The sequence below is a fragment of the Entelurus aequoreus genome, linkage group LG04 (assembly GCF_033978785.1).
Source record: "Entelurus aequoreus isolate RoL-2023_Sb linkage group LG04, RoL_Eaeq_v1.1, whole genome shotgun sequence".
Lineage (NCBI taxonomy): Eukaryota > Metazoa > Chordata > Actinopteri > Syngnathiformes > Syngnathidae > Entelurus > Entelurus aequoreus.
Genome location: NC_084734.1, coordinates 19,319,828 through 19,464,006, shown reverse-complemented (window position 1 = coordinate 19,464,006; position 144,179 = coordinate 19,319,828).

Here is a 144,179-nt window from a genome sequence, read left to right as displayed (position 1 = left end):
GTTGTAGGAGATGTCTCAAAACGTCATGAGGAGTCCCGACTAAACCCGTAAATGTAAGAAAATGTAAGAAAATGCATTTTTTAAGAAAAACATTTTTTGCTAAAATGTCGTAAGGGGGGACCCTGTCGTAAAAATGCCAAAAAACGGACTTGCTTCAGCAGTACAATTCTGGTGCTGTAGTTGTAGTAGATGTCTCAAAACGTCATCAGGAGTCCCTACAAAACCTAAAAATGGCATAAAATGCTTTCTTTGGGAAAACTTTTTTTTACAAAAAAATGTTCCAAAAAACGGACTTGCTTCAGCAGCACAATTCTGGTGCTGTAGTTGTAGGAGATGTCTCAAAACGTCATCAGGAGTCCCGACTAAACCCGTAAATGTAAGAAAATGCATTTTTTAAGAAAAACATTATTTGCTAAAATGTCGTAAGGGGGGACCCTGTCGTAAAAATTCCAAAAAACGGACTTGCTTCAGCAGCACATTTCTGGTGCTGTAGTTGTAGGAGATGTCTCAAAACGTCATCAGGAGTCCCGACTAAACCCGTAAATGTAAGAAAATGCATTTTTTAAGAAAAACATTTTTTGCTAAAATGTCGTAAGGGGGGACCCTGTCGTAAAAATGCCAAAAAACGGACTTGCTTCAGCAGTACAATTCTGGTGCTGTAGTTGTAGGAGATGTCTCAAAACGTCATCAGGAGTCCCTACAAAACCTGAAAATGGCATAAAATGCTTTTTTTTGGAAAACTTTTTTTTTACAAAAAAAAATTCCAAAAAACGGACTTGTTTCAGCAGCACAATTCTGGTGCTGTAGTTGTAGGAGATGTCTCAAAACGTCATCAGGAGTCCCGACTAAACCCGTAAATGTAAGAAAATGTAAGAAAATGCATTTTTTAAGAAAAACATTTTTTGCTAAAATGTCGTAAGGGGGGACCCTGTCGTAAAAATTCCAAAAAACGGACTTGCTTCAGCAGCACATTTCTGGTGCTGTAGTTGTAGGAGATGTCTCAAAACGTCATCAGGAGTCCCGACTAAACCCGTAAATGTAAGAAAATGTAAGAAAATGCATTTTTTAAGAAAAACATTTTTTGCTAAAATGTCGTAAGGGGGGACCCTGTCGTAAAAATGCCAAAAAACGGACTTGCTTCAGCAGTACAATTCTGGTGCTGTAGTTGTAGGAGATGTCTCAAAACGTCATCAGGAGTCCCTACAAAACCTAAAAATGGCATAAAATGCTTTTTTTTGGGAAAACTTTTTTTTTACAAAAAAAAATTCAAAAAAACGGACTTGCTTCAGCAGCACAATTCTGGTGCTGCAGTTGTAGGAGATGTCTCAAAACGTCATCAGGAGTCCCGACTAAACCCGTAAATGTAAGAAAATGTAAGAAAATGCATTTTTTAAGAAAAACATTTTTTGCTAAAATGTCGTAAGGGGGGACCCTGTCGTAAAAATGCCAAAAAACGGACTTGCTTCAGCAGTACAATTCTGGTGCTGTAGTTGTAGTAGATGTCTCAAAACGTCATCAGGAGTCCCTACAAAACCTAAAAATGGCATAAAATGCTTTTTTTGGGAAAACTTTTTTTTACAAAAAAATGTTCCAAAAAACGGACTTGCTTCAGTAGCACAATTCTGGTGCTGTAGTTGTAGGAGATGTCTCAAAACGTCATCAGGAGTCCCGACTAAACCCGTAAATGTAAGAAAATGTAAGAAAATGCATTTTTTAAGAAAAACATTTTTTGCTAAAATGTCGTAAGGGGGGACCCTGTCGTAAAAATGCCAAAAAACGGACTTGCTTCAGCAGTACAATTCTGGTGCTGTAGTTGTAGGAGATGTCTCAAAACGTCATCAGGAGTCCCTACAAAACCTAAAAATGGCATAAAATGCTTTTTTTGGGAAAACTTTTTTTTTACAAAAAAAAATTCCAAAAAACGGACTTGCTTCAGCAGCACAATTCTGGTGCTGTAGTTGTAGGAGATGTCTCAAAACGTCATCAGGAGTCCCGACTAAACCCGTAAATGTAAGAAAATGCATTTTTTACGCAAAACATTTTTTGCTAAAATGTCGTAAGGGGGGACCCTGTCGTAAAAATTCCAAAAAACGGACTTGCTTCAGCAGCACATTTCTGGTGCTGTAGTTGTAGGAGATGTCTCAAAACGTCATCAGGAGTCCCGACTAAACCCGTAAATGTAAGAAAATGTAAGAAAATGCATTTTTTAAGAAAAACATTTTTTGCTAAAATGTCGTAAGGGGGGACCCTGTCGTAAAAATGCCAAAAAACGGACTTGCTTCAGCAGTACAATTCTGGTGCTGTAGTTGTAGGAGATGTCTCAAAACGTCATCAGGAGTCCCTACAAAACCTAAAAATGGCATAAAATGCTTTTTTTGGGAAAACTTTTTTTTTACAAAAAAAAATTCAAAAAAACGGACTTGCTTCAGCAGCACAATTCTGGTGCTGTAGTTGTAGGAGATGTCTCAAAACGTCATCAGGAGTCCCGACTAAACCCGTAAATGTAAGAAAATGTAAGAAAATGCATTTTTTAAGAAAAACATTTTTTGCTAAAATGTCGTAAGGGGGGACCCTGTCGTAAAAATGCCAAAAAACGGACTTGCTTCAGCAGTACAATTCTGGTGCTGTAGTTGTAGGAGATGTCTCAAAACGTCATCAGGAGTCCCTACAAAACCTAAAAATGGCATAAAATGCTTTCTTTGGGAAAACTTTTTTTTACAAAAAAATGTTCCAAAAAACGGACTTGCTTCAGCAGCACAATTCTGGTGCTGTAGTTGTAGGAGATGTCTCAAAACGTCATCAGGAGTCCCGACTAAACCCGTAAATGTAAGAAAATGTAAGAAAATGCATTTTTTAAGAAAAACATTTTTTGCTAAAATGTCGTAAGGGGGGACCCTGTCGTAAAAATGCCAAAAAACGGACTTGCTTCAGCAGTACAAATCTGGTGCTGTAGTTGTAGTAGATGTCTCAAAACGTCATCAGGAGTCCCTACAAAACCTAAAAATGGCATAAAATGCTTTCTTTGGGAAAACTTTTTTTTACAAAAAAATGTTCCAAAAAACGGACTTGCTTCAGCAGCACAATTCTGGTGCTGTAGTTGTAGGAGATGTCTCAAAACGTCATCAGGAGTCCCGACTAAACCCGTAAATGTAAGAAAATGCATTTTTTAAGAAAAACATTTTTTGCTAAAATGTCGTAAGGGGGGACCCTGTCGTAAAAATGCCAAAAAACGGACTTGCTTCAGCAGTACAATTCTGGTGCTGTAGTTGTAGGAGATGTCTCAAAACGTCATCAGGAGTCCCTACAAAACCTGAAAATGGCATAAAATGCTTTTTTTTGGAAAACTTTTTTTTTACAAAAAAAAATTCCAAAAAACGGACTTGCTTCAGCAGCACAATTCTGGTGCTGTAGTTGTAGGAGATGTCTCAAAACGTCATCAGGAGTCCCGACTAAACCCGTAAATGTAAGAAAATGTAAGAAAATGCATTTTTTAAGAAAAACATTTTTTGCTAAAATGTCGTAAGGGGGGACCCTGTCGTAAAAATTCCAAAAAACGGACTTGCTTCAGCAGCACATTTCTGGTGCTGTAGTTGTAGGAGATGTCTCAAAACGTCATCAGGAGTCCCGACTAAACCCGTAAATGTAAGAAAATGTAAGAAAATGCATTTTTTAAGAAAAACATTTTTTGCTAAAATGTCGTAAGGGGGGACCCTGTCGTAAAAATGCCAAAAAACGGACTTGCTTCAGCAGTACAATTCTGGTGCTGTAGTTGTAGGAGATGTCTCAAAACGTCATCAGGAGTCCCTACAAAACCTAAAAATGGCATAAAATGCTTTTTTTGGGAAAACTTTTTTTTTACAAAAAAAAATTCAAAAAAACGGACTTGCTTCAGCAGCACAATTCTGGTGCTGTAGTTGTAGGAGATGTCTCAAAACGTCATCAGGAGTCCCGACTAAACCCGTAAATGTAAGAAAATGTAAGAAAATGCATTTTTTAAGAAAAACATTTTTTGCTAAAATGTCGTAAGGGGGGACCCTGTCGTAAAAATGCCAAAAAACGGACTTGCTTCAGCAGTACAATTCTGGTGCTGTAGTTGTAGTAGATGTCTCAAAACGTCATCAGGAGTCCCTACAAAACCTAAAAATGGCATAAAATGCTTTTTTTGGGAAAACTTTTTTTTACAAAAAAATGTTCCAAAAAACGGACTTGCTTCAGTAGCACAATTCTGGTGCTGTAGTTGTAGGAGATGTCTCAAAACGTCATCAGGAGTCCCGACTAAACCCGTAAATGTAAGAAAATGTAAGAAAATGCATTTTTTAAGAAAAACATTTTTTGCTAAAATGTCGTAAGGGGGGACCCTGTCGTAAAAATTCCAAAAAACGGACTTGCTTCAGCAGCACATTTCTGGTGCTGTAGTTGTAGGAGATGTCTCAAAACGTCATCAGGAGTCCCGACTAAACCCGTAAATGTAAGAAAATGCATTTTTTAAGAAAAACATTTTTTGCTAAAATGTCGTAAGGGGGGACCCTGTCGTAAAAATTCCAAAAAACTGACTTGCTTCAGCAGCACAATTCTGGTGCTGTAGTTGTAGGAGATGTCTTAAAACGTCATCAGGAGTCCCTACAAAACCTAAAAATGGCATAAAATGCTTTTTTTGGGAAAACTTTTTTTTTACAAAAAAAAATTCCAAAAAACGGACTTGCTTCAGCAGCACAATTCTGGAGCTGTAGTTGTAGGAGATGTCTCAAAACGTCATCAGGAGTCCCGACTAAACCCGTAAATGTAAGAAAATGCATTTTTTAAGAAAAACATTTTTTGCTAAAATGTCGTAAGGGGGGACCCTGTCGTAAAAATGCCAAAAAACGGACTTGCTTCAGCAGTACAATTCTGGTGCTGTAGTTGTAGGAGATGTCTCAAAACGTCATCAGGAGTCCCTACAAAACCTAAAAATGGCATAAAATGCTTTTTTTGGGAAAACTTTTTTTTTTGAAAAAAAATTCAAAAAAACGGACTTGCTTCAGCAGCACAATTCTGGTGCTGTAGTTGTAGGAGATGTCTCAAAACGTCATCAGGAGTCCCGACTAAACCCGTAAATGTAAGAAAATGTAAGAAAATACATTTTTTACGAAAAACATTTTTTACTAAAATGTCGTAAGGGGGGACCCTGTCGTAAAAATGCCAAAAAACGGACTTGCTTCAGCAGTACAATTCTGGTGCTGTAGTTGTAGGAGATGTCTCAAAACGTCATCAGGAGTCCCTACAAAACCTAAAAATGGCATAAAATGCTTTTTTTGGGAAAACTTTTTTTTTACAAAAAAAAATTCCAAAAAACGGACTTGCTTCAGCAACACAATTCTGGTGCTGTAGTTGTAGGAGATGTCTCAAAACGTCATCAGGAGTCCCGACTAAACCCGTAAATGTAAGAAAATGTAAGAAAATGCATTTTTTACGAAAAACATTTTTTGCTAAAATGTCGTAAGGGGGGACCCTGTCGTAAAAATGCCAAAAAACGGACTTGCTTCAGCAGTACAATTCTGGTGCTGTAGTTGTAGGAGATGTCTCAAAACGTCATCAGGAGTCCCTACAAAACCTAAAAATGGCATAAACTGCTTTTTTTGGGAAAACCTTTTTTTTACAAAAAAAAATTCCAAAAAACGGACTTTCTTCAGCAGCACAATTCTGGTGCTGTAGTTGTAGAAGATGTCTCAAAACGTCATCAGGAGTCCCGACTAAACCCGAAAATGTAAGAAAATGCATTTTTTAAGAAAAACATTTTTTGCTAAAATGTCGTAAGGGGGGACCCTGTCGTAAAAATGCCAAAAAACGGACTTGCTTCAGCAGTACAATTCTGGTGCTGTAGTTGTAGTAGATGTCTCAAAACGTCATCAGGAGTCCCTACAAAACCTAAAAATGGCATGAAATGCTTTTTTTGGGAAAACTTTTTTTTTACAAAAAAAATTTCCAAAAAACGGACTTTCTTCAGCAGCACAATTCTGGTGCTGTAGTTGTAGAAGATGTCTCAAAACGTCATCAGGAGTCCCGACTAAACCCGTAAATGTAAGAAAATGTAAGAAAATGCATTTTTTACGAAAAACATTTTTTGCTAAAATGTCGTAAGGGGGGACCCTGTCGTAAAAATTCCAAAAAACTGACTTGCTTCAGCAGTACAATTCTGGTGCTGTAGTTGTAGGAGATGTCTCAAAACGTCATCAGGAGTCCTTACAAAACCTGAAAATGGCATAAAATGCTTTTTTTTGGAAAACTTTTTTTTTACAAAAAAAATTTCCAAAAAACGGACTTGCTTTTCAGCAGCACAATTCTGGTGCTGTAGTTGTAGGAGATTTCTCAAAACGTCATCAGGAGTCCCGACTAAACCCGTAATTGTAAGAAAATGTAAGAAAATGCATTTTTTAAGAAAAACATTTTTTGCTAAAATGTCGTAAGGGGGGACCCTGTCGTAAAAATTCCAAAAAACGGACTTGCTTCAGCAGCACATTTCTGGTGCTGTAGTTGTAGGAGATGTCTCAAAACGTCATCAGGAGTCCCGACTAAACCCGTAAATGTAAGAAAATGTAAGAAAATGCATTTTTTTAAGAAAAACATTTTTTGCTAAAATGTCGTAAGGGGGGACCCTGTCGTAAAAATGCCAAAAAACGGACTTGCTTCAGCAGTACAATTCTGGTGCTGTAGTTGTAGGAGATGTCTCAAAACGTCATCAGGAGTCCCTACAAAACCTAAAAATGGCATAAAATGCTTTTTTTGGGAAAACTTTTTTTTTACAAAAAAAAATTAAAAAAAACGGACTTGCTTCAGCAGCACAATTCTGGTGCTGTAGTTGTAGGAGATGTCTCAAAACGTCATCAGGAGTCCCGACTAAACCCGTAAATGTAAGAAAATGTAAGAAAATGCATTTTTTAAGAAAAACATTTTTTGCTAAAATGTCGTAAGGGGGGACCCTGTCGTAAAAATTCCAAAAAACTGACTTGCTTCAGCAGCACAATTCTGGTGCTGTAGTTGTAGGAGATGTCTTAAAACGTCATCAGGAGTCCCTACAAAACCTAAAAATGGCATAAAATGCTTTTTTTGGGAAAACTTTTTTTTTACAAAAAAAAATTCCAAAAAACGGACTTGCTTCAGCAGCACAATTCTGGTGCTGTAGTTGTAGGAGATGTCTCAAAACGTCATCAGGAGTCCCGACTAAACCCGTAAATGTAAGAAAATGTAAGAAAATGCATTTTTTAAGAAAAACATTTTTTGCTAAAATGTCGTAAGGGGGGACCCTGTCGTAAAAATGCCAAAAAACGGACTTGCTTCAGCAGTACAATTCTGGTGCTGTAGTTGTAGGAGATGTCTCAAAACGTCATCAGGAGTCCCTACAAAACCTGAAAATGACATAAAATGCTTTTTTTTGGAAAACTTTTTTTTTACAAAAAAAAATTCCAAAAAACGGACTTGCTTCAGCAGCACAATTCTGGTGCTGTAGTTGTAGGAGATGTCTCAAAACGTCATGAGGAGTCCCGACTAAACCCGTAAATGTAAGAAAATGTAAGAAAATGCATTTTTTAAGAAAAACATTTTTTGCTAAAATGTCGTAAGGGGGGACCCTGTCGTAAAAATGCCAAAAAACGGACTTGCTTCAGCAGTACAATTCTGGTGCTGTAGTTGTAGTAGATGTCTCAAAACGTCATCAGGAGTCTCTACAAAACCTAAAAATGGTAAAATGCTTTCTTTGGGAAAACTTTTTTTTACAAAAAAATGTTCCAAAAAACGGACTTGCTTCAGCAGCACAATTCTGGTGCTGTAGTTGTAGGAGATGTCTCAAAACGTCATCAGGAGTCCCGACTAAACCCGTAAATGTAAGAAAATGCATTTTTTAAGAAAAACATTTTTTGCTAAAATGTCGTAAGGGGGGACCCTGTCGTAAAAATTCCAAAAAACGGACTTGCTTCAGCAGCACATTTCTGGTGCTGTAGTTGTAGGAGATGTCTCAAAACGTCATCAGGAGTCCCGACTAAACCCGTAAATGTAAGAAAATGCATTTTTTAAGAAAAACATTTTTTGCTAAAATGTCGTAAGGGGGGACCCTGTCGTAAAAATGCCAAAAAACGGACTTGCTTCAGCAGTACAATTCTGGTGCTGTAGTTGTAGGAGATGTCTCAAAACGTCATCAGGAGTCCTTACAAAACCTAAAAATGGCATAAAATGCTTTTTTTGGGAAAACTTTTTTTTTACAAAAAAAAATTCCAAAAAACGGACTTGCTTCAGCAGCACAATTCTGGTGCTGTAGTTGTAGGAGATGTCTCAAAACGTCATCAGGAGTCCCGACTAAACCCGTAAATGTAAGAAAATGCATTTTTTAAGAAAAACATTTTTTGCTAAAATGTCGTAAGGGGGACCCTGTCGTAAAAATGCCAAAAAACTGACTTGCTTCAGCAGTACAATTCTGGTGCTGTAGTTGTAGGAGATGTCTCAAAACGTCATCAGGAGTCCCTACAAAACCTAAAAATGGCATAAAATGCTTTTTTTGGGAAAACTTTTTTTTAAAAAAAAAAATTCCAAAAAACGGACTTGCTTCAGCAGCACAATTCTGGTGCTGTAGTGAAGTGAAGTGAAGTGAAGTGAATTACATTTATATAGCGCTTTTTCTCAAGTGACTCAAAGCGCTTTACATTGTGAAACCCAATATCTAAGTTACATTTAAACCAGTGTGGGTGGCACTGGGAGCAGGTGGGTAAAGTGTCTTGCCCAAGGACACAACGGCAGTGACTAGGATGGCGGAAGCGGGGATCGAACCTGCAACCCTCAAGTTGCTGGCTCGGCCGCTCTTAGTTGTAGAAGATGTCTCAAAACGTCATCAGGAGTCCCGACTAAACCCGTAAATGTAAGAAAATGTAAGAAAATGCATTTTTTAAGAAAAACATTTTTTGCTAAAATGTCGTAAGGGGGGACCCTGTCGTAAAAATGCCAAAAAACGGACTTGCTTCAGCAGTACAATTCTGGTGCTGTAGTTGTAGGAGATGTCTCAAAACGTCATCAGGAGTCCCTACAAAACCTAAAAATGGCATAAAATGCTTTCTTTGGGAAAACTTTTTTTTACAAAAAAATGTTCCAAAAAACAGACTTGCTTCAGCAGCACAATTCTGGTGCTGTAGTTGTAGGAGATGTCTCAAAACGTCATCAGGAGTCCCGACTAAACCCGTAAATGTAAGAAAATGTAAGAAAATGCATTTTTTAAGAAAAACATTTTTTGCTAAAATGTCGTAAGGGGGGACCCTGTCGTAAAAATGCCAAAAAACGGACTTGCTTCAGCAGTACAAATCTGGTGCTGTAGTTGTAGTAGATGTCTCAAAACGTCATCAGGAGTCCCTACAAAACCTAAAAATGGCATAAAATGCTTTTTTTGGGAAAACTTTTTTTTACAAAAAAATGTTCCAAAAAACGGACTTGCTTCAGCAGCACAATTCTGGTGCTGTAGTTGTAGGAGATGTCTCAAAACGTCATCAGGAGTCCCGACTAAACCCGTAAATGTAAGAAAATGCATTTTTTAAGAAAAACATTTTTTGCTAAAATGTCGTAAGGGGGGACCCTGTCGTAAAAATTCCAAAAAACGGACTTGCTTCAGCAGCACATTTCTGGTGCTGTAGTTGTAGGAGATGTCTCAAAACGTCATCAGGAGTCCCGACTAAACCCGTAAATGTAAGAAAATGCATTTTTTAAGAAAAACATTTTTTGCTAAAATGTCGTAAGGGGGGACCCTGTCGTAAAAATGCCAAAAAACGGACTTGCTTCAGCAGTACAATTCTGGTGCTGTAGTTGTAGGAGATGTCTCAAAACGTCATCAGGAGTCCCTACAAAACCTGAAAATGGCATAAAATGCTTTTTTTTGGAAAACTTTTTTTTTACAAAAAAAAATTCCAAAAAACGGACTTGCTTCAGCAGCACAATTCTGGTGCTGTAGTTGTAGGAGATGTCTCAAAACGTCATCAGGAGTCCCGACTAAACCCGTAAATGTAAGAAAATGTAAGAAAATGCATTTTTTAAGAAAAACATTTTTTGCTAAAATGTCGTAAGGGGGGACCCTGTCGTAAAAATTCCAAAAAACGGACTTGCTTCAGCAGCACATTTCTGGTGCTGTAGTTGTAGGAGATGTCTCAAAACGTCATCAGGAGTCCCGACTAAACCCGTAAATGTAAGAAAATGTAAGAAAATGCATTTTTTAAGAAAAACATTTTTTGCTAAAATGTCGTAAGGGGGGACCCTGTCGTAAAAATGCCAAAAAACGGACTTGCTTCAGCAGTACAATTCTGGTGCTGTAGTTGTAGGAGATGTCTCAAAACGTCATCAGGAGTCCCTACAAAACCTAAAAATGGCATAAAATGCTTTTTTTGGGAAAACTTTTTTTTTACAAAAAAAAATTCAAAAAAACGGACTTGCTTCAGCAGCACAATTCTGGTGCTGTAGTTGTAGGAGATGTCTCAAAACGTCATCAGGAGTCCCGACTAAACCCGTAAATGTAAGAAAATGTAAGAAAATGCATTTTTTAAGAAAAACATTTTTTGCTAAAATGTCGTAAGGGGGGACCCTGTCGTAAAAATGCCAAAAAACGGACTTGCTTCAGCAGTACAATTCTGGTGCTGTAGTTGTAGTAGATGTCTCAAAACGTCATCAGGAGTCCCTACAAAACCTAAAAATGGCATAAAATGCTTTTTTTGGGAAAACTTTTTTTTACAAAAAAATGTTCCAAAAAACGGACTTGCTTCAGTAGCACAATTCTGGTGCTGTAGTTGTAGGAGATGTCTCAAAACGTCATCAGGAGTCCCGACTAAACCCGTAAATGTAAGAAAATGTAAGAAAATGCATTTTTTAAGAAAAACATTTTTTGCTAAAATGTCGTAAGGGGGGACCCTGTCGTAAAAATTCCAAAAAACGGACTTGCTTCAGCAGCACATTTCTGGTGCTGTAGTTGTAGGAGATGTCTCAAAACGTCATCAGGAGTCCCGACTAAACCCGTAAATGTAAGAAAATGCATTTTTTAAGAAAAACATTTTTTGCTAAAATGTCGTAAGGGGGGACCCTGTCGTAAAAATTCCAAAAAACTGACTTGCTTCAGCAGCACAATTCTGGTGCTGTAGTTGTAGGAGATGTCTTAAAACGTCATCAGGAGTCCCTACAAAACCTAAAAATGGCATAAAATGCTTTTTTTGGGAAAACTTTTTTTTTACAAAAAAAAATTCCAAAAAACGGACTTGCTTCAGCAGCACAATTCTGGAGCTGTAGTTGTAGGAGATGTCTCAAAACGTCATCAGGAGTCCCGACTAAACCCGTAAATGTAAGAAAATGTAAGAAAATGCATTTTTTAAGAAAAACATTTTTTGCTAAAATGTCGTAAGGGGGGACCCTGTCGTAAAAATGCCAAAAAACGGACTTGCTTCAGCAGTACAATTCTGGTGCTGTAGTTGTAGGAGATGTCTCAAAACGTCATCAGGAGTCCCTACAAAACCTAAAAATGGCATAAAATGCTTTTTTTGGGAAAACTTTTTTTTTTGAAAAAAAATTCAAAAAAACGGACTTGCTTCAGCAGCACAATTCTGGTGCTGTAGTTGTAGGAGATGTCTCAAAACGTCATCAGGAGTCCCGACTAAACCCGTAAATGTAAGAAAATGTAAGAAAATACATTTTTTACGAAAAACATTTTTTACTAAAATGTCGTAAGGGGGGACCCTGTCGTAAAAATGCCAAAAAACGGACTTGCTTCAGCAGTACAATTCTGGTGCTGTAGTTGTAGGAGATGTCTCAAAACGTCATCAGGAGTCCCTACAAAACCTAAAAATGGCATAAAATTCTTTTTTTGGGAAAACTTTTTTTTTACAAAAAAAAATTCAAAAAACAGACTTGCTTCAGCAGCACAATTCTGGTGCTGTTGTTGTAGGAGATGTCTCAAAACGTCATCAGGAGTCCCGACTAAACCCGTAAATGTAAGAAAATGTAAGAAAATGCATTTTTTAAGAAAAACATTTTTTGCTAAAATGTCGTAAGGGGGGACCCTGTCGTAAAAATGCCAAAAAACGGACTTGCTTCAGCAGTACAATTCTGGTGCTGTAGTTGTAGGAGATGTCTCAAAACGTCATCAGGAGTCCCTACAAAACCTAAAAATGGCATAAAATGCTTTTTTTGGGAAAACTTTTTTTTACAAAAAAATGTTCCAAAAAACGGACTTGCTTCAGTAGCACAATTCTGGTGCTGTAGTTGTAGGAGATGTCTCAAAACGTCATCAGGAGTCCCGACTAAACCCGTAAATGTAAGAAAATGTAAGAAAATGCATTTTTTAAGAAAAACATTTTTTGCTAAAATGTCGTAAGGGGGGACCCTGTCGTAAAAATGCCAAAAAACGGACTTGCTTCAGCAGTACAATTCTGGTGCTGTAGTTGTAGGAGATGTCTCAAAACGTCATCAGGAGTCCCTACAAAACCTAAAAATGGCATAAAATGCTTTTTTTGGGAAAACTTTTTTTTTACAAAAAAAAATTCCAAAAAACGGACTTGCTTCAGCAGCACAATTCTGGTGCTGTAGTTGTAGGAGATGTCTCAAAACGTCATCAGGAGTCCCGACTAAACCCGTAAATGTAAGAAAATGTAAGAAAATGCATTTTTTACGCAAAACATTTTTTGCTAAAATGTCGTAAGGGGGGACCCTGTCGTAAAAATTCCAAAAAACGGACTTGCTTCAGCAGCACATTTCTGGTGCTGTAGTTGTAGGAGATGTCTCAAAACGTCATCAGGAGTCCCGACTAAACCCGTAAATGTAAGAAAATGCATTTTTTAAGAAAAACATTTTTTGCTAAAATGTCGTAAGGGGGGACCCTGTCGTAAAAATTCCAAAAAACTGACTTGCTTCAGCAGCACAATTCTGGTGCTGTAGTTGTAGGAGATGTCTTAAAACGTCATCAGGAGTCCCTACAAAACCTAAAAATGGCATAAAATGCTTTTTTTGGGAAAACTTTTTTTTTTGAAAAAAAATTCAAAAAAACGGACTTGCTTCAGCAGCACAATTCTGGTGCTGTAGTTGTAGGAGATGTCTCAAAACGTCATCAGGAGTCCCGACTAAACCCGTAAATGTAGGAAAATGTAAGAAAATACATTTTTTACGAAAAACATTTTTTGCTAAAATGTCGTAAGGGGGGACCCTGTCGTAAAAATGCCAAAAAACGGACTTGCTTCAGCAGTACAATTCTGGTGCTGTAGTTGTAGGAGATGTCTCAAAACGTCATCAGGAGTCCCTACAAAACCTAAAAATGGCATAAAATTCTTTTTTTGGGAAAACTTTTTTTTTACAAAAAAAAATTCAAAAAACAGACTTGCTTCAGCAGCACAATTCTGGTGCTGTTGTTGTAGGAGATGTCTCAAAACGTCATCAGGAGTCCCGACTAAACCCGTAAATGTAAGAAAATGTAAGAAAATGCATTTTTTAAGAAAAACATTTTTTGCTAAAATGTCGTAAGGGGGGACCCTGTCGTAAAAATGCCAAAAAACGGACTTGCTTCAGCAGTACAATTCTGGTGCTGTAGTTGTAGGAGATGTCTCAAAACGTCATCAGGAGTCCCTACAAAACCTAAAAATGGCATAAAATGCTTTTTTTGGGAAAACTTTTTTTTACAAAAAAATGTTCCAAAAAACGGACTTGCTTCAGTAGCACAATTCTGGTGCTGTAGTTGTAGGAGATGTCTCAAAACGTCATCAGGAGTCCCGACTAAACCCGTAAATGTAAGAAAATGTAAGAAAATGCATTTTTTAAGAAAAACATTTTTTGCTAAAATGTCGTAAGGGGGGACCCTGTCGTAAAAATGCCAAAAAACGGACTTGCTTCAGCAGTACAATTCTGGTGCTGTAGTTGTAGGAGATGTCTCAAAACGTCATCAGGAGTCCCTACAAAACCTAAAAATGGCATAAAATGCTTTTTTTGGGAAAACTTTTTTTTTACAAAAAAAAATTCCAAAAAACGGACTTGCTTCAGCAGCACAATTCTGGTGCTGTAGTTGTAGGAGATGTCTCAAAACGTCATCAGGAGTCCCGACTAAACCCGTAAATGTAAGAAAATGTAAGAAAATGCATTTTTTACGCAAAACATTTTTTGCTAAAATGTCGTAAGGGGGGACCCTGTCGTAAAAATTCCAAAAAACGGACTTGCTTCAGCAGCACATTTCTGGTGCTGTAGTTGTAGGAGATGTCTCAAAACGTCATCAGGAGTCCCGACTAAACCCGTAAATGTAAGAAAATGCATTTTTTAAGAAAAACATTTTTTGCTAAAATGTCGTAAGGGGGGACCCTGTCGTAAAAATTCCAAAAAACTGACTTGCTTCAGCAGCACAATTCTGGTGCTGTAGTTGTAGGAGATGTCTTAAAACGTCATCAGGAGTCCCTACAAAACCTAAAAATGGCATAAAATGCTTTTTTTGGGAAAACTTTTTTTTTTTAAAAAAAATTCAAAAAAACGGACTTGCTTCAGCAGCACAATTCTGGTGCTGTAGTTGTAGGAGATGTCTCAAAACGTCATCAGGAGTCCCGACTAAACCCGTAAATGTAGGAAAATGTAAGAAAATACATTTTTTACGAAAAACATTTTTTGCTAAAATGTCGTAAGGGGGGACCCTGTCGTAAAAATGCCAAAAAACGGACTTGCTTCAGCAGTACAATTCTGGTGCTGTAGTTGTAGGAGATGTCTCAAAACGTCATCAGGAGTCCCTACAAAACCTAAAAATGGCATAAAATTCTTTTTTTGGGAAAACTTTTTTTTTACAAAAAAAAATTCAAAAAACAGACTTGCTTCAGCAGCACAATTCTGGTGCTGTTGTTGTAGGAGATGTCTCAAAACGTCATCAGGAGTCCCGACTAAACCCGTAAATGTAAGAAAATGTAAGAAAATGCATTTTTTAAGAAAAACATTTTTTGCTAAAATGTCGTAAGGGGGGACCCTGTCGTAAAAATGCCAAAAAACGGACTTGCTTCAGCAGTACAATTCTGGTGCTGTAGTTGTAGGAGATGTCTCAAAACGTCATCAGGAGTCCCTACAAAACCTAAAAATGGCATAAAATGCTTTTTTTGGGAAAACTTTTTTTTTTACAAAAAAAAATTCCAAAAAACGGACTTGCTTCAGCAGCACAATTCTGGTGCTGTAGTTGTAGGAGATGTCTCAAAACGTCATCAGGAGTCCCGACTAAACCCGTAAATGTAAGAAAATGTAAGAAAATGCATTTTTTACGAAAAACATTTTTTGCTAAAATGTCGTAAGGGGGGACCCTGTCGTAAAAATGCCAAAAAACGGACTTGCTTCAGCAGTACAATTCTGGTGCTGTAGTTGTAGGAGATGTCTCAAAACGTCATCAGGAGTCCCTACAAAACCTAAAAATGGCATAAAATGCTTTTTTTGGGAAAACCTTTTTTTTACAAAAAAAAATTCCAAAAAACGGACTTTCTTCAGCAGCACAATTCTGGTGCTGTAGTTGTAGAAGATGTCTCAAAACGTCATCAGGAGTCCCGACTAAACCCGTAAATGTAAGAAAATGTAAGAAAATGCATTTTTTACGAAAAACATTTTTTGCTAAAATGTCGTAAGGGGGGACCCTGTCGTAAAAATTCCAAAAAACTGACTTGCTTCAGCAGTACAATTCTGGTGCTGTAGTTGTAGGAGATGTCTCAAAACGTCATCAGGAGTCCTTACAAAACCTGAAAATGGCATAAAATGCTTTTTTTTGGAAAACTTTTTTTTTACAAAAAAAAATTCCAAAAAACGGACTTGCTTTTCAGCAGCACAATTCTGGTGCTGTAGTTGTAGGAGATGTCTCAAAACGTCATCAGGAGTCCCGACTAAACCCGTAAATGTAAGAAAATGTAAGAAAATGCATTTTTTAAGAAAAACATTTTTTGCTAAAATGTCGTAAGGGGGGACCCTGTCGTAAAAATTCCAAAAAACGGACTTGCTTCAGCAGCACATTTCTGGTGCTGTAGTTGTAGGAGATGTCTCAAAACGTCATCAGGAGTCCCGACTAAACCCGTAAATGTAAGAAAATGTAAGAAAATGCATTTTTTTAAGAAAAACATTTTTTGCTAAAATGTCGTAAAAATGCCAAAAAACGGACTTGCTTCAGCAGTACAATTCTGGTGCTGTAGTTGTAGGAGATGTCTCAAAACGTCATCAGGAGTCCCTACAAAACCTAAAAATGGCATAAAATGCTTTTTTTGGGAAAACTTTTTTTTTACAAAAAAAAATTAAAAAAAACGGACTTGCTTCAGCAGCACAATTCTGGTGCTGTAGTTGTAGGAGATGTCTCAAAACGTCATCAGGAGTCCCGACTAAACCCGTAAATGTAAGAAAATGTAAGAAAATGCATTTTTTAAGAAAAACATTTTTTGCTAAAATGTCGTAAGGGGGGACCCTGTCGTAAAAATTCCAAAAAACTGACTTGCTTCAGCAGCACAATTCTGGTGCTGTAGTTGTAGGAGATGTCTTAAAACGTCATCAGGAGTCCCTACAAAACCTAAAAATGGCATAAAATGCTTTTTTTGGGAAAACTTTTTTTTTACAAAAAAAAATTCCAAAAAACGGACTTGCTTCAGCAGCACAATTCTGGTGCTGTAGTTGTAGGAGATGTCTCAAAACGTCATCAGGAGTCCCGACTAAACCCGTAAATGTAAGAAAATGTAAGAAAATGCATTTTTTAAGAAAAACATTTTTTGCTAAAATGTCGTAAGGGGGGACCCTGTCGTAAAAATGCCAAAAAACGGACTTGCTTCAGCAGTACAATTCTGGTGCTGTAGTTGTAGGAGATGTCTCAAAACGTCATCAGGAGTCCCTACAAAACCTGAAAATGACATAAAATGCTTTTTTTTGGAAAACTTTTTTTTTACAAAAAAAAATTCCAAAAAACGGACTTGCTTCAGCAGCACAATTCTGGTGCTGTAGTTGTAGGAGATGTCTCAAAACGTCATGAGGAGTCCCGACTAAACCCGTAAATGTAAGAAAATGTAAGAAAATGCATTTTTTAAGAAAAACATTTTTTGCTAAAATGTCGTAAGGGGGGACCCTGTCGTAAAAATGCCAAAAAACGGACTTGCTTCAGCAGTACAATTCTGGTGCTGTAGTTGTAGTAGATGTCTCAAAACGTCATCAGGAGTCTCTACAAAACCTAAAAATGGCATAAAATGCTTTCTTTGGGAAAACTTTTTTTTACAAAAAAATGTTCCAAAAAACGGACTTGCTTCAGCAGCACAATTCTGGTGCTGTAGTTGTAGGAGATGTCTCAAAACGTCATCAGGAGTCCCGACTAAACCCGTAAATGTAAGAAAATGCATTTTTTAAGAAAAACATTTTTTGCTAAAATGTCGTAAGGGGGGACCCTGTCGTAAAAATTCCAAAAAACTGACTTGCTTCAGCAGCACAATTCTGGTGCTGTAGTTGTAGGAGATGTCTTAAAACGTCATCAGGAGTCCCTACAAAACCTAAAAATGGCATAAAATGCTTTTTTTGGGAAAACTTTTTTTTTTGAAAAAAAATTCAAAAAAACGGACTTGCTTCAGCAGCACAATTCTGGTGCTGTAGTTGTAGGAGATGTCTCAAAACGTCATCAGGAGTCCCGACTAAACCCGTAAATGTAAGAAAATGTAAGAAAATACATTTTTTACGAAAAACATTTTTTGCTAAAATGTCGTAAGGGGGGACCCTGTCGTAAAAATGCCAAAAAACGGACTTGCTTCAGCAGTACAATTCTGGTGCTGTAGTTGTAGGAGATGTCTCAAAACGTCATCAGGAGTCCCTACAAAACCTAAAAATGGCATAAAATTCTTTTTTTGGGAAAACTTTTTTTTTACAAAAAAAAATTCAAAAAACAGACTTGCTTCAGCAGCACAATTCTGGTGCTGTTGTTGTAGGAGATGTCTCAAAACGTCATCAGGAGTCCCGACTAAACCCGTAAATGTAAGAAAATGTAAGAAAATGCATTTTTTAAGAAAAACATTTTTTGCTAAAATGTCGTAAGGGGGGACCCTGTCGTAAAAATGCCAAAAAACGGACTTGCTTCAGCAGTACAATTCTGGTGCTGTAGTTGTAGGAGATGTCTCAAAACGTCATCAGGAGTCCCTACAAAACCTAAAAATGGCATAAAATGCTTTTTTTGGGAAAACTTTTTTTTTTACAAAAAAAAATTCCAAAAAACGGACTTGCTTCTGCAGCACAATTCTGGTGCTGTAGTTGTAGGAGATGTCTCAAAACGTCATCAGGAGTCCCGACTAAACCCGTAAATGTAAGAAAATGTAAGAAAATGCATTTTTTACGAAAAACATTTTTTGCTAAAATGTCGTAAGGGGGGACCCTGTCGTAAAAATGCCAAAAAACGGACTTGCTTCAGCAGTACAATTCTGGTGCTGTAGTTGTAGGAGATGTCTCAAAACGTCATCAGGAGTCCCTACAAAACCTAAAAATGGCATAAAATGCTTTTTTTGGGAAAACCTTTTTTTTACAAAAAAAAATTCCAAAAAACGGACTTTCTTCAGCAGCACAATTCTGGTGCTGTAGTTGTAGAAGATGTCTCAAAACGTCATCAGGAGTCCCGACTAAACCCGTAAATGTAAGAAAATGTAAGAAAATGCATTTTTTACGAAAAACATTTTTTGCTAAAATGTCGTAAGGGGGGACCCTGTCGTAAAAATTCCAAAAAACTGACTTGCTTCAGCAGTACAATTCTGGTGCTGTAGTTGTAGGAGATGTCTCAAAACGTCATCAGGAGTCCTTACAAAACCTGAAAATGGCATAAAATGCTTTTTTTTGGAAAACTTTTTTTTTACAAAAAAAAATTCCAAAAAACGGACTTGCTTTTCAGCAGCACAATTCTGGTGCTGTAGTTGTAGGAGATGTCTCAAAACGTCATCAGGAGTCCCGACTAAACCCGTAAATGTAAGAAAATGTAAGAAAATGCATTTTTTAAGAAAAACATTTTTTGCTAAAATGTCGTAAGGGGGGACCCTGTCGTAAAAATTCCAAAAAACGGACTTGCTTCAGCAGCACATTTCTGGTGCTGTAGTTGTAGGAGATGTCTCAAAACGTCATCAGGAGTCCCGACTAAACCCGTAAATGTAAGAAAATGTAAGAAAATGCATTTTTTTAAGAAAAACATTTTTTGCTAAAATGTCGTAAGGGGGGACCCTGTCGTAAAAATGCCAAAAAACGGACTTGCTTCAGCAGTACAATTCTGGTGCTGTAGTTGTAGGAGATGTCTCAAAACGTCATCAGGAGTCCCTACAAAACCTAAAAATGGCATAAAATGCTTTTTTTGGGAAAACTTTTTTTTTACAAAAAAAAATTAAAAAAAACGGACTTGCTTCAGCAGCACAATTCTGGTGCTGTAGTTGTAGGAGATGTCTCAAAACGTCATCAGGAGTCCCGACTAAACCCGTAAATGTAAGAAAATGTAAGAAAATGCATTTTTTAAGAAAAACATTTTTTGCTAAAATGTCGTAAGGGGGGACCCTGTCGTAAAAATTCCAAAAAACTGACTTGCTTCAGCAGCACAATTCTGTAGTTGTAGGAGATGTCTTAAAACGTCATCAGGAGTCCCTACAAAACCTAAAAATGGCATAAAATGCTTTTTTTGGGAAAACTTTTTTTTTACAAAAAAAAATTCCAAAAAACGGACTTGCTTCAGCAGCACAATTCTGGTGCTGTAGTTGTAGGAGATGTCTCAAAACGTCATCAGGAGTCCCGACTAAACCCGTAAATGTAAGAAAATGTAAGAAAATGCATTTTTTAAGAAAAACATTTTTTGCTAAAATGTCGTAAGGGGGGACCCTGTCGTAAAAATGCCAAAAAACGGACTTGCTTCAGCAGTACAATTCTGGTGCTGTAGTTGTAGGAGATGTCTCAAAACGTCATCAGGAGTCCCTACAAAACCTGAAAATGACATAAAATGCTTTTTTTTGGAAAACTTTTTTTTTACAAAAAAAAATTCCAAAAAACGGACTTGCTTCAGCAGCACAATTCTGGTGCTGTAGTTGTAGGAGATGTCTCAAAACGTCATGAGGAGTCCCGACTAAACCCGTAAATGTAAGAAAATGTAAGAAAATGCATTTTTTAAGAAAAACATTTTTTGCTAAAATGTCGTAAGGGGGGACCCTGTCGTAAAAATGCCAAAAAACGGACTTGCTTCAGCAGTACAATTCTGGTGCTGTAGTTGTAGTAGATGTCTCAAAACGTCATCAGGAGTCCCTACAAAACCTAAAAATGGCATAAAATGCTTTTTTTGGGAAAACTTTTTTTTTACAAAAAAAAATTCCAAAAAACGGACTTGCTTCAGCAGCACAATTCTGGTGCTGTAGTTGTAGGAGATGTCTCAAAACGTCATCAGGAGTCCCGACTAAACCCGTAAATGTAAGAAAATGCATTTTTTAAGAAAAACATTTTTTGCTAAAATGTCGTAAGGGGGACCCTGTCGTAAAAATGCCAAAAAACTGACTTGCTTCAGCAGTACAATTCTGGTGCTGTAGTTGTAGGAGATGTCTCAAAACGTCATCAGGAGTCCCTACAAAACCTAAAAATGGCATAAAATGCTTTTTTTGGGAAAACTTTTTTTTAAAAAAAAAAATTCCAAAAAACGGACTTGCTTCAGCAGCACAATTCTGGTGCTGTAGTGAAGTGAAGTGAAGTGAAGTGAATTACATTTATATAGCGCTTTTTCTCAAGTGACTCAAAGCGCTTTACATTGTGAAACCCAATATCTAAGTTACATTTAAACCAGTGTGGGTGGCACTGGGAGCAGGTGGGTAAAGTGTCTTGCCCAAGGACACAACGGCAGTGACTAGGATGGCGGAAGCGGGGATCGAACCTGCAACCCTCAAGTTGCTGGCTCGGCCGCTCTTAGTTGTAGAAGATGTCTCAAAACGTCATCAGGAGTCCCGACTAAACCCGTAAATGTAAGAAAATGTAAGAAAATGCATTTTTTAAGAAAAACATTTTTTGCTAAAATGTCGTAAGGGGGGACCCTGTCGTAAAAATGCCAAAAAACGGACTTGCTTCAGCAGTACAATTCTGGTGCTGTAGTTGTAGGAGATGTCTCAAAACGTCATCAGGAGTCCCTACAAAACCTAAAAATGGCATAAAATGCTTTCTTTGGGAAAACTTTTTTTTACAAAAAAATGTTCCAAAAAACAGACTTGCTTCAGCAGCACAATTCTGGTGCTGTAGTTGTAGGAGATGTCTCAAAACGTCATCAGGAGTCCCGACTAAACCCGTAAATGTAAGAAAATGTAAGAAAATGCATTTTTTAAGAAAAACATTTTTTGCTAAAATGTCGTAAGGGGGGACCCTGTCGTAAAAATGCCAAAAAACGGACTTGCTTCAGCAGTACAAATCTGGTGCTGTAGTTGTAGTAGATGTCTCAAAACGTCATCAGTAGTCCCTACAAAACCTAAAAATGGCATAAAATGCTTTCTTTGGGAAAACTTTTTTTTACAAAAAAATGTTCCAAAAAACGGACTTGCTTCAGCAGCACAATTCTGGTGCTGTAGTTGTAGGAGATGTCTCAAAACGTCATCAGGAGTCCCGACTAAACCCGTAAATGTAAGAAAATGCATTTTTTAAGAAAAACATTTTTTGCTAAAATGTCGTAAGGGGGGACCCTGTCGTAAAAATTCCAAAAAACGGACTTGCTTCAGCAGCACATTTCTGGTGCTGTAGTTGTAGGAGATGTCTCAAAACGTCATCAGGAGTCCCGACTAAACCCGTAAATGTAAGAAAATGCATTTTTTAAGAAAAACATTTTTTGCTAAAATGTCGTAAGGGGGGACCCTGTCGTAAAAATGCCAAAAAACGGACTTGCTTCAGCAGTACAATTCTGGTGCTGTAGTTGTAGGAGATGTCTCAAAACGTCATCAGGAGTCCCTACAAAACCTGAAAATGGCATAAAATGCTTTTTTTTGGAAAACTTTTTTTTTACAAAAAAAAATTCCAAAAAACGGACTTGCTTCAGCAGCACAATTCTGGTGCTGTAGTTGTAGGAGATGTCTCAAAACGTCATCAGGAGTCCCGACTAAACCCGTAAATGTAAGAAAATGTAAGAAAATGCATTTTTTAAGAAAAACATTTTTTGCTAAAATGTCGTAAGGGGGGACCCTGTCGTAAAAATTCCAAAAAACGGACTTGCTTCAGCAGCACATTTCTGGTGCTGTAGTTGTAGGAGATGTCTCAAAACGTCATCAGGAGTCCCGACTAAACCCGTAAATGTAAGAAAATGTAAGAAAATGCATTTTTTAAGAAAAACATTTTTTGCTAAAATGTCGTAAGGGGGGACCCTGTCGTAAAAATGCCAAAAAACGGACTTGCTTCAGCAGTACAATTCTGGTGCTGTAGTTGTAGGAGATGTCTCAAAACGTCATCAGGAGTCCCTACAAAACCTAAAAATGGCATAAAATGCTTTTTTTGGGAAAACTTTTTTTTTACAAAAAAAAATTCAAAAAAACGGACTTGCTTCAGCAGCACAATTCTGGTGCTGTAGTTGTAGGAGATGTCTCAAAACGTCATCAGGAGTCCCGACTAAACCCGTAAATGTAAGAAAATGTAAGAAAATGCATTTTTTAAGAAAAACATTTTTTGCTAAAATGTCGTAAGGGGGGACCCTGTCGTAAAAATGCCAAAAAACGGACTTGCTTCAGCAGTACAATTCTGGTGCTGTAGTTGTAGTAGATGTCTCAAAACGTCATCAGGAGTCCCTACAAAACCTAAAAATGGCATAAAATGCTTTTTTTGGGAAAACTTTTTTTTACAAAAAAATGTTCCAAAAAACGGACTTGCTTCAGTAGCACAATTCTGGTGCTGTAGTTGTAGGAGATGTCTCAAAACGTCATCAGGAGTCCCGACTAAACCCGTAAATGTAAGAAAATGTAAGAAAATGCATTTTTTAAGAAAAACATTTTTTGCTAAAATGTCGTAAGGGGGGACCCTGTCGTAAAAATTCCAAAAAACGGACTTGCTTCAGCAGCACATTTCTGGTGCTGTAGTTGTAGGAGATGTCTCAAAACGTCATCAGGAGTCCCGACTAAACCCGTAAATGTAAGAAAATGCATTTTTTAAGAAAAACATTTTTTGCTAAAATGTCGTAAGGGGGGACCCTGTCGTAAAAATTCCAAAAAACTGACTTGCTTCAGCAGCACAATTCTGGTGCTGTAGTTGTAGGAGATGTCTTAAAACGTCATCAGGAGTCCCTACAAAACCTAAAAATGGCATAAAATGCTTTTTTTGGGAAAACTTTTTTTTTACAAAAAAAAATTCCAAAAAACGGACTTGCTTCAGCAGCACAATTCTGGAGCTGTAGTTGTAGGAGATGTCTCAAAACGTCATCAGGAGTCCCGACTAAACCCGTAAATGTAAGAAAATGTAAGAAAATGCATTTTTTAAGAAAAACATTTTTTGCTAAAATGTCGTAAGGGGGGACCCTGTCGTAAAAATGCCAAAAAACGGACTTGCTTCAGCAGTACAATTCTGGTGCTGTAGTTGTAGGAGATGTCTCAAAACGTCATCAGGAGTCCCTACAAAACCTAAAAATGGCATAAAATGCTTTTTTTGGGAAAACTTTTTTTTTTGAAAAAAAATTCAAAAAAACGGACTTGCTTCAGCAGCACAATTCTGGTGCTGTAGTTGTAGGAGATGTCTCAAAACGTCATCAGGAGTCCCGACTAAACCCGTAAATGTAAGAAAATGTAAGAAAATGCATTTTTTAAGAAAAACATTTTTTGCTAAAATGTCGTAAGGGGGGACCCTGTCGTAAAAATGCCAAAAAACGGACTTGCTTCAGCAGTACAATTCTGGTGCTGTAGTTGTAGGAGATGTCTCAAAACGTCATCAGGAGTCCCTACAAAACCTAAAAATGGCATAAAATTCTTTTTTTGGGAAAACTTTTTTTTTACAAAAAAAAATTCAAAAAACAGACTTGCTTCAGCAGCACAATTCTGGTGCTGTTGTTGTAGGAGATGTCTCAAAACGTCATCAGGAGTCCCGACTAAACCCGTAAATGTAAGAAAATGTAAGAAAATGCATTTTTTAAGAAAAACATTTTTTGCTAAAATGTCGTAAGGGGGGACCCTGTCGTAAAAATGCCAAAAAACGGACTTGCTTCAGCAGTACAATTCTGGTGCTGTAGTTGTAGGAGATGTCTCAAAACGTCATCAGGAGTCCCTACAAAACCTAAAAATGGCATAAAATGCTTTTTTTGGGAAAACTTTTTTTTACAAAAAAATGTTCCAAAAAACGGACTTGCTTCAGTAGCACAATTCTGGTGCTGTAGTTGTAGGAGATGTCTCAAAACGTCATCAGGAGTCCCGACTAAACCCGTAAATGTAAGAAAATGTAAGAAAATGCATTTTTTAAGAAAAACATTTTTTGCTAAAATGTCGTAAGGGGGGACCCTGTCGTAAAAATGCCAAAAAACGGACTTGCTTCAGCAGTACAATTCTGGTGCTGTAGTTGTAGGAGATGTCTCAAAACGTCATCAGGAGTCCCTACAAAACCTAAAAATGGCATAAAATGCTTTTTTTGGGAAAACTTTTTTTTTACAAAAAAAAATTCCAAAAAACGGACTTGCTTCAGCAGCACAATTCTGGTGCTGTAGTTGTAGGAGATGTCTCAAAACGTCATCAGGAGTCCCGACTAAACCCGTAAATGTAAGAAAATGTAAGAAAATGCATTTTTTACGCAAAACATTTTTTGCTAAAATGTCGTAAGGGGGGACCCTGTCGTAAAAATTCCAAAAAACGGACTTGCTTCAGCAGCACATTTCTGGTGCTGTAGTTGTAGGAGATGTCTCAAAACGTCATCAGGAGTCCCGACTAAACCCGTAAATGTAAGAAAATGCATTTTTTAAGAAAAACATTTTTTGCTAAAATGTCGTAAGGGGGGACCCTGTCGTAAAAATTCCAAAAAACTGACTTGCTTCAGCAGCACAATTCTGGTGCTGTAGTTGTAGGAGATGTCTTAAAACGTCATCAGGAGTCCCTACAAAACCTAAAAATGGCATAAAATGCTTTTTTTGGGAAAACTTTTTTTTTTGAAAAAAAATTCAAAAAAACGGACTTGCTTCAGCAGCACAATTCTGGTGCTGTAGTTGTAGGAGATGTCTCAAAACGTCATCAGGAGTCCCGACTAAACCCGTAAATGTAGGAAAATGTAAGAAAATACATTTTTTACAAAAAACATTTTTTGCTAAAATGTCGTAAGGGGGGACCCTGTCGTAAAAATGCCAAAAAACGGACTTGCTTCAGCAGTACAATTCTGGTGCTGTAGTTGTAGGAGATGTCTCAAAACGTCATCAGGAGTCCCTACAAAACCTAAAAATGGCATAAAATTCTTTTTTTGGGAAAACTTTTTTTTTACAAAAAAAAATTCAAAAAACAGACTTGCTTCAGCAGCACAATTCTGGTGCTGTTGTTGTAGGAGATGTCTCAAAACGTCATCAGGAGTCCCGACTAAACCCGTAAATGTAAGAAAATGTAAGAAAATGCATTTTTTAAGAAAAACATTTTTTGCTAAAATGTCGTAAGGGGGGACCCTGTCGTAAAAATGCCAAAAAACGGACTTGCTTCAGCAGTACAATTCTGGTGCTGTAGTTGTAGGAGATGTCTCAAAACGTCATCAGGAGTCCCTACAAAACCTAAAAATGGCATAAAATGCTTTTTTTGGGAAAACTTTTTTTTTTACAAAAAAAAATTCCAAAAAACGGACTTGCTTCAGCAGCACAATTCTGGTGCTGTAGTTGTAGGAGATGTCTCAAAACGTCATCAGGAGTCCCGACTAAACCCGTAAATGTAAGAAAATGTAAGAAAATGCATTTTTTACGAAAAACATTTTTTGCTAAAATGTCGTAAGGGGGGACCCTGTCGTAAAAATGCCAAAAAACGGACTTGCTTCAGCAGTACAATTCTGGTGCTGTAGTTGTAGGAGATGTCTCAAAACGTCATCAGGAGTCCCTACAAAACCTAAAAATGGCATAAAATGCTTTTTTTGGGAAAACCTTTTTTTTACAAAAAAAAATTCCAAAAAACGGACTTTCTTCAGCAGCACAATTCTGGTGCTGTAGTTGTAGAAGATGTCTCAAAACGTCATCAGGAGTCCCGACTAAACCCGTAAATGTAAGAAAATGTAAGAAAATGCATTTTTTACGAAAAACATTTTTTGCTAAAATGTCGTAAGGGGGGACCCTGTCGTAAAAATTCCAAAAAACTGACTTGCTTCAGCAGTACAATTCTGGTGCTGTAGTTGTAGGAGATGTCTCAAAACGTCATCAGGAGTCCTTACAAAACCTGAAAATGGCATAAAATGCTTTTTTTTGGAAAACTTTTTTTTTACAAAAAAAAATTCCAAAAAACGGACTTGCTTTTCAGCAGCACAATTCTGGTGCTGTAGTTGTAGGAGATGTCTCAAAACGTCATCAGGAGTCCCGACTAAACCCGTAAATGTAAGAAAATGTAAGAAAATGCATTTTTTAAGAAAAACATTTTTTGCTAAAATGTCGTAAGGGGGGACCCTGTCGTAAAAATTCCAAAAAACGGACTTGCTTCAGCAGCACATTTCTGGTGCTGTAGTTGTAGGAGATGTCTCAAAACGTCATCAGGAGTCCCGACTAAACCCGTAAATGTAAGAAAATGTAAGAAAATGCATTTTTTTAAGAAAAACATTTTTTGCTAAAATGTCGTAAAAATGCCAAAAAACGGACTTGCTTCAGCAGTACAATTCTGGTGCTGTAGTTGTAGGAGATGTCTCAAAACGTCATCAGGAGTCCCTACAAAACCTAAAAATGGCATAAAATGCTTTTTTTGGGAAAACTTTTTTTTTACAAAAAAAAATTAAAAAAAACGGACTTGCTTCAGCAGCACAATTCTGGTGCTGTAGTTGTAGGAGATGTCTCAAAACGTCATCAGGAGTCCCGACTAAACCCGTAAATGTAAGAAAATGTAAGAAAATGCATTTTTTAAGAAAAACATTTTTTGCTAAAATGTCGTAAGGGGGGACCCTGTCGTAAAAATTCCAAAAAACTGACTTGCTTCAGCAGCACAATTCTGGTGCTGTAGTTGTAGGAGATGTCTTAAAACGTCATCAGGAGTCCCTACAAAACCTAAAAATGGCATAAAATGCTTTTTTTGGGAAAACTTTTTTTTTACAAAAAAAAATTCCAAAAAACGGACTTGCTTCAGCAGCACAATTCTGGTGCTGTAGTTGTAGGAGATGTCTCAAAACGTCATCAGGAGTCCCGACTAAACCCGTAAATGTAAGAAAATGTAAGAAAATGCATTTTTTAAGAAAAACATTTTTTGCTAAAATGTCGTAAGGGGGGACCCTGTCGTAAAAATGCCAAAAAACGGACTTGCTTCAGCAGTACAATTCTGGTGCTGTAGTTGTAGGAGATGTCTCAAAACGTCATCAGGAGTCCCTACAAAACCTGAAAATGACATAAAATGCTTTTTTTTGGAAAACTTTTTTTTTACAAAAAAAAATTCCAAAAAACGGACTTGCTTCAGCAGCACAATTCTGGTGCTGTAGTTGTAGGAGATGTCTCAAAACGTCATGAGGAGTCCCGACTAAACCCGTAAATGTAAGAAAATGTAAGAAAATGCATTTTTTAAGAAAAACATTTTTTGCTAAAATGTCGTAAGGGGGGACCCTGTCGTAAAAATGCCAAAAAACGGACTTGCTTCAGCAGTACAATTCTGGTGCTGTAGTTGTAGTAGATGTCTCAAAACGTCATCAGGAGTCTCTACAAAACCTAAAAATGGCATAAAATGCTTTCTTTGGGAAAACTTTTTTTTACAAAAAAATGTTCCAAAAAACGGACTTGCTTCAGCAGCACAATTCTGGTGCTGTAGTTGTAGGAGATGTCTCAAAACGTCATCAGGAGTCCCGACTAAACCCGTAAATGTAAGAAAATGCATTTTTTAAGAAAAACATTTTTTGCTAAAATGTCGTAAGGGGGGACCCTGTCGTAAAAATTCCAAAAAACGGACTTGCTTCAGCAGCACATTTCTGGTGCTGTAGTTGTAGGAGATGTCTCAAAACGTCATCAGGAGTCCCGACTAAACCCGTAAATGTAAGAAAATGCATTTTTTAAGAAAAACATTTTTTGCTAAAATGTCGTAAGGGGGGACCCTGTCGTAAAAATGCCAAAAAACGGACTTGCTTCAGCAGTACAATTCTGGTGCTGTAGTTGTAGGAGATGTCTCAAAACGTCATCAGGAGTCCTTACAAAACCTAAAAATGGCATAAAATGCTTTTTTTGGGAAAACTTTTTTTTTACAAAAAAAAATTCCAAAAAACGGACTTGCTTCAGCAGCACAATTCTGGTGCTGTAGTTGTAGGAGATGTCTCAAAACGTCATCAGGAGTCCCGACTAAACCCGTAAATGTAAGAAAATGCATTTTTTAAGAAAAACATTTTTTGCTAAAATGTCGTAAGGGGGGACCCTGTCGTAAAAATGCCAAAAAACTGACTTGCTTCAGCAGTACAATTCTGGTGCTGTAGTTGTAGGAGATGTCTCAAAACGTCATCAGGAGTCCCTACAAAACCTAAAAATGGCATAAAATGCTTTTTTTGGGAAAACTTTTTTTAAAAAAAAAAAATTCCAAAAAACGGACTTGCTTCAGCAGCACAATTCTGGTGCTGTAGTGAAGTGAAGTGAAGTGAAGTGAATTACATTTATATAGCGCTTTTTCTCAAGTGACTCAAAGCGCTTTACATTGTGAAACCCAATATCTAAGTTACATTTAAACCAGTGTGGGTGGCACTGGGAGCAGGTGGGTAAAGTGTCTTGCCCAAGGACACAACGGCAGTGACTAGGATGGCGGAAGCGGGGATCGAACCTGCAACCCTCAAGTTGCTGGCTCGGCCGCTCTTAGTTGTAGAAGATGTCTCAAAACGTCATCAGGAGTCCCGACTAAACCCGTAAATGTAAGAAAATGTAAGAAAATGCATTTTTTAAGAAAAACATTTTTTGCTAAAATGTCGTAAGGGGGGACCCTGTCGTAAAAATGCCAAAAAACGGACTTGCTTCAGCAGTACAATTCTGGTGCTGTAGTTGTAGGAGATGTCTCAAAACGTCATCAGGAGTCCCTACAAAACCTAAAAATGGCATAAAATGCTTTCTTTGGGAAAACTTTTTTTTACAAAAAAATGTTCCAAAAAACGGACTTGCTTCAGCAGCACAATTCTGGTGCTGTAGTTGTAGGAGATGTCTCAAAACGTCATCAGGAGTCCCGACTAAACCCGTAAATGTAAGAAAATGTAAGAAAATGCATTTTTTAAGAAAAACATTTTTTGCTAAAATGTCGTAAGGGGGGACCCTGTCGTAAAAATGCCAAAAAACGGACTTGCTTCAGCAGTACAAATCTGGTGCTGTAGTTGTAGTAGATGTCTCAAAACGTCATCAGGAGTCCCTACAAAACCTAAAAATGGCATAAAATGCTTTCTTTGGGAAAACTTTTTTTTACAAAAAAATGTTCCAAAAAACGGACTTGCTTCAGCAGCACAATTCTGGTGCTGTAGTTGTAGGAGATGTCTCAAAACGTCATCAGGAGTCCCGACTAAACCCGTAAATGTAAGAAAATGCATTTTTTAAGAAAAACATTTTTTGCTAAAATGTCGTAAGGGGGGACCCTGTCGTAAAAATTCCAAAAAACGGACTTGCTTCAGCAGCACATTTCTGGTGCTGTAGTTGTAGGAGATGTCTCAAAACGTCATCAGGAGTCCCGACTAAACCCGTAAATGTAAGAAAATGCATTTTTTAAGAAAAACATTTTTTGCTAAAATGTCGTAAGGGGGGACCCTGTCGTAAAAATGCCAAAAAACGGACTTGCTTCAGCAGTACAATTCTGGTGCTGTAGTTGTAGGAGATGTCTCAAAACGTCATCAGGAGTCCCTACAAAACCTGAAAATGGCATAAAATGCTTTTTTTTGGAAAACTTTTTTTTTACAAAAAAAAATTCCAAAAAACGGACTTGCTTCAGCAGCACAATTCTGGTGCTGTAGTTGTAGGAGATGTCTCAAAACGTCATCAGGAGTCCCGACTAAACCCGTAAATGTAAGAAAATGTAAGAAAATGCATTTTTTAAGAAAAACATTTTTTGCTAAAATGTCGTAAGGGGGGACCCTGTCGTAAAAATTCCAAAAAACGGACTTGCTTCAGCAGCACATTTCTGGTGCTGTAGTTGTAGGAGATGTCTCAAAACGTCATCAGGAGTCCCGACTAAACCCGTAAATGTAAGAAAATGCATTTTTTAAGAAAAACATTTTTTGCTAAAATGTCGTAAGGGGGGACCCTGTCGTAAAAATGCCAAAAAACGGACTTGCTTCAGCAGTACAATTCTGGTGCTGTAGTTGTAGGAGATGTCTCAAAACGTCATCAGGAGTCCCTACAAAACCTAAAAATGGCATAAAATGCTTTTTTTGGGAAAACTTTTTTTTTACAAAAAAAAATTCAAAAAAACGGACTTGCTTCAGCAGCACAATTCTGGTGCTGTAGTTGTAGGAGATGTCTCAAAACGTCATCAGGAGTCCCGACTAAACCCGTAAATGTAAGAAAATGTAAGAAAATGCATTTTTTAAGAAAAACATTTTTTGCTAAAATGTCGTAAGGGGGGACCCTGTCGTAAAAATGCCAAAAAACGGACTTGCTTCAGCAGTACAATTCTGGTGCTGTAGTTGTAGTAGATGTCTCAAAACGTCATCAGGAGTCCCTACAAAACCTAAAAATGGCATAAAATGCTTTTTTTGGGAAAACTTTTTTTTACAAAAAAATGTTCCAAAAAACGGACTTGCTTCAGTAGCACAATTCTGGTGCTGTAGTTGTAGGAGATGTCTCAAAACGTCATCAGGAGTCCCGACTAAACCCGTAAATGTAAGAAAATGTAAGAAAATGCATTTTTTAAGAAAAACATTTTTTGCTAAAATGTCGTAAGGGGGGACCCTGTCGTAAAAATTCCAAAAAACGGACTTGCTTCAGCAGCACATTTCTGGTGCTGTAGTTGTAGGAGATGTCTCAAAACGTCATCAGGAGTCCCGACTAAACCCGTAAATGTAAGAAAATGCATTTTTTAAGAAAAACATTTTTTGCTAAAATGTCGTAAGGGGGGACCCTGTCGTAAAAATTCCAAAAAACTGACTTGCTTCAGCAGCACAATTCTGGTGCTGTAGTTGTAGGAGATGTCTTAAAACGTCATCAGGAGTCCCTACAAAACCTAAAAATGGCATAAAATGCTTTTTTTGGGAAAACTTTTTTTTTACAAAAAAAAATTCCAAAAAACGGACTTGCTTCAGCAGCACAATTCTGGAGCTGTAGTTGTAGGAGATGTCTCAAAACGTCATCAGGAGTCCCGACTAAACCCGTAAATGTAAGAAAATGTAAGAAAATGCATTTTTTAAGAAAAACATTTTTTGCTAAAATGTCGTAAGGGGGGACCCTGTCGTAAAAATGCCAAAAAACGGACTTGCTTCAGCAGTACAATTCTGGTGCTGTAGTTGTAGGAGATGTCTCAAAACGTCATCAGGAGTCCCTACAAAACCTAAAAATGGCATAAAATGCTTTTTTTGGGAAAACTTTTTTTTTTGAAAAAAAATTCAAAAAAACGGACTTGCTTCAGCAGCACAATTCTGGTGCTGTAGTTGTAGGAGATGTCTCAAAACGTCATCAGGAGTCCCGACTAAACCCGTAAATGTAAGAAAATGTAAGAAAATACATTTTTTACGAAAAACATTTTTTACTAAAATGTCGTAAGGGGGGACCCTGTCGTAAAAATGCCAAAAAACGGACTTGCTTCAGCAGTACAATTCTGGTGCTGTAGTTGTAGGAGATGTCTCAAAACGTCATCAGGAGTCCCTACAAAACCTAAAAATGGCATAAAATTCTTTTTTTGGGAAAACTTTTTTTTTACAAAAAAAAATTCAAAAAACAGACTTGCTTCAGCAGCACAATTCTGGTGCTGTTGTTGTAGGAGATGTCTCAAAACGTCATCAGGAGTCCCGACTAAACCCGTAAATGTAAGAAAATGTAAGAAAATGCATTTTTTAAGAAAAACATTTTTTGCTAAAATGTCGTAAGGGGGGACCCTGTCGTAAAAATGCCAAAAAACGGACTTGCTTCAGCAGTACAATTCTGGTGCTGTAGTTGTAGGAGATGTCTCAAAACGTCATCAGGAGTCCCTACAAAACCTAAAAATGGCATAAAATGCTTTTTTTGGGAAAACTTTTTTTTTACAAAAAAAAATTCCAAAAAACGGACTTGCTTCAGCAGCACAATTCTGGTGCTGTAGTTGTAGGAGATGTCTCAAAACGTCATCAGGAGTCCCGACTAAACCCGTAAATGTAAGAAAATGTAAGAAAATGCATTTTTTACGAAAAACATTTTTTGCTAAAATGTCGTAAGGGGGGACCCTGTCGTAAAAATGCCAAAAAACGGACTTGCTTCAGCAGTACAATTCTGGTGCTGTAGTTGTAGGAGATGTCTCAAAACGTCATCAGGAGTCCCTACAAAACCTAAAAATGGCATAAACTGCTTTTTTTGGGAAAACCTTTTTTTTACAAAAAAAAATTCCAAAAAACGGACTTTCTTCAGCAGCACAATTCTGGTGCTGTAGTTGTAGAAGATGTCTCAAAACGTCATCAGGAGTCCCGACTAAACCCGAAAATGTAAGAAAATGCATTTTTTAAGAAAAACATTTTTTGCTAAAATGTCGTAAGGGGGGACCCTGTCGTAAAAATGCCAAAAAACGGACTTGCTTCAGCAGTACAATTCTGGTGCTGTAGTTGTAGTAGATGTCTCAAAACGTCATCAGGAGTCCCTACAAAACCTAAAAATGGCATGAAATGCTTTTTTTGGGAAAACTTTTTTTTTACAAAAAAAATTTCCAAAAAACGGACTTTCTTCAGCAGCACAATTCTGGTGCTGTAGTTGTAGAAGATGTCTCAAAACGTCATCAGGAGTCCCGACTAAACCCGTAAATGTAAGAAAATGTAAGAAAATGCATTTTTTAAGAAAAACATTTTTTGCTAAAATGTCGTAAGGGGGGACCCTGTCGTAAAAATGCCAAAAAACGGACTTGCTTCAGCAGTACAATTCTGGTGCTGTAGTTGTAGGAGATGTCTCAAAACGTCATCAGGAGTCCCTACAAAACCTAAAAATGGCATAAAATGCTTTTTTTGGGAAAACTTTTTTTTTACAAAAAAAAATTCCAAAAAACGGACTTTCTTCAGCAGCACAATTCTGGTGCTGTAGTTGTAGGAGATGTCTCAAAACGTCATCAGGAGTCCCGACTAAACCCGTAAATGTAAGAAAATGCATTTTTTAAGAAAAACATTTTTTGCTAAAATGTCGTAAGGGGGGACCCTGTCGTAAAAATGCCAAAAAACGGACTTGCTTCAGCAGTACAATTCTGGTGCTGTAGTTGTAGGAGATGTCTCAAAACGTCATCAGGAGTCCCTACAAAACCTGAAAATGGCATAAAATGCTTTTTTTTGGAAAACTTTTTTTTTACAAAAAAAAATTCCAAAAAACGGACTTGCTTCAGCAGCACAATTCTGGTGCTGTAGTTGTAGGAGATGTCTCAAAACGTCATCAGGAGTCCCGACTAAACCCGTAAATGTAAGAAAATGTAAGAAAATGCATTTTTTAAGAAAAACATTTTTTGCTAAAATGTCGTAAGGGGGGACCCTGTCGTAAAAATTCCAAAAAACGGACTTGCTTCAGCAGCACATTTCTGGTGCTGTAGTTGTAGGAGATGTCTCAAAACGTCATCAGGAGTCCCGACTAAACCCGTAAATGTAAGAAAATGCATTTTTTAAGAAAAACATTTTTTGCTAAAATGTCGTAAGGGGGGACCCTGTCGTAAAAATGCCAAAAAACGGACTTGCTTCAGCAGTACAATTCTGGTGCTGTAGTTGTAGGAGATGTCTCAAAACGTCATCAGGAGTCCCTACAAAACCTAAAAATGGCATAAAATGCTTTTTTTGGGAAAACTTTTTTTTTACAAAAAAAAATTCAAAAAAACGGACTTGCTTCAGCAGCACAATTCTGGTGCTGTAGTTGTAGGAGATGTCTCAAAACGTCATCAGGAGTCCCGACTAAACCCGTAAATGTAAGAAAATGTAAGAAAATGCATTTTTTAAGAAAAACATTTTTTGCTAAAATGTCGTAAGGGGGGACCCTGTCGTAAAAATGCCAAAAAACGGACTTGCTTCAGCAGTACAATTCTGGTGCTGTAGTTGTAGTAGATGTCTCAAAACGTCATCAGGAGTCCCTACAAAACCTAAAAATGGCATAAAATGCTTTTTTTGGGAAAACTTTTTTTTACAAAAAAATGTTCCAAAAAACGGACTTGCTTCAGTAGCACAATTCTGGTGCTGTAGTTGTAGGAGATGTCTCAAAACGTCATCAGGAGTCCCGACTAAACCCGTAAATGTAAGAAAATGTAAGAAAATGCATTTTTTAAGAAAAACATTTTTTGCTAAAATGTCGTAAGGGGGGACCCTGTCGTAAAAATTCCAAAAAACGGACTTGCTTCAGCAGCACATTTCTGGTGCTGTAGTTGTAGGAGATGTCTCAAAACGTCATCAGGAGTCCCGACTAAACCCGTAAATGTAAGAAAATGCATTTTTTAAGAAAAACATTTTTTGCTAAAATGTCGTAAGGGGGGACCCTGTCGTAAAAATTCCAAAAAACTGACTTGCTTCAGCAGCACAATTCTGGTGCTGTAGTTGTAGGAGATGTCTTAAAACGTCATCAGGAGTCCCTACAAAACCTAAAAATGGCATAAAATGCTTTTTTTGGGAAAACTTTTTTTTTACAAAAAAAAATTCCAAAAAACGGACTTGCTTCAGCAGCACAATTCTGGAGCTGTAGTTGTAGGAGATGTCTCAAAACGTCATCAGGAGTCCCGACTAAACCCGTAAATGTAAGAAAATGTAAGAAAATGCATTTTTTAAGAAAAACATTTTTTGCTAAAATGTCGTAAGGGGGGACCCTGTCGTAAAAATGCCAAAAAACGGACTTGCTTCAGCAGTACAATTCTGGTGCTGTAGTTGTAGGAGATGTCTCAAAACGTCATCAGGAGTCCCTACAAAACCTAAAAATGGCATAAAATGCTTTTTTTGGGAAAACTTTTTTTTTTGAAAAAAAATTCAAAAAAACGGACTTGCTTCAGCAGCACAATTCTGGTGCTGTAGTTGTAGGAGATGTCTCAAAACGTCATCAGGAGTCCCGACTAAACCCGTAAATGTAAGAAAATGTAAGAAAATACATTTTTTACGAAAAACATTTTTTACTAAAATGTCGTAAGGGGGGACCCTGTCGTAAAAATGCCAAAAAACGGACTTGCTTCAGCAGTACAATTCTGGTGCTGTAGTTGTAGGAGATGTCTCAAAACGTCATCAGGAGTCCCTACAAAACCTAAAAATGGCATAAAATTCTTTTTTTGGGAAAACTTTTTTTTTACAAAAAAAAATTCAAAAAACAGACTTGCTTCAGCAGCACAATTCTGGTGCTGTTGTTGTAGGAGATGTCTCAAAACGTCATCAGGAGTCCCGACTAAACCCGTAAATGTAAGAAAATGTAAGAAAATGCATTTTTTAAGAAAAACATTTTTTGCTAAAATGTCGTAAGGGGGGACCCTGTCGTAAAAATGCCAAAAAACGGACTTGCTTCAGCAGTACAATTCTGGTGCTGTAGTTGTAGGAGATGTCTCAAAACGTCATCAGGAGTCCCTACAAAACCTAAAAATGGCATAAAATGCTTTTTTTGGGAAAACTTTTTTTTTACAAAAAAAAATTCCAAAAAACGGACTTGCTTCAGCAGCACAATTCTGGTGCTGTAGTTGTAGGAGATGTCTCAAAACGTCATCAGGAGTCCCGACTAAACCCGTAAATGTAAGAAAATGTAAGAAAATGCATTTTTTACGAAAAACATTTTTTGCTAAAATGTCGTAAGGGGGGACCCTGTCGTAAAAATGCCAAAAAACGGACTTGCTTCAGCAGTACAATTCTGGTGCTGTAGTTGTAGGAGATGTCTCAAAACGTCATCAGGAGTCCCTACAAAACCTAAAAATGGCATAAACTGCTTTTTTTGGGAAAACCTTTTTTTTACAAAAAAAAATTCCAAAAAACGGACTTTCTTCAGCAGCACAATTCTGGTGCTGTAGTTGTAGAAGATGTCTCAAAACGTCATCAGGAGTCCCGACTAAACCCGAAAATGTAAGAAAATGCATTTTTTAAGAAAAACATTTTTTGCTAAAATGTCGTAAGGGGGGACCCTGTCGTAAAAATGCCAAAAAACGGACTTGCTTCAGCAGTACAATTCTGGTGCTGTAGTTGTAGTAGATGTCTCAAAACGTCATCAGGAGTCCCTACAAAACCTAAAAATGGCATGAAATGCTTTTTTTGGGAAAACTTTTTTTTTACAAAAAAAATTTCCAAAAAACGGACTTTCTTCAGCAGCACAATTCTGGTGCTGTAGTTGTAGAAGATGTCTCAAAACGTCATCAGGAGTCCCGACTAAACCCGTAAATGTAAGAAAATGTAAGAAAATGCATTTTTTAAGAAAAACATTTTTTGCTAAAATGTCGTAAGGGGGGACCCTGTCGTAAAAATGCCAAAAAACGGACTTGCTTCAGCAGTACAATTCTGGTGCTGTAGTTGTAGGAGATGTCTCAAAACGTCATCAGGAGTCCCTACAAAACCTAAAAATGGCATAAAATGCTTTTTTTGGGAAAACTTTTTTTTTACAAAAAAAAATTCCAAAAAACGGACTTGCTTCAGCAGCACAATTCTGGTGCTGTAGTTGTAGGAGATGTCTCAAAACGTCATCAGGAGTCCCGACTAAACCCGTAAATGTAAGAAAATGTAAGAAAATGCATTTTTTACGAAAAACATTTTTTGCTAAAATGTCGTAAGGGGGGACCCTGTCGTAAAAATGCCAAAAAACGGACTTGCTTCAGCAGTACAATTCTGGTGCTGTAGTTGTAGGAGATGTCTCAAAACGTCATCAGGAGTCCCTACAAAACCTAAAAATGGCATAAACTGCTTTTTTTGGGAAAACCTTTTTTTTACAAAAAAAAATTCCAAAAAACGGACTTTCTTCAGCAGCACAATTCTGGTGCTGTAGTTGTAGAAGATGTCTCAAAACGTCATCAGGAGTCCCGACTAAACCCGAAAATGTAAGAAAATGCATTTTTTAAGAAAAACATTTTTTGCTAAAATGTCGTAAGGGGGGACCCTGTCGTAAAAATGCCAAAAAACGGACTTGCTTCAGCAGTACAATTCTGGTGCTGTAGTTGTAGTAGATGTCTCAAAACGTCATCAGGAGTCCCTACAAAACCTAAAAATGGCATGAAATGCTTTTTTTGGGAAAACTTTTTTTTTACAAAAAAAAATTCCAAAAAACGGACTTTCTTCAGCAGCACAATTCTGGTGCTGTAGTTGTAGAAGATGTCTCAAAACGTCATCAGGAGTCCCGACTAAACCCGTAAATGTAAGAAAATGTAAGAAAATGCATTTTTTACGAAAAACATTTTTTGCTAAAATGTCGTAAGGGGGGACCCTGTCGTAAAAATGCCAAAAAACGGACTTGCTTCAGCAGTACAATTCTGGTGCTGTAGTTGTAGGAGATGTCTCAAAACGTCATCAGGAGTCCCTACAAAACCTAAAAATGGCATAAAATGCTTTTTTTGGGAAAACTTTTTTTTTACAAAAAAAAATTCCAAAAAACGGACTTGCTTCAGCAGCACAATTCTGGTGCTGTAGTTGTAGGAGATGTCTCAAAACGTCATCAGGAGTCCCGACTAAACCCGTAAATGTAAGAAAATGTAAGAAAATGCATTTTTTACGAAAAACATTTTTTGCTAAAATGTCGTAAGGGGGGACCCTGTCGTAAAAATGCCAAAAAACGGACTTGCTTCAGCAGTACAATTCTGGTGCTGTAGTTGTAGGAGATGTCTCAAAACGTCATCAGGAGTCCCTACAAAACCTAAAAATGGCATAAACTGCTTTTTTTGGGAAAACCTTTTTTTTACAAAAAAAAATTCCAAAAAACGGACTTTCTTCAGCAGCACAATTCTGGTGCTGTAGTTGTAGAAGATGTCTCAAAACGTCATCAGGAGTCCCGACTAAACCCGAAAATGTAAGAAAATGCATTTTTTAAGAAAAACATTTTTTGCTAAAATGTCGTAAGGGGGGACCCTGTCGTAAAAATGCCAAAAAACGGACTTGCTTCAGCAGTACAATTCTGGTGCTGTAGTTGTAGTAGATGTCTCAAAACGTCATCAGGAGTCCCTACAAAACCTAAAAATGGCATGAAATGCTTTTTTTGGGAAAACTTTTTTTTTACAAAAAAAAATTCCAAAAAACGGACTTTCTTCAGCAGCACAATTCTGGTGCTGTAGTTGTAGAAGATGTCTCAAAACGTCATCAGGAGTCCCGACTAAACCCGTAAATGTAAGAAAATGTAAGAAAATGCATTTTTTACGAAAAACATTTTTTGCTAAAATGTCGTAAGGGGGGACCCTGTCGTAAAAATTCCAAAAAACTGACTTGCTTCAGCAGTACAATTCTGGTGCTGTAGTTGTAGGAGATGTCTCAAAACGTCATCAGGAGTCCTTACAAAACCTGAAAATGGCATAAAATGCTTTTTTTTGGAAAACTTTTTTTTTACAAAAAAAATTTCCAAAAAACGGACTTGCTTTTCAGCAGCACAATTCTGGTGCTGTAGTTGTAGGAGATGTCTCAAAACGTCATCAGGAGTCCCGACTAAACCCGTAAATGTAAGAAAATGTAAGAAAATGCATTTTTTAAGAAAAACATTTTTTGCTAAAATGTCGTAAGGGGGGACCCTGTCGTAAAAATTCCAAAAAACGGACTTGCTTCAGCAGCACATTTCTGGTGCTGTAGTTGTAGGAGATGTCTCAAAACGTCATCAGGAGTCCCGACTAAACCCGTAAATGTAAGAAAATGTAAGAAAATGCATTTTTTTAAGAAAAACATTTTTTGCTAAAATGTCGTAAGGGGGGACCCTGTCGTAAAAATGCCAAAAAACGGACTTGCTTCAGCAGTACAATTCTGGTGCTGTAGTTGTAGGAGATGTCTCAAAACGTCATCAGGAGTCCCTACAAAACCTAAAAATGGCATAAAATGCTTTTTTTGGGAAAACTTTTTTTTTACAAAAAAAAATTCAAAAAAACGGACTTGCTTCAGCAGCACAATTCTGGTGCTGTAGTTGTAGGAGATGTCTCAAAACGTCATCAGGAGTCCCGACTAAACCCGTAAATGTAAGAAAATGTAAGAAAATGCATTTTTTAAGAAAAACATTTTTTGCTAAAATGTCGTAAGGGGGGACCCTGTCGTAAAAATTCCAAAAAACTGACTTGCTTCAGCAGCACAATTCTGGTGCTGTAGTTGTAGGAGATGTCTTAAAACGTCATCAGGAGTCCCTACAAAACCTAAAAATGGCATAAAATGCTTTTTTTGGGAAAACTTTTTTTTTACAAAAAAAAATTCCAAAAAACGGACTTGCTTCAGCAGCACAATTCTGGTGCTGTAGTTGTAGGAGATGTCTCAAAACGTCATCAGGAGTCCCGACTAAACCCGTAAATGTAAGAAAATGTAAGAAAATGCATTTTTTAAGAAAAACATTTTTTGCTAAAATGTCGTAAGGGGGGACCCTGTCGTAAAAATGCCAAAAAACGGACTTGCTTCAGCAGTACAATTCTGGTGCTGTAGTTGTAGTAGATGTCTCAAAACGTCATCAGGAGTCCCTACAAAACCTAAAAATGGCATGAAATGCTTTTTTTGGGAAAACTTTTTTTTTACAAAAAAAAATTCCAAAAAACGGACTTTCTTCAGCAGCACAATTCTGGTGCTGTAGTTGTAGAAGATGTCTCAAAACGTCATCAGGAGTCCCGACTAAACCCGTAAATGTAAGAAAATGTAAGAAAATGCATTTTTTACGAAAAACATTTTTTGCTAAAATGTCGTAAGGGGGGACCCTGTCGTAAAAATTCCAAAAAACTGACTTGCTTCAGCAGTACAATTCTGGTGCTGTAGTTGTAGGAGATGTCTCAAAACGTCATCAGGAGTCCTTACAAAACCTGAAAATGGCATAAAATGCTTTTTTTTGGAAAACTTTTTTTTTACAAAAAAAATTTCCAAAAAACGGACTTGCTTTTCAGCAGCACAATTCTGGTGCTGTAGTTGTAGGAGATGTCTCAAAACGTCATCAGGAGTCCCGACTAAACCCGTAAATGTAAGAAAATGTAAGAAAATGCATTTTTTAAGAAAAACATTTTTTGCTAAAATGTCGTAAGGGGGGACCCTGTCGTAAAAATTCCAAAAAACGGACTTGCTTCAGCAGCACATTTCTGGTGCTGTAGTTGTAGGAGATGTCTCAAAACGTCATCAGGAGTCCCGACTAAACCCGTAAATGTAAGAAAATGTAAGAAAATGCATTTTTTTAAGAAAAACATTTTTTGCTAAAATGTCGTAAGGGGGGACCCTGTCGTAAAAATGCCAAAAAACGGACTTGCTTCAGCAGTACAATTCTGGTGCTGTAGTTGTAGGAGATGTCTCAAAACGTCATCAGGAGTCCCTACAAAACCTAAAAATGGCATAAAATGCTTTTTTTGGGAAAACTTTTTTTTTACAAAAAAAAATTAAAAAAAACGGACTTGCTTCAGCAGCACAATTCTGGTGCTGTAGTTGTAGGAGATGTCTCAAAACGTCATCAGGAGTCCCGACTAAACCCGTAAATGTAAGAAAATGTAAGAAAATGCATTTTTTAAGAAAAACATTTTTTGCTAAAATGTCGTAAGGGGGGACCCTGTCGTAAAAATTCCAAAAAACTGACTTGCTTCAGCAGCACAATTCTGGTGCTGTAGTTGTAGGAGATGTCTTAAAACGTCATCAGGAGTCCCTACAAAACCTAAAAATGGCATAAAATGCTTTTTTTGGGAAAACTTTTTTTTTACAAAAAAAAATTCCAAAAAACGGACTTGCTTCAGCAGCACAATTCTGGTGCTGTAGTTGTAGGAGATGTCTCAAAACGTCATCAGGAGTCCCGACTAAACCCGTAAATGTAAGAAAATGTAAGAAAATGCATTTTTTAAGAAAAACATTTTTTGCTAAAATGTCGTAAGGGGGGACCCTGTCGTAAAAATGCCAAAAAACGGACTTGCTTCAGCAGTACAATTCTGGTGCTGTAGTTGTAGGAGATGTCTCAAAACGTCATCAGGAGTCCCTACAAAACCTGAAAATGGCATAAAATGCTTTTTTTTGGAAAACTTTTTTTTTACAAAAAAAAATTCCAAAAAACGGACTTGCTTCAGCAGCACAATTCTGGTGCTGTAGTTGTAGGAGATGTCTCAAAACGTCATGAGGAGTCCCGACTAAACCCGTAAATGTAAGAAAATGTAAGAAAATGCATTTTTTAAGAAAAACATTTTTTGCTAAAATGTCGTAAGGGGGGACCCTGTCGTAAAAATGCCAAAAAACGGACTTGCTTCAGCAGTACAATTCTGGTGCTGTAGTTGTAGTAGATGTCTCAAAACGTCATCAGGAGTCTCTACAAAACCTAAAAATGGCATAAAATGCTTTCTTTGGGAAAACTTTTTTTTACAAAAAAATGTTCCAAAAAACGGACTTGCTTCAGCAGCACAATTCTGGTGCTGTAGTTGTAGGAGATGTCTCAAAACGTCATCAGGAGTCCCGACTAAACCCGTAAATGTAAGAAAATGCATTTTCTAAGAAAAACATTTTTTGCTAAAATGTCGTAAGGGGGGACCCTGTCGTAAAAATTCCAAAAAACGGACTTGCTTCAGCAGCACATTTCTGGTGCTGTAGTTGTAGGAGATGTCTCAAAACGTCATCAGGAGTCCCGACTAAACCCGTAAATGTAAGAAAATGCATTTTTTAAGAAAAACATTTTTTGCTAAAATGTCGTAAGGGGGGACCCTGTCGTAAAAATGCCAAAAAACGGACTTGCTTCAGCAGTACAATTCTGGTGCTGTAGTTGTAGGAGATGTCTCAAAACGTCATCAGGAGTCCTTACAAAACCTAAAAATGGCATAAAATGCTTTTTTTGGGAAAACTTTTTTTTTACAAAAAAAAATTCCAAAAAACGGACTTGCTTCAGCAGCACAATTCTGGTGCTGTAGTTGTAGGAGATGTCTCAAAACGTCATCAGGAGTCCCGACTAAACCCGTAAATGTAAGAAAATGCATTTTTTAAGAAAAACATTTTTTGCTAAAATGTCGTAAGGGGGGACCCTGTCGTAAAAATGCCAAAAAACTGACTTGCTTCAGCAGTACAATTCTGGTGCTGTAGTTGTAGGAGATGTCTCAAAACGTCATCAGGAGTCCCTACAAAACCTAAAAATGGCATAAAATGCTTTTTTTGGGAAAACTTTTTTTTTACAAAAAAAAATTCCAAAAAACGGACTTGCTTCAGCAGCACAATTCTGGTGCTGTAGTTGTAGAAGATGTCTCAAAACGTCATCAGGAGTCCCGACTAAACCCGTAAATGTAAGAAAATGTAAGAAAATGCATTTTTTAAGAAAAACATTTTTTGCTAAAATGTCGTAAGGGGGGACCCTGTCGTAAAAATGCCAAAAAACGGACTTGCTTCAGCAGTACAATTCTGGTGCTGTAGTTGTAGGAGATGTCTCAAAACGTCATCAGGAGTCCCTACAAAACCTAAAAATGGCATAAAATGCTTTCTTTGGGAAAACTTTTTTTTACAAAAAAATGTTCCAAAAAACGGACTTGCTTCAGCAGCACAATTCTGGTGCTGTAGTTGTAGGAGATGTCTCAAAACGTCATCAGGAGTCCCGACTAAACCCGTAAATGTAAGAAAATGCATTTTTTAAGAAAAACATTTTTTGCTAAAATGTCGTAAGGGGGGACCCTGTCGTAAAAATTCCAAAAAACGGACTTGCTTCAGCAGCACATTTCTGGTGCTGTAGTTGTAGGAGATGTCTCAAAACGTCATCAGGAGTCCCGACTAAACCCGTAAATGTAAGAAAATGCATTTTTTAAGAAAAATATTTTTTGCTAAAATGTCGTAAGGGGCCCCTGTCGTAAAAATGCCAAAAAACGGACTTGCTTCAGCAGTACAATTCTGGTGCTGTAGTTGTAGGAGATGTCTCAAAACGTCATCAGGAGTCCCTACAAAACCTGAAAATGGCATAAAATGCTTTTTTTTGGAAAACTTTTTTTTTACAAAAAAAAATTCCAAAAAACGGACTTGCTTCAGCAGCACAATTCTGGTGCTATAGTTGTAGGAGATGTCTCAAAACGTCATCAGGAGTCCCGACTAAACCCGTAAATGTAAGAAAATGTAAGAAAATGCATTTTTTAAGAAAAACATTTTTTGCTAAAATGTCGTAAGGGGGGACCCTGTCGTAAAAATTCCAAAAAACGGACTTGCTTCAGCAGCACATTTCTGGTGCTGTAGTTGTAGGAGATGTCTCAAAACGTCATCAGGAGTCCCGACTAAACCCGTAAATGTAAGAAAATGTAAGAAAATGCATTTTTTAAGAAAAACATTTTTTGCTCAAATGTCGTAAGGGGGGACCCTGTCGTAAAAATTCCAAAAAACTGACTTGCTTCAGCAGCACAATTCTGGTGCTGTAGTTGTAGGAGATGTCTTAAAACGTCATCAGGAGTCCCTACAAAACCTAAAAATGGCATAAAATGCTTTTTTTGGGAAAACTTTTTTTTTACAAAAAAAAAATTCCAAAAAACGGACTTGCTTCAGCAGCACAATTCTGGTGCTGTAGTTGTAGGAGATGTCTCAAAACGTCATCAGGAGTCCCGACTAAACCCGTAAATGTAAGAAAATGTAAGAAAATGCATTTTTTAAGAAAAACATTTTTTGCTAAAATGTCGTAAGGGGGGACCCTGTCGTAAAAATGCCAAAAAACGGACTTGCTTCAGCAGTACAATTGTGGTGCTGTAGTTGTAGGAGATGTCTCAAAACGTCATCAGGAGTCGCTACAAAACCTGAAAATGGCATAAAATGCTTTTTTTTGGAAAACTTTTTTTTTACAAAAAAAAATTCCAAAAAACGGACTTGCTTCAGCAGCACATTTCTGGTGCTGTAGTTGTAGGAGATGTCTCAAAACGTCATCAGGAGTCCCGACTAAACCCGTAAATGTAAGAAAATGTAAGAAAATGCATTTTTTAAGAAAAACATTTTTTGCTAAAATGTCGTAAGGGGGGACCCTGTCGTAAAAATGCCAAAAAACGGACTTGCTTCAGCAGTACAATTCTGGTGCTGTAGTTGTAGGAGATGTCTCAAAACGTCATCAGGAGTCCCTACAAAACCTAAAAATGGCATAAAATGCTTTTTTTGGGAAAACTTTTTTTTTACAAAAAAAAAATTCAAAAAAACGGACTTGCTTCAGCAGCACAATTCTGGTGCTGTAGTTGTAGGAGATGTCTCAAAACGTCATCAGGAGTCCCGACTAAACCCGTAAATGTAAGAAAATGCATTTTTTACGAAAAACATTTTTTGCTAAAATGTCGTAAGGGGGGAGGGACCCTGTCGTAAAAATTCCAAAAAACTGACTTGCTTCAGCAGCACAATTCTGGTGCTGTAGTTGTAGGAGATGTCTCAAAACGTCATCAGGAGTCCCGACTAAACCCGTAAATGTAAGAAAATGTAAGAAAATGCATTTTTTAAGAAAAACATTTTTTGCTAAAATGTCGTAAGGGGGGGACCCTGTCGTAAAAATGCCAAAAAACGGACTTGCTTCAGCAGTACAATTCTGGTGCTGTAGTTGTAGGAGATGTCTCAAAACGTCATCAGGAGTCCCTACAAAACCTGAAAATGGCATAAAATGCTTTTTTTTGGAAAACTTTTTTTTTACAAAAAAAAATTCCAAAAAACGGACTTGCTTCAGCAGCACAATTCTGGTGCTGTAGTTGTAGGAGATGTCTCAAAACGTCATCAGGAGTCCCGACTAAACCCGTAAATGTAAAAAAATGTAAGAAAACGCATTTTTTAAGAAAAACATTTTTGCTAAAATGTCGTAAGGGGGGACCCTGTCGTAAAAATGCCAAAAAACGGACTTGCTTCAGCAGTACAATTCTGGTGCTGTAGTTGTAGGAGATGTCTCAAAACGTCATCAGGAGTCCCTACAAAACCTGAAAATGGCATAAAATGCTTTTTTTTGGAAAACTTTTTTTTTACAAAAAAAAATTCCAAAAAACGGACTTGCTTCAGCAGCACAATTCTGGTGCTGTAGTTGTAGGAGATGTCTCAAAACGTCATCAGGAGTCCCGACTAAACCCGTAAATGTAAAAAAATGTAAGAAAACGCATTTTTTAAGAAAAACATTTTTGCTAAAATGTCGTAAGGGGGGACCCTGTCGTAAAAATGCCAAAAAACGGACTTGCTTCAGCAGTACAATTCTGGTGCTGTAGTTGTAGTAGATGTCTCAAAACGTCATCAGGAGTCCCTACAAAACCTAAAAATGGCATAAAATGCTTTTTTTGGGAAAACTTTTTTTTTACAAAAAAAAATTCAAAAAAACGGACTTGCTTCAGCAGCACAATTCTGGTGCTGTAGTTGTAGGAGATGTCTCAAAACGTCATCAGGAGTCCCGACTAAACCCGTAAATGTAAGAAAATGTAAGAAAATGCATTTTTTAAGAAAAAAATTTTTTGCTAAAATGTCGTAAAAATTCCAAAAAACGGACTTGCTTCAGCAGCACATTTCTGGTGCTGTAGTTGTAGGAGATGTCTCAAAACGTCATCAGGAGTCCCGACTAAACCCGTAAATGTAAGAAAATGCATTTTTTAAGAAAAACATTTTTTGCTAAAATGTCGTAAAAATGCCAAAAAACTGACTTGCTTCAGCAGTACAATTCTGGTGCTGTAGTTGTAGGAGATGTCTCAAAACGTCATCAGGAGTCCCTACAAAACCTAAAAATGGCATAAAATGCTTTTTTTGGGAAAACCTTTTTTTTACAAAAAAAAATCCCAAAAAACGGACTTGCTTCAGCAGCACAATTCTGGTGCTGTAGTTGTAGGAGATGTCTCAAAACGTCATCAGGAGTCCCGACTAAACCCGTAAATGTAAGAAAATGCATTTTTTAAGAAAAACATTTTTTGCTAAAATGTCGTAAAAATGCCAAAAAACGGACTTGCTTCAGCAGTACAATTCTGGTGCTGTAGTTGTAGGAGATGTCTCAAAACGTCATCAGGAGTCCCGACTAAACCCGTAAATGTAAGAAAATGTAAGAAAATGCATTTTTTAAGAAAAGCATTTTTTGCTAAAATGTCGTAAAAATGCCAAAAAACGGACTTGCTTCAGCAGTACAATTCTGGGGCTGTAGTTGTAGTAGATGTCTCAAAACGTCATCAGGAGTCCCTACAAAACCTAAAAATGGCATAAAATGCTTTCTTTGGGAAAACTTTTTTTTACAAAAAAATGTTCCAAAAAACGTACTTGCTTCAGCAGCACAATTCTGGTGCTTTAGTTGTAGGAGATGTCTCAAAACGTCATCAGGAGTCCCGACTAAACCCGTAAATGTAAGAAAATGCATTTTTTAAGAAAAACATTTTTTGCTAAAATGTCGTAAGGGGGGACCCTGTCGTAAAAATTCCAAAAAACGGACTTGCTTCAGCAGCACATTTCTGGTGCTGTAGTTGTAGGAGATGTCTCAAAACGTCATCAGGAGTCCCGACTAAACCCGTAAATGTAAGAAAATGCATTTTTTAAGAAAAACATTTTTTGCTAAAATGTCGTAAGGGGGGACCCTGTCGTAAAAATGCCAAAAAACGGACTTGCTTCAGCAGTACAATTCTGGTGCTGTAGTTGTAGGAGATGTCTCAAAACGTCATCAGGAGTCCCTACAAAACCTAAAAATGGCGTAAAATGCTTTTTTTGGGAAAACTTTTTTTTTACAAGTAAAAATTCCAAAAAACGGACTTGCTTCAGCAGCACATTTCTGGTGCTGTAGTTGTAGGAGATGTCTCAAAACGTCATCAGGAGTCCCGACTAAACCCGTAAATGTAAGAAAATCTAAGAAAATGCATTTTTTAAGAAAAACATTTTTTGCTAAAATGTCGTAATGGGGGACCCTGTCGTAAAAATGCCAAAAAACGGACTTGCTTCAGCAGTACAATTCTGGTGCTGTAGTTGTAGTAGATGTCTCAAAACGTCATCAGGAGTCCCTACAAAACCTAAAAATGGCATAAAATGCTTTTTTTGGGAAAACTTTTTTTTACAAAAAAATGTTCCAAAAAACGGACTTGCTTCAGTAGCACAATTCTGGTGCTGTAGTTGTAGGAGATGTCTCAAAACGTCATCAGGAGTCCCGACTAAACCCGTAAATGTAAGAAAATGTAAGAAAATGCATTTTTTAAGAAAAACATTTTTTGCTAAAATGTCGTAAGGGGGGACCCTGTCGTAAAAATGCCAAAAAACGGACTTGCTTCAGCAGTACAATTCTGGTGCTGTAGTTGTAGGAGATGTCTCAAAACGTCATCAGGAGTCCCTACAAAACCTAAAAATGGCATAAAATGCTTTTTTTGGGAAAACTTTTTTTTTACAAATTTTTTTTCCAAAAAACGGACTTGCTTCAGCAGCACAATTCTGGTGCTGTAGTTGTAGGAGATGTCTCAAAACGTCATCAGGAGTCCCGACTAAACCCGTAAATGTAAGAAAATGCATTTTTTAAGAAAAACATTTTTTGCTAAAATGTCGTAAGGGGGGACCCTGTCGTAAAAATTCCAAAAAACGGACTTGCTTCAGCAGCACAATTCTGGTGCTGTATTTGTAGGAGATGTCTCAAAACGTCATCAGGAGTCCCGACTAAACCCGTAAATGTAAGAAAATGTAAGAAAATGCATTTTTTAAGAAAAACATTTTTTGCTAAAATGTCGTAAGGGGGGGACCCTGTCGTAAAAATGCCAAAAAACGGACTTGCTTCAGCAGTACAATTCTGGTGCTGTAGTTGTAGGAGATGTCTCAAAACGTCATCAGGAGTCCCTACAAAACCTACAAATGGCATAAAATGCTTTTTTTGGGAAAACTTTTTTTTTACAAAAAAAAATTCCAAAAAACGGGCTTGCTTCAGCAGCTCAATTCTGGTGCTGTAGTTGTAGATGTCTCAAAACGTCATCAGGAGTCCCGACTAAACCCATAAATGTAAGAAAATGTAAGAAAATGCATTTTTTAAGAAAAACATTTTTTGCTAAAATGTCGTAAGGGGGGACCCTGTCGTAAAAATGCCAAAAAACTGACTTGCTTCAGCAGTACAATTCTGGTGCTGTAGTTGTAGGAGATGTCTCAAAACGTCATCAGGTGTCCCGACTAAACCCGAAAATGGAAGAAATTAGAAGAAAATGCATATTTTACGGAAAAAAAATATTTTGCAAAATGTCGTAAAAAAAATTCAAAAAAACGGACTTGCTTCAGCAGAACAATTCTGGTGCTGTAGTTGTAGGAGATGTCTCAAAACGTCATCAGGAGTCCCGGCTAAACCCGTAAATGTAAGAAAATGTAAGACAATACATTTTTTAAGAAAAACATTTTTTGCTAAAATGTCGTAAGGGGGGACCCTGTCGTAAAAATGCCAAAAAACGGACTTGCTTCAGCAGTACAATTCTGGTGCTGTAGTTGTAGGAGATGTCTCAAAACGTCATCAGGAGTCCCTACAAAACCTAAAAATGGAAGAAATTAGAAGAAAATGCATATTTTACGGAAAAAAAATATTTTGCAAAATGTCGTAAAAAAAATTCAAAAAAACGGACTTTCTTCAGCAGCACAATTCTGGTGCTGTAGTTGTAGGAGATGTCTCAAAACGTCATCAGGAGTCCCGACTAAACCCGTAAATGTAAGAAAATGTAAGAAAATGCATTTTTTAAGAAAAACATTTTTTGCTAAAATGTCGTAAGGGGGGACCCTGTCGTAAAAATGCCAAAAAACGGACTTGCTTCAGCAGTACAATTCTGGTGCTGTAGTTGTAGGAGATGTCTCAAAACGTCATCAGGAGTCCCTACAAAACCTAAAAATGGCGTAAAATGCTTTTTTTGGGAAAACTTTTTTTTTACAAGTAAAAATTCCAAAAAACGGACTTGCTTCAGCAGCACATTTCTGGTGCTGTAGTTGTAGGAGATGTCTCAAAACGTCATCAGGAGTCCCGACTAAACCCGTAAATGTAAGAAAATGTAAGAAAATACATTTTTTAAGAAAAACATTTTTTGCTAAAATGTCGTAAGGGGGGAACCTGTCGTAAAAATGCCAAAAAACGGACTTGCTTCAGCAGTACAATTCTGGTGCTGTAGTTGTAGGAGATGTCTCAAAACGTCATCAGGAGTCCCGACTAAACCCGTAAATGTAAGAAAGTGTAAGAAAATGCATTTTTTACGCAAAACATTTTTTGCTAAAATGTCGTAAGGGGGGACCCTGTCGTAAAAATTCCAAAAAAACGGACTTGCTTCAGCAGCACAATTCTGGTGCTGTAGTTGTAGGAGATGTCTCAAAACGTCATCAGGAGTCCCGACTAAACCCGTAAATGTAAGAAAATGCATTTTTTACGCAAAACATTTTTTGCTAAAATGTCGTAAGGGGGGACCCTGTCGTAAAAATTCCAAAAAACGGACTTGCTTCAGCAGCACAATTCTGGTGCTGTAGTTGTAGGAGATGTCTCAAAACGTCATCAGGAGTCCCTACAAAACCTAAAAATGGCATGAAATGCTTTTTTTTGGAAAACTTTTTTTCACAAAAAAAAATTCAAAAAAACAGACTTGCTTCAGCAGCACAATTCTGGTGCTGTAGTTGTAGGAGATGTCTCAAAACGTCATCAGGAGTCCCGACTAAACCCGTAAATGTAAGAAAATGTAAAAAAAATGCATATTTTACGAAAAACATTTTTTGCTAAAATGTCGTAAGGGTGTCGTAATAATTCCAAAAAACGGACTTGCTTCAGCAGCACAATTCTGGTGCTGTAGTAGTAGGAGATGTCTCAAAACGTCATCAGGAGTCCCTACAAAACCTAAAAATGGCATGAAATGCTTTTTTTTGGAAAACTTTTTTTCACAAAAATTTTTTCAAAAAACAGACTTGCTTCAGCAGCACAATTCTGGTGCTGTAGTTGTAGGAGATGTCTCAAAACGTCATCAGGAGTCCCGACTAAACCCGTAAATGTAAGAAAGTGTAAGAAAATGCATTTTTTACGCAAAACATTTTTTGCTAAAATGTCGTAAGGGGGGACCCTGTCGTAAAAATGCCAAAAAACGGACTTGCTTCAGCAGCACAATTCTGGTGCTGTAGTTGTAGGAGATGTCTCAAAACGTCATCAGGAGTCCCTACAAAACCTAAAAATGGCATGAAATGCTTTTTTTTGGAAAACTTTTTTTCACAAAAAAAAATTCAAAAAACAGACTTGCTTCAGCAGCACAATTCTGGTGCTGTAGTTGTAGGAGATGTCTCAAAACGTCATCAGGAGTCCCTACAAAACCTAAAAATGGCATGAAATGCTACTTTTTGGAAAACTTTTTATTTACAAAAAATTTTTTTAAAAACGGTCTTGTTTCAGCAGCACAATTCTGGTGCTGTAGTTGTAGGAGATGTCTCAAAACGTCATCGGGAGTCCCTACAAAACCTAAAAATGGCATGAAATGCTTTTTTTTGGAAAACTTTTTTTCACAAAAAAAATTTCAAAAAACAGACTTGCTTCAGCAGCACAATTCTGGTGCTGTAGTTGTACGACATGTCTCAAAACGTCATCAGGAGTCCCTACAAAACCAAAAAATGGCATGAAATGCTTTTTTTTGGAAAACTTTTTATTTACAAAAAAAAATTTAAAAAACGGTCTTGTTTCAGCAGCACAATTCTGGTGCTGTAGTTGTAGGAGATGTCTCAAAACGTCATCAGGAGTCCCGACTAAACCCGTAAATGTAAGAAAGTGTAAGAAAATGCATTTTTTACGCAAAACATTTTTTGCTAAAATGTCGTAAGGGGGGACCCTGTCGGAAAAATTCCAAAAAACGGACTTGCTTCAGCAGCACAATTCTGGTGCTGTAGTTGTAGGAGATGTCTCAAAACGTCATCAGGAGTCCCGACTAAACCCGTAAATGTAAGAAAATGTGAGAAAATGCATTTTTTACGCAAAACATTTTTTGCTAAAATGTCGTAAGGGGGGACCCTGTCGTAAAAATTCCAAAAAACGGACTTGCTTCAGCAGCACAATTCTGGTGCTGTAGTTGTAGGAGATGTCTCAAAACGTCATCAGGAGTCCCGACTAAACTCGTAAATGTAAGAAAATGTAAAAAAAGGCATATTTTCCGAAAAAATTTTTTTGCTAAAATGTCGTAAGGGGGGACCCTGTCGTAAAAATTCCAAAAAAACGGACTTGCTTCAGCAGCACAATTCTGGTGCTGTAGTTGTAGGAGATGTCTCAAAACGTCATCAGGAGTCCCGACTAAACCCGTAAATGTAAGAAAATGCATTTTTTACGCAAAACATTTTTTGCTAAAATGTCGTAAGGGGGGACCCTGTCGTAAAAATTCCAAAAAACGGACTTGCTTCAGCAGCACAATTCTGGTGCTGTAGTTGTAGGAGATGTCTCAAAACGTCATCAGGAGTCCCTACAAAACCTAAAAATGGCATGAAATGCTTTTTTTTGGAAAACTTTTTTTCACAAAAAAAAATTCAAAAAAACAGACTTGCTTCAGCAGCACAATTCTGGTGCTGTAGTTGTAGGAGATGTCTCAAAACGTCATCAGGAGTCCCGACTAAACCCGTAAATGTAAGAAAATGTAAAAAAAATGCATATTTTACGAAAAACATTTTTTGCTAAAATGTCGTAAGGGTGTCGTAATAATTCCAAAAAACGGACTTGCTTCAGCAGCACAATTCTGGTGCTGTAGTTGTAGGAGATGTCTCAAAACGTCATCAGGAGTCCCTACAAAACCTAAAAATGGCATGAAATGCTTTTTTTTGGAAAACTTTTTTTCACAAAAAAAAATTCAAAAAACAGACTTGCTTCAGCAGCACAATTCTGGTGCTGTAGTTGTAGGAGATGTCTCAAAACGTCATCAGGAGTCCCGACTAAACCCGTAAATGTAAGAAAATGTAAAAAAAATGCATATTTTACGCAAAACATTTTTTGCTAAAATGTCGTAAGGGGGGACCCTGTCGTAAAAATTAAAAAAAACGGACTTGCTTCAGCAGCACAATTCTGGTGCTGTAGTTGTAGGAGATGTCTCAAAACGTCATCGGGAGTCCCTACAAAACCTAAAAATGGCATGAAATGCTTTTTTTTGGAAAACTTTTTTTCACAAAAAAAATTTCAAAAAACAGACTTGCTTCAGCAGCACAATTCTGGTGCTGTAGTTGTAGGACATGTCTCAAAACGTCATCAGGAGTCCCTACAAAACCAAAAAATGGCATGAAATGCTTTTTTTTGGAAAACTTTTTATTTACAAAAAAAAATTTAAAAAACGGGCTTGTTTCAGCAGCACAATTCTGGTGCTGTAGTTGTAGGAGATGTCTCAAAACGTCATCAGGAGTCCCGACTAAACCCGTAAATGTAAGAAAGTGTAAGAAAATGCATTTTTTACGCAAAACATTTTTTGCTAAAATGTCGTAAGGGGGGACCCTGTCGGAAAAATTCCAAAAAACGGACTTGCTTCAGCAGCACAATTCTGGTGCTGTAGTTGTAGGAGATGTCTCAAAACGTCATCAGGAGTCCCGACTAAACCCGTAAATGTAAGAAAATGTGAGAAAATGCATTTTTTACGCAAAACATTTTTTGCTAAAATGTCGTAAGGGGGGACCCTGTCGTAAAAATTCCAAAAAACGGACTTGCTTCAGCAGCACAATTCTGGTGCTGTAGTTGTAGGAGATGTCTCAAAACGTCATCAGGAGTCCCGACTAAACTCGTAAATGTAAGAAAATGTAAAAAAAGGCATATTTTCCGAAAAAAAATTTTTGCTAAAATGTCGTAAGGGGGGACCCTGTCGTAAAAATTCCAAAAAACGGACTTGCTTCAGCAGCACAATTCTGGTGCTGTAGTTGTAGGAGATGTCTCAAAACGTCATCAGGAGTCCCTACAAAACCTAAAAATGGCATGAAATGCTTTTTTTTGGAAAACTTTTTATTTACAAAAAAAAATTTAAAAAACGGTCTTGTTTCAGCAGCACAATTCTGGTGCTGTAGTTGTAGGAGATGTCTCAAAACGTCATCAGGAGTCCCGACTAAACCCGTAAATGTAAGAAAGTGTAAGAAAATGCATTTTTTACCCAAAACATTTTTTGCTAAAATGTCGTAAGGGGGGACCCTGTCGTAAAAATTCCAAAAAACGGACTTGCTTCAGCAGCACAATTCTGGTGCTGTAGTTGTAGGAGATGTCTCAAAACGTCATCAGGAGTCCCTACAAAACCTAAAAATGGCATGAAATGCTTTTTTTTGGAAAACTTTTTTTCACAAAAAAAAATTCAAAAAACAGACTTGCTTCAGCAGCACAATTCTGGTGCTGTAGTTGTAGGAGATGTCTCAAAACGTCATCAGGAGTCCCGACTAAACCCGTAAATGTAAGAAAATGTAAGAAAATGCATTTTTTACGCAAAACATTTTTTGCTAAAATGTCGTAAGGGGGGACCCTGTCGTAAAAATTCCAAAAAACGGACTTGCTTCAGCAGCACAATTCTGGTGCTGTAGTTGTAGGAGATGTCTCAAAACGTCATCAGGAGTCCCGACTAAACTCGTAAATGTAAGAAAATGTAAAAAAAGGCATATTTTCCGAAAAAAAATTTTTGCTAAAATGTCGTAAGGGGGGACCCTGTCGTAAAAATTCCAAAAAAACGGACTTGCTTCAGCAGCACAATTCTGGTGCTGTAGTTGTAGGAGATGTCTCAAAACGTCATCAGGAGTCCCGACTAAACCCGTAAATGTAAGAAAATGCATTTTTTACGCAAAACATTTTTTGCTAAAATGTCGTAAGGGTGTCGTAATAATTCCAAAAAACGGTCTTGCTTCAGCAGCACAATTCTGGTGCTGTAGTTGTAGGAGATGTCTCAAAACGTCATCAGGAGTCCCTACAAAACCTAAAAATGGCATGAAATGCTTTTTTTTGGAAAACTTTTTTTCACAAAAAAAATTTCAAAAAACAGACTTGCTTCAGCAGCACAATTCTGGTGCTGTAGTTGTAGGAGATGTCTCAAAACGTCATCAGGAGTCCCGACTAAACCCGTAAATGTAAGAAAGTGTAAGAAAATGCATTTTTTACGCAAAACATTTTTTGCTAAAATGTCGTAAGGGGGGACCCTGTCGTAAAAATGCCAAAAAACGGACTTGCTTCAGCAGCACAATTCTGGTGCTGTAGTTGTAGGAGATGTCTCAAAACGTCATCAGGAGTCCCTACAAAACCTAAAAATGGCATGAAATGCTTTTTTTTGGAAAACTTTTTTTCACAAAAAAAAATTCAAAAAACAGACTTGCTTCAGCAGCACAATTCTGGTGCTGTAGTTGTAGGAGATGTCTCAAAACGTCATCAGGAGTCCCGACTAAACCCGTAAATGTAAGAAAATGTAAAAAAAATGCATATTTTACGCAAAACATTTTTTGCTAAAATGTCGTAAGGGGGGACCCTGTCGTAAAAATTCAAAAAAACGGACTTGCTTCAGCAGCACAATTCTGGTGCTGTAGTTGTAGGAGATGTCTCAAAACGTCATCGGGAGTCCCTACAAAACCTAAAAATGGCATGAAATGCTTTTTTTTGGAAAACTTTTTTTCACAAAAAAAATTTCAAAAAACAGACTTGCTTCAGCAGCACAATTCTGGTGCTGTAGTTGTAGGACATGTCTCAAAACGTCATCAGGAGTCCCTACAAAACCAAAAAATGGCATGAAATGCTTTTTTTTGGAAAACTTTTTATTTACAAAAAAAAATTTAAAAAACGGTCTTGTTTCAGCAGCACAATTCTGGTGCTGTAGTTGTAGGAGATGTCTCAAAACGTCATCAGGAGTCCCGACTAAACCCGTAAATGTAAGAAAGTGTAAGAAAATGCATTTTTTACGCAAAACATTTTTTGCTAAAATGTCGTAAGGGGGGACCCTGTCGGAAAAATTCCAAAAAACGGACTTGCTTCAGCAGCACAATTCTGGTGCTGTAGTTGTAGGAGATGTCTCAAAACGTCATCAGGAGTCCCGACTAAACCCGTAAATGTAAGAAAATGTGAGAAAATGCATTTTTTACGCAAAACATTTTTTGCTAAAATGTCGTAAGGGGGGACCCTGTCGTAAAAATTCCAAAAAACGGACTTGCTTCAGCAGCACAATTCTGGTGCTGTAGTTGTAGGAGATGTCTCAAAACGTCATCAGGAGTCCCGACTAAACTCGTAAATGTAAGAAAATGTAAAAAAAGGCATATTTTCCGAAAAAAAATTTTTGCTAAAATGTCGTAAGGGGGGACCCTGTCGTAAAAATTCCAAAAAACGGACTTGCTTCAGCAGCACAATTCTGGTGCTGTAGTTGTAGGAGATGTCTCAAAACGTCATCAGGAGTCCCTACAAAACCTAAAAATGGCATGAAATGCTTTTTTTTGGAAAACTTTTTATTTACAAAAAAAAATTTAAAAAACGGTCTTGTTTCAGCAGCACAAATCTGGTGCTGTAGTTGTAGGAGATGTCTCAAAACGTCATCAGGAGTCCCGACTAAACCCGTAAATGTAAGAAAGTGTAAGAAAATGCATTTTTTACCCAAAACATTTTTTGCTAAAATGTCGTAAGGGGGGACCCTGTCGTAAAAATTCCAAAAAACGGACTTGCTTCAGCAGCACAATTCTGGTGCTGTAGTTGTAGGAGATGTCTCAAAACGTCATCAGGAGTCCCTACAAAACCTAAAAATGGCATGAAATGCTTTTTTTTGGAAAACTTTTTATTTACAAAAAAAATTTTAAAAAACGGTCTTGTTTCAGCAGCACAATTCTGGTGCTGTAGTTGTAGGAGATGTCTCAAAACGTCATCAGGAGTCCCGACTAAACCCGTAAATGTAAGAAAGTGTAAGAAAATGCATTTTTTACGCAAAACATTTTTTGCTAAAATGTCGTAAGGGGGGACCCTGTCGTAAAAATTCCAAAAAACGGACTTGCTTCAGCAGCACAATTCTGGTGCTGTAGTTGTAGGAGATGTCTCAAAACGTCATCAGGAGTCCCGACTAAACCCGTAAATGTAAGAAAGTGTAAGAAAATGCATTTTTTACGCAAAACATTTTTTGCTAAAATGTCGTAAGGGGGGACCCTGTCGTAAAAATTCCAAAAAACGGACTTGCTTCAGCAGCACAATTCTGGTGCTGTAGTTGTAGGAGATGTCTCAAAACGTCATCAGGAGTCCCTACAAAACCTAAAAATGGCATGAAATGATTTTTTTTGGAAAACTTTTTTTCACAAAAAAAAATTCAAAAAACAGACTTGCTTCAGCAGCACAATTCTGGTGCTGTAGTTGTAGGAGATGTCTCAAAACGTCATCAGGAGTCCCGACTAAACTCGTAAATGTAAGAAAATGTAAAAAAATGCATATTTTACGAAAAAAATTTTTTTCTAAAATGTCGTAAGGGGGGAGGGACCCTGTCGTAAAAATTCCAAAAAACGGACTTGCTTCAGCAGCACAATTCTGGTGCTGTAGTTGTAGGAGATGTCTCAAAACGTCATCAGGAGTCCCTACAAAACCTAAAAATGGCATGAAATGCTTTTTTTTGGAAAACTTTTTATTTACAAAAAAAATTTAAAAAACGGTCTTGTTTCAGCAGCACAATTCTGGTGCTGTAGTTGTAGGAGATGTCTCAAAACGTCATCAGGAGTCCCGACTAAACCCGTAAATGTAAGAAAGTGTAAGAAAATGCATTTTTTACGCAAAACATTTTTTGCTAAAATGTCGTAAGGGGGGACCCTGTCGTAAAAATTCCAAAAAACGGACTTGCTTCAGCAGCACAATTCTGGTGCTGTAGTTGTAGGAGATGTCTCAAAACGTCATCAGGAGTCCCTACAAAACCTAAAAATGGCATGAAATGCTTTTTTTTGGAAAACTTTTTTTCACAAAAAAAATTTCAAAAAACAGACTTGCTTCAGCAGCACAATTCTGGTGCTGTAGTTGTAGGACATGTCTCAAAACGTCATCAGGAGTCCCTACAAAACCAAAAAATGGCATGAAATGCTTTTTTTTGGAAAACTTTTTATTTACAAAAAAAAATTTAAAAAACGGTCTTGTTTCAGCAGCACAATTCTGGTGCTGTAGTTGTAGGAGATGTCTCAAAACGTCATCAGGAGTCCCGACTAAACCCGTAAATGTAAGAAAGTGTAAGAAAATGCATTTTTTACGCAAAACATTTTTTGCTAAAATGTCGTAAGGGGGGACCCTGTCGGAAAAATTCCAAAAAACGGACTTGCTTCAGCAGCACAATTCTGGTGCTGTAGTTGTAGGAGATGTCTCAAAACGTCATCAGGAGTCCCGACTAAACCCGTAAATGTAAGAAAATGTGAGAAAATGCATTTTTTACGCAAAACATTTTTTGCTAAAATGTCGTAAGGGGGGAGGGACCCTGTCGTAAAAATTCCAAAAAACGGACTTGCTTCAGCAGCACAATTCTGGTGCTGTAGTTGTAGGAGATGTCTCAAAACGTCATCAGGAGTCCCTACAAAACCTAAAAATGGCATGAAATGCTTTTTTTTGGAAAACTTTTTTTCACAAAAAAAAATTCAAAAAACAGACTTGCTTCAGCAGCACAATTCTGGTGCTGTAGTTGTAGGAGATGTCTCAAAACGTCATCAGGAGTCCCGACTAAACCCGTGAATGTAATAAAATGTAAAAAAATGCATATTTTACGAAAAACATTTTTTGCTAAAATGTCGTAAGGGGGGACCCTGTCGTAAAAATTCCAAAAAACGGACTTGCTTCAGCAGCACAATTCTGGTGCTGTAGTTGTAGGAGATGTCTCAAAACGTCATCAGGAGTCCCGACTAAACCCGTAAATGTAAGAAAGTGTAAGAAAATGCATTTTTTACGCAAAACATTTTTTGCTAAAATGTCGTAAGGGGACCCTGTCGTAAAAATTCCACAAAACGGACTTTCTTCAGCAGCACAATTCTGGTGCTGTAGTTGTAGGAGATGTCTCAAAACGTCATCAGGAGTCCCTACAAAACCTAAAAATGGCATGAAATGCTTTTTTTTGGAAAACTTTTTTTCACAAAAAAAAATTCAAAAAACAGACTTGCTTCAGCAGCACAATTCTGGTGCTGTAGTTGTAGGAGATGTCTCAAAACGTCATCAGGAGTCCCGACTAAACCCGTGAATGTAAGACAATGTAAAAAAATGCATATTTTACGAAAAACATTTTTTGCTAAAATGTCGTAAGGGGGGAGGGACCCTGTCGTAAAAATTCCAAAAAACGGACTTGCTTCAGCAGCACAATTCTGGTGCTGTAGTTGTAGGAGATGTCTCAAAACGTCATCAGGAGTCCCTATAAAACCTAAAAATGGCATGAAATGCCTTTTTTTTGGAAAACTTTTTTTCACAAAAAATTTTTCAAAAAACAGACTTGCTTCAGCAGCACAATTCTGGTGCTGTAGTTGTAGGAGATGTCTCAAAACGTCATCAGGAGTCCCGACTAAACCCGTAAATGTAAGAAAATGTAAAAAAATGCATATTTTACGAAAAACATTTTTTGCTAAAATGTCGTAAGGGGGGACCCTGTCGTAAAAATTCAAAAAAACGGACTTGCTTCAGCAGCACAATTCTGGTGCTGTAGTTGTAGGAGATGTCTCAAAACGTCATCAGGAGTCCCTACAAAACCTAAAAATGGCATGAAATGCTTTTTTTTGGAAAACTTTTTATTTACAAAAAAAATTTTAAAAAACGGTCTTGTTTCAGCAGCACAATTCTGGTGCTGTAGTTGTAGGAGATGTCTCAAAACGTCATCAGGAGTCCCGACTAAACCCGTAAATGTAAGAAAGTGTAAGAAAATGCATTTTTTACGCAAAACATTTTTTGCTAAAATGTCGTAAGGGGGGACCCTGTCGTAAAAATTCCAAAAAACGGACTTGCTTCAGCAGCACAATTCTGGTGCTGTAGTTGTAGGAGATGTCTCAAAACGTCATCAGGAGTCCCGACTAAACCCGTAAATGTAAGAAAGTGTAAGAAAATGCATTTTTTACGCAAAACATTTTTTTCTAAAATGTCGTAAGGGGGGACCCTGTCGTAAAAATTCCAAAAAACGGACTTGCTTCAGCAGCACAATTCTGGTGCTGTAGTTGTAGGAGATGTCTCAAAACGTCATCAGGAGTCCCTACAAAACCTAAAAATGGCATGAAATGATTTTTTTTGGAAAACTTTTTTTCACAAAAAAAAATTCAAAAAACAGACTTGCTTCAGCAGCACAATTCTGGTGCTGTAGTTGTAGGAGATGTCTCAAAACGTAATCAGGAGTCCCGACTAAACCCGTAAATGTAAGAAAATGTAAGAAAATGCATTTTTTAAGAAAAACATTTTTTGCTAAAATGTCGTAAGGGGGGACCCTGTCGTAAAAATTCCAAAAAACTGACTTGCTTCAGCAGCACAATTCTGGTGCTGTAGTTGTAGGAGATGTCTTAAAACGTCATCAGGAGTCCCTACAAAACCTAAAAATGGCATAAAATGCTTTTTTTGGGAAAACTTTTTTTTTACAAAAAAAAATTCCAAAAAACGGACTTGCTTCAGCAGCACAATTCTGGTGCTGTAGTTGTAGGAGATGTCTCAAAACGTCATCAGGAGTCCCGACTAAACCCGTAAATGTAAGAAAATGTAAGAAAATGCATTTTTTAAGAAAAACATTTTTTGCTAAAATGTCGTAAGGGGGGACCCTGTCGTAAAAATGCCAAAAAACGGACTTGCTTCAGCAGTACAATTCTGGTGCTGTAGTTGTAGGAGATGTCTCAAAACGTCATCAGGAGTCCCTACAAAACCTGAAAATGGCATAAAATGCTTTTTTTTGGAAAACTTTTTTTTTACAAAAAAAAATTCCAAAAAACGGACTTGCTTCAGCAGCACAATTCTGGTGCTGTAGTTGTAGGAGATGTCTCAAAACGTCATGAGGAGTCCCGATTAAACCCGTAAATGTAAGAAAATGTAAGAAAATGCATTTTTTAAGAAAAACATTTTTTGCTAAAATGTCGTAAGGGGGGACCCTGTCGTAAAAATGCCAAAAAACGGACTTGCTTCAGCAGTACAATTCTGGTGCTGTAGTTGTAGGAGATGTCTCAAAACGTCATCAGGAGTCCTTACAAAACCTAAAAATGGCATAAAATGCTTTTTTTGGGAAAACTTTTTTTTTACAAAAAAAAATTCCAAAAAACGGACTTGCTTCAGCAGCACAATTCTGGTGCTGTAGTTGTAGGAGATGTCTCAAAACGTCATCAGGAGTCCCGACTAAACCCGTAAATGTAAGAAAATGCATTTTTTAAGAAAAACATTTTTTGCTAAAATGTCGTAAGGGGGGACCCTGTCGTAAAAATGCCAAAAAACTGACTTGCTTCAGCAGTACAATTCTGGTGCTGTAGTTGTAGGAGATGTCTCAAAACGTCATCAGGAGTCCCTACAAAACCTAAAAATGGCATAAAATGCTTTTTTTGGGAAAACTTTTTTTTTACAAAAAAAAATTCCAAAAAACGGACTTGCTTCAGCAGCACAATTCTGGTGCTGTAGTTGTAGAAGATGTCTCAAAACGTCATCAGGAGTCCCGACTAAACCCGTAAATGTAAGAAAATGTAAGAAAATGCATTTTTTAAGAAAAACATTTTTTGCTAAAATGTCGTAAGGGGGGACCCTGTCGTAAAAATGCCAAAAAACGGACTTGCTTCAGCAGTACAATTCTGGTGCTGTAGTTGTAGGAGATGTCTCAAAACGTCATCAGGAGTCCCTACAAAACCTAAAAATGGCATAAAATGCTTTCTTTGGGAAAACTTTTTTTTACAAAAAAATGTTCCAAAAAACGGACTTGCTTCAGCAGCACAATTCTGGTGCTGTAGTTGTAGGAGATGTCTCAAAACGTCATCAGGAGTCCCGACTAAACCCGTAAATGTAAGAAAATGCATTTTTTAAGAAAAACATTTTTTGCTAAAATGTCGTAAGGGGGGACCCTGTCGTAAAAATTCCAAAAAACGGACTTGCTTCAGCAGCACATTTCTGGTGCTGTAGTTGTAGGAGATGTCTCAAAACGTCATCAGGAGTCCCGACTAAACCCGTAAATGTAAGAAAATGCATTTTTTAAGAAAAATATTTTTTGCTAAAATGTCGTAAGGGGGGACCCTGTCGTAAAAATTCCAAAAAACTGACTTGCTTCAGCAGCACAATTCTGGTGCTGTAGTTGTAGGAGATGTCTTAAAACGTCATCAGGAGTCCCTACAAAACCTAAAAATGGCATAAAATGCTTTTTTTGGGAAAACTTTTTTTTTACAAAAAAAAAATTCCAAAAAACGGACTTGCTTCAGCAGCACAATTCTGGTGCTGTAGTTGTAGGAGATGTCTCAAAACGTCATCAGGAGTCCCGACTAAACCCGTAAATGTAAGAAAATGTAAGAAAATGCATTTTTTAAGAAAAACATTTTTTGCTAAAATGTCGTAAGGGGGGACCCTGTCGTAAAAATGCCAAAAAACGGACTTGCTTCAGCAGTACAATTGTGGTGCTGTAGTTGTAGGAGATGTCTCAAAACGTCATCAGGAGTCGCTACAAAACCTGAAAATGGCATAAAATGCTTTTTTTTGGAAAACTTTTTTTTTACAAAAAAAAATTCCAAAAAACGGACTTGCTTCAGCAGCACATTTCTGGTGCTGTAGTTGTAGGAGATGTCTCAAAACGTCATCAGGAGTCCCGACTAAACCCGTAAATGTAAGAAAATGTAAGAAAATGCATTTTTTAAGAAAAACATTTTTTGCTAAAATGTCGTAAGGGGGGACCCTGTCGTAAAAATGCCAAAAAACGGACTTGCTTCAGCAGTACAATTCTGGTGCTGTAGTTGTAGGAGATGTCTCAAAACGTCATCAGGAGTCCCTACAAAACCTAAAAATGGCATAAAATGCTTTTTTTGGGAAAACTTTTTTTTTACAAAAAAAAATTCAAAAAAACGGACTTGCTTCAGCAGCACAATTCTGGTGCTGTAGTTGTAGGAGATGTCTCAAAACGTCATCAGGAGTCCCGACTAAACCCGTAAATGTAAGAAAATGCATTTTTTACGAAAAACATTTTTTGCTAAAATGTCGTAAGGGGGGAGGGACCCTGTCGTAAAAATTCCAAAAAACTGACTTGCTTCAGCAGCACAATTCTGGTGCTGTAGTTGTAGGAGATGTCTCAAAACGTCATCAGGAGTCCCGACTAAACCCGTAAATGTAAGAAAATGTAAGAAAATGCATTTTTTAAGAAAAACATTTTTTGCTAAAATGTCGTAAGGGGGGGACCCTGTCGTAAAAATGCCAAAAAACGGACTTGCTTCAGCAGTACAATTCTGGTGCTGTAGTTGTAGGAGATGTCTCAAAACGTCATCAGGAGTCCCTACAAAACCTGAAAATGGCATAAAATGCTTTTTTTTGGAAAACTTTTTTTTTACAAAAAAAAATTCCAAAAAACGGACTTGCTTCAGCAGCACAATTCTGGTGCTGTAGTTGTAGGAGATGTCTCAAAACGTCATCAGGAGTCCCGACTAAACCCGTAAATGTAAAAAAATGTAAGAAAACGCATTTTTTAAGAAAAACATTTTTGCTAAAATGTCGTAAGGGGGGACCCTGTCGTAAAAATGCCAAAAAACGGACTTGCTTCAGCAGTACAATTCTGGTGCTGTAGTTGTAGGAGATGTCTCAAAACGTCATCAGGAGTCCCTACAAAACCTGAAAATGGCATAAAATGCTTTTTTTTGGAAAACTTTTTTTTTACAAAAAAAAATTCCAAAAAACGGACTTGCTTCAGCAGCACAATTCTGGTGCTGTAGTTGTAGGAGATGTCTCAAAACGTCATCAGGAGTCCCGACTAAACCCGTAAATGTAAAAAAATGTAAGAAAACGCATTTTTTAAGAAAAACATTTTTGCTAAAATGTCGTAAGGGGGGACCCTGTCGTAAAAATGCCAAAAAACGGACTTGCTTCAGCAGTACAATTCTGGTGCTGTAGTTGTAGTAGATGTCTCAAAACGTCATCAGGAGTCCCTACAAAACCTAAAAATGGCATAAAATGCTTTTTTTGGGAAAACTTTTTTTTTACAAAAAAAAATTCAAAAAAACGGACTTGCTTCAGCAGCACAATTCTGGTGCTGTAGTTGTAGGAGATGTCTCAAAACGTCATCAGGAGTCCCGACTAAACCCGTAAATGTAAGAAAATGTAAGAAAATGCATTTTTTAAGAAAAAAATTTTTTGCTAAAATGTCGTAAAAATTCCAAAAAACGGACTTGCTTCAGCAGCACATTTCTGGTGCTGTAGTTGTAGGAGATGTCTCAAAACGTCATCAGGAGTCCCGACTAAACCCGTAAATGTAAGAAAATGCATTTTTTAAGAAAAACATTTTTTGCTAAAATGTCGTAAAAATGCCAAAAAACTGACTTGCTTCAGCAGTACAATTCTGGTGCTGTAGTTGTAGGAGATGTCTCAAAACGTCATCAGGAGTCCCTACAAAACCTAAAAATGGCATAAAATGCTTTTTTTGGGAAAACCTTTTTTTTACAAAAAAAAATCCCAAAAAACGGACTTGCTTCAGCAGCACAATTCTGGTGCTGTAGTTGTAGGAGATGTCTCAAAACGTCATCAGGAGTCCCGACTAAACCCGTAAATGTAAGAAAATGCATTTTTTAAGAAAAACATTTTTTGCTAAAATGTCGTAAAAATGCCAAAAAACGGACTTGCTTCAGCAGTACAATTCTGGTGCTGTAGTTGTAGGAGATGTCTCAAAACGTCATCAGGAGTCCCGACTAAACCCGTAAATGTAAGAAAATGTAAGAAAATGCATTTTTTAAGAAAAGCATTTTTTGCTAAAATGTCGTAAAAATGCCAAAAAACGGACTTGCTTCAGCAGTACAATTCTGGTGCTGTAGTTGTAGTAGATGTCTCAAAACGTCATCAGGAGTCCCTACAAAACCTAAAAATGGCATAAAATGCTTTCTTTGGGAAAACTTTTTTTTACAAAAAAATGTTCCAAAAAACGTACTTGCTTCAGCAGCACAATTCTGGTGCTTTAGTTGTAGGAGATGTCTCAAAACGTCATCAGGAGTCCCGACTAAACCCGTAAATGTAAGAAAATGCATTTTTTAAGAAAAACATTTTTTGCTAAAATGTCGTAAGGGGGGACCCTGTCGTAAAAATTCCAAAAAACGGACTTGCTTCAGCAGCACATTTCTGGTGCTGTAGTTGTAGGAGATGTCTCAAAACGTCATCAGGAGTCCCGACTAAACCCGTAAATGTAAGAAAATGCATTTTTTAAGAAAAACATTTTTTGCTAAAATGTCGTAAGGGGGGACCCTGTCGTAAAAATGCCAAAAAACGGACTTGCTTCAGCAGTACAATTCTGGTGCTGTAGTTGTAGGAGATGTCTCAAAACGTCATCAGGAGTCCCTACAAAACCTAAAAATGGCGTAAAATGCTTTTTTTGGGAAAACTTTTTTTTTACAAGTAAAAATTCCAAAAAACGGACTTGCTTCAGCAGCACATTTCTGGTGCTGTAGTTGTAGGAGATGTCTCAAAACGTCATCAGGAGTCCCGACTAAACCCGTAAATGTAAGAAAATCTAAGAAAATGCATTTTTTAAGAAAAACATTTTTTGCTAAAATGTCGTAATGGGGGACCCTGTCGTAAAAATGCCAAAAAACGGACTTGCTTCAGCAGTACAATTCTGGTGCTGTAGTTGTAGTAGATGTCTCAAAACGTCATCAGGAGTCCCTACAAAACCTAAAAATGGCATAAAATGCTTTTTTTGGGAAAACTTTTTTTTACAAAAAAATGTTCCAAAAAACGGACTTGCTTCAGTAGCACAATTCTGGTGCTGTAGTTGTAGGAGATGTCTCAAAACGTCATCAGGAGTCCCGACTAAACCCGTAAATGTAAGAAAATGTAAGAAAATGCATTTTTTAAGAAAAACATTTTTTGCTAAAATGTCGTAAGGGGGGACCCTGTCGTAAAAATGCCAAAAAACGGACTTGCTTCAGCAGTACAATTCTGGTGCTGTAGTTGTAGGAGATGTCTCAAAACGTCATCAGGAGTCCCTACAAAACCTAAAAATGGCATAAAATGCTTTTTTTGGGAAAACTTTTTTTTTACAAATTTTTTTTCCAAAAAACGGACTTGCTTCAGCAGCACAATTCTGGTGCTGTAGTTGTAGGAGATGTCTCAAAACGTCATCAGGAGTCCCGACTAAACCCGTAAATGTAAGAAAATGCATTTTTTAAGAAAAACATTTTTTGCTAAAATGTCGTAAGGGGGGACCCTGTCGTAAAAATTCCAAAAAACGGACTTGCTTCAGCAGCACAATTCTGGTGCTGTATTTGTAGGAGATGTCTCAAAACGTCATCAGGAGTCCCGACTAAACCCGTAAATGTAAGAAAATGTAAGAAAATGCATTTTTTAAGAAAAACATTTTTTGCTAAAATGTCGTAAGGGGGGGACCCTGTCGTAAAAATGCCAAAAAACGGACTTGCTTCAGCAGTACAATTCTGGTGCTGTAGTTGTAGGAGATGTCTCAAAACGTCATCAGGAGTCCCTACAAAACCTACAAATGGCATAAAATGCTTTTTTTGGGAAAACTTTTTTTTTACAAAAAAAAATTCCAAAAAACGGGCTTGCTTCAGCAGCTCAATTCTGGTGCTGTAGTTGTAGATGTCTCAAAACGTCATCAGGAGTCCCGACTAAACCCATAAATGTAAGAAAATGTAAGAAAATGTAAGAAAATGCATTTTTTAAGAAAAACATTTTTTGCTAAAATGTCGTAAGGGGGGACCCTGTCGTAAAAATGCCAAAAAACTGACTTGCTTCAGCAGTACAATTCTGGTGCTGTAGTTGTAGGAGATGTCTCAAAACGTCATCAGGTGTCCCGACTAAACCCGAAAATGGAAGAAATTAGAAGAAAATGCATATTTTACGGAAAAAAAATATTTTGCAAAATGTCGTAAAAAAAATTCAAAAAAACGGACTTGCTTCAGCAGAACAATTCTGGTGCTGTAGTTGTAGGAGATGTCTCAAAACGTCATCAGGAGTCCCGACTAAACCCGTAAATGTAAGAAAATGTAAGACAATACATTTTTTAAGAAAAACATTTTTTGCTAAAATGTCGTAAGGGGGGACCCTGTCGTAAAAATGCCAAAAAACGGACTTGCTTCAGCAGTACAATTCTGGTGCTGTAGTTGTAGGAGATGTCTCAAAACGTCATCAGGAGTCCCTACAAAACCTAAAAATGGAAGAAATTAGAAGAAAATGCATATTTTACGGAAAAAAAATATTTTGCAAAATGTCGTAAAAAAAATTCAAAAAAACGGACTTTCTTCAGCAGCACAATTCTGGTGCTGTAGTTGTAGGAGATGTCTCAAAACGTCATCAGGAGTCCCGACTAAACCCGTAAATGTAAGAAAATGTAAGAAAATGCATTTTTTAAGAAAAACATTTTTTGCTAAAATGTCGTAAGGGGGGACCCTGTCGTAAAAATGCCAAAAAACGGACTTGCTTCAGCAGTACAATTCTGGTGCTGTAGTTGTAGGAGATGTCTCAAAACGTCATCAGGAGTCCCTACAAAACCTAAAAATGGCGTAAAATGCTTTTTTTGGGAAAACTTTTTTTTTACAAGTAAAAATTCCAAAAAACGGACTTGCTTCAGCAGCACATTTCTGGTGCTGTAGTTGTAGGAGATGTCTCAAAACGTCATCAGGAGTCCCGACTAAACCCGTAAATGTAAGAAAATGTAAGAAAATACATTTTTTAAGAAAAACATTTTTTGCTAAAATGTCGTAAGGGGGGACCCTGTCGTAAAAATGCCAAAAAACGGACTTGCTTCAGCAGTACAATTCTGGTGCTGTAGTTGTAGGAGATGTCTCAAAACGTCATCAGGAGTCCCGACTAAACCCGTAAATGTAAGAAAGTGTAAGAAAATGCATTTTTTACGCAAAACATTTTTTGCTAAAATGTCGTAAGGGGGGACCCTGTCGTAAAAATTCCAAAAAAACGGACTTGCTTCAGCAGCACAATTCTGGTGCTGTAGTTGTAGGAGATGTCTCAAAACGTCATCAGGAGTCCCGACTAAACCCGTAAATGTAAGAAAATGCATTTTTTACGCAAAACATTTTTTGCTAAAATGTCGTAAGGGGGGACCCTGTCGTAAAAATTCCAAAAAACGGACTTGCTTCAGCAGCACAATTCTGGTGCTGTAGTTGTAGGAGATGTCTCAAAACGTCATCAGGAGTCCCTACAAAACCTAAAAATGGCATGAAATGCTTTTTTTTGGAAAACTTTTTTTCACAAAAAAAAATTCAAAAAAACAGACTTGCTTCAGCAGCACAATTCTGGTGCTGTAGTTGTAGGAGATGTCTCAAAACGTCATCAGGAGTCCCGACTAAACCCGTAAATGTAAGAAAATGTAAAAAAAATGCATATTTTACGAAAAACATTTTTTGCTAAAATGTCGTAAGGGTGTCGTAATAATTCCAAAAAACGGACTTGCTTCAGCAGCACAATTCTGGTGCTGTAGTTGTAGGAGATGTCTCAAAACGTCATCAGGAGTCCCTACAAAACCTAAAAATGGCATGAAATGCTTTTTTTTGGAAAACTTTTTTTCACAAAAAATTTTTCAAAAAACAGACTTGCTTCAGCAGCACAATTCTGGTGCTGTAGTTGTAGGAGATGTCTCAAAACGTCATCAGGAGTCCCGACTAAACCCGTAAATGTAAGAAAGTGTAAGAAAATGCATTTTTTACGCAAAACATTTTTTGCTAAAATGTCGTAAGGGGGGACCCTGTCGTAAAAATGCCAAAAAACGGACTTGCTTCAGCAGCACAATTCTGGTGCTGTAGTTGTAGGAGATGTCTCAAAACGTCATCAGGAGTCCCTACAAAACCTAAAAATGGCATGAAATGCTTTTTTTTGGAAAACTTTTTTTCACAAAAAAAAATTCAAAAAACAGACTTGCTTCAGCAGCACAATTCTGGTGCTGTAGTTGTAGGAGATGTCTCAAAACGTCATCAGGAGTCCCTACAAAACCTAAAAATGGCATGAAATGCTACTTTTTGGAAAACTTTTTATTTACAAAAAATTTTTTTAAAAACGGTCTTGTTTCAGCAGCACAATTCTGGTGCTGTAGTTGTAGGAGATGTCTCAAAACGTCATCGGGAGTCCCTACAAAACCTAAAAATGGCATGAAATGCTTTTTTTTGGAAAACTTTTTTTCACAAAAAAAATTTCAAAAAACAGACTTGCTTCAGCAGCACAATTCTGGTGCTGTAGTTGTACGACATGTCTCAAAACGTCATCAGGAGTCCCTACAAAACCAAAAAATGGCATGAAATGCTTTTTTTTGGAAAACTTTTTATTTACAAAAAAAAATTTAAAAAACGGTCTTGTTTCAGCAGCACAATTCTGGTGCTGTAGTTGTAGGAGATGTCTCAAAACGTCATCAGGAGTCCCGACTAAACCCGTAAATGTAAGAAAGTGTAAGAAAATGCATTTTTTACGCAAAACATTTTTTGCTAAAATGTCGTAAGGGGGGACCCTGTCGGAAAAATTCCAAAAAACGGACTTGCTTCAGCAGCACAATTCTGGTGCTGTAGTTGTAGGAGATGTCTCAAAACGTCATCAGGAGTCCCGACTAAACCCGTAAATGTAAGAAAATGTGAGAAAATGCATTTTTTACGCAAAACATTTTTTGCTAAAATGTCGTAAGGGGGGACCCTGTCGTAAAAATTCCAAAAAACGGACTTGCTTCAGCAGCACAATTCTGGTGCTGTAGTTGTAGGAGATGTCTCAAAACGTCATCAGGAGTCCCGACTAAACTCGTAAATGTAAGAAAATGTAAAAAAAGGCATATTTTCCGAAAAAAATTTTTTGCTAAAATGTCGTAAGGGGGGACCCTGTCGTAAAAATTCCAAAAAAACGGACTTGCTTCAGCAGCACAATTCTGGTGCTGTAGTTGTAGGAGATGTCTCAAAACGTCATCAGGAGTCCCGACTAAACCCGTAAATGTAAGAAAATGCATTTTTTACGCAAAACATTTTTTGCTAAAATGTCGTAAGGGGGGACCCTGTCGTAAAAATTCCAAAAAACGGACTTGCTTCAGCAGCACAATTCTGGTGCTGTAGTTGTAGGAGATGTCTCAAAACGTCATCAGGAGTCCCTACAAAACCTAAAAATGGCATGAAATGCTTTTTTTTGGAAAACTTTTTTTCACAAAAAAAAATTCAAAAAAACAGACTTGCTTCAGCAGCACAATTCTGGTGCTGTAGTTGTAGGAGATGTCTCAAAACGTCATCAGGAGTCCCGACTAAACCCGTAAATGTAAGAAAATGTAAAAAAAATGCATATTTTACGAAAAACATTTTTTGCTAAAATGTCGTAAGGGTGTCGTAATAATTCCAAAAAACGGACTTGCTTCAGCAGCACAATTCTGGTGCTGTAGTTGTAGGAGATGTCTCAAAACGTCATCAGGAGTCCCTACAAAACCTAAAAATGGCATGAAATGCTTTTTTTTGGAAAACTTTTTTTCACAAAAAAAAATTCAAAAAACAGACTTGCTTCAGCAGCACAATTCTGGTGCTGTAGTTGTAGGAGATGTCTCAAAACGTCATCAGGAGTCCCGACTAAACCCGTAAATGTAAGAAAATGTAAAAAAAATGCATATTTTACGCAAAACATTTTTTGCTAAAATGTCGTAAGGGGGGACCCTGTCGTAAAAATTAAAAAAAACGGACTTGCTTCAGCAGCACAATTCTGGTGCTGTAGTTGTAGGAGATGTCTCAAAACGTCATCGGGAGTCCCTACAAAACCTAAAAATGGCATGAAATGCTTTTTTTTGGAAAACTTTTTTTCACAAAAAAAATTTCAAAAAACAGACTTGCTTCAGCAGCACAATTCTGGTGCTGTAGTTGTAGGACATGTCTCAAAACGTCATCAGGAGTCCCTACAAAACCAAAAAATGGCATGAAATGCTTTTTTTTGGAAAACTTTTTATTTACAAAAAAAAATTTAAAAAACGGGCTTGTTTCAGCAGCACAATTCTGGTGCTGTAGTTGTAGGAGATGTCTCAAAACGTCATCAGGAGTCCCGACTAAACCCGTAAATGTAAGAAAGTGTAAGAAAATGCATTTTTTACGCAAAACATTTTTTGCTAAAATGTCGTAAGGGGGGACCCTGTCGGAAAAATTCCAAAAAACGGACTTGCTTCAGCAGCACAATTCTGGTGCTGTAGTTGTAGGAGATGTCTCAAAACGTCATCAGGAGTCCCGACTAAACCCGTAAATGTAAGAAAATGTGAGAAAATGCATTTTTTACGCAAAACATTTTTTGCTAAAATGTCGTAAGGGGGGACCCTGTCGTAAAAATTCCAAAAAACGGACTTGCTTCAGCAGCACAATTCTGGTGCTGTAGTTGTAGGAGATGTCTCAAAACGTCATCAGGAGTCCCGACTAAACTCGTAAATGTAAGAAAATGTAAAAAAAGGCATATTTTCCGAAAAAAAATTTTTGCTAAAATGTCGTAAGGGGGGACCCTGTCGTAAAAATTCCAAAAAACGGACTTGCTTCAGCAGCACAATTCTGGTGCTGTAGTTGTAGGAGATGTCTCAAAACGTCATCAGGAGTCCCTACAAAACCTAAAAATGGCATGAAATGCTTTTTTTTGGAAAACTTTTTATTTACAAAAAAAAATTTAAAAAACGGTCTTGTTTCAGCAGCACAATTCTGGTGCTGTAGTTGTAGGAGATGTCTCAAAACGTCATCAGGAGTCCCGACTAAACCCGTAAATGTAATAAAGTGTAAGAAAATGCATTTTTTACCCAAAACATTTTTTGCTAAAATGTCGTAAGGGGGGACCCTGTCGTAAAAATTCCAAAAAACGGACTTGCTTCAGCAGCACAATTCTGGTGCTGTAGTTGTAGGAGATGTCTCAAAACGTCATCAGGAGTCCCTACAAAACCTAAAAATGGCATGAAATGCTTTTTTTTGGAAAACTTTTTTTCACAAAAAAAAATTCAAAAAACAGACTTGCTTCAGCAGCACAATTCTGGTGCTGTAGTTGTAGGAGATGTCTCAAAACGTCATCAGGAGTCCCGACTAAACCCGTAAATGTAAGAAAATGTAAGAAAATGCATTTTTTACGCAAAACATTTTTTGCTAAAATGTCGTAAGGGGGGACCCTGTCGTAAAAATTCCAAAAAACGGACTTGCTTCAGCAGCACAATTCTGGTGCTGTAGTTGTAGGAGATGTCTCAAAACGTCATCAGGAGTCCCGACTAAACTCGTAAATGTAAGAAAATGTAAAAAAAGGCATATTTTCCGAAAAAATTTTTTTGCTAAAATGTCGTAAGGGGGGACCCTGTCGTAAAAATTCCAAAAAAACGGACTTGCTTCAGCAGCACAATTCTGGTGCTGTAGTTGTAGGAGATGTCTCAAAACGTCATCAGGAGTCCCGACTAAACCCGTAAATGTAAGAAAATGCATTTTTTACGCAAAACATTTTTTGCTAAAATGTCGTAAGGGTGTCGTAATAATTCCAAAAAACGGTCTTGCTTCAGCAGCACAATTCTGGTGCTGTAGTTGTAGGAGATGTCTCAAAACGTCATCAGGAGTCCCTACAAAACCTAAAAATGGCATGAAATGCTTTTTTTTGGAAAACTTTTTTTCACAAAAAAAATTTCAAAAAACAGACTTGCTTCAGCAGCACAATTCTGGTGCTGTAGTTGTAGGAGATGTCTCAAAACGTCATCAGGAGTCCCGACTAAACCCGTAAATGTAAGAAAGTGTAAGAAAATGCATTTTTTACGCAAAACATTTTTTGCTAAAATGTCGTAAGGGGGGACCCTGTCGTAAAAATGCCAAAAAACGGACTTGCTTCAGCAGCACAATTCTGGTGCTGTAGTTGTAGGAGATGTCTCAAAACGTCATCAGGAGTCCCTACAAAACCTAAAAATGGCATGAAATGCTTTTTTTTGGAAAACTTTTTTTCACAAAAAAAAATTCAAAAAACAGACTTGCTTCAGCAGCACAATTCTGGTGCTGTAGTTGTAGGAGATGTCTCAAAACGTCATCAGGAGTCCCGACTAAACCCGTAAATGTAAGAAAATGTAAAAAAAATGCATATTTTACGCAAAACATTTTTTGCTAAAATGTCGTAAGGGGGGACCCTGTCGTAAAAATTCAAAAAAACGGACTTGCTTCAGCAGCACAATTCTGGTGCTGTAGTTGTAGGAGATGTCTCAAAACGTCATCGGGAGTCCCTACAAAACCTAAAAATGGCATGAAATGCTTTTTTTTGGAAAACTTTTTTTCACAAAAAAAATTTCAAAAAACAGACTTGCTTCAGCAGCACAATTCTGGTGCTGTAGTTGTAGGACATGTCTCAAAACGTCATCAGGAGTCCCTACAAAACCAAAAAATGGCATGAAATGCTTTTTTTTGGAAAACTTTTTATTTACAAAAAAAAATTTAAAAAACGGTCTTGTTTCAGCAGCACAATTCTGGTGCTGTAGTTGTAGGAGATGTCTCAAAACGTCATCAGGAGTCCCGACTAAACCCGTAAATGTAAGAAAGTGTAAGAAAATGCATTTTTTACGCAAAACATTTTTTGCTAAAATGTCGTAAGGGGGGACCCTGTCGGAAAAATTCCAAAAAACGGACTTGCTTCAGCAGCACAATTCTGGTGCTGTAGTTGTAGGAGATGTCTCAAAACGTCATCAGGAGTCCCGACTAAACCCGTAAATGTAAGAAAATGTGAGAAAATGCATTTTTTACGCAAAACATTTTTTGCTAAAATGTCGTAAGGGGGGACCCTGTCGTAAAAATTCCAAAAAACGGACTTGCTTCAGCAGCACAATTCTGGTGCTGTAGTTGTAGGAGATGTCTCAAAACGTCATCAGGAGTCCCGACTAAACTCGTAAATGTAAGAAAATGTAAAAAAAGGCATATTTTCCGAAAAAAATTTTTTGCTAAAATGTCGTAAGGGGGGACCCTGTCGTAAAAATTCCAAAAAACGGACTTGCTTCAGCAGCACAATTCTGGTGCTGTAGTTGTAGGAGATGTCTCAAAACGTCATCAGGAGTCCCTACAAAACCTAAAAATGGCATGAAATGCTTTTTTTTGGAAAACTTTTTATTTACAAAAAAAAATTTAAAAAACGGTCTTGTTTCAGCAGCACAAATCTGGTGCTGTAGTTGTAGGAGATGTCTCAAAACGTCATCAGGAGTCCCGACTAAACCCGTAAATGTAAGAAAGTGTAAGAAAATGCATTTTTTACCCAAAACATTTTTTGCTAAAATGTCGTAAGGGGGGACCCTGTCGTAAAAATTCCAAAAAACGGACTTGCTTCAGCAGCACAATTCTGGTGCTGTAGTTGTAGGAGATGTCTCAAAACGTCATCAGGAGTCCCTACAAAACCTAAAAATGGCATGAAATGCTTTTTTTTGGAAAACTTTTTTTCACAAAAAAAAATTCAAAAAACAGACTTGCTTCAGCAGCACAATTCTGGTGCTGTAGTTGTAGGAGATGTCTCAAAACGTCATCAGGAGTCCCTATAAAACCTAAAAATGGCATGAAATGCTTTTTTTTGGAAAACTTTTTTTCACAAAAATTTTTTCAAAAAACAGACTTGCTTCAGCAGCACAATTCTGGTGCTGTAGTTGTAGGAGATGTCTCAAAACGTCATCAGGAGTCCCGACTAAACCCGTAAATGTAAGAAAATGTAAAAAAATGCATATTTTACGAAAAACATTTTTTGCTAAAATGTCGTAAGGGGGGACCCTGTCGTAAAAATTCCAAAAAACGGACTTGCTTCAGCAGCACAATTCTGGTGCTGTAGTTGTAGGAGATGTCTCAAAACGTCATCAGGAGTCCCTACAAAACCTAAAAATGGCATGAAATGATTTTTTTTGGAAAACTTTTTTTCACAAAAAAAAATTCAAAAAACAGACTTGCTTCAGCAGCACAATTCTGGTGCTGTAGTTGTAGGAGATGTCTCAAAACGTCATCAGGAGTCCCGACTAAACTCGTAAATGTAAGAAAATGTAAAAAAATGCATATTTTACGAAAAAAAAATTTTTCTAAAATGTCGTAAGGGGGGAGGGACCCTGTCGTAAAAATTCCAAAAAACGGACTTGCTTCAGCAGCACAATTCTGGTGCTGTAGTTGTAGGAGATGTCTCAAAACGTCATCAGGAGTCCCTACAAAACCTAAAAATGGCATGAAATGCTTTTTTTTGGAAAACTTTTTATTTACAAAAAAAATTTAAAAAACGGTCTTTGTTTCAGCAGCACAATTCTGGTGCTGTAGTTGTAGGAGATGTCTCAAAACGTCATCAGGAGTCCCGACTAAACACGTAAATGTAAGAAAGTGTAAGAAAATGCATTTTTTACGCAAAACATTTTTTGCTAAAATGTCGTAAGGGGGGACCCTGTCGTAAAAATTCCAAAAAACGGACTTGCTTCAGCAGCACAATTCTGGTGCTGTAGTTGTAGGAGATGTCTCAAAACGTCATCAGGAGTCCCTACAAAACCTAAAAATGGCATGAAATGCTTTTTTTTGGAAAACTTTTTTTCACAAAAAAAAATTCAAAAAACAGACTTGCTTCAGCAGCACAATTCTGGTGCTGTAGTTGTAGGAGATGTCTCAAAACGTCATCAGGAGTCCCGACTAAACCCGTGAATGTAATAAAATGTAAAAAAATGCATATTTTACGAAAAACATTTTTTGCTAAAATGTCGTAAGGGGGGACCCTGTCGTAAAAATTCCAAAAAACGGACTTGCTTCAGCAGCACAATTCTGGTGCTGTAGTTGTAGGAGATGTCTCAAAACGTCATCAGGAGTCCCTACAAAACCTAAAAATGGCATGAAATGCTTTTTTTTGGAAAACTTTTTTTCAAAAAAAAAATTCAAAAAACAGACTTGCTTCAGCAGCACAATTCTGGTGCTGTAGTTGTAGGAGATGTCTCAAAACGTCATCAGGAGTCCCGACTAAACCCGTAAATGTAAGAAAATGTAAAAAAATGCATATTTTACGAAAAACATTTTTTGCTAAAATGTCGTAAGGGGGGACCCTGTCGTAAAAATTCCAAAAAACGGACTTGCTTCAGCAGCACAATTCTGGTGCTGTAGTTGTAGGAGATGTCTCAAAACGTCATCAGGAGTCCCGACTAAACCCGTAAATGTAAGAAAGTGTAAGAAAATGCATTTTTTACGCAAAACATTTTTTGCTAAAATGTCGTAAGGGGACCCTGTCGTAAAAATTCCACAAAACGGACTTTCTTCAGCAGCACAATTCTGGTGCTGTAGTTGTAGGAGATGTCTCAAAACGTCATCAGGAGTCCCGACTAAACCCGTGAATGTAAGACAATGTAAAAAAATGCATATTTTACGAAAAACATTTTTTGCTAAAATGTCGTAAGGGGGGAGGGACCCTGTCGTAAAAATTCCAAAAAACGGACTTGCTTCAGCAGCACAATTCTGGTGCTGTAGTTGTAGGAGATGTCTCAAAACGTCATCAGGAGTCCCTATAAAACCTAAAAATGGCATGAAATGCTTTTTTTTGGAAAACTTTTTTTCACAAAAAATTTTTCAAAAAACAGACTTGCTTCAGCAGCACAATTCTGGTGCTGTAGTTGTAGGAGATGTCTCAAAACGTCATCAGGAGTCCCGACTAAACCCGTAAATGTAAGAAAATGTAAAAAAATGCATATTTTACGAAAAACATTTTTTGCTAAAATGTCGTAAGGGGGGACCCTGTCGTAAAAATTCAAAAAAACGGACTTGCTTCAGCAGCACAATTCTGGTGCTGTAGTTGTAGGAGATGTCTCAAAACGTCATCAGGAGTCCCTACAAAACCTAAAAATGGCATGAAATGCTTTTTTTTGGAAAACTTTTTATTTACAAAAAAAATTTTAAAAAACGGTCTTGTTTCAGCAGCACAATTCTGGTGCTGTAGTTGTAGGAGATGTCTCAAAACGTCATCAGGAGTCCCGACTAAACCCGTAAATGTAAGAAAGTGTAAGAAAATGCATTTTTTACGCAAAACATTTTTTGCTAAAATGTCGTAAGGGGGGACCCTGTCGTAAAAATTCCAAAAAACGGACTTGCTTCAGCAGCACAATTCTGGTGCTGTAGTTGTAGGAGATGTCTCAAAACGTCATCAGGAGTCCCGACTAAACCCGTAAATGTAAGAAAGTGTAAGAAAATGCATTTTTTACGCAAAACATTTTTTGCTAAAATGTCGTAAGGGGGGACCCTGTCGTAAAAATTCCAAAAAACGGACTTGCTTCAGCAGCACAATTCTGGTGCTGTAGTTGTAGGAGATGTCTCAAAACGTCATCAGGAGTCCCTACAAAACCTAAAAATGGCATGAAATGATTTTTTTTGGAAAACTTTTTTTCACAAAAAAAAATTCAAAAAACAGACTTGCTTCAGCAGCACAATTCTGGTGCTGTAGTTGTAGGAGATGTCTCAAAACGTCATCAGGAGTCCCGACTAAACTCGTAAATGTAAGAAAATGTAAAAAAATGCATATTTTACGAAAAAAAAATTTTTCTAAAATGTCGTAAGGGGGGAGGGACCCTGTCGTAAAAATTCCAAAAAACGGACTTGCTTCAGCAGCACAATTCTGGTGCTGTAGTTGTAGGAGATGTCTCAAAACGTCATCAGGAGTCCCTACAAAACCTAAAAATGGCATGAAATGCTTTTTTTTGGAAAACTTTTTATTTACAAAAAAAATTTAAAAAACGGTCTTGTTTCAGCAGCACAATTCTGGTGCTGTAGTTGTAGGAGATGTCTCAAAACGTCATCAGGAGTCCCGACTAAACCCGTAAATGTAAGAAAGTGTAAGAAAATGCATTTTTTACGCAAAACATTTTTTGCTAAAATGTCGTAAGGGGGGGACCCTGTCGTAAAAATTCCAAAAAACGGACTTGCTTCAGCAGCACAATTCTGGTGCTGTAGTTGTAGGAGATGTCTCAAAACGTCATCAGGAGTCCCTACAAAACCTAAAAATGGCATGAAATGCTTTTTTTTGGAAAACTTTTTTTCACAAAAAAAATTTCAAAAAACAGACTTGCTTCAGCAGCACAATTCTGGTGCTGTAGTTGTAGGACATGTCTCAAAACGTCATCAGGAGTCCCTACAAAACCAAAAAATGGCATGAAATGCTTTTTTTTGGAAAACTTTTTATTTACAAAAAAAAATTTAAAAAACGGTCTTGTTTCAGCAGCACAATTCTGGTGCTGTAGTTGTAGGAGATGTCTCAAAACGTCATCAGGAGTCCCGACTAAACCCGTAAATGTAAGAAAGTGTAAGAAAATGCATTTTTTACGCAAAACATTTTTTGCTAAAATGTCGTAAGGGGGGACCCTGTCGGAAAAATTCCAAAAAACGGACTTGCTTCAGCAGCACAATTCTGGTGCTGTAGTTGTAGGAGATGTCTCAAAACGTCATCAGGAGTCCCGACTAAACCCGTAAATGTAAGAAAATGTGAGAAAATGCATTTTTTACGCAAAACATTTTTTGCTAAAATGTCGTAAGGGGGGAGGGACCCTGTCGTAAAAATTCCAAAAAACGGACTTGCTTCAGCAGCACAATTCTGGTGCTGTAGTTGTAGGAGATGTCTCAAAACGTCATCAGGAGTCCCTACAAAACCTAAAAATGGCATGAAATGCTTTTTTTTGGAAAACTTTTTTTCACAAAAAAAAATTCAAAAAACAGACTTGCTTCAGCAGCACAATTCTGGTGCTGTAGTTGTAGGAGATGTCTCAAAACGTCATCAGGAGTCCCGACTAAACCCGTGAATGTAATAAAATGTAAAAAAATGCATATTTTACGAAAAACATTTTTTGCTAAAATGTCGTAAGGGGGGACCCTGTCGTAAAAATTCCAAAAAACGGACTTGCTTCAGCAGCACAATTCTGGTGCTGTAGTTGTAGGAGATGTCTCAAAACGTCATCAGGAGTCCCTACAAAACCTAAAAATGGCATGAAATGCTTTTTTTTGGAAAACTTTTTTTCAAAAAAAAAATTCAAAAAACAGACTTGCTTCAGCAGCACAATTCTGGTGCTGTAGTTGTAGGAGATGTCTCAAAACGTCATCAGGAGTCCCGACTAAACCCGTAAATGTAAGAAAATGTAAAAAAATGCATATTTTACGAAAAACATTTTTTGCTAAAATGTCGTAAGGGGGGACCCTGTCGTAAAAATTCCAAAAAACGGACTTGCTTCAGCAGCACAATTCTGGTGCTGTAGTTGTAGGAGATGTCTCAAAACGTCATCAGGAGTCCCGACTAAACCCGTAAATGTAAGAAAGTGTAAGAAAATGCATTTTTTACGCAAAACATTTTTTGCTAAAATGTCGTAAGGGGACCCTGTCGTAAAAATTCCACAAAACGGACTTTCTTCAGCAGCACAATTCTGGTGCTGTAGTTGTAGGAGATGTCTCAAAACGTCATCAGGAGTCCCTACAAAACCTAAAAATGGCATAAAATGCTTTTTTTTGGAAAACTTTTTTTCACAAAAAAAAATTCAAAAAACAGACTTGCTTCAGCAGCACAATTCTGGTGCTGTAGTTGTAGGAGATGTCTCAAAACGTCATCAGGAGTCCCGACTAAACCCGTGAATGTAAGACAATGTAAAAAAATGCATATTTTACGAAAAACATTTTTTGCTAAAATGTCGTAAGGGGGGAGGGACCCTGTCGTAAAAATTCCAAAAAACGGACTTGCTTCAGCAGCACAATTCTGGTGCTGTAGTTGTAGGAGATGTCTCAAAACGTCATCAGGAGTCCCTATAAAACCTAAAAATGGCATGAAATGCTTTTTTTTGGAAAACTTTTTTTCACAAAAAATTTTTCAAAAAACAGACTTGCTTCAGCAGCACAATTCTGGTGCTGTAGTTGTAGGAGATGTCTCAAAACGTCATCAGGAGTCCCGACTAAACCCGTAAATGTAAGAAAATGTAAAAAAATGCATATTTTACGAAAAACATTTTTTGCTAAAATGTCGTAAGGGGGGACCCTGTCGTAAAAATTCAAAAAAACGGACTTGCTTCAGCAGCACAATTCTGGTGCTGTAGTTGTAGGAGATGTCTCAAAACGTCATCAGGAGTCCCTACAAAACCTAAAAATGGCATGAAATGCTTTTTTTTGGAAAACTTTTTATTTACAAAAAAAATTTTAAAAAACGGTCTTGTTTCAGCAGCACAATTCTGGTGCTGTAGTTGTAGGAGATGTCTCAAAACGTCATCAGGAGTCCCGACTAAACCCGTAAATGTAAGAAAGTGTAAGAAAATGCATTTTTTACGCAAAACATTTTTTGCTAAAATGTCGTAAGGGGGGACCCTGTCGTAAAAATTCCAAAAAACGGACTTGCTTCAGCAGCACAATTCTGGTGCTGTAGTTGTAGGAGATGTCTCAAAACGTCATCAGGAGTCCCGACTAAACCCGTAAATGTAAGAAAGTGTAAGAAAATGCATTTTTTACGCAAAACATTTTTTTCTAAAATGTCGTAAGGGGGGACCCTGTCGTAAAAATTCCAAAAAACGGACTTGCTTCAGCAGCACAATTCTGGTGCTGTAGTTGTAGGAGATGTCTCAAAACGTCATCAGGAGTCCCTACAAAACCTAAAAATGGCATGAAATGATTTTTTTTGGAAAACTTTTTTTCACAAAAAAAAATTCAAAAAACAGACTTGCTTCAGCAGCACAATTCTGGTGCTGTAGTTGTAGGAGATGTCTCAAAACGTCATCAGGAGTCCCGACTAAACTCGTAAATGTAAGAAAATGTAAAAAAATGCATATTTTACGAAAAAAAATTTTTTCTAAAATGTCGTAAGGGGGGAGGGACCCTGTCGTAAAAATTCCAAAAAACGGACTTGCTTCAGCAGCACAATTCTGGTGCTGTAGTTGTAGGAGATGTCTCAAAACGTCATCAGGAGTCCCTACAAAACCTAAAAATGGCATGAAATGCTTTTTTTTGGAAAACTTTTTATTTACAAAAAAAATTTAAAAAACGGTCTTGTTTCAGCAGCACAATTCTGGTGCTGTAGTTGTAGGAGATGTCTCAAAACGTCATCAGGAGTCCCGACTAAACCCGTAAATGTAAGAAAGTGTAAGAAAATGCATTTTTTACGCAAAACATTTTTTGCTAAAATGTCGTAAGGGGGGACCCTGTCGTAAAAATTCCAAAAAACGGACTTGCTTCAGCAGCACAATTCTGGTGCTGTAGTTGTAGGAGATGTCTCAAAACGTCATCAGGAGTCCCTACAAAACCTAAAAATGGCATGAAATGCTTTTTTTTGGAAAACTTTTTTTCACAAAAAAAATTTCAAAAAACAGACTTGCTTCAGCAGCACAATTCTGGTGCTGTAGTTGTAGGACATGTCTCAAAACGTCATCAGGAGTCCCTACAAAACCAAAAAATGGCATGAAATGCTTTTTTTTGGAAAACTTTTTATTTACAAAAAAAAATTTAAAAAACGGTCTTGTTTCAGCAGCACAATTCTGGTGCTGTAGTTGTAGGAGATGTCTCAAAACGTCATCAGGAGTCCCGACTAAACCCGTAAATGTAAGAAAGTGTAAGAAAATGCATTTTTTACGCAAAACATTTTTTGCTAAAATGTCGTAAGGGGGGACCCTGTCGGAAAAATTCCAAAAAACGGACTTGCTTCAGCAGCACAATTCTGGTGCTGTAGTTGTAGGAGATGTCTCAAAACGTCATCAGGAGTCCCGACTAAACCCGTAAATGTAAGAAAATGTGAGAAAATGCATTTTTTACGCAAAACATTTTTTGCTAAAATGTCGTAAGGGGGGACCCTGTCGTAAAAATTCCAAAAAACGGACTTGCTTCAGCAGCACAATTCTGGTGCTGTAGTTGTAGGAGATGTCTCAAAACGTCATCAGGAGTCCCGACTAAACTCGTAAATGTAAGAAAATGTAAAAAAAGGCATATTTTCCGAAAAAAAATTTTTGCTAAAATGTCGTAAGGGGGGACCCTGTCGTAAAAATTCCAAAAAAACGGACTTGCTTCAGCAGCACAATTCTGGTGCTGTAGTTGTAGGAGATGTCTCAAAACGTCATCAGGAGTCCCGACTAAACCCGTAAATGTAAGAAAATGCATTTTTTACGCAAAACATTTTTTGCTAAAATGTCGTAAGGGGGGACCCTGTCGTAAAAATTCCAAAAAACGGACTTGCTTCAGCAGCACAATTCTGGTGCTGTAGTTGTAGGAGATGTCTCAAAACGTCATCAGGAGTCCCTACAAAACCTAAAAATGGCATGAAATGCTTTTTTTTGGAAAACTTTTTTTCACAAAAAAAAATTCAAAAAAACAGACTTGCTTCAGCAGCACAATTCTGGTGCTGTAGTTGTAGGAGATGTCTCAAAACGTCATCAGGAGTCCCGACTAAACCCGTAAATGTAAGAAAATGTAAAAAAAATGCATATTTTACGAAAAACATTTTTTGCTAAAATGTCGTAAGGGTGTCGTAATAATTCCAAAAAACGGACTTGCTTCAGCAGCACAATTCTGGTGCTGTAGTTGTAGGAGATGTCTCAAAACGTCATCAGGAGTCCCTACAAAACCTAAAAATGGCATGAAATGCTTTTTTTTGGAAAACTTTTTTTCACAAAAAAAAATTCAAAAAACAGACTTGCTTCAGCAGCACAATTCTGGTGCTGTAGTTGTAGGAGATGTCTCAAAACGTCATCAGGAGTCCCGACTAAACCCGTAAATGTAAGAAAATGTAAAAAAAATGCATATTTTACGCAAAACATTTTTTGCTAAAATGTCGTAAGGGGGGACCCTGTCGTAAAAATTCAAAAAAACGGACTTGCTTCAGCAGCACAATTCTGGTGCTGTAGTTGTAGGAGATGTCTCAAAACGTCATCGGGAGTCCCTACAAAACCTAAAAATGGCATGAAATGCTTTTTTTTGGAAAACTTTTTTTCACAAAAAAAATTTCAAAAAACAGACTTGCTTCAGCAGCACAATTCTGGTGCTGTAGTTGTAGGACATGTCTCAAAACGTCATCAGGAGTCCCTACAAAACCAAAAAATGGCATGAAATGCTTTTTTTTGGAAAACTTTTTATTTACAAAAAAAAATTTAAAAAACGGTCTTGTTTCAGCAGCACAATTCTGGTGCTGTAGTTGTAGGAGATGTCTCAAAACGTCATCAGGAGTCCCGACTAAACCCGTAAATGTAAGAAAGTGTAAGAAAATGCATTTTTTACGCAAAACATTTTTTGCTAAAATGTCGTAAGGGGGGACCCTGTCGGAAAAATTCCAAAAAACGGACTTGCTTCAGCAGCACAATTCTGGTGCTGTAGTTGTAGGAGATGTCTCAAAACGTCATCAGGAGTCCCGACTAAACCCGTAAATGTAAGAAAATGTGAGAAAATGCATTTTTTACGCAAAACATTTTTTGCTAAAATGTCGTAAGGGGGGACCCTGTCGTAAAAATTCCAAAAAACGGACTTGCTTCAGCAGCACAATTCTGGTGCTGTAGTTGTAGGAGATGTCTCAAAACGTCATCAGGAGTCCCTACAAAACCTAAAAATGGCATGAAATGCTTTTTTTTGGAAAACTTTTTTTCACAAAAAAAAATTCAAAAAACAGACTTGCTTCAGCAGCACAATTCTGGTGCTGTAGTTGTAGGAGATGTCTCAAAACGTCATCAGGAGTCCCGACTAAACCCGTAAATGTAAGAAAATGTAAGAAAATGCATTTTTTACGCAAAACATTTTTTGCTAAAATGTCGTAAGGGGGGACCCTGTCGTAAAAATTCCAAAAAACGGACTTGCTTCAGCAGCACAATTCTGGTGCTGTAGTTGTAGGAGATGTCTCAAAACGTCATCAGGAGTCCCTATAAAACCTAAAAATGGCATGAAATGCTTTTTTTTGGAAAACTTTTTTTCACAAAAATTTTTTCAAAAAACAGACTTGCTTCAGCAGCACAATTCTGGTGCTGTAGTTGTAGGAGATGTCTCAAAACGTCATCAGGAGTCCCGACTAAACCCGTAAATGTAAGAAAATGTAAAAAAATGCATATTTTACGAAAAACATTTTTTGCTAAAATGTCGTAAGGGGGGACCCTGTCGTAAAAATTCCAAAAAACGGACTTGCTTCAGCAGCACAATTCTGGTGCTGTAGTTGTAGGAGATGTCTCAAAACGTCATCAGGAGTCCCTACAAAACCTAAAAATGGCATGAAATGCTTTTTTTTGGAAAACTTTTTATTTACAAAAAAAATTTTAAAAAACGGTCTTGTTTCAGCAGCACAATTCTGGTGCTGTAGTTGTAGGAGATGTCTCAAAACGTCATCAGGAGTCCCGACTAAACCCGTAAATGTAAGAAAGTGTAAGAAAATGCATTTTTTACGCAAAACATTTTTTGCTAAAATGTCGTAAGGGGGGACCCTGTCGTAAAAATTCCAAAAAACGGACTTGCTTCAGCAGCACAATTCTGGTGCTGTAGTTGTAGGAGATGTCTCAAAACGTCATCAGGAGTCCCTACAAAACCTAAAAATGGCATGAAATGCTTTTTTTTGGAAAACTTTATTTACAAAAAAATTTTTAAAAAACGGTCTTGTTTCAGCAGCACAATTCTGGTGCTGTAGTTGTAGGAGATGTCTCAAAACGTCATCAGGAGTCCCGACTAAACCCGTAAATGTAAGAAAGTGTAAGAAAATGCATTTTTTACGCAAAACATTTTTTGCTAAAATGTCGTAAGGGGGGACCCTGTCGTAAAAATTCCAAAAAACGGACTTGCTTCAGCAGCACAATTCTGGTGCTGTAGTTGTAGGAGATGTCTCAAAACGTCATCAGGAGTCCCTACAAAACCTAAAAATGGCATGAAATGATTTTTTTTGGAAAACTTTTTTTCACAAAAAAAAATTCAAAAAACAGACTTGCTTCAGCAGCACAATTCTGGTGCTGTAGTTGTAGGAGATGTCTCAAAACGTCATCAGGAGTCCCGACTAAACTCGTAAATGTAAGAAAATGTAAAAAAATGCATATTTTACGAAAAAAAAATTTTTCTAAAATGTCGTAAGGGGGGAGGGACCCTGTCGTAAAAATTCCAAAAAACGGACTTGCTTCAGCAGCACAATTCTGGTGCTGTAGTTGTAGGAGATGTCTCAAAACGTCATCAGGAGTCCCTACAAAACCTAAAAATGGCATGAAATGCTTTTTTTTGGAAAACTTTTTATTTACAAAAAAAATTTAAAAAACGGTCTTGTTTCAGCAGCACAATTCTGGTGCTGTAGTTGTAGGAGATGTCTCAAAACGTCATCAGGAGTCCCGACTAAACCCGTAAATGTAAGAAAGTGTAAGAAAATGCATTTTTTACGCAAAACATTTTTTGCTAAAATGTCGTAAGGGGGGACCCTGTCGTAAAAATTCCAAAAAACGGACTTGCTTCAGCAGCACAATTCTGGTGCTGTAGTTGTAGGAGATGTCTCAAAACGTCATCAGGAGTCCCTACAAAACCTAAAAATGGCATGAAATGCTTTTTTTTGGAAAACTTTTTTTCACAAAAAAAAATTCAAAAAACAGACTTGCTTCAGCAGCACAATTCTGGTGCTGTAGTTGTAGGAGATGTCTCAAAACGTCATCAGGAGTCCCGACTAAACCCGTAAATGTAAGAAAGTGTAAGAAAATGCATTTTTTACGAAAAACATTTTTTGCTAAAATGTCGTGAGGGGGGACCCTGTCGTAAAAATTCCAAAAAACGGACTTGCTTCAGCAGCACAATTCTGGTGCTGTAGTTGTAGGAGATGTCTCAAAACGTCATCAGGAGTCCCTACAAAACCCGTAAATGTAAGAAAGTGTAAGAAAATGCATTTTTTACGCAAAACATTTTTTGCTAAAATGTCGTAAGGGGGGACCCTGTCGTAAAAATTCCAAAAAACGGACTTGCTTCAACAGCACAATTCTGGTGCTGTAGTTGTAGGAGATGTCTCAAAACGTCATCAGGAGTCCCTACAAAACCTAAAAATGGCATGAAATGCTGTTTTTTGGAAAACTTTTTTTCACTAAAAAAATTCAAAAAACAGACTTGCTTCAGCAGCACAATTCTGGTGCTGTAGTTGTAGGAGATGTCTCAAAACGTCATCAGGAGTCCCGACTAAACCCGTAAATGTAAGAAAATGCATTTTTTACGCAAAACATTTTTTGCTAAAATGTCGTAAGGGGGGACCCTGTCGTAAAAATTCCAAAAAACGGACTTGCTTCAGCAGCACAATTCTGGTGCTGTAGTTGTAGGAGATATCTCAAAACGTCATCAGGAGTCCCTACAAAACCTAAAAATGGCATGAAATGCTTTTTTTTGGAAAACTTTTTATTTACAAAAAATTTTTTTAAAAACGGTCTTGTTTCAGCAGCACAATTCTGGTGCTGTAGTTGTAGGAGATGTCTCAAAACGTCATCAGGAGTCCCGACTAAACCGGTAAATGTAAGAAAGTGTAAGAAAATGCATTTTTTACGCAAAACATTTTTTGCTAAAATGTCGTAAAAATTCCAAAAAACGGACTTGCTTCAGCAGCACAATTCTGGTGCTGTAGTTGTAGGAGATGTCTCAAAACGTCATCAGGAGTCCCGACTAAACCCGTGAATGTAAGAAAATGTAAAAAAATGCATATTTTACGAAAAACATTTTTTGCTAAAATGTCGTAAGGGGGGACCCTGTCGTAAAAATTCCAAAAAACGGACTTGCTTCAGCAGCACAATTCTGGTGCTGTAGTTGTAGGAGATGTCTCAAAACGTCATCAGGAGTCCCGACTAAACCCGTAAATGTAAGAAAATGTAAAAAAAATGCATATTTTACGAAAAACATTTTTTGCTAAAATGTCGTAAGGGGGGACCCTGTCGTAAAAATTCCAAAAAACGGACTTGCTTCAGCAGCACAATTCTGGTGCTGTAGTTGTAGGAGATGTCTCAAAACGTCATCAGGAGTCCCTACAAAACCTAAAAATGGCATGAAATGCTTTTTTTTGGAAAACTTTTTTTCACAAAAAAAAATTCAAAAAACAGACTTGCTTCAGCAGCACAATTCTGGTGCTGTAGTTGTAGGAGATGTCTCAAAACGTCATCAGGAGTCCCGACTAAACCCGTAAATGTAAGAAAATGTAAAAAAATGCATATTTTACGAAAAACATTTTTTGCTAAAATGTCGTAAGGGGGGACCCTGTCGTAAAAATTCAAAAAAACGGACTTGCTTCAGCAGCACAATTCTGGTGCTGTAGTTGTAGGAGATGTCTCAAAACGTCATCAGGAGTCCCTACAAAACCTAAAAATGGCATGAAATGCTTTTTTTTGGAAAGCTTTTTATTTACAAAAAAAAATTTAAAAAACGGTCTTGTTTCAGCAGCACAATTCTGGTGCTGTAGTTGTAGGAGATGTCTCAAAACGTCATCAGGAGTCCCGACTAAACCCGTAAATGTAAGAAAGTGTAAGAAAATGCATTTTTTACGCAAAACATTTTTTGCTAAAATGTCGTAAGGGGGGACCCTGTCGTAAAAATTCCAAAAAACGGACTTAGTTCAGCAGCACAATTCTGGTGCTGTAGTTGTAGGAGATGTCTCAAAACGTCATCAGGAGTCCCTACAAAACCTAAAAATGGCATGAAATGCTTTTTTTTGGAAAACTTTTTTTCACAAAAAAAAATTCAAAAAACAGACTTGCTTCAGCAGCACAATTCTGGTGCTGTAGTTGTAGGAGATGTCTCAAAACGTCATCAGGCGTCCCGACTAAACCCGTAAATGTAAGAAAGTGTAAGAAAATGCATTTTTTACCCAAAACATTTTTTGCTAAAATGTCGTAAGGGGGGACCCTGTCGTAAAAATTCCAAAAAACGGACTTGCTTCAGCAGCACAATTCTGGTGCTGTAGTTGTAGGAGATGTCTCAAAACGTCATCAGGAGTCCCTACAAAACCTAAAAATGGCATGAAATGCTTTTTTTTGGAAAACTTTTTTTCACAAAAAAAAATTCAAAAAACAGACTTGCTTCAGCAACACAATTCTGGTGCTGTAGTTGTAGGAGATGTCTCAAAACGTCATCAGGAGTCCCGACTAAACCCGTAAATGTAAGAGAATGTAAGAAAATGCATTTTTTACGAAAAACATTTTTTGCTAAAATGTCGTAAGGGGGTACCCTGTCGTAAAAATTCCAAAAAACGGACTTGCTTCAGCAGCACAATTCTGGTGCTGTAGTTGTAGGAGATGTCTCAAAACGTCATCAGGAGTCCCGACTAAACCCGTAAATGTAAGAAAGTGTAAGAAAATGCATTTTTTACGCAAAACATTTTTTGCTAAAATGTCGTAAGGGGGGACCCTGTCGTAAAAATTCCAAAAAACGGACTTGCTTCAGCAGCACAATTCTGGTGCTGTAGTTGTAGGAGATGTCTCAAAACGTCATCAGGAGTCCCTACAAAACCTAAAAATGGCATGAAATGCTTTTTTTTGGAAAACTTTTTTTCACAAAAAAAAATTCAAAAAACAGACTTGCTTCAGCAGCACAATTCTGGTGCTGTAGTTGTAGGAGATGTCTCAAAACGTCATCAGGCGTCCCGACTAAACCCGTAAATGTAAGAAAGTGTAAGAAAATGCATTTTTTACGCAAAACATTTTTTGCTAAAATGTCGTAAGGGACCCTGTCGTAAAAATTCCAAAAAACGGACTTGCTTCAGCAGCACAATTCTGGTGCTGTAGTTGTAGGAGATGTCTCAAAACGTCATCAGGAGTCCCTACAAAACCTAAAAATGGCATGAAATGCTTTTTTTTGGAAAACTTTATTTACAAAAAAAAATTTAAAAAACGGTCTTGTTTCAGCAGCACAATTCTGGTGCTGTAGTTGTAGGAGATGTCTCAAAACGTTATCAGGAGTCCCGACTAAACCCGTAAATGTAAGAAAGTGTAAGAAAATGCATTTTTTACGCAAAACATTTTTTGCTAAAATGTCGTAAGGGGGGACCCTGTCGTAAAAATTCCAAAAAACGGACTTGCTTCAGCAGCACAATTCTGGTGCTGTAGTTGTAGGAGATGTCTCAAAACGTCATCAGGAGTCCCTACAAAACCTAAAAATGGCATGAAATGATTTTTTTTGGAAAACTTTTTTTCACAAAAAAAAATTCAAAAAACAGACTTGCTTCAGCAGCACAATTCTGGTGCTGTAGTTGTAGGAGATGTCTCAAAACGTCATCAGGAGTCCCGACTAAACTCGTAAATGTAAGAAAATGTAAAAAAATGCATATTTTACGAAAAAAAAATTTTTCTAAAATGTCGTAAGGGGGGAGGACCCTGTCGTAAAAATTCCAAAAAACGGACTTGCTTCAGCAGCACAATTCTGGTGCTGTAGTTGTAGGATATGTCTCAAAACGTCATCAGGAGTCCCTACAAAACCTAAAAATGGCATGAAATGCTTTTTTTTGGAAAACTTTTTATTTACAAAAAAAATTTAAAAAACGGTCTTGTTTCAGCAGCACAATTGTGGTGCTGTAGTTGTAGGAGATGTCTCAAAACGTCATCAGGAGTCCCGACTAAACCCGTAAATGTAAGAAAGTGTAGGAAAATGCATTTTTTACGCAAAACATTTTTTGCTAAAATGTCGTAAGGGGGGACCCTGTCGTAAAAATTCCAAAAAACGGACTTTCTTCAGCAGCACAATTCTGGTGCTGTAGTTGTAGGAGATGTCTCAAAACGTCATCAGGAGTCCCTACAAAACCTAAAAATGGCATGAAATGCTTTTTTTTGGAAAACTTTTTTTCACAAAAAAAAATTCAAAAAACAGACTTGCTTCAGCAGCACAATTCTGGTGCTGTAGTTGTAGGAGATGTCTCAAAACGTCATCAGGAGTCCCGACTAAACCCGTAAATGTAAGAAAATGTAAGAAAATGCATTTTTTACGAAAAACATTTTTTGCTAAAATGTCGTAAGGGGGGACCCTGTCGTAAAAATTCCAAAAAACGGACTTGCTTCAGCAGCACAATTCTGGTGCTGTAGTTGTAGGAGATGTCTCAAAACGTCATCAGGAGTCCCGACTAAACCCGTAAATGTAAGAAAGTGTAAGAAAATGCATTTTTTACGCAAAACATTTTTTTCTAAAATGTCGTAAGGGGACCCTGTCGTAAAAATTCCAAAAAACGGACTTGCTTCAGCAGCACAATTCTGGTGCTGTAGTTGTAGGAGATGTCTCAAAACGTCATCAGGAGTCCCTACAAAACCTAAAAATGGCATGAAATGCTTTTTTTTGGAAAACTTTTTTTCACAAAAAAAATTTCAAAAAACAGACTTGCTTCAGCAGCACAATTCTGGTGCTGTAGTTGTAGGAGATGTCTCAAAACGTCATCAGGAGTCCCGACTAAACCCGTGAATGTAAGAAAATGTAAAAAAATGCATATTTTACGAAAAACATTTTTTGCTAAAATGTCGTAAGGGGGGACCCTGTCGTAAAAATTCCAAAAAACGGACTTGCTTCAGCAGCACAATTCTGGTGCTGTAGTTGTAGGAGATGTCTCAAAACGTCATCAGGAGTCCCGACTAAACCCGTAAATGTAAGAAAATGTAAAAAAAAATGCATATTTTACGAAAAACATTTTTTGCTAAAATGTCGTAAGGCATGAAATGCTTTTTGTCGTAAAAATTCCAAAAAACGGACTTGCTTCAGCAGCACAATTCTGGTGCTGTAGTTGTAGGAGATGTCTCAAAACGTCATCAGGAGTCCCTACAAAACCTAAAAATGGCATGAAATGCTTTTTTTTGGAAAACTTTTTTTCACAAAAAAAAATTCAAAAAACAGACTTGCTTCAGCAGCACAATTCTGGTGCTGTAGTTGTAGGAGATGTCTCAAAACGTCATCAGGAGTCCCGACTAAACCCGTAAATGTAAGAAAATGTAAAAAAATGCATATTTTACGAAAAACATTTTTTGCTAAAATGTCGTAAGGGGGGACCCTGTCGTAAAAATTCCAAAAAACGGACTTGCTTCAGCAGCACAATTCTGGTGCTGTAGTTGTAGGAGATGTCTCAAAACGTCATCAGGAGTCCCGACTAAACCCGTAAATGTAAGAAAGTGTAAGAAAATGCATTTTTTACGCAAAACATTTTTTGCTAAAATGTCGTAAGGGGACCCTGTCGTAAAAATTCCAAAAAACGGACTTGCTTCAGCAGCACAATTCTGGTGCTGTAGTTGTAGGAGATGTCTCAAAACGTCATCAGGAGTCCCTACAAAACCTAAAAATGGCATGAAATGCTTTTTTTTGGAAAACTTTTTTTCACAAAAAAAAATTCAAAAAACAGACTTGCTTCAGCAGCACAATTCTGGTGCTGTAGTTGTAGGAGATGTCTCAAAACGTCATCAGGAGTCCCGACTAAACCCGTGAATGTAAGAAAATGTAAAAAAATGCATATTTTACGAAAAACATTTTTTGCTAAAATGTCGTAAGGGGGGACCCTGTCGTAAAAATTCCAAAAAACGGACTTGCTTCAGCAGCACAATTCTGGTGCTGTAGTTGTAGGAGATGTCTCAAAACGTCATCAGGAGTCCCGACTAAACCCGTAAATGTAAGAAAATGTAAAAAAAAATGCATATTTTACGAAAAACATTTTTTGCTAAAATGTCGTAAGGCATGAAATGCTTTTTGTCGTAAAAATTCCAAAAAACGGACTTGCTTCAGCAGCACTATTCTGGTGCTGTAGTTGTAGGAGATGTCTCAAAACGTCATCAGGAGTCCCTACAAAACCTAAAAATGGCATGAAATGCTTTTTTTTGGAAAACTTTTTTTCACAAAAAAAAATTCAAAAAACAGACTTGCTTCAGCAGCACAATTCTGGTGCTGTAGTTGTAGGAGATGTCTCAAAACGTCATCAGGCGTCCCGACTAAACCCGTAAATGTAAGAAAGTGTAAGAAAATGCATTTTTTACGCAAAACATTTTTTGCTAAAATGTCGTAAGGGACCCTGTCGTAAAAATTCCAAAAAACGGACTTGCTTCAGCAGCACAATTCTGGTGCTGTAGTTGTAGGAGATGTCTCAAAACGTCATCAGGAGTCCCTACAAAACCTAAAAATGGCATGAAATGCTTTTTTTTGGAAAACTTTATTTACAAAAAAAAATTTAAAAAACGGTCTTGTTTCAGCAGCACAATTCTGGTGCTGTAGTTGTAGGAGATGTCTCAAAACGTTATCAGGAGTCCCGACTAAACCCGTAAATGTAAGAAAGTGTAAGAAAATGCATTTTTTACGCAAAACATTTTTTGCTAAAATGTCGTAAGGGGGGACCCTGTCGTAAAAATTCCAAAAAACGGACTTGCTTCAGCAGCACAATTCTGGTGCTGTAGTTGTAGGAGATGTCTCAAAACGTCATCAGGAGTCCCTACAAAAACTAAAAATGGCATGAAATGATTTTTTTTGGAAAACTTTTTTTCACAAAAAAAAATTCAAAAAACAGACTTGCTTCAGCAGCACAATTCTGGTGCTGTAGTTGTAGGAGATGTCTCAAAACGTCATCAGGAGTCCCGACTAAACTCGTAAATGTAAGAAAATGTAAAAAAATGCATATTTTACGAAAAAAAAAATTTTCTAAAATGTCGTAAGGGGGGAGGACCCTGTCGTAAAAATTCCAAAAAACGGACTTGCTTCAGCAGCACAATTCTGGTGCTGTAGTTGTAGGATATGTCTCAAAACGTCATCAGGAGTCCCTACAAAACCTAAAAATGGCATGAAATGCTTTTTTTTGGAAAACTTTTTATTTACAAAAAAAATTTAAAAAACGGTCTTGTTTCAGCAGCACAATTGTGGTGCTGTAGTTGTAGGAGATGTCTCAAAACGTCATCAGGAGTCCCGACTAAACCCGTAAATGTAAGAAAGTGTAGGAAAATGCATTTTTTACGCAAAACATTTTTTGCTAAAATGTCGTAAGGGGGGACCCTGTCGTAAAAATTCCAAAAAACGGACTTTCTTCAGCAGCACAATTCTGGTGCTGTAGTTGTAGGAGATGTCTCAAAACGTCATCAGGAGTCCCTACAAAACCTAAAAATGGCATGAAATGCTTTTTTTTGGAAAACTTTTTTTCACAAAAAAAAATTCAAAAAACAGACTTGCTTCAGCAGCACAATTCTGGTGCTGTAGTTGTAGGAGATGTCTCAAAACGTCATCAGGAGTCCCGACTAAACCCGTAAATGTAAGAAAATGTAAGAAAATGCATTTTTTACGAAAAACATTTTTTGCTAAAATGTCGTAAGGGGGGACCCTGTCGTAAAAATTCCAAAAAACGGACTTGCTTCAGCAGCACAATTCTGGTGCTGTAGTTGTAGGAGATGTCTCAAAACGTCATCAGGAGTCCCGACTAAACCCGTAAATGTAAGAAAGTGTAAGAAAATGCATTTTTTACGCAAAACATTTTTTGCTAAAATGTCGTAAGGGGACCCTGTCGTAAAAATTCCAAAAAACGGACTTGCTTCAGCAGCACAATTCTGGTGCTGTAGTTGTAGGAGATGTCTCAAAACGTCATCAGGAGTCCCTACAAAACCTAAAAATGGCATGAAATGCTTTTTTTTGGAAAACTTTTTTTCACAAAAAAAAATTCAAAAAACAGACTTGCTTCAGCAGCACAATTCTGGTGCTGTAGTTGTAGGAGATGTCTCAAAACGTCATCAGGAGTCCCGACTAAACCCGTGAATGTAAGAAAATGTAAAAAAATGCATATTTTACGAAAAACATTTTTTGCTAAAATGTCGTAAGGGGGGACCCTGTCGTAAAAATTCCAAAAAACGGACTTGCTTCAGCAGCACAATTCTGGTGCTGTAGTTGTAGGAGATGTCTCAAAACGTCATCAGGAGTCCCGACTAAACCCGTAAATGTAAGAAAATGTAAAAAAAAATGCATATTTTACGAAAAACATTTTTTGCTAAAATGTCGTAAGGCATGAAATGCTTTTTGTCGTAAAAATTCCAAAAAACGGACTTGCTTCAGCAGCACTATTCTGGTGCTGTAGTTGTAGGAGATGTCTCAAAACGTCATCAGGAGTCCCTACAAAACCTAAAAATGGCATGAAATGCTTTTTTTTGGAAAACTTTTTTTCACAAAAAAAAATTCAAAAAACAGACTTGCTTCAGCAGCACAATTCTGGTGCTGTAGTTGTAGGAGATGTCTCAAAACGTCATCAGGAGTCCCGACTAAACCCGTAAATGTAAGAAAATGTAAGAAAATGCATTTTTTACGAAAAACATTTTTTGCTAAAATGTCGTAAGGGGGGACCCTGTCGTAAAAATTCCAAAAAACGGACTTGCTTCAGCAGCACAATTCTGGTGCTGTAGTTGTAGGAGATGTCTCAAAACGTCATCAGGAGTCCCGACTAAACCCGTAAATGTAAGAAAGTGTAAGAAAATGCATTTTTTACGCAAAACATTTTTTTCTAAAATGTCGTAAGGGGACCCTGTCGTAAAAATTCCAAAAAACGGACTTGCTTCAGCAGCACAATTCTGGTGCTGTAGTTGTAGGAGATGTCTCAAAACGTCATCAGGAGTCCCTACAAAACCTAAAAATGGCATGAAATGCTTTTTTTTGGAAAACTTTTTTTCACAAAAAAAATTTCAAAAAACAGACTTGCTTCAGCAGCACAATTCTGGTGCTGTAGTTGTAGGAGATGTCTCAAAACGTCATCAGGAGTCCCGACTAAACCCGTGAATGTAAGAAAATGTAAAAAAATGCATATTTTACGAAAAACATTTTTTGCTAAAATGTCGTAAGGGGGGACCCTGTCGTAAAAATTCCAAAAAACGGACTTGCTTCAGCAGCACAATTCTGGTGCTGTAGTTGTAGGAGATGTCTCAAAACGTCATCAGGAGTCCCGACTAAACCCGTAAATGTAAGAAAATGTAAAAAAAAATGCATATTTTACGAAAAACATTTTTTGCTAAAATGTCGTAAGGCATGAAATGCTTTTTGTCGTAAAAATTCCAAAAAACGGACTTGCTTCAGCAGCACAATTCTGGTGCTGTAGTTGTAGGAGATGTCTCAAAACGTCATCAGGAGTCCCTACAAAACCTAAAAATGGCATGAAATGCTTTTTTTTGGAAAACTTTTTTTCACAAAAAAAAATTCAAAAAACAGACTTGCTTCAGCAGCACAATTCTGGTGCTGTAGTTGTAGGAGATGTCTCAAAACGTCATCAGGAGTCCCGACTAAACCCGTAAATGTAAGAAAATGTAAAAAAATGCATATTTTACGAAAAACATTTTTTGCTAAAATGTCGTAAGGGGGGACCCTGTCGTAAAAATTCCAAAAAACGGACTTGCTTCAGCAGCACAATTCTGGTGCTGTAGTTGTAGGAGATGTCTCAAAACGTCATCAGGAGTCCCGACTAAACCCGTAAATGTAAGAAAGTGTAAGAAAATGCATTTTTTACGCAAAACATTTTTTGCTAAAATGTCGTAAGGGGACCCTGTCGTAAAAATTCCAAAAAACGGACTTGCTTCAGCAGCACAATTCTGGTGCTGTAGTTGTAGGAGATGTCTCAAAACGTCATCAGGAGTCCCTACAAAACCTAAAAATGGCATGAAATGATTTTTTTTGGAAAACTTTTTTTCACAAAAAAAAATTCAAAAAACAGACTTGCTTCAGCAGCACAATTCTGGTGCTGTAGTTGTAGGAGATGTCTCAAAACGTCATCAGGAGTCCCGACTAAACTCGTAAATGTAAGAAAATGTAAAAAAATGCATATTTTACGAAAAAAATTTTTTTCTAAAATGTCGTAAGGGGGGAGGGACCCTGTCGTAAAAATTCCAAAAAACGGACTTGCTTCAGCAGCACAATTCTGGTGCTGTAGTTGTAGGAGATGTCTCAAAACGTCATCAGGAGTCCCTACAAAACCTAAAAATGGCATGAAATGCTTTTTTTTGGAAAACTTTTTATTTACAAAAAAAATTTAAAAAACGGTCTTGTTTCAGCAGCACAATTCTGGTGCTGTAGTTGTAGGAGATGTCTCAAAACGTCATCAGGAGTCCCGACTAAACCCGTAAATGTAAGAAAGTGTAAGAAAATGCATTTTTTACGCAAAACATTTTTTGCTAAAATGTCGTAAGGGGGGACCCTGTCGTAAAAATTCCAAAAAACGGACTTGCTTCAGCAGCACAATTCTGGTGCTGTAGTTGTAGGAGATGTCTCAAAACGTCATCAGGAGTCCCTACAAAACCTAAAAATGGCATGAAATGCTTTTTTTTGGAAAACTTTTTTTCACAAAAAAAATTTCAAAAAACAGACTTGCTTCAGCAGCACAATTCTGGTGCTGTAGTTGTAGGACATGTCTCAAAACGTCATCAGGAGTCCCTACAAAACCAAAAAATGGCATGAAATGCTTTTTTTTGGAAAACTTTTTATTTACAAAAAAAAATTTAAAAAACGGTCTTGTTTCAGCAGCACAATTCTGGTGCTGTAGTTGTAGGAGATGTCTCAAAACGTCATCAGGAGTCCCGACTAAACCCGTAAATGTAAGAAAGTGTAAGAAAATGCATTTTTTACGCAAAACATTTTTTGCTAAAATGTCGTAAGGGGGGACCCTGTCGGAAAAATTCCAAAAAACGGACTTGCTTCAGCAGCACAATTCTGGTGCTGTAGTTGTAGGAGATGTCTCAAAACGTCATCAGGAGTCCCGACTAAACCCGTAAATGTAAGAAAATGTGAGAAAATGCATTTTTTACGCAAAACATTTTTTGCTAAAATGTCGTAAGGGGGGACCCTGTCGTAAAAATTCCAAAAAACGGACTTGCTTCAGCAGCACAATTCTGGTGCTGTAGTTGTAGGAGATGTCTCAAAACGTCATCAGGAGTCCCGACTAAACTCGTAAATGTAAGAAAATGTAAAAAAAGGCATATTTTCCGAAAAAATTTTTTTGCTAAAATGTCGTAAGGGGGGACCCTGTCGTAAAAATTCCAAAAAAACGGACTTGCTTCAGCAGCACAATTCTGGTGCTGTAGTTGTAGGAGATGTCTCAAAACGTCATCAGGAGTCCCGACTAAACCCGTAAATGTAAGAAAATGCATTTTTTACGCAAAACATTTTTTGCTAAAATGTCGTAAGGGGGGACCCTGTCGTAAAAATTCCAAAAAACGGACTTGCTTCAGCAGCACAATTCTGGTGCTGTAGTTGTAGGAGATGTCTCAAAACGTCATCAGGAGTCCCTACAAAACCTAAAAATGGCATGAAATGCTTTTTTTTGGAAAACTTTTTTTCACAAAAAAAAATTCAAAAAAACAGACTTGCTTCAGCAGCACAATTCTGGTGCTGTAGTTGTAGGAGATGTCTCAAAACGTCATCAGGAGTCCCGACTAAACCCGTAAATGTAAGAAAATGTAAAAAAAATGCATATTTTACGAAAAACATTTTTTGCTAAAATGTCGTAAGGGTGTCGTAATAATTCCAAAAAACGGACTTGCTTCAGCAGCACAATTCTGGTGCTGTAGTTGTAGGAGATGTCTCAAAACGTCATCAGGAGTCCCTACAAAACCTAAAAATGGCATGAAATGCTTTTTTTTGGAAAACTTTTTTTCACAAAAAAAAATTCAAAAAACAGACTTGCTTCAGCAGCACAATTCTGGTGCTGTAGTTGTAGGAGATGTCTCAAAACGTCATCAGGAGTCCCGACTAAACCCGTAAATGTAAGAAAATGTAAAAAAAATGCATATTTTACGCAAAACATTTTTTGCTAAAATGTCGTAAGGGGGGACCCTGTCGTAAAAATTCAAAAAAACGGACTTGCTTCAGCAGCACAATTCTGGTGCTGTAGTTGTAGGAGATGTCTCAAAACGTCATCGGGAGTCCCTACAAAACCTAAAAATGGCATGAAATGCTTTTTTTTGGAAAACTTTTTTTCACAAAAAAAATTTCAAAAAACAGACTTGCTTCAGCAGCACAATTCTGGTGCTGTAGTTGTAGGACATGTCTCAAAACGTCATCAGGAGTCCCTACAAAACCAAAAAATGGCATGAAATGCTTTTTTTTGGAAAACTTTTTATTTACAAAAAAAAATTTAAAAAACGGTCTTGTTTCAGCAGCACAATTCTGGTGCTGTAGTTGTAGGAGATGTCTCAAAACGTCATCAGGAGTCCCGACTAAACCCGTAAATGTAAGAAAGTGTAAGAAAATGCATTTTTTACGCAAAACATTTTTTGCTAAAATGTCGTAAGGGGGGACCCTGTCGGAAAAATTCCAAAAAACGGACTTGCTTCAGCAGCACAATTCTGGTGCTGTAGTTGTAGGAGATGTCTCAAAACGTCATCAGGAGTCCCGACTAAACCCGTAAATGTAAGAAAATGTGAGAAAATGCATTTTTTACGCAAAACATTTTTTGCTAAATTGTCGTAAGGGGGGACCCTGTCGTAAAAATTCCAAAAAACGGACTTGCTTCAGCAGCACAATTCTGGTGCTGTAGTTGTAGGAGATGTCTCAAAACGTCATCAGGAGTCCCTACAAAACCTAAAAATGGCATGAAATGCTTTTTTTTGGAAAACTTTTTTTCACAAAAAAAAATTCAAAAAACAGACTTGCTTCAGCAGCACAATTCTGGTGCTGTAGTTGTAGGAGATGTCTCAAAACGTCATCAGGAGTCCCGACTAAACCCGTAAATGTAAGAAAATGTAAGAAAATGCATTTTTTACGCAAAACATTTTTTGCTAAAATGTCGTAAGGGGGGACCCTGTCGTAAAAATTCCAAAAAACGGACTTGCTTCAGCAGCACAATTCTGGTGCTGTAGTTGTAGGAGATGTCTCAAAACGTCATCAGGAGTCCCTATAAAACCTAAAAATGGCATGAAATGCTTTTTTTTGGAAAACTTTTTTTCACAAAAATTTTTTCAAAAAACAGACTTGCTTCAGCAGCACAATTCTGGTGCTGTAGTTGTAGGAGATGTCTCAAAACGTCATCAGGAGTCCCGACTAAACCCGTAAATGTAAGAAAATGTAAAAAAATGCATATTTTACGAAAAACATTTTTTGCTAAAATGTCGTAAGGGGGGACCCTGTCGTAAAAATTCCAAAAAACGGACTTGCTTCAGCAGCACAATTCTGGTGCTGTAGTTGTAGGAGATGTCTCAAAACGTCATCAGGAGTCCCTACAAAACCTAAAAATGGCATGAAATGCTTTTTTTTGGAAAACTTTTTATTTACAAAAAAAATTTTAAAAAACGGTCTTGTTTCAGCAGCACAATTCTGGTGCTGTAGTTGTAGGAGATGTCTCAAAACGTCATCAGGAGTCCCGACTAAACCCGTAAATGTAAGAAAGTGTAAGAAAATGCATTTTTTACGCAAAACATTTTTTGCTAAAATGTCGTAAGGGGGGACCCTGTCGTAAAAATTCCAAAAAACGGACTTGCTTCAGCAGCACAATTCTGGTGCTGTAGTTGTAGGAGATGTCTCAAAACGTCATCAGGAGTCCCTACAAAACCTAAAAATGGCATGAAATGCTTTTTTTTGGAAAACTTTATTTACAAAAAAATTTTTAAAAAACGGTCTTGTTTCAGCAGCACAATTCTGGTGCTGTAGTTGTAGGAGATGTCTCAAAACGTCATCAGGAGTCCCGACTAAACCCGTAAATGTAAGAAAGTGTAAGAAAATGCATTTTTTACGCAAAACATTTTTTGCTAAAATGTCGTAAGGGGGGACCCTGTCGTAAAAATTCCAAAAAACGGACTTGCTTCAGCAGCACAATTCTGGTGCTGTAGTTGTAGGAGATGTCTCAAAACGTCATCAGGAGTCCCTACAAAACCTAAAAATGGCATGAAATGATTTTTTTTGGAAAACTTTTTTTCACAAAAAAAAATTCAAAAAACAGACTTGCTTCAGCAGCACAATTCTGGTGCTGTAGTTGTAGGAGATGTCTCAAAACGTCATCAGGAGTCCCGACTAAACTCGTAAATGTAAGAAAATGTAAAAAAATGCATATTTTACGAAAAAAAATTTTTTCTAAAATGTCGTAAGGGGGGAGGGACCCTGTCGTAAAAATTCCAAAAAACGGACTTGCTTCAGCAGCACAATTCTGGTGCTGTAGTTGTAGGAGATGTCTCAAAACGTCATCAGGAGTCCCTACAAAACCTAAAAATGGCATGAAATGCTTTTTTTTGGAAAACTTTTTATTTACAAAAAAAATTTAAAAAACGGTCTTGTTTCAGCAGCACAATTCTGGTGCTGTAGTTGTAGGAGATGTCTCAAAACGTCATCAGGAGTCCCGACTAAACCCGTAAATGTAAGAAAGTGTAAGAAAATGCATTTTTTACGCAAAACATTTTTTGCTAAAATGTCGTAAGGGGGGACCCTGTCGTAAAAATTCCAAAAAACGGACTTGCTTCAGCAGCACAATTCTGGTGCTGTAGTTGTAGGAGATGTCTCAAAACGTCATCAGGAGTCCCTACAAAACCTAAAAATGGCATGAAATGCTTTTTTTTGGAAAACTTTTTTTCACAAAAAAAAATTCAAAAAACAGACTTGCTTCAGCAGCACAATTCTGGTGCTGTAGTTGTAGGAGATGTCTCAAAACGTCATCAGGAGTCCCGACTAAACCCGTAAATGTAAGAAAGTGTAAGAAAATGCATTTTTTACGAAAAACATTTTTTGCTAAAATGTCGTGAGGGGGGACCCTGTCGTAAAAATTCCAAAAAACGGACTTGCTTCAGCAGCACAATTCTGGTGCTGTAGTTGTAGGAGATGTCTCAAAACGTCATCAGGAGTCCCTACAAAACCCGTAAATGTAAGAAAGTGTAAGAAAATGCATTTTTTACGCAAAACATTTTTTGCTAAAATGTCGTAAGGGGGGACCCTGTCGTAAAAATTCCAAAAAACGGACTTGCTTCAACAGCACAATTCTGGTGCTGTAGTTGTAGGAGATGTCTCAAAACGTCATCAGGAGTCCCTACAAAACCTAAAAATGGCATGAAATGCTGTTTTTTGGAAAACTTTTTTTCACTAAAAAAATTCAAAAAACAGACTTGCTTCAGCAGCACAATTCTGGTGCTGTAGTTGTAGGAGATGTCTCAAAACGTCATCAGGAGTCCCGACTAAACCCGTAAATGTAAGAAAATGCATTTTTTACGCAAAACATTTTTTGCTAAAATGTCGTAAGGGGGGACCCTGTCGTAAAAATTCCAAAAAACGGACTTGCTTCAGCAGCACAATTCTGGTGCTGTAGTTGTAGGAGATATCTCAAAACGTCATCAGGAGTCCCTACAAAACCTAAAAATGGCATGAAATGCTTTTTTTTGGAAAACTTTTTATTTACAAAAAATTTTTTTAAAAACGGTCTTGTTTCAGCAGCACAATTCTGGTGCTGTAGTTGTAGGAGATGTCTCAAAACGTCATCAGGAGTCCCGACTAAACCGGTAAATGTAAGAAAGTGTAAGAAAATGCATTTTTTACGCAAAACATTTTTTGCTAAAATGTCGTAAAAATTCCAAAAAACGGACTTGCTTCAGCAGCACAATTCTGGTGCTGTAGTTGTAGGAGATGTCTCAAAACGTCATCAGGAGTCCCGACTAAACCCGTGAATGTAAGAAAATGTAAAAAAATGCATATTTTACGAAAAACATTTTTTGCTAAAATGTCGTAAGGGGGGACCCTGTCGTAAAAATTCCAAAAAACGGACTTGCTTCAGCAGCACAATTCTGGTGCTGTAGTTGTAGGAGATGTCTCAAAACGTCATCAGGAGTCCCGACTAAACCCGTAAATGTAAGAAAATGTAAAAAAAATGCATATTTTACGAAAAACATTTTTTGCTAAAATGTCGTAAGGGGGGACCCTGTCGTAAAAATTCCAAAAAACGGACTTGCTTCAGCAGCACAATTCTGGTGCTGTAGTTGTAGGAGATGTCTCAAAACGTCATCAGGAGTCCCTACAAAACCTAAAAATGGCATGAAATGCTTTTTTTTGGAAAACTTTTTTTCACAAAAAAAAATTCAAAAAACAGACTTGCTTCAGCAGCACAATTCTGGTGCTGTAGTTGTAGGAGATGTCTCAAAACGTCATCAGGAGTCCCGACTAAACCCGTAAATGTAAGAAAATGTAAAAAAATGCATATTTTACGAAAAACATTTTTTGCTAAAATGTCGTAAGGGGGGACCCTGTCGTAAAAATTCAAAAAAACGGACTTGCTTCAGCAGCACAATTCTGGTGCTGTAGTTGTAGGAGATGTCTCAAAACGTCATCAGGAGTCCCTACAAAACCTAAAAATGGCATGAAATGCTTTTTTTTGGAAAACTTTTTATTTACAAAAAAAAATTTAAAAAACGGTCTTGTTTCAGCAGCACAATTCTGGTGCTGTAGTTGTAGGAGATGTCTCAAAACGTCATCAGGAGTCCCGACTAAACCCGTAAATGTAAGAAAGTGTAAGAAAATGCATTTTTTACGCAAAACATTTTTTGCTAAAATGTCGTAAGGGGGGACCCTGTCGTAAAAATTCCAAAAAACGGACTTAGTTCAGCAGCACAATTCTGGTGCTGTAGTTGTAGGAGATGTCTCAAAACGTCATCAGGAGTCCCTACAAAACCTAAAAATGGCATGAAATGCTTTTTTTTGGAAAACTTTTTTTCACAAAAAAAAATTCAAAAAACAGACTTGCTTCAGCAGCACAATTCTGGTGCTGTAGTTGTAGGAGATGTCTCAAAACGTCATCAGGCGTCCCGACTAAACCCGTAAATGTAAGAAAGTGTAAGAAAATGCATTTTTTACGCAAAACATTTTTTGCTAAAATGTCGTAAGGGGGGACCCTGTCGTAAAAATTCCAAAAAACGGACTTGCTTCAGCAGCACAATTCTGGTGCTGTAGTTGTAGGAGATGTCTCAAAACGTCATCAGGAGTCCCTACAAAACCTAAAAATGGCATGAAATGCTTTTTTTTGGAAAACTTTTTATTTACAAAAAAAATTTAAAAAACGGTCTTGTTTCAGCAGCACAATTCTGGTGCTGTAGTTGTAGGAGATGTCTCAAACGTCATCAGGAGTCCCGACTAAACCCGTAAATGTAAGAAAGTGTAAGAAAATGCATTTTTTACGCAAAACATTTTTTGCTAAAATGTCGTAAGGGGGGACCCTGTCGTAAAAATTCCAAAAAACGGACTTGCTTCAGCAGCACAATTCTGGTGCTGTAGTTGTAGGAGATGTCTCAAAACGTCATCAGGAGTCCCTACAAAACCTAAAAATGGCATGAAATGCTTTTTTTTGGAAAACTTTTTTTCACAAAAAAAAATTCAAAAAACAGACTTGCTTCAGCAACACAATTCTGGTGCTGTAGTTGTAGGAGATGTCTCAAAACGTCATCAGGAGTCCCGACTAAACCCGTAAATGTAAGAGAATGTAAGAAAATGCATTTTTTACGAAAAACATTTTTTGCTAAAATGTCGTAAGGGGGTACCCTGTCGTAAAAATTCCAAAAAACGGACTTGCTTCAGCAGCACAATTCTGGTGCTGTAGTTGTAGGAGATGTCTCAAAACGTCATCAGGAGTCCCGACTAAACCCGTAAATGTAAGAAAGTGTAAGAAAATGCATTTTTTACGCAAAACATTTTTTGCTAAAATGTCGTAAGGGGGGACCCTGTCGTAAAAATTCCAAAAAACGGACTTGCTTCAGCAGCACAATTCTGGTGCTGTAGTTGTAGGAGATGTCTCAAAACGTCATCAGGAGTCCCGACTAAACCCGTAAATGTAAGAAAGTGTAAGAAAATGCATTTTTTACGCAAAACATTTTTTTCTAAAATGTCGTAAGGGGACCCTGTCGTAAAAATTCCAAAAAACGGACTTGCTTCAGCAGCACAATTCTGGTGCTGTAGTTGTAGGAGATGTCTCAAAACGTCATCAGGAGTCCCTACAAAACCTAAAAATGGCATGAAATGCTTTTTTTTGGAAAACTTTTTTTCACAAAAAAAATTTCAAAAAACAGACTTGCTTCAGCAGCACAATTCTGGTGCTGTAGTTGTAGGAGATGTCTCAAAACGTCATCAGGAGTCCCGACTAAACCCGTGAATGTAAGAAAATGTAAAAAAAATGCATATTTTACGAAAAACATTTTTTGCTAAAATGTCGTAAGGGGGGACCCTGTCGTAAAAATTCCAAAAAACGGACTTGCTTCAGCAGCACAATTCTGGTGCTGTAGTTGTAGGAGATGTCTCAAAACGTCATCAGGAGTCCCGACTAAACCCGTAAATGTAAGAAAATGTAAAAAAAATGCATATTTTACGAAAAACATTTTTTGCTAAAATGTCGTAAGGGGGGACCCTGTCGTAAAAATTCCAAAAAACGGACTTGCTTCAGCAGCACAATTCTGGTGCTGTAGTTGTAGGAGATGTCTCAAAACGTCATCAGGAGTCCCTACAAAACCTAAAAATGGCATGAAATGCTTTTTTTTGGAAAACTTTTTTTCACAAAAAAAAATTCAAAAAACAGACTTGCTTCAGCAGCACAATTCTGGTGCTGTAGTTGTAGGAGATGTCTCAAAACGTCATCAGGAGTCCCGACTAAACCCGTAAATGTAAGAAAATGTAAAAAAATGCATATTTTACGAAAAACATTTTTTGCTAAAATGTCGTAAGGGGGGACCCTGTCGTAAAAATTCAAAAAAACGGACTTGCTTCAGCAGCACAATTCTGGTGCTGTAGTTGTAGGAGATGTCTCAAAACGTCATCAGGAGTCCCTACAAAACCTAAAAATGGCATGAAATGCTTTTTTTTGGAAAACTTTTTATTTACAAAAAAAAATTTAAAAAACGGTCTTGTTTCAGCAGCACAATTCTGGTGCTGTAGTTGTAGGAGATGTCTCAAAACGTCATCAGGAGTCCCGACTAAACCCGTAAATGTAAGAAAGTGTAAGAAAATGCATTTTTTACGCAAAACATTTTTTGCTAAAATGTCGTAAGGGGGGACCCTGTCGTAAAAATTCCAAAAAACGGACTTAGTTCAGCAGCACAATTCTGGTGCTGTAGTTGTAGGAGATGTCTCAAAACGTCATCAGGAGTCCCTACAAAACCTAAAAATGGCATGAAATGCTTTTTTTTGGAAAACTTTTTTTCACAAAAAAAAATTCAAAAAACAGACTTGCTTCAGCAGCACAATTCTGGTGCTGTAGTTGTAGGAGATGTCTCAAAACGTCATCAGGCGTCCCGACTAAACCCGTAAATGTAAGAAAGTGTAAGAAAATGCATTTTTTACGCAAAACATTTTTTGCTAAAATGTCGTAAGGGGGGACCCTGTCGTAAAAATTCCAAAAAACGGACTTGCTTCAGCAGCACAATTCTGGTGCTGTAGTTGTAGGAGATGTCTCAAAACGTCATCAGGAGTCCCTACAAAACCTAAAAATGGCATGAAATGCTTTTTTTTGGAAAACTTTTTATTTACAAAAAAAATTTAAAAAACGGTCTTGTTTCAGCAGCACAATTCTGGTGCTGTAGTTGTAGGAGATGTCTCAAACGTCATCAGGAGTCCCGACTAAACCCGTAAATGTAAGAAAGTGTAAGAAAATGCATTTTTTACGCAAAACATTTTTTGCTAAAATGTCGTAAGGGGGGACCCTGTCGTAAAAATTCCAAAAAACGGACTTGCTTCAGCAGCACAATTCTGGTGCTGTAGTTGTAGGAGATGTCTCAAAACGTCATCAGGAGTCCCTACAAAACCTAAAAATGGCATGAAATGCTTTTTTTTGGAAAACTTTTTTTCACAAAAAAAAATTCAAAAAACAGACTTGCTTCAGCAACACAATTCTGGTGCTGTAGTTGTAGGAGATGTCTCAAAACGTCATCAGGAGTCCCGACTAAACCCGTAAATGTAAGAGAATGTAAGAAAATGCATTTTTTACGAAAAACATTTTTTGCTAAAATGTCGTAAGGGGGTACCCTGTCGTAAAAATTCCAAAAAACGGACTTGCTTCAGCAGCACAATTCTGGTGCTGTAGTTGTAGGAGATGTCTCAAAACGTCATCAGGAGTCCCGACTAAACCCGTAAATGTAAGAAAGTGTAAGAAAATGCATTTTTTACGCAAAACATTTTTTGCTAAAATGTCGTAAGGGGGGACCCTGTCGTAAAAATTCCAAAAAACGGACTTGCTTCAGCAGCACAATTCTGGTGCTGTAGTTGTAGGAGATGTCTCAAAACGTCATCAGGAGTCCCGACTAAACCCGTAAATGTAAGAAAGTGTAAGAAAATGCATTTTTTACGCAAAACATTTTTTTCTAAAATGTCGTAAGGGGACCCTGTCGTAAAAATTCCAAAAAACGGACTTGCTTCAGCAGCACAATTCTGGTGCTGTAGTTGTAGGAGATGTCTCAAAACGTCATCAGGAGTCCCTACAAAACCTAAAAATGGCATGAAATGCTTTTTTTTGGAAAACTTTTTTTCACAAAAAAAATTTCAAAAAACAGACTTGCTTCAGCAGCACAATTCTGGTGCTGTAGTTGTAGGAGATGTCTCAAAACGTCATCAGGAGTCCCGACTAAACCCGTGAATGTAAGAAAATGTAAAAAAATGCATATTTTACGAAAAACATTTTTTGCTAAAATGTCGTAAGGGGGGACCCTGTCGTAAAAATTCCAAAAAACGGACTTGCTTCAGCAGCACAATTCTGGTGCTGTAGTTGTAGGAGATGTCTCAAAACGTCATCAGGAGTCCCTACAAAAACTAAAAATGGCATGAAATGATTTTTTTTGGAAAACTTTTTTTCACAAAAAAAAATTCAAAAAACAGACTTGCTTCAGCAGCACAATTCTGGTGCTGTAGTTGTAGGAGATGTCTCAAAACGTCATCAGGAGTCCCGACTAAACCCGTAAATGTAAGAAAATGTAAGAAAATGCATTTTTTACGAAAAACATTTTTTGCTAAAATGTCGTAAGGGGGGACCCTGTCGTAAAAATTCCAAAAAACGGACTTGCTTCAGCAGCACAATTCTGGTGCTGTAGTTGTAGGAGATGTCTCAAAACGTCATCAGGAGTCCCGACTAAACCCGTAAATGTAAGAAAGTGTAAGAAAATGCATTTTTTACGCAAAACATTTTTTGCTAAAATGTCGTAAGGGGACCCTGTCGTAAAAATTCCAAAAAACGGACTTGCTTCAGCAGCACAATTCTGGTGCTGTAGTTGTAGGAGATGTCTCAAAACGTCATCAGGAGTCCCTACAAAACCTAAAAATGGCATGAAATGCTTTTTTTTGGAAAACTTTTTTTCACAAAAAAAAATTCAAAAAACAGACTTGCTTCAGCAGCACAATTCTGGTGCTGTAGTTGTAGGAGATGTCTCAAAACGTCATCAGGAGTCCCGACTAAACCCGTGAATGTAAGAAAATGTAAAAAAATGCATATTTTACGAAAAACATTTTTTGCTAAAATGTCGTAAGGGGGGACCCTGTCGTAAAAATTCCAAAAAACGGACTTGCTTCAGCAGCACAATTCTGGTGCTGTAATTGTAGGAGATGTCTCAAAACGTCATCAGGAGTCCCGACTAAACCCGTAAATGTAAGAAAATGTAAAAAAAAATGCATATTTTACGAAAAACATTTTTTGCTAAAATGTCGTAAGGCATGAAATGCTTTTTGTCGTAAAAATTCCAAAAAACGGACTTGCTTCAGCAGCACTATTCTGGTGCTGTAGTTGTAGGAGATGTCTCAAAACGTCATCAGGAGTCCCTACAAAACCTAAAAATGGCATGAAATGCTTTTTTTTGGAAAACTTTTTTTCACAAAAAAAAATTCAAAAAACAGACTTGCTTCAGCAGCACAATTCTGGTGCTGTAGTTGTAGGAGATGTCTCAAAACGTCATCAGGAGTCCCGACTAAACCCGTAAATGTAAGAAAATGTAAGAAAATGCATTTTTTACGAAAAACATTTTTTGCTAAAATGTCGTAAGGGGGGACCCTGTCGTAAAAATTCCAAAAAACGGACTTGCTTCAGCAGCACAATTCTGGTGCTGTAGTTGTAGGAGATGTCTCAAAACGTCATCAGGAGTCCCGACTAAACCCGTAAATGTAAGAAAGTGTAAGAAAATGCATTTTTTACGCAAAACATTTTTTTCTAAAATGTCGTAAGGGGACCCTGTCGTAAAAATTCCAAAAAACGGACTTGCTTCAGCAGCACAATTCTGGTGCTGTAGTTGTAGGAGATGTCTCAAAACGTCATCAGGAGTCCCTACAAAACCTAAAAATGGCATGAAATGCTTTTTTTTGGAAAACTTTTTTTCACAAAAAAAATTTCAAAAAACAGACTTGCTTCAGCAGCACAATTCTGGTGCTGTAGTTGTAGGAGATGTCTCAAAACGTCATCAGGAGTCCCGACTAAACCCGTGAATGTAAGAAAATGTAAAAAAATGCATATTTTACGAAAAACATTTTTTGCTAAAATGTCGTAAGGGGGGACCCTGTCGTAAAAATTCCAAAAAACGGACTTGCTTCAGCAGCACAATTCTGGTGCTGTAGTTGTAGGAGATGTCTCAAAACGTCATCAGGAGTCCCGACTAAACCCGTAAATGTAAGAAAATGTAAAAAAAAATGCATATTTTACGAAAAACATTTTTTGCTAAAATGTCGTAAGGCATGAAATGCTTTTTGTCGTAAAAATTCCAAAAAACGGACTTGCTTCAGCAGCACAATTCTGGTGCTGTAGTTGTAGGAGATGTCTCAAAACGTCATCAGGAGTCCCTACAAAACCTAAAAATGGCATGAAATGCTTTTTTTTGGAAAACTTTTTTTCACAAAAAAAAATTCAAAAAACAGACTTGCTTCAGCAGCACAATTCTGGTGCTGTAGTTGTAGGAGATGTCTCAAAACGTCATCAGGAGTCCCGACTAAACCCGTAAATGTAAGAAAATGTAAAAAAATGCATATTTTACGAAAAACATTTTTTGCTAAAATGTCGTAAGGGGGGACCCTGTCGTAAAAATTCCAAAAAACGGACTTGCTTCAGCAGCACAATTCTGGTGCTGTAGTTGTAGGAGATGTCTCAAAACGTCATCAGGAGTCCCGACTAAACCCGTAAATGTAAGAAAGTGTAAGAAAATGCATTTTTTACGCAAAACATTTTTTGCTAAAATGTCGTAAGGGGACCCTGTCGTAAAAATTCCAAAAAACGGACTTGCTTCAGCAGCACAATTCTGGTGCTGTAGTTGTAGGAGATGTCTCAAAACGTCATCAGGAGTCCCTACAAAACCTAAAAATGGCATGAAATGCTTTTTTTTGGAAAACTTTTTTTCACAAAAAAAAATTCAAAAAACAGACTTGCTTCAGCAGCACAATTCTGGTGCTGTAGTTGTAGGAGATGTCTCAAAACGTCATCAGGAGTCCCGACTAAACCCGTGAATGTAAGAAAATGTAAAAAAATGCATATTTTACGAAAAACATTTTTTGCTAAAATGTCGTAAGGGGGGACCCTGTCGTAAAAATTCCAAAAAACGGACTTGCTTCAGCAGCACAATTCTGGTGCTGTAGTTGTAGGAGATGTCTCAAAACGTCATCAGGAGTCCCGACTAAACCCGTAAATGTAAGAAAATGTAAAAAAAAATGCATATTTTACGAAAAACATTTTTTGCTAAAATGTCGTAAGGCATGAAATGCTTTTTGTCGTAAAAATTCCAAAAAACGGACTTGCTTCAGCAGCACTATTCTGGTGCTGTAGTTGTAGGAGATGTCTCAAAACGTCATCAGGAGTCCCTACAAAACCTAAAAATGGCATGAAATGCTTTTTTTTGGAAAACTTTTTTTCACAAAAAAAAATTCAAAAAACAGACTTGCTTCAGCAGCACAATTCTGGTGCTGTAGTTGTAGGAGATGTCTCAAAACGTCATCAGGCGTCCCGACTAAACCCGTAAATGTAAGAAAGTGTAAGAAAATGCATTTTTTACGCAAAACATTTTTTGCTAAAATGTCGTAAGGGACCCTGTCGTAAAAATTCCAAAAAACGGACTTGCTTCAGCAGCACAATTCTGGTGCTGTAGTTGTAGGAGATGTCTCAAAACGTCATCAGGAGTCCCTACAAAACCTAAAAATGGCATGAAATGCTTTTTTTTGGAAAACTTTATTTACAAAAAAAAATTTAAAAAACGGTCTTGTTTCAGCAGCACAATTCTGGTGCTGTAGTTGTAGGAGATGTCTCAAAACGTTATCAGGAGTCCCGACTAAACCCGTAAATGTAAGAAAGTGTAAGAAAATGCATTTTTTACGCAAAACATTTTTTGCTAAAATGTCGTAAGGGGGGACCCTGTCGTAAAAATTCCAAAAAACGGACTTGCTTCAGCAGCACAATTCTGGTGCTGTAGTTGTAGGAGATGTCTCAAAACGTCATCAGGAGTCCCTACAAAAACTAAAAATGGCATGAAATGATTTTTTTTGGAAAACTTTTTTTCACAAAAAAAAATTCAAAAAACAGACTTGCTTCAGCAGCACAATTCTGGTGCTGTAGTTGTAGGAGATGTCTCAAAACGTCATCAGGAGTCCCGACTAAACTCGTAAATGTAAGAAAATGTAAAAAAATGCATATTTTACGAAAAAAAAATTTTTCTAAAATGTCGTAAGGGGGGAGGACCCTGTCGTAAAAATTCCAAAAAACGGACTTGCTTCAGCAGCACAATTCTGGTGCTGTAGTTGTAGGATATGTCTCAAAACGTCATCAGGAGTCCCTACAAAACCTAAAAATGGCATGAAATGCTTTTTTTTGGAAAACTTTTTATTTACAAAAAAAATTTAAAAAACGGTCTTGTTTCAGCAGCACAATTGTGGTGCTGTAGTTGTAGGAGATGTCTCAAAACGTCATCAGGAGTCCCGACTAAACCCGTAAATGTAAGAAAGTGTAGGAAAATGCATTTTTTACGCAAAACATTTTTTGCTAAAATGTCGTAAGGGGGGACCCTGTCGTAAAAATTCCAAAAAACGGACTTTCTTCAGCAGCACAATTCTGGTGCTGTAGTTGTAGGAGATGTCTCAAAACGTCATCAGGAGTCCCTACAAAACCTAAAAATGGCATGAAATGCTTTTTTTTGGAAAACTTTTTTTCACAAAAAAAAATTCAAAAAACAGACTTGCTTCAGCAGCACAATTCTGGTGCTGTAGTTGTAGGAGATGTCTCAAAACGTCATCAGGAGTCCCGACTAAACCCGTAAATGTAAGAAAGTGTAAGAAAATGCATTTTTTACGCAAAACATTTTTTGCTAAAATGTCGTAAGGGGACCCTGTCGTAAAAATTCCAAAAAACGGACTTGCTTCAGCAGCACAATTCTGGTGCTGTAGTTGTAGGAGATGTCTCAAAACGTCATCAGGAGTCCCGACTAAACCCGTAAATGTAAGAAAGTGTAAGAAAATGCATTTTTTACGCAAAACATTTTTTGCTAAAATGTCGTAAGGGGACCCTGTCGTAAAAATTCCAAAAAACGGACTTGCTTCAGCAGCACAATTCTGGTGCTGTAGTTGTAGGAGATGTCTCAAAACGTCATCAGGAGTCCCTACAAAACCTAAAAATGGCATGAAATGCTTTTTTTTGGAAAACTTTTTTTCACAAAAAAAAATTCAAAAAACAGACTTGCTTCAGCAGCACAATTCTGGTGCTGTAGTTGTAGGAGATGTCTCAAAACGTCATCAGGAGTCCCGACTAAACCCGTGAATGTAAGAAAATGTAAAAAAATGCATATTTTACGAAAAACATTTTTTGCTAAAATGTCGTAAGGGGGGACCCTGTCGTAAAAATTCCAAAAAACGGACTTGCTTCAGCAGCACAATTCTGGTGCTGTAGTTGTAGGAGATGTCTCAAAACGTCATCAGGAGTCCCGACTAAACCCGTAAATGTAAGAAAATGTAAAAAAAAATGCATATTTTACGAAAAACATTTTTTGCTAAAATGTCGTAAGGCATGAAATGCTTTTTGTCGTAAAAATTCCAAAAAACGGACTTGCTTCAGCAGCACTATTCTGGTGCTGTAGTTGTAGGAGATGTCTCAAAACGTCATCAGGAGTCCCTACAAAACCTAAAAATGGCATGAAATGCTTTTTTTTGGAAAACTTTTTTTCACAAAAAAAAATTCAAAAAACAGACTTGCTTCAGCAGCACAATTCTGGTGCTGTAGTTGTAGGAGATGTCTCAAAACGTCATCAGGAGTCCCGACTAAACCCGTAAATGTAAGAAAATGTAAGAAAATGCATTTTTTACGAAAAACATTTTTTGCTAAAATGTCGTAAGGGGGGACCCTGTCGTAAAAATTCCAAAAAACGGACTTGCTTCAGCAGCACAATTCTGGTGCTGTAGTTGTAGGAGATGTCTCAAAACGTCATCAGGAGTCCCGACTAAACCCGTAAATGTAAGAAAGTGTAAGAAAATGCATTTTTTACGCAAAACATTTTTTTCTAAAATGTCGTAAGGGGACCCTGTCGTAAAAATTCCAAAAAACGGACTTGCTTCAGCAGCACAATTCTGGTGCTGTAGTTGTAGGAGATGTCTCAAAACGTCATCAGGAGTCCCTACAAAACCTAAAAATGGCATGAAATGCTTTTTTTTGGAAAACTTTTTTTCACAAAAAAAATTTCAAAAAACAGACTTGCTTCAGCAGCACAATTCTGGTGCTGTAGTTGTAGGAGATGTCTCAAAACGTCATCAGGAGTCCCTACAAAACCTAAAAATGGCATGAAATGCTTTTTTTTGGAAAACTTTTTTTCACAAAAAAAAATTCAAAAAACAGACTTGCTTCAGCAGCACAATTCTGGTGCTGTAGTTGTAGGAGATGTCTCAAAACGTCATCAGGCGTCCCGACTAAACCCGTAAATGTAAGAAAGTGTAAGAAAATGCATTTTTTACGCAAAACATTTTTTGCTAAAATGTCGTAAGGGGGGACCCTGTCGTAAAAATTCCAAAAAACGGACTTGCTTCAGCAGCACAATTCTGGTGCTGTAGTTGTAGGAGATGTCTCAAAACGTCATCAGGAGTCCCTACAAAACCTAAAAATGGCATGAAATGCTTTTTTTTGGAAAACTTTTTATTTACAAAAAAAATTTAAAAAACGGTCTTGTTTCAGCAGCACAATTCTGGTGCTGTAGTTGTAGGAGATGTCTCAAACGTCATCAGGAGTCCCGACTAAACCCGTAAATGTAAGAAAGTGTAAGAAAATGCATTTTTTACGCAAAACATTTTTTGCTAAAATGTCGTAAGGGGGGACCCTGTCGTAAAAATTCCAAAAAACGGACTTGCTTCAGCAGCACAATTCTGGTGCTGTAGTTGTAGGAGATGTCTCAAAACGTCATCAGGAGTCCCTACAAAACCTAAAAATGGCATGAAATGCTTTTTTTTGGAAAACTTTTTTTCACAAAAAAAAATTCAAAAAACAGACTTGCTTCAGCAACACAATTCTGGTGCTGTAGTTGTAGGAGATGTCTCAAAACGTCATCAGGAGTCCCGACTAAACCCGTAAATGTAAGAGAATGTAAGAAAATGCATTTTTTACGAAAAACATTTTTTGCTAAAATGTCGTAAGGGGGTACCCTGTCGTAAAAATTCCAAAAAACGGACTTGCTTCAGCAGCACAATTCTGGTGCTGTAGTTGTAGGAGATGTCTCAAAACGTCATCAGGAGTCCCGACTAAACCCGTAAATGTAAGAAAGTGTAAGAAAATGCATTTTTTACGCAAAACATTTTTTGCTAAAATGTCGTAAGGGGGGACCCTGTCGTAAAAATTCCAAAAAACGGACTTGCTTCAGCAGCACAATTCTGGTGCTGTAGTTGTAGGAGATGTCTCAAAACGTCATCAGGAGTCCCTACAAAACCTAAAAATGGCATGAAATGCTTTTTTTTGGAAAACTTTTTTTCACAAAAAAAAATTCAAAAAACAGACTTGCTTCAGCAGCACAATTCTGGTGCTGTAGTTGTAGGAGATGTCTCAAAACGTCATCAGGAGTCCCGACTAAACTCGTAAATGTAAGAAAATGTAAAAAAATGCATATTTTACGAAAAAAAATTTTTTCTAAAATGTCGTAAGGGGGGAGGACCCTGTCGTAAAAATTCCAAAAAACGGACTTGCTTCAGCAGCACAATTCTGGTGCTGTAGTTGTAGGATATGTCTCAAAACGTCATCAGGAGTCCCTACAAAACCTAAAAATGGCATGAAATGCTTTTTTTTGGAAAACTTTTTATTTACAAAAAAAATTTAAAAAACGGTCTTGTTTCAGCAGCACAATTGTGGTGCTGTAGTTGTAGGAGATGTCTCAAAACGTCATCAGGAGTCCCGACTAAACCCGTAAATGTAAGAAAGTGTAGGAAAATGCATTTTTTACGCAAAACATTTTTTGCTAAAATGTCGTAAGGGGGGACCCTGTCGTAAAAATTCCAAAAAACGGACTTTCTTCAGCAGCACAATTCTGGTGCTGTAGTTGTAGGAGATGTCTCAAAACGTCATCAGGAGTCCCTACAAAACCTAAAAATGGCATGAAATGCTTTTTTTTGGAAAACTTTTTTTCACAAAAAAAAATTCAAAAAACAGACTTGCTTCAGCAGCACAATTCTGGTGCTGTAGTTGTAGGAGATGTCTCAAAACGTCATCAGGAGTCCCGACTAAACCCGTAAATGTAAGAAAATGTAAGAAAATGCATTTTTTACGAAAAACATTTTTTGCTAAAATGTCGTAAGGGGGGACCCTGTCGTAAAAATTCCAAAAAACGGACTTGCTTCAGCAGCACAATTCTGGTGCTGTAGTTGTAGGAGATGTCTCAAAACGTCATCAGGAGTCCCGACTAAACCCGTAAATGTAAGAAAGTGTAAGAAAATGCATTTTTTACGCAAAACATTTTTTGCTAAAATGTCGTAAGGGGACCCTGTCGTAAAAATTCCAAAAAACGGACTTGCTTCAGCAGCACAATTCTGGTGCTGTAGTTGTAGGAGATGTCTCAAAACGTCATCAGGAGTCCCTACAAAACCTAAAAATGGCATGAAATGCTTTTTTTTGGAAAACTTTTTTTCACAAAAAAAAATTCAAAAAACAGACTTGCTTCAGCAGCACAATTCTGGTGCTGTAGTTGTAGGAGATGTCTCAAAACGTCATCAGGAGTCCCGACTAAACCCGTGAATGTAAGAAAATGTAAAAAAATGCATATTTTACGAAAAACATTTTTTGCTAAAATGTCGTAAGGGGGGACCCTGTCGTAAAAATTCCAAAAAACGGACTTGCTTCAGCAGCACAATTCTGGTGCTGTAGTTGTAGGAGATGTCTCAAAACGTCATCAGGAGTCCCGACTAAACCCGTAAATGTAAGAAAATGTAAAAAAAAATGCATATTTTACGAAAAACATTTTTTGCTAAAATGTCGTAAGGCATGAAATGCTTTTTGTCGTAAAAATTCCAAAAAACGGACTTGCTTCAGCAGCACTATTCTGGTGCTGTAGTTGTAGGAGATGTCTCAAAACGTCATCAGGAGTCCCTACAAAACCTAAAAATGGCATGAAATGCTTTTTTTTGGAAAACTTTTTTTCACAAAAAAAAATTCAAAAAACAGACTTGCTTCAGCAGCACAATTCTGGTGCTGTAGTTGTAGGAGATGTCTCAAAACGTCATCAGGAGTCCCGACTAAACCCGTAAATGTAAGAAAATGTAAGAAAATGCATTTTTTACGAAAAACATTTTTTGCTAAAATGTCGTAAGGGGGGACCCTGTCGTAAAAATTCCAAAAAACGGACTTGCTTCAGCAGCACAATTCTGGTGCTGTAGTTGTAGGAGATGTCTCAAAACGTCATCAGGAGTCCCGACTAAACCCGTAAATGTAAGAAAGTGTAAGAAAATGCATTTTTTACGCAAAACATTTTTTTCTAAAATGTCGTAAGGGGACCCTGTCGTAAAAATTCCAAAAAACGGACTTGCTTCAGCAGCACAATTCTGGTGCTGTAGTTGTAGGAGATGTCTCAAAACGTCATCAGGAGTCCCTACAAAACCTAAAAATGGCATGAAATGCTTTTTTTTGGAAAACTTTTTTTCACAAAAAAAATTTCAAAAAACAGACTTGCTTCAGCAGCACAATTCTGGTGCTGTAGTTGTAGGAGATGTCTCAAAACGTCATCAGGAGTCCCGACTAAACCCGTGAATGTAAGAAAATGTAAAAAAATGCATATTTTACGAAAAACATTTTTTGCTAAAATGTCGTAAGGGGGGACCCTGTCGTAAAAATTCCAAAAAACGGACTTGCTTCAGCAGCACAATTCTGGTGCTGTAGTTGTAGGAGATGTCTCAAAACGTCATCAGGAGTCCCGACTAAACCCGTAAATGTAAGAAAATGTAAAAAAAAATGCATATTTTACGAAAAACATTTTTTGCTAAAATGTCGTAAGGCATGAAATGCTTTTTGTCGTAAAAATTCCAAAAAACGGACTTGCTTCAGCAGCACAATTCTGGTGCTGTAGTTGTAGGAGATGTCTCAAAACGTCATCAGGAGTCCCTACAAAACCTAAAAATGGCATGAAATGCTTTTTTTTGGAAAACTTTTTTTCACAAAAAAAAATTCAAAAAACAGACTTGCTTCAGCAGCACAATTCTGGTGCTGTAGTTGTAGGAGATGTCTCAAAACGTCATCAGGAGTCCCGACTAAACCCGTAAATGTAAGAAAATGTAAAAAAATGCATATTTTACGAAAAACATTTTTTGCTAAAATGTCGTAAGGGGGGACCCTGTCGTAAAAATTCCAAAAAACGGACTTGCTTCAGCAGCACAATTCTGGTGCTGTAGTTGTAGGAGATGTCTCAAAACGTCATCAGGAGTCCCGACTAAACCCGTAAATGTAAGAAAGTGTAAGAAAATGCATTTTTTACGCAAAACATTTTTTGCTAAAATGTCGTAAGGGGACCCTGTCGTAAAAATTCCAAAAAACGGACTTGCTTCAGCAGCACAATTCTGGTGCTGTAGTTGTAGGAGATGTCTCAAAACGTCATCAGGAGTCCCTACAAAACCTAAAAATGGCATGAAATGCTTTTTTTTGGAAAACTTTTTTTCACAAAAAAAAATTCAAAAAACAGACTTGCTTCAGCAGCACAATTCTGGTGCTGTAGTTGTAGGAGATGTCTCAAAACGTCATCAGGAGTCCCGACTAAACCCGTGAATGTAAGAAAATGTAAAAAAATGCATATTTTACGAAAAACATTTTTTGCTAAAATGTCGTAAGGGGGGACCCTGTCGTAAAAATTCCAAAAAACGGACTTGCTTCAGCAGCACAATTCTGGTGCTGTAGTTGTAGGAGATGTCTCAAAACGTCATCAGGAGTCCCGACTAAACCCGTAAATGTAAGAAAATGTAAAAAAAAATGCATATTTTACGAAAAACATTTTTTGCTAAAATGTCGTAAGGCATGAAATGCTTTTTGTCGTAAAAATTCCAAAAAACGGACTTGCTTCAGCAGCACTATTCTGGTGCTGTAGTTGTAGGAGATGTCTCAAAACGTCATCAGGAGTCCCTACAAAACCTAAAAATGGCATGAAATGCTTTTTTTTGGAAAACTTTTTTTCACAAAAAAAAATTCAAAAAACAGACTTGCTTCAGCAGCACAATTCTGGTGCTGTAGTTGTAGGAGATGTCTCAAAACGTCATCAGGCGTCCCGACTAAACCCGTAAATGTAAGAAAGTGTAAGAAAATGCATTTTTTACGCAAAACATTTTTTGCTAAAATGTCGTAAGGGACCCTGTCGTAAAAATTCCAAAAAACGGACTTGCTTCAGCAGCACAATTCTGGTGCTGTAGTTGTAGGAGATGTCTCAAAACGTCATCAGGAGTCCCTACAAAACCTAAAAATGGCATGAAATGCTTTTTTTTGGAAAACTTTATTTACAAAAAAAAATTTAAAAAACGGTCTTGTTTCAGCAGCACAATTCTGGTGCTGTAGTTGTAGGAGATGTCTCAAAACGTTATCAGGAGTCCCGACTAAACCCGTAAATGTAAGAAAGTGTAAGAAAATGCATTTTTTACGCAAAACATTTTTTGCTAAAATGTCGTAAGGGGGGACCCTGTCGTAAAAATTCCAAAAAACGGACTTGCTTCAGCAGCACAATTCTGGTGCTGTAGTTGTAGGAGATGTCTCAAAACGTCATCAGGAGTCCCTACAAAAACTAAAAATGGCATGAAATGATTTTTTTTGGAAAACTTTTTTTCACAAAAAAAAATTCAAAAAACAGACTTGCTTCAGCAGCACAATTCTGGTGCTGTAGTTGTAGGAGATGTCTCAAAACGTCATCAGGAGTCCCGACTAAACTCGTAAATGTAAGAAAATGTAAAAAAATGCATATTTTACGAAAAAAAAATTTTTCTAAAATGTCGTAAGGGGGGAGGACCCTGTCGTAAAAATTCCAAAAAACGGACTTGCTTCAGCAGCACAATTCTGGTGCTGTAGTTGTAGGATATGTCTCAAAACGTCATCAGGAGTCCCTACAAAACCTAAAAATGGCATGAAATGCTTTTTTTTGGAAAACTTTTTATTTACAAAAAAAATTTAAAAAACGGTCTTGTTTCAGCAGCACAATTGTGGTGCTGTAGTTGTAGGAGATGTCTCAAAACGTCATCAGGAGTCCCGACTAAACCCGTAAATGTAAGAAAATGTAAGAAAATGCATTTTTTACGAAAAACATTTTTTGCTAAAATGTCGTAAGGGGGGACCCTGTCGTAAAAATTCCAAAAAACGGACTTGCTTCAGCAGCACAATTCTGGTGCTGTAGTTGTAGGAGATGTCTCAAAACGTCATCAGGAGTCCCGACTAAACCCGTAAATGTAAGAAAGTGTAAGAAAATGCATTTTTTACGCAAAACATTTTTTGCTAAAATGTCGTAAGGGGACCCTGTCGTAAAAATTCCAAAAAACGGACTTGCTTCAGCAGCACAATTCTGGTGCTGTAGTTGTAGGAGATGTCTCAAAACGTCATCAGGAGTCCCTACAAAACCTAAAAATGGCATGAAATGCTTTTTTTTGGAAAACTTTTTTTCACAAAAAAAAATTCAAAAAACAGACTTGCTTCAGCAGCACAATTCTGGTGCTGTAGTTGTAGGAGATGTCTCAAAACGTCATCAGGAGTCCCGACTAAACCCGTGAATGTAAGAAAATGTAAAAAAATGCATATTTTACGAAAAACATTTTTTGCTAAAATGTCGTAAGGGGGGACCCTGTCGTAAAAATTCCAAAAAACGGACTTGCTTCAGCAGCACAATTCTGGTGCTGTAGTTGTAGGAGATGTCTCAAAACGTCATCAGGAGTCCCGACTAAACCCGTAAATGTAAGAAAATGTAAAAAAAAATGCATATTTTACGAAAAACATTTTTTGCTAAAATGTCGTAAGGCATGAAATGCTTTTTGTCGTAAAAATTCCAAAAAACGGACTTGCTTCAGCAGCACTATTCTGGTGCTGTAGTTGTAGGAGATGTCTCAAAACGTCATCAGGAGTCCCTACAAAACCTAAAAATGGCATGAAATGCTTTTTTTTGGAAAACTTTTTTTCACAAAAAAAAATTCAAAAAACAGACTTGCTTCAGCAGCACAATTCTGGTGCTGTAGTTGTAGGAGATGTCTCAAAACGTCATCAGGAGTCCCGACTAAACCCGTAAATGTAAGAAAATGTAAGAAAATGCATTTTTTACGAAAAACATTTTTTGCTAAAATGTCGTAAGGGGGGACCCTGTCGTAAAAATTCCAAAAAACGGACTTGCTTCAGCAGCACAATTCTGGTGCTGTAGTTGTAGGAGATGTCTCAAAACGTCATCAGGAGTCCCGACTAAACCCGTAAATGTAAGAAAGTGTAAGAAAATGCATTTTTTACGCAAAACATTTTTTGCTAAAATGTCGTAAGGGGACCCTGTCGTAAAAATTCCAAAAAACGGACTTGCTTCAGCAGCACAATTCTGGTGCTGTAGTTGTAGGAGATGTCTCAAAACGTCATCAGGAGTCCCTACAAAACCTAAAAATGGCATGAAATGCTTTTTTTTGGAAAACTTTTTTTCACAAAAAAAAATTCAAAAAACAGACTTGCTTCAGCAGCACAATTCTGGTGCTGTAGTTGTAGGAGATGTCTCAAAACGTCATCAGGAGTCCCGACTAAACCCGTGAATGTAAGAAAATGTAAAAAAATGCATATTTTACGAAAAACATTTTTTGCTAAAATGTCGTAAGGGGGGACCCTGTCGTAAAAATTCCAAAAAACGGACTTGCTTCAGCAGCACAATTCTGGTGCTGTAGTTGTAGGAGATGTCTCAAAACGTCATCAGGAGTCCCGACTAAACCCGTAAATGTAAGAAAATGTAAAAAAAAATGCATATTTTACGAAAAACATTTTTTGCTAAAATGTCGTAAGGCATGAAATGCTTTTTGTCGTAAAAATTCCAAAAAACGGACTTGCTTCAGCAGCACTATTCTGGTGCTGTAGTTGTAGGAGATGTCTCAAAACGTCATCAGGAGTCCCTACAAAACCTAAAAATGGCATGAAATGCTTTTTTTTGGAAAACTTTTTTTCACAAAAAAAAATTCAAAAAACAGACTTGCTTCAGCAGCACAATTCTGGTGCTGTAGTTGTAGGAGATGTCTCAAAACGTCATCAGGAGTCCCGACTAAACCCGTAAATGTAAGAAAATGTAAGAAAATGCATTTTTTACGAAAAACATTTTTTGCTAAAATGTCGTAAGGGGGGACCCTGTCGTAAAAATTCCAAAAAACGGACTTGCTTCAGCAGCACAATTCTGGTGCTGTAGTTGTAGGAGATGTCTCAAAACGTCATCAGGAGTCCCGACTAAACCCGTAAATGTAAGAAAGTGTAAGAAAATGCATTTTTTACGCAAAACATTTTTTTCTAAAATGTCGTAAGGGGACCCTGTCGTAAAAATTCCAAAAAACGGACTTGCTTCAGCAGCACAATTCTGGTGCTGTAGTTGTAGGAGATGTCTCAAAACGTCATCAGGAGTCCCTACAAAACCTAAAAATGGCATGAAATGCTTTTTTTTGGAAAACTTTTTTTCACAAAAAAAATTTCAAAAAACAGACTTGCTTCAGCAGCACAATTCTGGTGCTGTAGTTGTAGGAGATGTCTCAAAACGTCATCAGGAGTCCCGACTAAACCCGTGAATGTAAGAAAATGTAAAAAAATGCATATTTTACGAAAAACATTTTTTGCTAAAATGTCGTAAGGGGGGACCCTGTCGTAAAAATTCCAAAAAACGGACTTGCTTCAGCAGCACAATTCTGGTGCTGTAGTTGTAGGAGATGTCTCAAAACGTCATCAGGAGTCCCGACTAAACCCGTAAATGTAAGAAAATGTAAAAAAAAATGCATATTTTACGAAAAACATTTTTTGCTAAAATGTCGTAAGGCATGAAATGCTTTTTGTCGTAAAAATTCCAAAAAACGGACTTGCTTCAGCAGCACAATTCTGGTGCTGTAGTTGTAGGAGATGTCTCAAAACGTCATCAGGAGTCCCTACAAAACCTAAAAATGGCATGAAATGCTTTTTTTTGGAAAACTTTTTTTCACAAAAAAAAATTCAAAAAACAGACTTGCTTCAGCAGCACAATTCTGGTGCTGTAGTTGTAGGAGATGTCTCAAAACGTCATCAGGAGTCCCGACTAAACCCGTAAATGTAAGAAAATGTAAAAAAATGCATATTTTACGAAAAACATTTTTTGCTAAAATGTCGTAAGGGGGGACCCTGTCGTAAAAATTCCAAAAAACGGACTTGCTTCAGCAGCACAATTCTGGTGCTGTAGTTGTAGGAGATGTCTCAAAACGTCATCAGGAGTCCCGACTAAACCCGTAAATGTAAGAAAGTGTAAGAAAATGCATTTTTTACGCAAAACATTTTTTGCTAAAATGTCGTAAGGGGACCCTGTCGTAAAAATTCCAAAAAACGGACTTGCTTCAGCAGCACAATTCTGGTGCTGTAGTTGTAGGAGATGTCTCAAAACGTCATCAGGAGTCCCTACAAAACCTAAAAATGGCATGAAATGCTTTTTTTTGGAAAACTTTTTTTCACAAAAAAAAATTCAAAAAACAGACTTGCTTCAGCAGCACAATTCTGGTGCTGTAGTTGTAGGAGATGTCTCAAAACGTCATCAGGAGTCCCGACTAAACCCGTGAATGTAAGAAAATGTAAAAAAATGCATATTTTACGAAAAACATTTTTTGCTAAAATGTCGTAAGGGGGGACCCTGTCGTAAAAATTCCAAAAAACGGACTTGCTTCAGCAGCACAATTCTGGTGCTGTAGTTGTAGGAGATGTCTCAAAACGTCATCAGGAGTCCCGACTAAACCCGTAAATGTAAGAAAATGTAAAAAAAAATGCATATTTTACGAAAAACATTTTTTGCTAAAATGTCGTAAGGCATGAAATGCTTTTTGTCGTAAAAATTCCAAAAAACGGACTTGCTTCAGCAGCACTATTCTGGTGCTGTAGTTGTAGGAGATGTCTCAAAACGTCATCAGGAGTCCCTACAAAACCTAAAAATGGCATGAAATGCTTTTTTTTGGAAAACTTTTTTTCACAAAAAAAAATTCAAAAAACAGACTTGCTTCAGCAGCACAATTCTGGTGCTGTAGTTGTAGGAGATGTCTCAAAACGTCATCAGGAGTCCCGACTAAACCCGTAAATGTAAGAAAATGTAAGAAAATGCATTTTTTACGAAAAACATTTTTTGCTAAAATGTCGTAAGGGGGGACCCTGTCGTAAAAATTCCAAAAAACGGACTTGCTTCAGCAGCACAATTCTGGTGCTGTAGTTGTAGGAGATGTCTCAAAACGTCATCAGGAGTCCCGACTAAACCCGTAAATGTAAGAAAGTGTAAGAAAATGCATTTTTTACGCAAAACATTTTTTTCTAAAATGTCGTAAGGGGACCCTGTCGTAAAAATTCCAAAAAACGGACTTGCTTCAGCAGCACAATTCTGGTGCTGTAGTTGTAGGAGATGTCTCAAAACGTCATCAGGAGTCCCTACAAAACCTAAAAATGGCATGAAATGCTTTTTTTTGGAAAACTTTTTTTCACAAAAAAAATTTCAAAAAACAGACTTGCTTCAGCAGCACAATTCTGGTGCTGTAGTTGTAGGAGATGTCTCAAAACGTCATCAGGAGTCCCGACTAAACCCGTGAATGTAAGAAAATGTAAAAAAATGCATATTTTACGAAAAACATTTTTTGCTAAAATGTCGTAAGGGGGGACCCTGTCGTAAAAATTCCAAAAAACGGACTTGCTTCAGCAGCACAATTCTGGTGCTGTAGTTGTAGGAGATGTCTCAAAACGTCATCAGGAGTCCCGACTAAACCCGTAAATGTAAGAAAATGTAAAAAAAAATGCATATTTTACGAAAAACATTTTTTGCTAAAATGTCGTAAGGCATGAAATGCTTTTTGTCGTAAAAATTCCAAAAAACGGACTTGCTTCAGCAGCACAATTCTGGTGCTGTAGTTGTAGGAGATGTCTCAAAACATCATCAGGAGTCCCTACAAAACCTAAAAATGGCATGAAATGCTTTTTTTTGGAAAACTTTTTTTCACAAAAAAAAATTCAAAAAACAGACTTGCTTCAGCAGCACAATTCTGGTGCTGTAGTTGTAGGAGATGTCTCAAAACGTCATCAGGAGTCCCGACTAAACCCGTAAATGTAAGAAAATGTAAAAAAATGCATATTTTACGAAAAACATTTTTTGCTAAAATGTCGTAAGGGGGGACCCTGTCGTAAAAATTCCAAAAAACGGACTTGCTTCAGCAGCACAATTCTGGTGCTGTAGTTGTAGGAGATGTCTCAAAACGTCATCAGGAGTCCCGACTAAACCCGTAAATGTAAGAAAATGTAAAAAAAAATGCATATTTTACGAAAAACATTTTTTGCTAAAATGTCGTAAGGCATGAAATGCTTTTTGTCGTAAAAATTCCAAAAAACGGACTTGCTTCAGCAGCACAATTCTGGTGCTGTAGTTGTAGGAGATGTCTCAAAACGTCATCAGGAGTCCCTACAAAACCTAAAAATGGCATGAAATGCTTTTTTTTGGAAAACTTTTTTTCACAAAAAAAAATTCAAAAAACAGACTTGCTTCAGCAGCACAATTCTGGTGCTGTAGTTGTAGGAGATGTCTCAAAACGTCATCAGGAGTCCCGACTAAACCCGTAAATGTAAGAAAATGTAAGAAAATGCATTTTTTACGAAAAACATTTTTTGCTAAAATGTCGTAAGGGGGGACCCTGTCGTAAAAATTCCAAAAAACGGACTTGCTTCAGCAGCACAATTCTGGTGCTGTAGTTGTAGGAGATGTCTCAAAACGTCATCAGGAGTCCCGACTAAACCCGTAAATGTAAGAAAGTGTAAGAAAATGCATTTTTTACGCAAAACATTTTTTGCTAAAATGTCGTAAGGGGACCCTGTCGTAAAAATTCCAAAAAACGGACTTGCTTCAGCAGCACAATTCTGGTGCTGTAGTTGTAGGAGATGTCTCAAAACGTCATCAGGAGTCCCTACAAAACCTAAAAATGGCATGAAATGCTTTTTTTTGGAAAACTTTTTTTCACAAAAAAAAATTCAAAAAACAGACTTGCTTCAGCAGCACAATTCTGGTGCTGTAGTTGTAGGAGATGTCTCAAAACGTCATCAGGAGTCCCGACTAAACCCGTGAATGTAAGAAAATGTAAAAAAATGCATATTTTACGAAAAACATTTTTTGCTAAAATGTCGTAAGGGGGGACCCTGTCGTAAAAATTCCAAAAAACGGACTTGCTTCAGCAGCACAATTCTGGTGCTGTAGTTGTAGGAGATGTCTCAAAACGTCATCAGGAGTCCCGACTAAACCCGTAAATGTAAGAAAATGTAAAAAAAAATGCATATTTTACGAAAAACATTTTTTGCTAAAATGTCGTAAGGCATGAAATGCTTTTTGTCGTAAAAATTCCAAAAAACGGACTTGCTTCAGCAGCACAATTCTGGTGCTGTAGTTGTAGGAGATGTCTCAAAACGTCATCAGGAGTCCCTACAAAACCTAAAAATGGCATGAAATGCTTTTTTTTGGAAAACCTTTTTTCACAAAAAAAAATTCAAAAAACAGACTTGCTTCAGCAGCACAATTCTGGTGCTGTAGTTGTAGGAGATGTCTCAAAACGTCATCAGGAGTCCCGACTAAACCCGTAAATGTAAGAAAATGTAAAAAAATGCATATTTTACGAAAAACATTTTTTGCTAAATTGTCGTAAGGGGGGACCCTGTCGTAAAAATTCCAAAAAACGGACTTGCTTCAACAGCACAATTCTGGTCCTGTAGTTGTAGGAGATGTCTCAAAACGTCATCAGGAGTCCCGACTAAACCCGTAAATGTAAGAAAATGTAAAAAAAATGCATATTTTACGAAAAACATTTTTTGCTAAAATGTCGTAAGGGGGGACCCTGTCGTAAAAATTCAAAAAAACGGACTTGCTTCAGCAGCACAATTCTGGTGCTGTAGTTGTAGGAGATGTCTCAAAACGTCATCAGGAGTCCCTACAAAACCTAAAAATGGCATGAAATGCTTTTTTTTGGAAAACTTTATTTACAAAAAAATTTAAAAAAACGGTCTTGTTTCAGCAGCACAATTCTGGTGCTGTAGTTGTAGGAGATGTCTCAAAACGTCATCAGGAGTCCCGACTAAACCCGTAAATGTAAGAAAGTGTAAGAAAATGCATTTTTTACGCAAAACATTTTTTGCTAAAATGTCGTAAGGGGGGACCCTGTCGTAAAAATTCCAAAAAACGGACTTGCTTCAGCAGCACAATTCTGGTGCTGTAGTTGTAGGAGATGTCTCAAAACGTCATCAGGAGTCCCTACAAAACCTAAAAATGGCATGAAATGATTTTTTTTGGAAAACTTTTTTTCACAAAAAAAAATTCAAAAAACAGACTTGCTTCAGCAGCACCATTCTGGTGCTGTAGTTGTAGGAGATGTCTCAAAACGTCATCAGGAGTCCCGACTAAACTCGTAAATGTAAGAAAATGTAAAAAAATGCATATTTTACGAAAAAAAAATTTTTCTAAAATGTCGTAAGGGGGGAGGGACCCTGTCGTAAAAATTCCAAAAAACGGACTTGCTTCAGCAGCACAATTCTGGTGCTGTAGTTGTAGGAGATGTCTCAAAACGTCATCAGGAGTCCCTACAAAACCTAAAAATGGCATGAAATGCTTTTTTTTGGAAAACTTTTTATTTACAAAAAAAATTCAAAAAACGGTCTTGTTTCAGCAGCACAATTCTGGTGCTGTAGTTGTAGGAGATGTCTCAAAACGTCATCAGGAGTCCCGACTAAACCCGTAAATGTAATAAAGTGTAAGAAAATGCATATTTTACGAAAAACATTTTTTGCTAAAATGTCGTAAGGGGGGACCCTGTCGTAAAAATTCCAAAAAACGGACTTGCTTCAGCAGCACAATTCTGGTGCTGTAGTTGTAGGAGATGTCTCAAAACGTCATCAGGAGTCCCTACAAAACCTAAAAATGGCATGAAATGCTTTTTTTTGGAAAACTTTTTTTCACAAAAAAAAATTCAAAAAACAGACTTGCTTCAGCAGCACAATTCTGTTGCTGTAGTTGTAGGAGATGTCTCAAAACGTCATCAGGAGTCCCGACTAAACCCGTAAATGTAAGAAAGTGTAAGAAAATGCATTTTTTACGCAAAACATTTTTTGCTAAAATGTCGTAAGGGGACCCTGTCGTAAAAATTCCAAAAAACGGACTTGCTTCAGCAGCACAATTCTGGTGCTGTAGTTGTAGGAGATGTCTCAAAACGTCATCAGGAGTCCCTACAAAACCTAAAAATGGCATGAAATGCTTTTTTTTGGAAAACCTTTTTTCACAAAAAAAAATTCAAAAAACAGACTTGCTTCAGCAGCACAATTCTGGTGCTGTAGTTGTAGGAGATGTCTCAAAACGTCATTAGGAGTCCCGACTAAACCCGTAAATGTAAGAAAATGTAAAAAAAATGCATATTTTACGAAAAACATTTTTTGCTAAAATGTCGTAAGGGGGACCCTGTCGTAAAAATTCCAAAAAACGGACTTGCTTCAGCAGCACAATTCTGGTGCTGTAGTTGTAGGAGATGTCTCAAAACGTCATCAGGAGTCCCGACTAAACCCGTAAATGTAAGAAAATGCATTTTTTACGCAAAACATTTTTTGCTAAAATGTAGTAAGGGGGGACCCTGTCGTAAAAATTCAAAAAAACGGACTTGCTTCAGCAGCACAATTCTGGTGCTGTAGTTGTAGGAGATGTCTCAAAACGTCATCAGGAGTCCCTACTAAACCCGTAAATGTAAGAAACTGTAAGAAAATGCATTTTTTACGCAAAACATTTTTTGCTAAAATGTCGTAAGGGGGGACCCTGTCGTAAAAATTCCAAAAAATGGACTTGCTTCAGCAGCACAATTCTGGTGCTGTAGTTGTAGGAGATGTCTCAAAACGTCATCAGGAGTCCCTACAAAACCTAAAAATGGCATGAAATGCTTTTTTTTGGAAAACTTTTTTTCACAAAAAAAAATTCAAAAAACAGACTTGCTTCAGCAGCACAATTCTGGTGCTGTAGTTGTAGGAGATGTCTCAAAACGTCATCAGGAGTCCCGACTAAACCCGTAAATGTAAGAAAATGTAAAAAAAATGCATATTTTACGAAAAACATTTTTTGCTAAAATGTCGTAAGGGGGACCCTGTCGTAAAAATTCCAAAAAACGGACTTGCTTCAGCAGCACAATTCTGGTGCTGTAGTTGTAGGAGATGTCTCAAAACGTCATCAGGAGTCCCGACTAAACCCGTAAATGTAAGAAAATGTAAGAAAATGCATTTTTTACATAAAACATTTTTTGCTAAAATGTAGTAAGGGGGGACCCTGTCGTAAAAATTCAAAAAAACGGACTTGCTTCAGCAGCACAATTCTGGTGCTGTAGTTGTAGGAGATGTCTCAAAACGTCATCAGGAGTCCCTACAAAACCTAAAAATGGCATGAAATGATTTTTTTTGGAAAACTTTTTTTCACAAAAAAAAATTCAAAAAACAGACTTGCTTCAGCAGCACAATTCTGGTGCTGTAGTTGTAGGAGATGTCTCAAAACGTCATCAGGAGTCCCGACTAAACTCGTAAATGTAAGAAAATGTAAAAAAAATGCATATTTTACGAAAAAAAATTTTTTCTAAAATGTCGTAAGGGGGGAGGGACCCTGTCGTAAAAATTCCAAAAAACGGACTTGCTTCAGCAGCACAATTCTGGTGCTGTAGTTGTAGGAGATGTCTCAAAACGTCATCAGGAGTCCCTACAAAACCTAAAAATGGCATGAAATGCTTTTTTTTGGAAAACTTTTTATTTACAAAAAAAATTTAAAAAACGGTCTTGTTTCAGCAGCACAATTCTGGTGCTGTAGTTGTAGGAGATGTCTCAAAACGTCATCAGGAGTCCCGACTAAACCCGTAAATGTAAGAAAGTGTAAGAAAATGCATTTTTTACGCAAAACATTTTTTGCTAAAATGTCGTAAGGGGGGACCCTGTCGTAAAAATTCCAAAAAACGGACTTGCTTCAGCAGCACAATTCTGGTGCTGTAGTTGTAGGAGATGTCTCAAAACGTCATCAGGAGTCCCTACAAAACCTAAAAATGGCATGAAATGCTTTTTTTTGGAAAACTTTTTTTCACAAAAAAAAATTCAAAAAACAGACTTGCTTCAGCAGCACAATTCTGGTGCTGTAGTTGTAGGAGATGTCTCAAAACGTCATCAGGAGTCCCGAATAAACCCGTAAATGTAAGAAAATGTAAGAAAATGCATTTTTTACGAAAAACATTTTTTGCTAAAATGTCGTAAGGGGGGACCCTGTCGTAAAAATTCCAAAAAACGGACTTGCTTCAGCAGCACAATTCTGGTGCTGTAGTTGTAGGAGATGTCTCAAAACGTCATCAGGAGTCCCGACTAAACCCGTAAATGTAAGAAAGTGTAAGAAAATGCATTTTTTACGCAAAACATTTTTTGCTAAAATGTCGTAAGGGGGGACCCTGTCGTAAAAATTCCAAAAAACGGACTTGCTTCAACAGCACAATTCTGGTGCTGTAGTTGTAGGAGATGTCTCAAAACGTCATCAGGAGTCCCTACAAAACCTAAAAATGGCATGAAATGCTGTTTTTTGGAAAACTTTTTTTCACAAAAATTTTTTCAAAAAACAGACTTGCTTCAGCAGCACAATTCTGGTGCTGTAGTTGTAGGAGATGTCTCAAAACGTCATCAGGAGTCCCGACTAAACCCGTAAATGTAAGAAAATGCATTTTTTACGCAAAACATTTTTTGCTAAAATGTCGTAGGGGGGGACCCTGTCGTAAAAATTCCAAAAAACGGACTTGCTTCAGCAGCACAATTCTGGTGCTGTAGTTGTAGGAGATGTCTCAAAACGTCATCAGGAGTCCCTACAAAACCTAAAAATGGCATGAAATGCTTTTTTTTGGAAAACTTTTTATTTACAAAAAAAAATTTAAAAAACGGTCTTGTTTCAGCAGCACAATTCTGGTGCTGTAGTTGTAGGAGATGTCTCAAAACGTCATCAGGAGTCCCGACTAAACCCGTAAATGTAAGAAAGTGTAAGAAAATGCATTTTTTACGCAAAACATTTTTTGCTAAAATGTCGTAAGGGGGGACCCTGTCGTAAAAATTCCAAAAAACGGACTTGCTTCAGCAGCACAATTCTGGTGCTGTAGTTGTAGGAGATGTCTCAAAACGTCATCAGGAGTCCCTACAAAACCTAAAAATGGCATGAAATGCTTTTTTTTGGAAAACTTTTTATTTACAAAAATTTTTTTAAAAAACAGTCTTGTTTCAGCAGCACAATTCTGGTGCTGTAGTTGTAGGAGATGTCTCAAAACGTCATCAGGAGTCCCGACTAAACCCGTAAATGTAAGAAAGTGTAAGAAAATGCATTTTTTACGCAAAACATTTTTTGCTAAAATGTCGTAAGGGGGGACCCTGTCGTAAAAATTCCAAAAAACGGACTTGCTTCAGCAGCACAATTCTGGTGCTGTAGTTGTAGGAGATGTCTCAAAACGTCATCAGGAGTCCCTACAAAACCTAAAAATGGCATGAAATGCTTTTTTTTGGAAAACTTTTTTTCACAAAAAAAATTTCAAAAAACAGACTTGCTTCAGCAGCACAATTCTGGTGCTGTAGTTGTAGGAGATGTCTCAAAACGTCATCAGGAGTCCCGACTAAACCCGTAAATGTAAGAAAATGTAAAAAAATGCATATTTTACGAAAAACATTTTTTGCTAAAATGTCGTAAGGGGGGACCCTGTCGTAAAAATTCCAAAAAACGGACTTGCTTCAGCAGCACAATTCTGGTGCTGTAGTTGTAGGAGATGTCTCAAAACGTCATCAGGAGTCCCGACTAAACCCGTAAATGTAAGAAAATGTAAAAAAAAATGCATATTTTACGAAAAACATTTTTTGCTAAAATGTCGTAAGGCATGAAATGCTTTTTGTCGTAAAAATTCCAAAAAACGGACTTGCTTCAGCAGCACAATTCTGGTGCTGTAGTTGTAGGAGATGTCTCAAAACGTCATCAGGAGTCCCTACAAAACCTAAAAATGGCATGAAATGCTTTTTTTTGGAAAACTTTTTTTCACAAAAAAAAATTCAAAAAACAGACTTGCTTCAGCAGCACAATTCTGGTGCTGTAGTTGTAGGAGATGTCTCAAAACGTCATCAGGAGTCCCGACTAAACCCGTAAATGTAAGAAAATGTAAGAAAATGCATTTTTTACGAAAAACATTTTTTGCTAAAATGTCGTAAGGGGGGACCCTGTCGTAAAAATTCCAAAAAACGGACTTGCTTCAGCAGCACAATTCTGGTGCTGTAGTTGTAGGAGATGTCTCAAAACGTCATCAGGAGTCCCGACTAAACCCGTAAATGTAAGAAAGTGTAAGAAAATGCATTTTTTACGCAAAACATTTTTTGCTAAAATGTCGTAAGGGGACCCTGTCGTAAAAATTCCAAAAAACGGACTTGCTTCAGCAGCACAATTCTGGTGCTGTAGTTGTAGGAGATGTCTCAAAACGTCATCAGGAGTCCCTACAAAACCTAAAAATGGCATGAAATGCTTTTTTTTGGAAAACTTTTTTTCACAAAAAAAAATTCAAAAAACAGACTTGCTTCAGCAGCACAATTCTGGTGCTGTAGTTGTAGGAGATGTCTCAAAACGTCATCAGGAGTCCCGACTAAACCCGTGAATGTAAGAAAATGTAAAAAAATGCATATTTTACGAAAAACATTTTTTGCTAAAATGTCGTAAGGGGGGACCCTGTCGTAAAAATTCCAAAAAACGGACTTGCTTCAGCAGCACAATTCTGGTGCTGTAGTTGTAGGAGATGTCTCAAAACGTCATCAGGAGTCCCGACTAAACCCGTAAATGTAAGAAAATGTAAAAAAAAATGCATATTTTACGAAAAACATTTTTTGCTAAAATGTCGTAAGGCATGAAATGCTTTTTGTCGTAAAAATTCCAAAAAACGGACTTGCTTCAGCAGCACAATTCTGGTGCTGTAGTTGTAGGAGATGTCTCAAAACGTCATCAGGAGTCCCTACAAAACCTAAAAATGGCATGAAATGCTTTTTTTTGGAAAACTTTTTTTCACAAAAAAAAATTCAAAAAACAGACTTGCTTCAGCAGCACAATTCTGGTGCTGTAGTTGTAGGAGATGTCTCAAAACGTCATCAGGAGTCCCGACTAAACCCGTAAATGTAAGAAAATGTAAAAAAATGCATATTTTACGAAAAACATTTTTTGCTAAATTGTCGTAAGGGGGGACCCTGTCGTAAAAATTCCAAAAAACGGACTTGCTTCAGCAGCACAATTCTGGTCCTGTAGTTGTAGGAGATGTCTCAAAACGTCATCAGGAGTCCCGACTAAACCCGTAAATGTAAGAAAATGTAAAAAAAATGCATATTTTACGAAAAACATTTTTTGCTAAAATGTCGTAAGGGGGGACCCTGTCGTAAAAATTCAAAAAAACGGACTTGCTTCAGCAGCACAATTCTGGTGCTGTAGTTGTAGGAGATGTCTCAAAACGTCATCAGGAGTCCCTACAAAACCTAAAAATGGCATGAAATGCTTTTTTTTGGAAAACTTTATTTACAAAAAAATTTAAAAAAACGGTCTTGTTTCAGCAGCACAATTCTGGTGCTGTAGTTGTAGGAGATGTCTCAAAACGTCATCAGGAGTCCCGACTAAACCCGTAAATGTAAGAAAGTGTAAGAAAATGCATTTTTTACGCAAAACATTTTTTGCTAAAATGTCGTAAGGGGGGACCCTGTCGTAAAAATTCCAAAAAACGGACTTGCTTCAGCAGCACAATTCTGGTGCTGTAGTTGTAGGAGATGTCTCAAAACGTCATCAGGAGTCCCTACAAAACCTAAAAATGGCATGAAATGATTTTTTTTGGAAAACTTTTTTTCACAAAAAAAAATTCAAAAAACAGACTTGCTTCAGCAGCACCATTCTGGTGCTGTAGTTGTAGGAGATGTCTCAAAACGTCATCAGGAGTCCCGACTAAACTCGTAAATGTAAGAAAATGTAAAAAAATGCATATTTTACGAAAAAAAATTTTTTCTAAAATGTCGTAAGGGGGGAGGGACCCTGTCGTAAAAATTCCAAAAAACGGACTTGCTTCAGCAGCACAATTCTGGTGCTGTAGTTGTAGGAGATGTCTCAAAACGTCATCAGGAGTCCCTACAAAACCTAAAAATGGCATGAAATGCTTTTTTTTGGAAAACTTTTTATTTACAAAAAAAATTCAAAAAACGGTCTTGTTTCAGCAGCACAATTCTGGTGCTGTAGTTGTAGGAGATGTCTCAAAACGTCATCAGGAGTCCCGACTAAACCCGTAAATGTAATAAAGTGTAAGAAAATGCATATTTTACGAAAAACATTTTTTGCTAAAATGTCGTAAGGGGGGACCCTGTCGTAAAAATTCCAAAAAACGGACTTGCTTCAGCAGCACAATTCTGGTGCTGTAGTTGTAGGAGATGTCTCAAAACGTCATCAGGAGTCCCTACAAAACCTAAAAATGGCATGAAATGCTTTTTTTTGGAAAACTTTTTTTCACAAAAAAAAATTCAAAAAACAGACTTGCTTCAGCAGCACAATTCTGTTGCTGTAGTTGTAGGAGATGTCTCAAAACGTCATCAGGAGTCCCGACTAAACCCGTAAATGTAAGAAAGTGTAAGAAAATGCATTTTTTACGCAAAACATTTTTTGCTAAAATGTCGTAAGGGGACCCTGTCGTAAAAATTCCAAAAAACGGACTTGCTTCAGCAGCACAATTCTGGTGCTGTAGTTGTAGGAGATGTCTCAAAACGTCATCAGGAGTCCCTACAAAACCTAAAAATGGCATGAAATGCTTTTTTTTGGAAAACTTTTTTTCACAAAAAAAATTTCAAAAAACAGACTTGCTTCAGCAGCACAATTCTGGTGCTGTAGTTGTAGGAGATGTCTCAAAACGTCATCAGGAGTCCCGACTAAACCCGTGAATGTAAGAAAATGTAAAAAAAATGCATATTTTACGAAAAACATTTTTTGCTAAAATGTCGTAAAAATTCCAAAAAACGGACTTGCTTCAGCAGCACAATTCTGGTGCTGTAGTTGTAGGAGATGTCTCAAAACGTCATCAGGAGTCCCTACAAAACCTAAAAATGGCATGAAATGCTTTTTTTTGGAAAACCTTTTTTCACAAAAAAAAATTCAAAAAACAGACTTGCTTCAGCAGCACAATTCTGGTGCTGTAGTTGTAGGAGATGTCTCAAAACGTCATTAGGAGTCCCGACTAAACCCGTAAATGTAAGAAAATGTAAAAAAAATGCATATTTTACGAAAAACATTTTTTGCTAAAATGTCGTAAGGGGGACCCTGTCGTAAAAATTCCAAAAAACGGACTTGCTTCAGCAGCACAATTCTGGTGCTGTAGTTGTAGGAGATGTCTCAAAACGTCATCAGGAGTCCCGACTAAACCCGTAAATGTAAGAAAATGCATTTTTTACGCAAAACATTTTTTGCTAAAATGTAGTAAGGGGGGACCCTGTCGTAAAAATTCAAAAAAACGGACTTGCTTCAGCAGCACAATTCTGGTGCTGTAGTTGTAGGAGATGTCTCAAAACGTCATCAGGAGTCCCTACTAAACCCGTAAATGTAAGAAACTGTAAGAAAATGCATTTTTTACGCAAAACATTTTTTGCTAAAATGTCGTAAGGGGGGACCCTGTCGTAAAAATTCCAAAAAATGGACTTGCTTCAGCAGCACAATTCTGGTGCTGTAGTTGTAGGAGATGTCTCAAAACGTCATCAGGAGTCCCTACAAAACCTAAAAATGGCATGAAATGCTTTTTTTTGGAAAACTTTTTTTCACAAAAAAAAATTCAAAAAACAGACTTGCTTCAGCAGCACAATTCTGGTGCTGTAGTTGTAGGAGATGTCTCAAAACGTCATCAGGAGTCCCGACTAAACCCGTAAATGTAAGAAAATGTAAAAAAAATGCATATTTTACGAAAAACATTTTTTGCTAAAATGTCGTAAGGGGGACCCTGTCGTAAAAATTCCAAAAAACGGACTTGCTTCAGCAGCACAATTCTGGTGCTGTAGTTGTAGGAGATGTCTCAAAACGTCATCAGGAGTCCCGACTAAACCCGTAAATGTAAGAAAATGTAAGAAAATGCATTTTTTACGTAAAACATTTTTTGCTAAAATGTAGTAAGGGGGGACCCTGTCGTAAAAATTCAAAAAAACGGACTTGCTTCAGCAGCACAATTCTGGTGCTGTAGTTGTAGGAGATGTCTCAAAACGTCATCAGGAGTCCCTACAAAACCTAAAAATGGCATGAAATGATTTTTTTTGGAAAACTTTTTTTCACAAAAAAAAATTCAAAAAACAGACTTGCTTCAGCAGCACAATTCTGGTGCTGTAGTTGTAGGAGATGTCTCAAAACGTCATCAGGAGTCCCGACTAAACTCGTAAATGTAAGAAAATGTAAAAAAAATGCATATTTTACGAAAAAATTTTTTTTCTAAAATGTCGTAAGGGGGGAGGGACCCTGTCGTAAAAATTCCAAAAAACGGACTTGCTTCAGCAGCACAATTCTGGTGCTGTAGTTGTAGGAGATGTCTCAAAACGTCATCAGGAGTCCCTACAAAACCTAAAAATGGCATGAAATGCTTTTTTTTGGAAAACTTTTTATTTACAAAAAAAATTTAAAAAACGGTCTTGTTTCAGCAGCACAATTCTGGTGCTGTAGTTGTAGGAGATGTCTCAAAACGTCATCAGGAGTCCCGACTAAACCCGTAAATGTAAGAAAGTGTAAGAAAATGCATTTTTTACGCAAAACATTTTTTGCTAAAATGTCGTAAGGGGGGACCCTGTCGTAAAAATTCCAAAAAACGGACTTGCTTCAGCAGCACAATTCTGGTGCTGTAGTTGTAGGAGATGTCTCAAAACGTCATCAGGAGTCCCGACTAAACCCGTAAATGTAAGAAAATGTAAGAAAATGCATTTTTTACGTAAAACATTTTTTGCTAAAATGTAGTAAGGGGGGACCCTGTCGTAAAAATTCAAAAAAACGGACTTGCTTCAGCAGCACAATTCTGGTGCTGTAGTTGTAGGAGATGTCTCAAAACGTCATCAGGAGTCCCTACAAAACCTAAAAATGGCATGAAATGCTTTTTTTTGGAAAACTTTTTTTCACAAAAAAAAATTCAAAAAACAGACTTGCTTCAGCAGCACAATTCTGGTGCTGTAGTTGTAGGAGATGTCTCAAAACGTCATCAGGAGTCCCGACTAAACTCGTAAATGTAAGAAAATGTAAAAAAAATGCATATTTTACGAAAAACATTTTTTGCTAAAATGTCGTAAGGGGGGACCCTGTCGTAAAAATTCCAAAAAACGGACTTGCTTCAACAGCACAATTCTGGTGCTGTAGTTGTAGGAGATGTCTCAAAACGTCATCAGGAGTCCCTACAAAACCTAAAAATGGCATGAAATGCTGTTTTTTGGAAAACTTTTTTTCACAAAAATTTTTTCAAAAAACAGACTTGCTTCAGCAGCACAATTCTGGTGCTGTAGTTGTAGGAGATGTCTCAAAACGTCATCAGGAGTCCCGACTAAACCCGTAAATGTAAGAAAATGCATTTTTTACGCAAAACATTTTTTGCTAAAATGTCGTAGGGGGGGACCCTGTCGTAAAAATTCCAAAAAACGGACTTGCTTCAGCAGCACAATTCTGGTGCTGTAGTTGTAGGAGATGTCTCAAAACGTCATCAGGAGTCCCTACAAAACCTAAAAATGGCATGAAATGCTTTTTTTTGGAAAACTTTTTATTTACAAAAAAAAATTTAAAAAACGGTCTTGTTTCAGCAGCACAATTCTGGTGCTGTAGTTGTAGGAGATGTCTCAAAACGTCATCAGGAGTCCCGACTAAACCCGTAAATGTAAGAAAGTGTAAGAAAATGCATTTTTTACGCAAAACATTTTTTGCTAAAATGTCGTAAGGGGGGACCCTGTCGTAAAAATTCCAAAAAACGGACTTGCTTCAGCAGCACAATTCTGGTGCTGTAGTTGTAGGAGATGTCTCAAAACGTCATCAGGAGTCCCTACAAAACCTAAAAATGGCATGAAATGCTTTTTTTTGGAAAACTTTTTATTTACAAAATTTTTTTTAAAAAACAGTCTTGTTTCAGCAGCACAATTCTGGTGCTGTAGTTGTAGGAGATGTCTCAAAACGTCATCAGGAGTCCCGACTAAACCCGTAAATGTAAGAAAGTGTAAGAAAATGCATTTTTTACGCAAAACATTTTTTGCTAAAATGTCGTAAGGGGGGACCCTGTCGTAAAAATTCCAAAAAACGGACTTGCTTCAGCAGCACAATTCTGGTGCTGTAGTTGTAGGAGATGTCTCAAAACGTCATCAGGAGTCCCTACAAAACCTAAAAATGGCATGAAATGATTTTTTTTGGAAAACTTTTTTTCACAAAAAAATTTTCAAAAAACAGACTTGCTTCAGCAGCACAATTCTGGTGCTGTAGTTGTAGGAGATGTCTCAAAACGTCATCAGGAGTCCCGACTAAACCCGTAAATGTAAGAAAATGTAAAAAAAATGCATATTTTACGAAAAACATTTTTTGCTAAAATGTCGTAAGGGGGACCCTGTCGTAAAAATTCCAAAAAACGGACTTGCTTCAGCAGCACAATTCTGGTGCTGTAGTTGTAGGAGATGTCTCAAAACGTCATCAGGAGTCCCGACTAAACCCGTAAATGTAAGAAAATGTAAGAAAATGCATTTTTTACGCAAAACATTTTTTGCTAAAATGTAGTAAGGGGGGACCCTGTCGTAAAAATTCAAAAAAACGGACTTGCTTCAGCAGCACAATTCTGGTGCTGTAGTTGTAGGAGATGTCTCAAAACGTCATCAGGAGTCCCGACTAAACCCGTAAATGTAAGAAAATGTAAGAAAATGCATTTTTTACGCAAAACATTTTTTGCTAAAATGTCGTAAGGGGGGACCCTGTCGTAAAAATTCCAAAAAACGGACTTGCTTCAGCAGCACAATTCTGGTGCTGTAGTTGTAGGAGATGTCTCAAAACGTCATCAGGAGTCCCAACTAAACCCGTAAATGTAAGAAAATGTAAAAAAAATGCATATTTTACGAAAAACATTTTTTGCTAAAATGTCGTAAGGGGGGACCCTGTCGTAAAAATTCCAAAAAACGGACTTGCTTCAGCAGCACAATTCTGGTGCTGTAGTTGTAGGAGATGTCTCAAAACGTCATCAGGAGTCCCGACTAAACCCGTAAATGTAAGAAAATGTAAGAAAATGCATTTTTTACGCAAAACATTTTTTGCTAAAATGTCGTAAGGGGGGACCCTGTCGTAAAAATTCCAAAAAACGGACTTGCTTCAGCAGCACAATTCTGGTGCTGTAGTTGTAGATGTCTCAAAACGTCATCAGGAGTCCCGACTAAACCCGTAAATGTAAGAAAATGTAAGAAAATGCATTTTTTACGCAAAACATTTTTTGCTAAAATGTCGTAAGGGGGGACCCTGTCGTAAAAATTCAAAAAAACGGACTTGCTTCAGCAGCACAATTCTGGTGCTGTAGTTGTAGGAGATGTCTCAAAACGTCATCAGGAGTCCCTACAAAACCTAAAAATGGCATGAAATGCTTTTTTTTGGAAAACTTTTTTTCACAAAAAAAAATTCAAAAAACAGACTTGCTTCAGCAGCACAATTCTGGTGCTGTAGTTGTAGGAGATGTCTCAAAACGTCATCAGGAGTCCCGACTAAACCCGTAAATGTAAGAAAATGTAAAAAAAATGCATATTTTACGAAAAACATTTTTTGCTAAAATGTCGTAAGGGGGACCCTGTCGTAAAAATTCCAAAAAACGGACTTGCTTCAGCAGCACAATTCTGGTGCTGTAGTTGTAGGAGATGTCTCAAAACGTCATCAGGAGTCCCGACTAAACCCGTAAATGTAAGAAAATGCATTTTTTACGCAAAACATTTTTTGCTAAAATGTAGTAAGGGGGGACCCTGTCGTAAAAATTCAAAAAAACGGACTTGCTTCAGCAGCACAATTCTGGTGCTGTAGTTGTAGGAGATGTCTCAAAACGTCATCAGGAGTCCCTACTAAACCCGTAAATGTAAGAAACTGTAAGAAAATGCATTTTTTACGCAAAACATTTTTTGCTAAAATGTCGTAAGGGGGGACCCTGTCGTAAAAATTCCAAAAAATGGACTTGCTTCAGCAGCACAATTCTGGTGCTGTAGTTGTAGGAGATGTCTCAAAACGTCATCAGGAGTCCCTACAAAACCTAAAAATGGCATGAAATGCTTTTTTTTGGAAAACTTTTTTTCACAAAAAAAAATTCAAAAAACAGACTTGCTTCAGCAGCACAATTCTGGTGCTGTAGTTGTAGGAGATGTCTCAAAACGTCATCAGGAGTCCCGACTAAACCCGTAAATGTAAGAAAATGTAAAAAAAATGCATATTTTACGAAAAACATTTTTTGCTAAAATGTCGTAAGGGGGACCCTGTCGTAAAAATTCCAAAAAACGGACTTGCTTCAGCAGCACAATTCTGGTGCTGTAGTTGTAGGAGATGTCTCAAAACGTCATCAGGAGTCCCGACTAAACCCGTAAATGTAAGAAAATGTAAGAAAATGCATTTTTTACGTAAAACATTTTTTGCTAAAATGTAGTAAGGGGGGACCCTGTCGTAAAAATTCCAAAAAACGGACTTGCTTCAGCAGCACAATTCTGGTGCTGTAGTTGTAGGAGATGTCTCAAAACGTCATCAGGAGTCCCTACAAAACCTAAAAATGGCATGAAATAATTTTTTTGGAAAACTGTTTTTCACAAAAAAAAATTCAAAAAACAGACTTGCTTCAGCAGCACAATTCTGGTGCTGTAGTTGTAGGAGATGTCTCAAAACGTCATCAGGAGTCCCGACTAAACTCGTAAATGTAAGAAAATGTAAAAAAAATGCATATTTTACGAAAAAAAAATTTTTCTAAAATGTCGTAAGGGGGGAGGGACCCTGTCGTAAAAATTCCAAAAAACGGACTTGCTTCAGCAGCACAATTCTGGTGCTGTAGTTGTAGGAGATGTCTCAAAACGTCATCAGGAGTCCCTACAAAACCTAAAAATGGCATGAAATGCTTTTTTTTGGAAAACTTTTTATTTACAAAAAAAATTTAAAAAACGGTCTTGTTTCAGCAGCACAATTCTGGTGCTGTAGTTGTAGGAGATGTCTCAAAACGTCATCAGGAGTCCCGACTAAACCCGTAAATGTAAGAAAGTGTAAGAAAATGCATTTTTTACGCAAAACATTTTTTGCTAAAATGTCGTAAGGGGGGACCCTGTCGTAAAAATTCCAAAAAACGGACTTGCTTCAGCAGCACAATTCTGGTGCTGTAGTTGTAGGAGATGTCTCAAAACGTCATCAGGAGTCCCTACAAAACCTAAAAATGGCATGAAATGCTTTTTTTTGGAAAACTTTTTTTCACAAAAAAAAATTCAAAAAACAGACTTGCTTCAGCAGCACAATTCTGGTGCTGTAGTTGTAGGAGATGTCTCAAAACGTCATCAGGAGTCCCGAATAAACCCGTAAATGTAAGAAAATGCATTTTTTACGAAAAACATTTTTTGCTAAAATGTCGTAAGGGGGGACCCTGTCGTAAAAATTCCAAAAAACGGACTTGCTTCAGCAGCACAATTCTGGTGCTGTAGTTGTAGGAGATGTCTCAAAACGTCATCAGGAGTCCCGACTAAACCCGTAAATGTAAGAAAGTGTAAGAAAATGCATTTTTTACGCAAAACATTTTTTGCTAAAATGTCGTAAGGGGGGACCCTGTCGTAAAAATTCCAAAAAACGGACTTGCTTCAACAGCACAATTCTGGTGCTGTAGTTGTAGGAGATGTCTCAAAACGTCATCAGGAGTCCCTACAAAACCTAAAAATGGCATGAAATGCTGTTTTTTGGAAAACTTTTTTTCACAAAAATTTTTTCAAAAAACAGACTTGCTTCAGCAGCACAATTCTGGTGCTGTAGTTGTAGGAGATGTCTCAAAACGTCATCAGGAGTCCCGACTAAACCCGTAAATGTAAGAAAATGCATTTTTTACGCAAAACATTTTTTGCTAAAATGTCGTAAGGGGGGACCCTGTCGTAAAAATTCCAAAAAACGGACTTGCTTCAGCAGCACAATTCTGGTGCTGTAGTTGTAGGAGATGTCTCAAAACGTCATCAGGAGTCCCTACAAAACCTAAAAATGGCATGAAATGCTTTTTTTTGGAAAACTTTTTATTTACAAAAAAAAATTTAAAAAACGGTCTTGTTTCAGCAGCACAATTCTGGTGCTGTAGTTGTAGGAGATGTCTCAAAACGTCATCAGGAGTCCCGACTAAACCCGTAAATGTAAGAAAGTGTAAGAAAATGCATTTTTTACGCAAAACATTTTTTGCTAAAATGTCGTAAGGGGGGACCCTGTCGTAAAAATTCCAAAAAACGGACTTGCTTCAGCAGCACAATTCTGGTGCTGTAGTTGTAGGAGATGTCTCAAAACGTCATCAGGAGTCCCGACTAAACCCGTAAATGTAAGAAAATGCATTTTTTACGCAAAACATTTTTTGCTAAAATGTCGTAAAAATTCCAAAAAACGGACTTGCTTCAGCAGCACAATTCTGGTGCTGTAGTTGTAGGAGATGTCTCAAAACGTCATCAGGAGTCCCTACAAAACCTAAAAATGGCATGAAATGCTTTTTTTTGGAAAACTTTTTTTCACAAAAAAAAATTCAAAAAACAGACTTGCTTCAGCAGCACAATTCTGGTGCTGTAGTTGTAGGAGATGTCTCAAAACGTCATCAGGAGTCCCGACTAAACCCGTAAATGTAAGAAAATGTAAGAAAATGCATTTTTTACGAAAAGCATTTTTTGCTAAAATGTCGTAAGGGGGGACCCTGTCGTAAAAATTCAAAAAAACGGACTTGCTTCAGCAGCACAATTCTGGTGCTGTAGTTGTAGGAGATGTCTCAAAACGTCATCAGGAGTCCCTACAAAACCTAAAAATGGCATGAAATGCTTTTTTTTGGAAAACTTTTTTTCACAAAAAAATTTTCAAAAAACAGACTTGCTTCAGCAGCACAATTCTGGTGCTGTAGTTGTAGGAGATGTCTCAAAACGTCATCAGGAGTCCCGACTAAACCCGTAAATGTAAAAAAATGTAAGAAAATGCATTTTTTACGCAAAACATTTTTTGCTAAAATGTCGTAAGGGGGGACCCTGTTGTAAAAATTCCAAAAAACGGACTTGCTTCAGCAGCACAATTCTGGTGCTGAAGTTGTAGGAGATGTCTCAAAACGTCATCAGGAGTCCCTACAAAACCTAAAAATGGCATGAAATGCTTTTTTTTGGAAAACTTTTTATTTACAAAAATTTTTTTTAAAAACGGTCTTGTTTCAGCAGCACAATTCTGGTGCTGTAGTTGTAGGAGATGTCTCAAAACGTCATCAGGAGTCCCGACTAAACCCGTAAATTTAAGAAAATGTAAGAAAATGCATTTTTTACGCAAAACATTTTTTGCTAAAATGTCGTAAGGGGGCACCCTGTCGTAAAAATTCCAAAAAACGGACTTGCTTCAGCAGCACAATTCTGGTGCTGTAGTTGTAGGAGATGTTTCAAAACGTCATCAAGAGTCCCTACAAAACCTAAAAATGGCATGAAATGCTTTTTTTTGGAAAACTTTTTATTTACAAAAAAATTTTTTAAAAACGGTCTTGTTTCAGCAGCACAATTCTGGTGCTGTAGTTGTAGGAGATGTCTCAAAACGTCATCAGGAGTCCCGACTAAACCCGTAAATGTAAGAAAGTGTAAGAAAATGCATTTTTTACGCAAAACATTTTTTGCTAAAATGTCGTAAGGGGGGATCCTGTCGTAAAAATTCCAAAAAACGGACTTGCTTCAGCAGCACAATTCTGGTGCTGGAGTTGTAGGAGATGTCTCAAAACGTCATCAGGAGTCCCTACAAAACCAAAAAATGGCATGAAATGCTTTTTTTTGGAAAACTTTTTTTCACAAAAAAAAATTCAAAAAACAGACTTGCTTCAGCAGCACAATTCTGGTGCTGTAGTTGTAGGAGATGTCTCAAAACGTCATCAGGAGTCCCGACTAAACCCGTAAATGTAAGAAAATGTAAGAAAATGCATTTTTTACGCAAAACATTTTTTGCTAAAATGTCGTAAGGGGGGACCCTGTCGTAAAAATTCCAAAAAACGGACTTGCTTCATCAGCACAATTCTGGTGCTGTAGTTGTAGGAGATGTCTCAAAACGTCATCAGGAGTCCCGACTAAACCCGTAAATGTAAGAAAGTTTAAGAAAATGCATTTTTTACGCAAAACATTTTTTGCTAAAATGTCGTAAGGGGGACCCTGTCGTAAAAATTCCAAAAAACGGACTTGCTTCAGCAGCACAATTCTGGTGCTGTAGTTGTAGGATATGTCTCAAAACGTCATCAGGAGTCCCGACTAAACCCGTAAATGTAAGAAAATGTAAGAAAATGCATTTTTTACGCAAAACATTTTTTGCTAAAATGTCGTAAGGGGGGACCCTGTCGTAAAAATTCCAAAAAACGGACTTGCTTCATCAGCACAATTCTGGTGCTGTAGTTGTAGGAGATGTCTCAAAACGTCATCAGGAGTCCCTACAAAACCTAAAAATGGCATGAAATGCTTTTTTTTGGAAAAAAAAATGTCACAAATTTTTTTTCAAAAAACAGACTTGCTTCAGCAGCACAATTCTGGTGCTGTAGTTGTAGGAGATGTCTCAAAACGTCATCAGGAGTCCCGACTAAACCCGTAAATGTAAGAAAATGTAAGAAAATGCATTTTTTACGCAAAACATTTTTTGCTAAAATGTGATAAGGGGGCACCCTGTCGTAAAAATTCCAAAAAACGGACTTGCTTCAGCAGCACAATTCTGGTGCTGGAGTTGTAGGAGATGTCTCAAAACGTCATCAGGAGTCCCTACAAAACCTAAAAATGGCATGAAATGCTTTTTTTTGGAAAACTTTTTTTCACAAAAAATTTTTCAAAAAACAGACTTGCTTCAGCAGCACAATTCTGGTGCTGTAGTTGTAGGAGATGTCTCAAAACGTCATCAGGAGTCCCGACTAAACCCGTAAATGTAAGAAAATGTAAAAAAATGCATATTTTACGAAAAACATTTTTTGCTAAAATGTCGTAAGGGGTGACCCTGTCGTAAAAATTCCAAAAAACGGACTTGCTTCAGCAGCACAATTCTGGTGCTGTAGTTGTAAGAGATGTCTCAAAACGTCATCAAGAGTCCCTACAAAACTTAAAAATGGCATGAAATGCTTTATTTTGGAAAACTTTTTATTTACAAAAAAAAATTTAAAAAACGGTCTTGTTTCAGCAGCACATTTCTGGTGCTGTAGTTGTAGGAGATGTCTCAAAACGTCATCAGGAGTCCCGACTAAAGCCGTAAATGTAAGAAAGAGTAAGAAAATGCATTTTTTTACGCAAAACATTTTTTGCTAAAATGTCGTAAGGGGGGACCCTGTCGTAAAAATTCCAAAAAACGGACTTGCTTCAGCAGCACAATTCTGGTGCTGTAGTTGTAGGAGATGTCTCAAAACGTCATCAGGAGTCCCGACTAAACCCGTAAATGTAAGAAAATGTAAGAAAATGCATTTTTTACGCAAAACATTTTTTGCTAAAATGTCGTAAGGGGGGACCCTGTCGTAAAAATTCCAAAAAACGGACTTGCTTCAGCAGCACAATTCTGGTGCTGTAGTTGTAGGAGATGTCTCAAAACGTCATCAGGAGTCCCGACTAAACCCGTAAATGTAAGAAAATGTAAAAAAAAATGTATATTTTACGAAAAACATTTTTTGCTAAAATGTCGTAAGGGGGGACCCTGTCGTAAAAATTCAAAAAAACGGACTTGCTTCAGCAGCACAATTCTGGTGCTGTAGTTGTAGGAGATGTCTCAAAACGTCATCAGGAGTCCCGACTAAACCCGTAAATGTAAGAAAATGTAAGAAAATGCATTTTTTACGCAAAACATTTTTTGCTAAAATGTCGTAAGGGGGGACCCTGTCGTAAAAATTCCAAAAAACGGACTTGCTTCAGCAGCACAATTCTGGTGCTGTAGTTGTAGGAGATGTCTCAAAACGTCATCAGGAGTCCCGACTAAACCCGTAAATGTAAGAAAGTGTAAGAAAATGCATTTTTTACGCAAAACATTTTTTGCTAAAATGTCGTAAGGGGGGACCCTGTCGTAAAAATTCCAAAAAACGGACTTGCTTCAGCAGCACAATTCTGGTGCTGTAGTTGTAGGAGATGTCTCAAAACGTCATCAGGAGTCCCTACAAAACCTAAAAATGGAATGAAATGCTTTTTTTTGGAAAACTTTTTTTCACAAAAAAAAATTCAAAAAACAGACTTGCTTCAGCAGCACAATTCTGGTGCTGTAGTTGTAGGAGATGTCTCA